The 144179-nt window shown below is 43.0% G+C and overlaps 3 protein-coding genes across 5 annotated transcripts; 2 read left to right on the top strand and 1 right to left on the bottom strand.

Annotated features, from left to right (window-relative positions):
* Positions 1–1253: 1253 nt before the first annotated feature.
* crip2 (cysteine-rich protein 2) lies at positions 1254–46725 on the bottom strand. Its single transcript, XM_029729583.1, has 8 exons — positions 46502–46725; positions 17948–18042; positions 5288–5345; positions 2996–3130; positions 2578–2646; positions 2287–2381; positions 1892–1949; positions 1254–1662 (listed from the first exon to the last, which is right to left on the bottom strand). The coding sequence occupies exons 1-8, from the start codon at positions 46542–46544 to the stop codon at positions 1595–1597; spliced, it is 621 nt and encodes a 206-aa protein (XP_029585443.1). The 5' UTR covers positions 46545–46725; the 3' UTR covers positions 1254–1594.
* A 24008-nt stretch (positions 46726–70733) lies between these two features.
* mta1 (metastasis associated 1) lies at positions 70734–112151 on the top strand. Of its 3 annotated transcripts, XM_029729581.1 has the most exons (18): positions 70736–70816; positions 70911–71011; positions 77169–77236; positions 85655–85748; positions 99204–99336; positions 99535–99598; positions 101385–101502; positions 101996–102098; positions 102500–102599; positions 103616–103804; positions 104864–104997; positions 105400–105584; positions 105974–106125; positions 106332–106521; positions 106791–106880; positions 107054–107209; positions 111075–111215; positions 111443–112151. In XM_029729581.1, the coding sequence occupies exons 2-17, from the start codon at positions 70984–70986 to the stop codon at positions 111176–111178; spliced, it is 1908 nt and encodes a 635-aa protein (XP_029585441.1). In that variant the 5' UTR covers positions 70736–70816; positions 70911–70983; the 3' UTR covers positions 111179–111215; positions 111443–112151. The 3 variants fall into 3 exon arrangements, with proteins under 3 accessions (XP_029585442.1, XP_029585440.1, XP_029585441.1); XM_029729582.1 differs by having other exon boundaries at positions 70734–71011; positions 111478–112151; XM_029729580.1 differs by having other exon boundaries at positions 70735–71011.
* A 1518-nt stretch (positions 112152–113669) lies between these two features.
* tmem229b (transmembrane protein 229B) lies at positions 113670–128463 on the top strand. The gene is made up of 2 exons (XM_029729579.1): positions 113670–113830; positions 126364–128463. Exon 2 carries the CDS (start codon positions 126572–126574, stop codon positions 127100–127102), a length of 531 nt encoding a protein of 176 aa, XP_029585439.1. The 5' UTR covers positions 113670–113830; positions 126364–126571; the 3' UTR covers positions 127103–128463.
* Positions 128464–144179: the final 15716 nt, after the last annotated feature.

Genomic DNA, 144179 nt, shown 5'->3' with positions numbered 1-144179 from the left:
AACATGACATAAACTAATCATGAACTCATAAAAAGGTGAAGAACTGGCCTCCTGGCTCTTGTGTTTCAGTGGGAAGAGAGAATGGTAGCTCCATACAGTAATATGGTGCTTTTTTTTTATACTAAGAACCCACTCAGGGTTAAATTGTGTTCCATAAATTATTTTTTATTTTTGAAGCGTAAATAAAATATAAAGTGTTTGGGAAGCGTCAATCTACACTATATATACAAAAGTATGTGGACACCCCTTCAAATTAGTGGATTCGGCTATTTCAGCCACACCCGTTGCTGACAGGTGTATAAAATCGAGCACACAGCCATGCAATCTCTATAGACAAACATTGGCAGAATGGCCTTACTGAAGAGCTCAGTGACTTTCAACGTGGCACCGTCATAGAATGCCACCTTTCCTACAAGTCAAATCATCACATTTCTGCCCTGCTAGAGCTGCCCTGGTCAACTGTAAGTGCTGTTATTGTAAAGTGGAAACGTTTAGGAGCAACAAGCGGTAGGCCACACAAGTTTACAGAACAGGACCGCCGAAAGCTGAAGCGCGTAAAAATAGTTAATCCTCATTTTCAACACTCACTACTGAGTTCCAAACTGCCTCTGGAAGCAACGTCACCACAACAATGTTCGTCAGGAGCTTCATCAAATGGGTTTCCATCGCAGAGCAGCCACACAAGCCTAAGATCACCATGTGCAATGCCAAGTATCGGCTGGAGTGGTGTAAAGCTCGCCGCCATTGGACTCGCTTCACCATCTTGCAGTCCGACGGACGAATGCCAGGAGAACGCTACCTGCCCCAATGCATAGTGCCAACTGTAAAGTTTGGTGGAGGAGGAATAATGGTCTGGGGCTGTTTTTGATGATTCGGGCTAGGACCCTTAGTTCCAGTGAAGGGAAATCTTAACGCTACAGCATACAATAACATTCATTGCATACGATTCTGTGCTTCCAACTTTGAGGCAACAGTTTGGGGAAGGCCCTTGTCTGTTTCAGCATGACAATGCCCCCGTGCACAAAGCGAGGTCCGTACAGAAATGGTTTGTCGAGGTCGGTGTAGAAGAACTTGACTGGCCTGCACAGAGTCCTGACCTCAACCCCATCAAACACCTTTGGGATGAATTGGAATGCAAACTGCAAGCCAGGCCTAATCGCCCAACATCAGTGCCCGACCTCACTAATGCTCTTGTGGCTGAATGGAAGCAAGTCCCTGCAGCAATGTTCCAACATCTAGTGGAAAGCCTTCCCAGAAGAGTGGAGGCTGTTATAGCAGCAAAGGGGGGACCAACTTCATATTAATGCCTATGAGTTTGGAATCGACGAGCAGGTGTCCACATACTTTTGGTCAGGTAGTGTATATTAGAGGACTGCAGTGCTAGGAGGCTGAGGTGGGCTTGGCCAGGTGGTGTAATATCTGGGGTTAAATGGGAGGAGCTAGAGGAGCTGGAAGAGAGGCCTTGGGTCTCTCAGGGCTGCTTATAGAAGGAGCTATAGGGGCTAAAGCCTAGTGTTAATAATACTGTGTTGGATTGTGTTATTAGTATTGGAGAGCTCAGGTTGAGGCTGGGGACGGGACAGACCGCAGTAGCTCAGGGTTGGGCCTCTGTGCTGACCTCCTTCTCATAGATGTAGCTGCCTACACCTCCAGTGTTCACTCCTGGAGACACAACAACACCACAGACAAACAGGCGTCAGTATCAAATGTGTTACAGTGTAACTAATCACTTATTTTCTGTTGGTGGTTTTGCATCACTTTTATGTAGGAAGCTCAATATGAGCAGCTTCTTTTAACAGCTATAACATACAACACAGGCTATTGTTACGGTATAGCTAATATTTATGGACAACAGCACCACCTAGTGGTTGTATAAAAGACAAGCACCTACCTTTGGGTCCAAAGAGACAAGCATAGCATGGCTTGTGGCAGTATGGCTGGCCATTATGCTGTTATAACACAAAAGACACTCTATGAAAATGTGGAATCATACCATGTATTCATTCAGAACATCTTAATTATGATGCATTTATGCCATTCAGGTGCATTCAAGAAAACCGGCTTGAGCAAGGTGCTGTGTAGATTCCCTAATCTTGATAACATAATGAGCAGTTATTTAGGATCCAAGATGATTCGTAGATCAATGATTCTGTTTTGTGCCTTGCTCAGAAGGATTCCCTTGAACATTGATTGTGTTTTTTGCAGCTGGCCCCTTCCTGTTTAAATTTCCTGCCTCTTTCACACCCCTCCTCATCCCTTCTTTCTCCCTCCCCTCATCTCTCCTACCTCTGCGTGGCTGCCAGCGGCCAGGGTCTTGCTGCACCTCTCACAGCGGAGACAGGGCCGATGCCAGTCCTTCCCCAGGGACGTCACCTTCTCAGCTGTCACACACACACACAATAACGTAGAAATCAATAACCTCAGCGGCAGGTGCGTCGGAAATGTTCAAATGTCATTCAAAAGGGAAGACACACAGGAGCACACGTCACCATGGCAACTGCACGACAGGTCCAGTTGTAATCTAACACCTAACCTGACAGTTTATTCTGAGCCTTGTAGTGTGCCATGGCTACTTACCAAAGTAGACCTTCTTGTTGCACCTGGGACACAGGTTGGCCTCACCAGAGAAGGTGGTGATGCTGGAAGCTGTAAAGAAACAGAAAGAGAGTTCACCAGCAGATAGCGTCTCACACACACACACACACACACACACACACACACACACACACACAGTAGTATAGCCTCTGGCCTGCAACTGTGGGAAAACGCAGTGTGAACAGCTTGAGAAAGTCCCCTGTGACCATCCCTGGTGTGAGCCTGGCCTGTATAGTAGGTCTCATCACTGAGTCAGCAGGAAGACCAAGTCTGTTTCTCCTTTCTATCAAATTCAGATCCGTAGGCAGCTACTTTCACTATTTCACAACTTTTCCCATGTCTTCACTTACATATGTGGACACATTCACACATGTACACATGCATGCGCGAAAGCATGTACCTTTGACAGGTGCCCTGGGTGCAAACACTTTCTTCTCCTCAGCAGGCTTGGGGGCGGCGTCCAAGTCAGTACAGGCTAGATTATTGCTGACGGGGGATTCATACACATAGGACCCTGCTCCGCCAATGTTCACACCTACAGAGGTCATAGGGCAGAGAGAAGTCAGAGTTTAGATTCAGACCAATTTGGACACACCTACTCATTCAAGGCTTTTTCTTTATTTTGTACTATTTTCTAAATGGTAGAATAATAGTGAAGACATCAAAACGATGAAAAAAATACCGATAGAATCATGTAGTAAGCAAAAAAGTGATAAACAAATCAAAATATAATTTATATTTGAGATTCTTCAAAGTAGCCACCCTTTACCTTGATGACAGCTTTACACACTCTTGGCATTCTCTCAAACAGCTTCATGAGGTAGTCATTTACAGCCAGCAATTACAGCCTTGTAGACCTTTGGCATTCTAGTTGTCAATTTGTTGAGGTAATCTGAAGAGATTTCACCCCATGCTTCCTGAAGCACCTCCCACAAGTTGGATTGGCTTGATGGGCACTTCTTACATACCATACGGTCAAGCTGCTCCCACAACAGCTCAATAGGGTTGAGATCTGGTGACTGTAGTGGCCATTCCATTATACACAGAATACCAGCTGACTGCTTCTTCCCTAAATAGTTCTTGCAAAGTTTGGAGCTGTGCTTTGGGTCATTGTCCTGTTGTAGGAGGAAATTGGCTCCAATTAAGCGCCGTCCACAGGGTATGGCATGGCGTTGCAAAATGGAGTGATAGCCTTCCTTCTTCAACATGCCTTTTACCCTGTACAAATCTCCAACATTACCACCACCAAAGTACCCCCAGACATCACATTGCCTCCACCATGCTTGACATTTGGCGTCAAGCACTCCTCCAGCGTCTTTTCATTTTTTCTGCGTCTCACGAATGTTCTTCTTTGTGATCCGAACACCTCAAACTTAGATTCGTCTGTCCATAACACTTTTTTCCAATCTTCCTCTGTCCAGTGTCTGTGTTCTTTTGCCCATCTTAATCTTTTCTTTTTATTGGCCAGTCTGAGATATGGCTTTTTCTATGCAACTCTGCCTAGAAGGCCAGCATCCCGGAGTTGCCTATTCACTGTTGACGTTGAGACTGGTGTTTTGCGGGTACTATTTAATGAAGTTGCCAGTTGAGGACTTGTAAGGCGTCTGTTTCTCAAACTAGACACACTAATGTACTTGTCCTCTTGCTCAGTTGTGCACCGGGGCCTCCCACTCCTCTTTCTATTCTGGTTAGCGCCAGTTTGCGCTGTTCTGTGAAGGGAGTAGTACACAGCATTGTACGAGATCTTCAGTTTCTTGGCAATTTCTCGCATGAAATAGCCTTCATTTCTCAGAACAAGAATAGGCTGACGAGTTGCAGAAGTAAGTTCTTTGTTTCTGGCCATTTGGAGCCTGTAATCGAACCCACAAATGCTGATGCTCCAGATACTCAACTAGTCTAAAGAAGGCCAGTTTTATTGCTGCTTTAATCAGGACAACAGTTTTCAACTGTGCTAACATAATTGCAAAAGGGTTTTCTAATGATCAATTAGCCTTTTAAAATGAGAAACTTGGATTAGCTAACACAACTTGCCATTGGAACACAGGAGTGATGGTTGCTGATAATGGGCCTCAGTAGGCCTATGTAGATATTCCATAAAAAATCTGCCGTTTCCAGCTACAATAGTGATTTAAAACATTAACAATGTCTACACTGTATTTCTGATCAATTTTATGTTATTTTAATGGACAAACAATTAGCTTTTCTTTCAAAAACAAGGACATTTCTAAGTGACCCCAAACTCTTTAACAGTAGTGTAGTAGAGAACAGAAAACCAGCAGGCTCCGGACCTCGTAGGGAAGGATTTGAATACCTCTAACCACACAACTCTATGCACTACTTTTAACAACTTCCACTGAATATTTTTACAAAAACACATTTACTTGAAGAACAGTGCAGATGCAAAGTTTGGTAACAGAATGACGGTTTGCGTCGTTTGTGCCGTCATTCTGTTACCAAACTTTGCATCCGCACGTTTCTTTAAGTAAACGTGTTTTTGTAAAGTTTTCAGTGGAAATTGTTAAAAGTTGTCCTTGTGCATAGAGTTGTATAGTTTGTTTAACTTTGGAATCATTGTTTTTTGTTTGGCATACATTTTAAAGTGAAACATCTGAGACTCAGCATCATTTTGTTACCATGGAATTGCCCTCCTGATCTAATGTATGCCTTATGACAATAGTAAGATGTTCTTCACCTTTTGGTCCAAAGAGGGCAGCATAGCATGGTTTGTGGCAGAAGGGCTTCCCATCATGCTGTAGACAGGGAATAAAGAGAAGAAGAATGACTGACGGTGAGTAAATAACATTTATAAGCCCAAACCTCACAAGACTGACAACCATAGCTTGGCAATTTCCATCTTCTAGCCAGACTCATGCATCTTTGGAAAAAAAAGGTTATTACATTGTGTGTGCGTGTGTGTAGGAGAGAGACAGAGAGAGAGAAAAAACACCACAGCCTCCTGAGAAAGAAAGGGAGAAAGAAAGTCAGTCTGGCTTGATCTCCATTTTCCAATGTGTTCCAATATTCCAGCCCAGGTATCAGTTGTGGTTGTAAACAGGAGACCAGTACTGTTGATTAATCAAACACCTCACATCAGGGTCCTTTTCAGTAGGTGGAAATCATTTGGAAACTTACTGAACCTGACCCAGTATTAGGGTTGCAAAATGCTGGTAACTTTCCCCAAATTCCCAGGTTTCCCAGAAATCCTGGTTGGAGGATTCCGGATTTCCTGTTTATTCCCACATGATTCCAGGAATTCCAACCGGGATTTCCCCCCACCCCAAAATTGGGAAATCTAACAGATTTTTGCAACCCTACCCAGGATAGGTGTGAGCGTGTGTGGGCCTTGTAGGATGACAGAGGTCAGTCGAAGGCTTAGAGATGGGTCTGTCAGGACTCTATGTCTCTCCTAATGCATGCCGGGATGATGGTGGTCATGTAATAGTTGTCAGTGGTCAAATCAAATGGTTATGTAACAGCATGGACAGGCAGCAGAGGGATCAGGGCCTGGGCCAGAGAGAAGGCATCCAGTCCAGAGCTCTTTCCTAATTAATCTTTCCTCCATTCCTCGATTTCTCTCCTTGCCACCTCGACAAAATGGATTGGAGAAAAAGGTCAGAAGCAGAACCTTGGACATTCTCCTCCAATACAGTGAGGAGGACGGGAAGAGAGAGGATGAATTGAGATACAGCAAAAGTGGACAGGCAGAGGGGGGTGAAGGAGGCTATGGTACCAACGCCACAGCACAGGGCCACGTGCCAATGCCGACTGTGGGAACAAACTGCTTTAGTCGCACAATCCCTTCACACCCACGTGGCATCCTATTCCCCTCAGAAACTCAGAGTAGAAAACAGCCTGTTTCTCTTCTCAACTATCTATAATGTATTACCCATGACAGGAAGTAAATGTAGCGCTGTAACAGGAGCTAGAAACAGACAGGCAGACACAGTGTGTGTGTTAAACAGACAGACACAGATCCATAGGGGTTGTAACATCTATGGGGCCTATACAGTAAACGTTCTGGTAATATTAGTCTCTCTCTCTCTCTGACTACTGGGCACTGATGGGTTTGTCAGGAGGGAAGATCCAGCACACAGGGCTTCATTGTGTCCACTAGACAGCTCTGGTCCCCTCACAGTTCTGGTTGTGTTTCCCTACAGCAGGACCAGTAGGACCTGAGAGATGGATTACCCAGCCCAGTGTGTGGTTATAATTCACTGCAGTATGAGTACCCTCTGGGCTCTGGACTATCCCAGTCCAGAGCCCAGAGCCTAGCCCACTCACTTCCCAGACACAAAAGGAGGAGACATTCGCCTTTCCAATTTTCCCACATCCATTTCTGCTCTATGCACCTATTAATGTTGTTACTTCTATGACCAGAGAAAGTGAAATATTCCTCTATATTATAAAAGACAAGCCGCTTATAATAACAACGCAAACTTATGGAAACACTTTGCGACACTCATTAATTGCAGCTGCAGTGCTGGTTGTAGCGTGAGTGGAAATAGAGAGAACGCACACTTTATGGCTTATAAAAGTGCTGATCAAATTATTGACAGTGCTGAATAAGGGCTCCCGAGTGGCACAGCGGTCTAAGGCACTGCATCTCAGTGCTAGAGGCGTCACTACAGACCCTGCCAATGTGTTTGTCTTACATGCCATTTAACAACAATGCAGATATTGGAGTAAACCTATTTTGGGTTAAGACAAGTAACTATGAGTAAGGGCAAACCTTGTAATAAGCTTGCAAGCTGAATTTGAATAAGATATCCGATTTACACTTTGCATTTATAATGGTTGGTTTTACTATATCTAATAACTTACCAAACCATTGATGAATCACTAAATAAAATAAATACATGTCTCTGCCCCTGCAAGCCGGTCGGTCGGTATACGCGTCATCACACTCCCTCATCTGATTGGTCGAGTAGGTGAGCCTTCTGACTTTGTCGCTGTAGTAACTAGTGACAACCAAGGTGTTGTAGCAAACGAGTTGCCTAGGCAACAACCCCCCCCCTCCTGCAGCAGCAGCACACAAAGAAATATAATGAATAGGACAGGCTTGGAACTCTGGCAATTTGACTGGTAAACTCATGTGTACACTCGCAATGGCTGCCTGATGCAATAATTTCCATGGTAATGTAGAATGTTCATTCAAAGGATCTTAACTGATGTGGTTCATGCAATGGAATGTATTTTTTGTAATGGCAGTTGAGTTGTATTAACATACCACAGCACATGTTGATGGGTACACTTCCTGCTTTTACTTCCTTCTTTTACTTCCTTCTTTGCTCCTATTTGTAGACTCGCAATGGCCACCAGTCCACCCATTATGCCATCATTGACATGAATGGAGACACCAGTTCTATTCATTCTAGTTCTATGGCAGCACATGCAGTCAGGAGTGGAGGAGAAACTGACCGTGTTTCTTTTTTTGCTATCTGAACGGTTATTACGGTAACCGCAATCATTTGGCTGGCCAACTACCGTCATCCAATATTCATGACCGTCACAGCCCTAGTCTTTCCCTGACCCCGAATCCGATCTCATACAGCCCCATTTCTCGTGAGACACACACACACACACACACACACACACACACACACCACTACCACCACCACCACCGCTCATCCTGCTCCCTTGGTCTTTGCGTGGTAAGACCCAGGCCCATTATCAACTGTATACCTGTATCAGGACCCATGGTGAGGGGGATTCTGTGTGTAGATTCTGTGTGTTATGACCTCCTCCTTGGATAGAGCCAGGATGAAGGCTTGGCCTGTGTGTGTGTGTGTGTGCATAATGTGTACTATGGAGGCTTGCTAAAGGCTTCTGCATGCTTCAGTTGGCTGGCAGCTAGCCAAACTCGCATACCCCCTTAAAAAAAGACCTTCACTTAAAAAATGAGAAAAAGATGCTATAGCCTGTTTGTCTATCTTGAGGCGCTGTAGCCAGTATACACTTTCACAAAATAGTCAGAATTAATCTAAGAAATTGCAGTATTTTCCAAGCGAAAAAATGTGTGTGAAATCAAGTCGTCTCTCAAATTGCAAGAATCACTACTGTTGACCAATGACCAACGAAGGGGCGTAGACCCAAAACAACGGCGCTGCAGAAGGGGCAGACTGAGTGGTCTTCTAGTCAGGCTCCGTAGACGGGCACATCGCGCACCGCTCCCGAGCATACTACTCACCAATGTCCAGTCTCTTGAAAACAAGGTAGACGAAATCCGTGCAAGGGTTGCCTCCCAGAGAGACATCAGAGATTGTAACGTTCTTTGTTTCACGGAAACATGGCTCACTCGGGATACCTTATCAGATTCGGTACAGCCACCCGGTTTCTTCACACATCGTGCCGACAGAAACAAACATCTCTCTGGTAAGAAGAAGGGCGGGGGTGTATGCCTTATGATTAACGAGACGTGGTGTGATCATAACAACATACAGGAACTGAAGTCCTTTTGTTCACCTGACCTAGAATTCCTTACAATCAAATGCCGACCGCATTATCTACCAAGAGAATTCTCTTCGATCATAATCACAGTCGTGTATTTCCCGCCCCAATCAGACACATTGATGGCCCTGAAAGAACTTCATTTGACTCTATGTAAACTGGAAACCACATATCCTGAGGCTGCATTTATTGTAGCTGGGGATTTTAACAAGGCTAATCTGAAAACAAGGCTCTCTAAATTTTATCAGCATATCGAATGCGCGACCCGGGCTGGCAAAACCCTTGATCATTGTTATTCTAACTTCCAAGACGCATATAAAGTCCTCCCCCGCCCTCCTTTCGGAAAATCTGACCACAACTCCATTTTGTTGCTACCAGCCTATAGACAGAAACTAAAACAGGAAGCGCCCGTGCTTAGGTCTGTTCAACGCTGGTCCGAACAATCGGATTCCACGCTTCAAGATTGCTTCGATCACGTGGACTGGGATATGTTCCGCACAGCGTCGGACAATAACATTGATGAATTGATGAATACGCTGATTCGGTGAGCGAGTTTATTATCAAGTGCATCGGTGATGTTGTACCAACAGCGTCTATTAAAACATTCCCCAACCAGAAACCGTGGATTGATGGCAGCATTCGCGCAAAACTGAAAGCACGAACCACTGCTTTTAATCAGGGCAAGGTGACCGGGAAACATGACCGAATACAAACAGTGTAGCTATTCCCTCCGCAAGGCAATCAAACAAGCTAAGCATCAGTATAGAGACAAAGGAGAGTTGCAATTCAACAGCTCAGACACGAGAGGTATGTGGCAGGGTCTACAGTCAATCACGGTCTACAAAAGAAAAACCAGCCCCGTCGCGGACCACAATGTCTTGCTCCCAGACAAACTAAACAACTTTTTTGCTCGCAACTGACACGGCCCGCTACCAAAACCTGCGGGCTGTCCTTCACTGCAGCCAATGTGAGTAAAACATTTAAACGTGTTAACCCATGCAAGGCTGCCGGCCCAGACGGCATCCCCAGCCGCGTCCTCAGAGCATGCGCAGCAGACCAGCTGGCTGGTGTGTTTACGGGCATATTCAATCAATCCTTATCCCAGTCTGCTGTTCCCACATGCTTCAAGAGGGCCACCATTGTTCCACAAGCATTTCGCTACACTCGCATTAACATCTGCTAACCATGTGTATGTGACAAATAAAAATTTGATTTGACTTCAGCTGTGAACTTCAGCTTACCTTGAAAAAAAGTATTAGTGTGCACGAACAGCTGAAAAAACCTTACTGAAAACCAAAACGAACGAAAACATTACAAAATGTCGTCATAACAAATGCACGAACTGTTCCGAACCGTTTCGGATGGGAAGTATGCGGACAACCTTACGACTCTGCCATCAATGGAGCCCCAGGGGGCAGTGGTGCCATCTTCCCCCTCATTATCCCCCTGTCCTCCTGTCCTCCTGCTTATAGAGACCCTGGCCAGTATTGCCAAAATCTACTAGTAGTCTGGTCACAGATCTGTTTGTGCTGTATTGGAGTTGGTTAAAGCTTGGTCCAAGATCTGTTTGTGCTGTATTGGATTTGGTTATTGCCTGGTCCCAGATCTACTTACAGTATATAGTACAACCAGATCTGGGACTAGGCTTATCTACTGGGGATTGGAGGGAAATTGTGGAGAGGACATGGAGAAAGAACATTTATATGATGTAATGACAATAGAGAGATTAAACAACCAGGCTAGGACCGCATCTAGTATCTACTGACGACTGGCTAGGGTCTGGTCTGAGCTGGGGGGGATAGCTTTTGTGATTTTGTGTCATAAAAAGCTGCAGAATTCACATCCTTCTTTCCTTCCTGTTCTGATCCAGACCTCGGGACTGGGATGTTTCACACTGACATAACTCAAATCAAATGTTATTTGTCACATGCGCCGAATACCGTGAAATGCTTACACAAGCCCTTAACCAGTTCAAGAAATAGTGTTAAGAAAAGTAAAAAGTAACACAATAAAATTACATAACAATAACAAGGCTATATACAGGGGGTACCGGTACCCGGTCAATGTGCGGGGGTAATTTGAGGTCATTTGTAAAGGTAGGGGTAAATTGACTATGCATAGATAATAAACAGTGAGTAGCAGCAGTGTAAAAACCAAGGTGGGCCAATGTAAATAGTCTGGGTGGCCATTTGATTGATTGTTCAGCAGTCTTATGGCTTGGGGGTAGAAGCTGTTAAGGAGTCTTTTGGACCAAGACTTGGCGCTCCGGTACTGCTTGCCGTGCTGTAGCAGAGAGAACAGTCCATGACTTGGGTGACTGGAGTCTTTTGACAATTTTTTGGGCCTTCCTCTAACACCGCCTGGTATATATAGGTCCTGGATGGCAGGAAGCTTGACTTCAGTGATGTACTGGGCCGTACGCACTACCCTCTGTAGCGCCCTACCTCCGGATGCCGAGCAGTTGCCATACCAGGCGGTGATGCAACCGGTCAGGATGCTCAATGGTGCAGCTGTAGAACTTTTTGATGATCTGGGGACCCATGCCAAATCTTTTCAGTCTCCTGAGGGGAAAAAGGAGTTGTTGTGCCCTCTTCACGACTGTCTTGGCGTGTTTGGACCTTGATAGTTTGTTGGTGATGTGGACACCAAGGAACTTGAAACTCTCAACCCACTCCACTACAGCCCCGTCAATGTTAATGGGGGTCTGATCGGCCCTCCTTTTCCTGTAGTCCACGATCATCTCCTTTGTCTTGCTCACATTGAGGGAGAGGTTGTTGTCGTCTCTGACCTCCTCCCTCTCCTCATTGTCGGTGATCAGGCCTATCACTGTTGTGTCGTCAGCAAACTTATTGATGGTGTTCGAGTAGTGCTTGGCCATGCAGTTGTGGGTGAACAGGGAGTACAGAAGAGGGACTAAGCACGCACCCCTGAGGGGCCTCAGTGTTGAGGATCAGCGTGGCAGATGTGTTGTTGCCTAACCTTACCACTTGGGGGACGGTCCATCAGGAAGTCCAGGATCCAGTTGCAGAGGGAAGTGTTTAGTCTCAGGGTCCTTAGCTTAGCGATGAGCTTTGAGGGCACTATGGTGTTTAACGCTGAGCTGTAGTCAATGAATAGCATTCTCACATAGGTGTTCCTTTTGTCCAGGTGGGAAAGGGCAGTGTGGAGTGCGGTTGAGATTGCGCAATCTGTGGATCTGTTGGGGTGGTATGCAAATTGGAGTGGGTCTAGGGTTTCCGGGATGATGGTATGAGTCATGACCAGCCTTTCCAAGCACTTCATGGCTACCAACGTTAGTGCTACGGGGCGGTAGTCATTTAGGCCGGTTACCTTTGCTTTCTTGGGCACAGGGACTATGGTCCTCTGCTTGAAACATGAAGGTATTACAGACTCGGTCAGGGAGAGGTTGAAAATTTCAGTGATGACACTTGCCAGTTGGTCCGCGCATGCTCTGAGTACACGCCCTGGTAATCTGTCTGGCCCCACAGCCTTGTGAATGTTGACCTGTTTAAAAGGTCTTGCTCACATCGGCTACGGAAAGCGTGATCACACAGTAGTCTGGAACAGCTGGTGCTCTCATGCATGCTTCAGTGTTGCTTGCCTCGAAGCGAGCATAGGCATTTAGCTCATATGGTAGCCTCGCGTCACTGGGCAGCTTGCGGTTGGGTTTCCCTTTGTAGTCTGTAATAGTTTACAAGCCCTGCCACATCCAACGAGCATCAGAGCTGGTGTAGTAGGATTCAATCTTAGTCCTGTATTGATGCTTTGTCTGAGGGCATAGCAGGATTTCTTATAAGCGTCCGGATTAGTGTCCTGCTCCTTGAAAGCGGCAGCTCTAGCCTTTAGCTCAGTGCGGATGTTGCCTGTAATCCATGGCTTCTGGTTGGGATATGTAAGTACGGTCACTGTTGGGACGACGTCGTCGATGCACTTATTGGTGAAGCCGGTGACTGATGTGGTATACTCCGAAAATGCCATTGGATGAATCACGGAACATATTTCAGTCTGTGCGGTCAAAACAGTCCTGTAGCGTAGCATCCACATCATCTGATCACTTCCGTATTGAGTGAGTCACTAGTACTTCCTGCTTTAGTTTTTGCTTGTAAGGCGGATAGAATTGTCGTCAGATTTGCCAAATGGAGGGCGAGGGGGAGATTTGTATGCGTCTCTGAGTGTGGAGTTTTTTTCCCTCTGGTTGCACATGTGACATGCTGGTAGAAATTAGGTAAAACGGATTTAAATTTCCCTGCATTAAAGTCCCCGGCCACTAGGAACGCCGCTTCTAGATGAGCATTGTTCTGTTTGCTTATGGCCTTCTACAGCTCGTTGAGTGCAGTCTTAGTCCCAGTATCGGTTTGTGGTGGTAAATAGACGGCCACGAATAATATACGGTTGAAAAAGGGAAGTTTCTCTTTTTGCTGAGTTTATAAATGGCGCTGAAGGGGATGGGTGCCGTTTTATGGGGTCCTAACCAACTGTGCTATTTTGTTAGTTTTTTTCGCATTGTTTCTAACTTATTTTGTACATAAAGTTGGTGTATGTAAACTTCCGACGTCAACTGTAGATGACAACTCTCTTGGTAAATAGTGTGGTCTACAGCTTATGATGAGGCACTCTACCTCCGGCGAGCAATACTTATTTTATATTAGACATCGCGCACCAGTAGTTATTGACAAATAGACACACACCCTGCCCCTCGTCTTGACCAGACATAGCTGCTCTGTCTTGCCGATGCACGGAAAACCCATCCAGCTCTATATTATCCGTGTCGTCGTTCAGCAACGACTCAGTGAAACATAAGATATTATAGTTTTTAATGTCCCATTGGTAGGATAATCTCGACCGTAGATCATCCAGTTTGTTTTCCAGTGATTGCACGTTGGCCAATAGAACCGATGGTAGTGGCGATTTACTCACTCGCCTCAGAATCCTCACAAGGCACCCCGACCCTCTCCCTCTGCATCTCCGCCTTCTCTTCACGTGAATGGCAGGGATTTGGGCCTGGTCTCTGGAAAGCAGGATGTTCTTCGCGTAGGACTCATTAAAGAAAAGATCTTCGTCCAGTTCAAGGCGAGTAATCGCTGTTCTGATGTCCAGAAGCTCTTTTCGGTCATAAGAGACGATAGCATCAACTTTATGTACAAAATAAGTTACAAACAATGTGAAAAAAACAAACAAAATAGCACAGTTGGTTAGGAGCCATTATAAACTCAGCAAAAAAAGAAACATCCCTTTTTCAGGACCCTGTCTTTCAAAGATAATTCGTAAAAATCCAAATAACTTCACAGATCTTCATTGTAAAGGGTTTAAACACTGTTCCCCATGCTTGTTCAATGAACCATAAACAATGAATGAACATGCACTTGTGGAACGGTCGACACTAACAGCTTACAGACGGTAGGCAATTAAGGTCACAGTTATGAAAACTTAGCACACTAAAAAGGCCTTTCTACCGACTCTGAAAAACACCAAAAGAAAGATGCCCAGGGTCCCTGCTAATCTGCGTGACCGTGCCTTAGGCATGCTGCCAGGAGGCATGAGGACTGCAGATGTGGCCAATAAATTGAAATGTCCGTACTGTGAGACACCTAAGACAGTGCTACAGGGAGACAGAACGGGCAGCTGATCGTCCTCGCAGTGGCAGACCACGTGTAACAACACCTGCACAGGATCGCTACATCCGAACATCACACCTGCGGGACAGGTACAAGATGACAACAACAACTGTTACACCAGGAACGCACAATCCCTCCATCAGTGCTCAGACTGTCCGCAAAAGGTTGCGAGAGGCTGGACTGAGGGCTTGTTGGCCTGATGTAAGGCAGGTCCTCAGCAGACATCACCAGTAACAACGTCGCCTATGGGCACAAACCCACCGTCGCTGGACCAGACAGGACTGTCAAAAAGTGCTCTTCACTTACGAGTCACGGTTTTGTCTCACCAGTGGTGATGGTCGGTTTTCGCGTTTATCGTCGAAGGAATGAGCGTTACATTGAGGCCTGTACTCTGGAGCGGGATCGATTTGGAGGTGGAGGGTCCGCCATGGTCTGGGGTGGTCTGTCACAGCATCCTCGGACTGAGCTTGTTGTCATTGCAGGCAATCTCAATGCTGGGCGTTACAGGGAAGACATCCTCCTCCGTCATGTGGTACCCTTCCTGCAGGCTCATCCTGACATGACCCTCCAGCATGACAATGCCACCAGCCATACTGCTCGTTCTGTGAGTGATTTCATGCACGACAGGAATGTCAGTGTTCTGCCATGGCCAGCGAAGAGCCCAGATCTCAATCCCATTGAGCACTTCTGGGAGCTGTTGGATCGGAGGGTGAGGGCTAGGGCCATTCCCCCCAGAAATGTCCGGGAACTTGCAGGTGCTTTGGTGGAAGAGTTGGGTAACATCTCACAGCAAGAACTGGAAAATCTGGTGCAGTCCATGAGGAGGAGATGCACTGCAGTACTTAATGCAGCTGATGGCCACACCAGACACTGACTGTTACTTTTGATTTTGACCCCCCTTAGTTCAGGGACACATTATTCAATTTCTGTTAGTCACATGTGTGTGGAACTTGTTCAGTTTATGTCTCAGTTGTTGAATCTTGTTATGCTCACACAGATATTTACACATGTTAAGTTTGCTGAAAATAAACTGAGTTGACAGTTAGAGGACGTTTCTTTTTTTGCTGAATTTATATTAGGGAGGACTGAAGGGGATATTCAGTCTTTATGTACAGACAAGGTGGAAATAGAATGGCTGACTGCGAGGTCATAAAAAAGGCTGCAAAATGTACACCTCCTTCCTTTCTGTTCTGATCCAGGCCCAGGGACCAGTGCTGATTCATACTGATGTAAGAGTGTATGGAGGAGATATGAGAGGACTGGAGGTGATATACTGTATTCATTATAAAACACAGACATGGTGAAAATAGAATGGCTGACTCATGGAATGAAATAGAACAGTTTTATAATATATTGTACAGGTATTTCTAATGGGCTGGCTGGCTAGGCCATAAAGTGACAGCTAACCTTCAGCAAGGACACAGGCAGCACATCTACAGAGTACAGCTGTAGGCTAAGCTCTAGGCCTATAGAACGGTGATGGTAATGTCATTTTGAGAGCTACTGATCTACAGTTGAAGTCGGAAATTTACATACACTTAGGTTGGAGTCATTAAAACTCGGTTTTCAACCACTCCACAAATTTCTTGTTAACAAACTACAGTTTTGGCAAGTCGGTTAGGACATCTACTTTGCGCATGACACAAGTAATTTTTCCAACAATTGTTTACAGACAGATTATTTCACTTATAATTCACTGTATCACAATTCCAGTGGGTCAGAAGTTTATATACACTAAGTTGACTGTGCCTTTAAACAGCTTGGAAAATTCCAGAAAATGATGTCATGGCTTTAGAAGCATCTGAGAGGCTAATTGACATAATTTGAGTCAATTGGAGGTATACCTGTGGATGTATTTCAAGGCCTACCTTCAAACTCGGTGACTCTTTGCTTGACATCATGGGGAAATCAAAAGAAATCAGCCAAGACCTCAGAAAAAAAGTTGACCTCCACAAGTCTGGCTCATCCTTGGGAGCAATTTCCAAATGCCTGAAGGTACCAGTTCATCTGTAAACAGTAGTACGCAAGTATAAACACCATGGGACCCCGCAGCCGTCATACCGCTAAGGAAGGAGACGTGTTCTGTCTCCTAGAGACGAAAAGTGCAAATCAATCCCAGAACAATAGCAAAGGACCTTGTAAAGATGCTGGAGGAAACAGGTACAAAAGTATCTATATCCACAGTAAAAAGAGTCCTATATCGACACAACCTGAAAGTCCACTCAGCAAGGAAGAAGCCACTGCTCCAAAACCGCCAATAAAAAGCCAGACTACGGTTTGCAACTGCACATGGGGACAAAGATCGTACTTTTTGGAGAAATGTCCTCTGGTCTGATGAAACAAAAATAGAACTGTTTGGCCATAATGACCATCGTTATGTTTGGAGGAAAAAGGGGGAGGCTTGCAAGCCGAAGATCACCATCCCAACCGTGAAGCACAGGGGTGGCAGCATCATGTTGTGGGGGTGCTTTGCTGCAGGAGGGACTGGTGCACTTCACAAAATAGATGGCATCATGAGGCTGGAAAATTATGTGGATATATTGAAGCAACATCTCAAGACATTAGTCAGGAAGTTAAAGCTTGGTCGCAAATGGGTCTTCCAAATGGACAATGACCACAAGCACACTTCCAAAGTTGTGGCAAAATGGCTTAAGGACAACAAAGTCAAGGTATTGGAGTGGCCATCACAAATCCCTGACCTCAATCCTGTAGAAAATTTGTGGGCAGAACTGAAAAAGTGTGTGTGAGCAAGGAGGCCTACAAACCTAACTCAGTTACACCAGCTCTGTAAGGAGGAATAGGCCAAAATTCACCCAACTTATTGTGGGAAGCTTGTGGAAGGCTACCCAAAACGTTTGACCCAAGTTAAACAATTTAATGGCAATGCTAACAAATACTAATTGAGTGTATACTTCTGACCCACTGGGAATGTGATGAAATAAATAAAAGATGGAATAAATCATTCTCTCTACTATTATTCTGACATTTCACATTCTTAAAATAAAGTGGTGATCCTCACTGACCTAAGACAGGGAATTTTTACTCGGATTAAATGTCAGGAATTGTGCAAAACTGAGTTTAAATATATTTGGCTAAGGCGTATGTAAACTTCTGACTTCAACCGTATCTGGATGTAATGTGAGTGAGTGTATGAGTTGAGTGTCTGTGTGTGTGTCAATCAGTCAATATAAAACTGAGTTTTCTGATTAGGTTATACCTCGTGGACCTATAGGGATTGATCCTATGCCTGTGAGCCTACAGACCCATAGACATCATTGATTATCGCTCACCTCAGCATGTCCCCCTGCATTCAGGGTTTTGTTACAGCGGCCACACTTCAGACAGAACTTATGCCAGTCCTTCCCCAGAGATGACACCTTCTCAGCTAGAGAGAGAGGAGAGAGAGCGTGAGAGGAGAGAGAGAGCGAGCGAGAGAGGACGAGAAGACGTCATGAGTATAAACACGCTTAAATAATGAGGCATTTTTCACTGAAATCAATGACTACACTTCCTTATCTCTCAGAAGGCTGTTACTTTCATTTCCTTAGAGAATGTAGGTCATTGCTTTACAGTACAATGATTTTCTGTTCGCTCCACTGACTCTTCTCTTGACTCCTCAGAGCTCAGAGAAGGGTGCATTAGGATACTGTCTGAGGGTGCTAGTGCACTATACAGGACGCTGCTGTAATAATGTCATCATCACACAGACAGACGGCAGATGCACAAGGCCGGGTACAGCTGGACAGCAGGGTGTCAACAGCTAACCTAGATCCCTTAATATCCCTCCTCTCCTCCCCCTTCCTCTCTCTCTATACCCCTCCCACATCCCCCTCTCTGACTCCCCCAACCCCACTCCTCCTCATCCACCCCGTTTCTATCCCCTTTCACCAGTCTTAGTCTCTCTCCCAGACCAAACCAGACACTTCCCCAGACAGGAGTGGTCCTAATTATAGCCAAGTTTCCAATTATACCCCCCTCCCTCTCCCTCCCTCAGACAATAGTCCAGAAGAGGCCTGCAGGACCAGCTAACTTCACTACAGGAAACACCTTCTCTAATCATGGCAGGCCACAATCAGCCGGACGTCAGGCCGCTTCCTACAGTACGTCACGACTTCCGCCGAGGTCGGTCCCTCTCCTTGTTTGGGCGGCGTTCGGCGGTCGACGTCACCGGTCTTCTAGCCATCGCCAATCCACCTTTCATTTTCCATTTGTTTTGTCTTGTTTTCCCGCACACCTGTTTGCATTCCCTCATTACTCGTCTTGCATATAACCCTCTGTTTCCCCCCATGTCTGTGTGTGGAATTGTTGTGTAAATGTATGAGTACTCCAGGCTTGTTTGCGCTGGGTTATTGTGTGTTTAGTTTTCTGAGTGCCGTGTTTTGTTAGCCTCAATAAAGGGCTCCGTTTGCTACCCATTTCTGCTCTCCTGCGCCTGACTTCCCTGCAGCCAGTTACGCACTCCTTAACAGTACACCTCCCCTATCGCCCCCTTTCTCCCTCCCTCTATTCTCCACCTGGAGTGAGCAGGATTGTTTCAGAAGGATTGTTTCAGACCCCCCTCAGCTCAGCGACTGACTTCCCACCAGGCAGTTAATTTTGTCTCCAAGACAGTTTCACTGTCAACTGCAATAAAACAAAAGGAAGATGCAGACAGTAACTACAGTTGGACCTCCCACTAACACAACATAGCATATCACCTGTGATAATAGGTGCAGGGGTCAGGGGAAATTCCCCCAAATCACAGATTAGCCTCTAAATCAATGATTTCTAACCAAACAGTGACAGTATCTAAGGACAATTTATGAGTGGGATAGGAGGGACATGAAGAGGCTATAACGCCAGCCAGCCAGTCCTCTGTCATTGTGTGTGTGTGCGCAGAGGGACAGAAGGCTATGCCAGCCAGCCCTCTGTCATTGTATGAGGGTTAGGTGATAAACTGACCAAATAAAAAAGCTATTTTGTTTAAATGGATGTTATTATTGTAAGAGGAGAGAGGTTGTTAAAAGGGGTGCCTGGGTTATGAGTGTGTGAGTTATAGTGTGTGTGTGTGTTGCAGTGTAGGGGGATGGTCCAGCTGTCTATCCGCTGGCTATCCTCCAGCCATCCACTCCCCCTATACGATACCACACACACGCATACCATTATCCAGCCTGGGTGACTGGAGGCACAAACACACACACACACAGTGTGACCCTTTCCCACTATGGCTAGAGAACATACAATATTGACACCCTTTCTTAAATAATTCCCTATTTCTTCTCAAATAAATAGAAAACAAATATACTTTGGTTCTCCACAACCTGTTATTGGATTTTCAACATTGCAGAAACAATTTTATTTTTGTAAGCTTACGTTTCCAATTTTAATTCAGAAACAAAGACAAAACGGCATGGAAAAAAATATTGGTTGCATACCCTTTGGCCAAGATAACTGCCAACAAACGCTTCTTGGAGCCACCAATGAGCTTGAATTCTGCCCACTTTTCTGCATCAAACTGCTCTAATTCATCAATGTTTGAGGGGTACCCTCCACTAACTACTGTTTTGGTCCTTTGTAGCTCAGTTGGTAGAGCATGGCGCATTTAACACCACAGTAGTGGGTTCGATTCCCGGGACCACCCATACCTAAAATGAATGCATGCATGACTAAGTCAATTTGGATAAAGCGTCTGCTAAGTGGCGTTATTTATTATTATTATTCTGATCTTGCCATTGGCTATGGATGTGATTCAGATCTGGCCTTTTCGCTGGCCACTCCAGAACAGTCCAGTGTTTCTTCTTGAACCATTCCAGGGTGCTTTTGATGTGTTTGGGGTTGTTGTCTTGCTGGAAGACCCACAAACTTCAACAGAGACACTGGGTTGAACATTGCACTCCATAACACCTTGATAATCAGCTGATTTCATGATGTCTTGCACACATTCAATCCCCCCAGTTTCAGAGGCAGCAAAGCAACCCCACAGCATTATCCAACCTCCCCCATATTTGATTGTAGTGAGCGTTATTTTATTTGAATGCTTTGGCGTTTCTTTGCTGCCTCTGGCACTTGGGACTTTGAACGTGTGCAAGACATCATGAAATCAGCAGATTATGAGGTGTTTTGGGGTCTGATGTTCAACCAAGTGTCCAAAAACAGGGTCTCCAATGAAGGTTGTGGGTCTTCCAGCAGGATAACGATCCCAAACACATCAAAAAACACCTATGAATGGTTCAAGAACACTGGACTGTTCTGGAGTGGCCAGCGAGTAGAAAGATGCAGCAAGCACATTGATGGCTACAAGAAGAGTTTGTCAAAAGTTATCTTTGCCAAAGGCTGTGCAACCAAGTACTAGCTCCGGGGTGCCAATAGTTTTGTCCATGCCATGTCTTTATTTTCTAAACAAATTGTTTAAACTTAAGTCAACAAAAATAAAATTGGTTCTGCAATGTTGAAAATCCAATAAGGTGTGGGGACCAAATGTTTTTTTCAATTTGAACTTATTTGAGAAGAAATAGGGAATTATTTAAGAAAAGTGCAAGGGTGCCAATATTTCGGCCCTATAAAAATCGTTTTTATTTTTCGCCTGATTGCGTTTAGTTTTTCGCAAAACTATAGGGCCCTACAATATATTTGAATGCAGCTGTAACTCTGAATAATAACACCCAGTAACGGCTGACTCATTCCTGCGGGATTCCGTCAAGTTCTATAATCAAGTTCTGGACAGGACAGGATAGACAGTCTACAGGATTGGGCAGTACAGGAATAGTTATGAGCTTTTTTGAGGGGGGGAGGGGTGGGGGGTTATAAATATGTAATGTGTGGAGCATTTCATACAAAAAAAACTGTGTAGGCCTAATATAATATACTTTATTAAAATCTATACAAAATAGCCATTTCCCCCTCCCCTTCCTTCGGCTCACTCTCTCGCCTCGCTCCAGTTGTAGCCAGTCACTACTTTACCTCAGATGCACGCAGAGACGTACACAATTACAAATGTCCATATCCATGAGTTCATCCGACTCTGGAAAAGTACAAGGGCTGCTTTCATTGCCAAAATCTCTTAATGTGGATGTTATCTGCTGTGTACAGTCTCATGAGTGCTGAGCAGCAGCCAAATGGAGCAGTTGCTATGGCTACTCACACGCAAAGCAGCTGTATCGCATTAGTGGGAACCAAGACTGTTCTCAGGGCATATCTGCCGATTTTGACTAGCAGAAGTGACTTTTCGAAGCAGGTTAGGATAATTAATGTGGAAGGTCAGGATAATTAGGTTAAGGTTAGGAAAAGGGTTAGGTAAAATGCTAATATTGTCCCTGATGCAACTCAAACATTATCTACCTACAACCAGGCTTCCCCTGAGAACAGAATGGTGTGCCGAGTACTCGGACAAAACGAGTATCATAACGGATATGGAGAATTTTCCAAATACGACATCAGTAAAAAAAAATATCAAAAAATAAAATCAGCTGCCAGCATGCTTCTCTTTCACTCAAACAGTGTGAAGCTCTAAACAGCCATTGGCTAGTTATTTTGTCTGTATAGAAACAGGCAGGCTGCATGGCTGTTTCACTCACAGTCACTCATCTCAAGGCACAAGTACATTTTAGTCATTTAGCAGACGCTCTTATCCAGAGCGACTTACAGTAGTGAACATTTCATTTCATGCATTTTTTTTTTTGGTACTGGCCCCCCGTGGGAAACGAACCCACAACCCTGGCGTTGTTGCACACACCACACTCTACCAACTGAGCTACAGGGAAGGCCTAGTCTACCCTTCTCCAAACATCGTGTATGAATCAGAATCCGTAGCTAGTCATTGTTGTTCAATCTAGTTATTTGCTGTCAACTTTGCTGAGGCCAGATGGTTGTTTTTGTCTATCTACCTGGTGTTGTTGAGTAGGCCTACTTTATCCGTAGAATTATTCCATTGCTGACAACGTCTGTCGTTATGTCATGATCCAAGCCCAAGCTTGCTTGCTATTTTTATTTATTCTCGCCCAAACATGTTTACCAAGTAACAGATCATTAGAAGATAAAATTACAAATGTATATAGTTATTTTGATTGTACAAATGTGTCGGCATAAGTGTTGGGAGAGAAACATTTTGCTCCTCTCGAAAGTAAAACAATATATGGGGCAAGCGAATTATCCTACCTTCATCTAAATCTGTGTCTGGAATAAATGCAGGCAGTAGTAGCCAGCCATGCATTAGGCAATTTTTTGCCCTATTTTGTTGATAATTGAATAGGACTAAGTAAGTAAATCATGTACATTTTCACCTGTTGGGGTTGTTTAGGAACTTAACGACGTGCTCTGAGATGCACTCGGAGTGATAGTGCAGTAATGAAGGAACTTAACGACGTGCTCTGAGATGCACTCGGAGTGATAGTGCAGTAATGAAGGAACTTAACGATGTGCTCTGAGATGCACTCAGAGTGATAGTGCAGTAATGAAGGAACTTAACGATGTGCTCTGAGATGCACTCAGAGTGATAGTGCAGTAATGAAGGAACTTAACGATGTGCTCTGAGATGCACTCGGAGTGATAGTGCAGTAATGAAGGAACTTAACGATGTGCTCTGAGATGCACTCGGAGTGATAGTGCAGTAATGCGCACTTGAGCTATAGTCTTTACCGGCATTTAAAGCGCACTTCCGGGTTTTCTGATCACGAGTAAATCCGATTACGAGTACCAAGTGTGATAAAACGGATACGATTACGAATATGAGTATGCCGATATCGGCACACCCCTAGTTTCCTCTAATGCGATGCTGCAGCAGAGCGGGGACAGACAGAAGAGCAGCTAAAGGCTTCCGTATGCATCACCTAGCCAAACGAGTGTGCTCACATACTCCCTTTACAGATTTTCGCTTGAAAATGAGAAAAAGCAGCAACAGTACTGTTTGTCCATCTTAAGATGCCGTAGCTTGTATACACTTCAAAATAGTCCAAATTAATTAATTCAGTTAAAATTAATGACAGATTTCTTGAGTTTACATTTTTGCAGAGATCTTAGTCACGCAATTTTACATCTAACTAAAATGTTTGGTGCAGTATTTGAAAAAATGTGCATTAAAACGAGTTGTATTTCGCTGAATGACATCAAATTAATGTGTGTTTAGTATGAGAGAGAGGGTGACAGAGTGTGTGAGGAAGTGAGGGAGAGTGTGTGTGTGTTAACTGAAGAGTAGAAGGTTTCATGCAGTGATTCCCCTTACTGACACAATGACCTGCAGATCATTATGCATGTATATTCCTTCCTCCCATTCCTCCAGCCAAATCAAATCAAATTTTATTTGTCACATGTGCCGAATACATCCTTACCGTGAAATGCTTACTTACAAGCCCATAGCCAACAATGCAGTTTTATTAAAATAGAGGTAAGAAAATATTTACAAAATAAACTGAAGTAAAAAAAGTACATTAAATTACACAAGAAAATAAGGGGGGGGGGGGTTCAATGCAAATAGTCCAGCTGGCCATTTGATTAACTGTTCAGCAGTCTTATAGCTTGAGGGTAAAAGCTTTTAAGGAGCCTTTTAGACCTAGACTTGACGCTAGACCACAGATCTTTTTCCACCGTGATACTTGACCTGGTATTGTATCGTTAGTAAAATGGTTGTATCGTGACACTATCTTGACACTAATAGGGTGTGATTGGTACAGCCTCTGGGACACATGTGTTTGGGTCAGCTCCTGCTCCCTCAGGCTGGCTGATGCAACGCCAGTGAAACTATAGCCCAACTTCCCTTCAATCCCCTGGCTCTGGAGGTCGTCTGTCGCCTCAGTCAAGGCGAGGTTTCAATGCGTTGTATTGAGTAGAAGTGTTAATTTCAGTGACAGGTATTTGCGTAGCACATGAGCAGAACGTTTAGAAAATGGGAACAAGCATCCGGGGGAACAGGACGCTAGACCACAGATTTTTTTCCACCGTGATACTTGACCTGGTATTGTATCATTAGTAAAATGGTGGTATCGTGACACTATCATGACACTAATAGAGACAGACAGGATGCCAGTAATTTTACTTATCCACTTTGCTCCAGGCTGCAGCCTGGAGAGAACATTTACGTCAGCAAGCCCAATTCACAAGGTTGTTAAATTCAGGGAGGGACACTGACAAGGATAGAGACAGACGGAGAGCGAGAGCGAGGAAACCTCGCTTGAAGGGATTGAAGGATAGTTGGGCTATAGTTTCACTGCCGTTGCATCAGCCAGCCTGAGGGAGCAGGAGCTGACCCAAACACATGTGTCCCAGAGGCTGTACCAATCACACCTTACAGAGGGACACATCTAATGCTGAATGCCAAATCAACCCTTTACTCTCTAGCCACTTCTGTAGATCTGAGAAGATTAGAGGGGTGGAAGCCAAATGCTGTATATACCACATGTCCACCCAGCCAATCAGAAAGCATTAAATAAAGATAGACAGCTACAGTATCCCCGTAATGGCTGTGGTCCTAGGGTTGATTTGGAATTCAGATTTTAGAGAGCTGGATGCTGAAAATATGTTCTAAAGTATGTGCAACAAGAAGCCAAGAGTGTCTGAGAGTGACTTTGACCCTAGTGTTGAATGTAACTGGTACCTCACCAAATCAAACCACATTCAAAGCCAGGGTCAGATGAATGATGTTAGTGGATGTAGATGTAGAATGGCAACCTTTGCCATGGGATTGTGTGAATGTTGAATAGCCATTGTCTTAACCACAGCAAAGGCCATTTGGCCTTGGGGTGTTGTGTGTATTCAATTGAAAAAGAGCAGAATGGAGAGAGGATGCAGAGTGGGAACACAGGCTGAATGTTGTTCCTTCCTGTCTGCTGCTGGAGAGGGGAGGAGGTGGGAGGATGGTTGTTTGTTTTGCTGTATGTTTGTGCCCTTTGTCTCGGTCTCACACACAAACAAACTCTCTCTCTCTGTTACCACTGCCCCTATAGGCCCCTCAGCCCTCAGGAGTCAGGTGCATGTTGGTTAATGAGACATGCCATTATCAAAGGAGCGCTGCAATAGTAACAACGTAGTAGACTACAAATGCCTGTGTGTACTCAGCTGGAGTGGATAGGGGAGAGGAGAAGGAAGGGATGGATGGGGGGATGGGACAGGAAAGGGAAATGGAGGAGAGAGGGGGTTTACAGTGTTGAGGGGCTGAAGAACAGATGGGTCCACATGACAGCTGATATAGAAATTAGTCCAACCAACCAACCAACCAACCAACCAACCAACCAACCAACCAACCAACCAACCGTAATTTGGAAATATTGAACCTACAGTATACATGTAAATACTTTACATTCAATTAAAAACACACAATTTATATACTGTATTCAGGGTTGGGGTCAATTCCAATTAAATTGCTTTTTAATGAGGAAAATTTGAATTGAAATAGTAATGTCAGTTTACTTCTGGAATTGACTGAATTTAAATAGATTTTACACCAAATCTGACTGTATTACAAGTACATTGAAGTCTATGTTATGGAGGTTAATAACTTCTGACAGGAATGTTTGTAGGACCCTATAAAATTCACGTTGTGGAGAAACCGAACAAAGCTACGGAATCCAGACATTAAAACGGAATTCAACAATATTCAAAAATGTATTGAACTTAGTAGGAAATCAACTAAGTGTATTGAACGTATTAGAAAACGCATTCATTTGCCCGAGTTAATCATAAAACATGAACAAAATGCATCAGTGATTAATATTTTCCTGCAACTTCCTGAAACGGCACAGGAATGCACCTGTCTCTGTGTGTTGTATGTGGTGCAGGCGCATGTCTACACTTTGTACAGCCGTTAGCGATGATGCTAATGGCATCCTTCTGCTAGCAGAGATGGAAAAGCTTTCCCAAAAACCTTCTCAATTAAATGTGAACTACAAAGTAACCTGTGCCTACCTGGCAGAATGATATCATGATTATTTAAATCAATTCAGTGGCCATTTGCTTTGCCAATCAAATGAGCGCTACAAAAACATCGCTAACCAAACAACGGTCTCTTGCTGGTGCGCACTTGGATTAAAGGGTTGCCTAACTACACCTCAAAAGCCACATTTCTTCTATTTTTCCCAGACCTCAAAAGTCTCCTGATGTGGTTTAAGCATGGTTGTGGACTTAGAACATGCTTTTATGTTTAAAAGGGTGATTTTGAGAGCGAAAACCATTATCATCATTTTGTTATCGGGAACCTGGAAAAATAAAACGGAGAAAACGGTATTTGAGAAAAAACTAAATGGAATCGGGCAAAAAATGTAAATGTTAGGCTTTATCAATATTAGGCAGCTACTGGAGGCCTACATACATGACACCTAAATTGCAACACATACATCCACTTATACAATCCTTCATTTGCTTCTATCTAACCAGTAGTTAAATGTTAATAGTTGTGTGAGGTAAACGCTATCAGATATGTGAGGGCAGAAGCTATTATGTTGTCTTCCTTCTGAGTGGATTTCAGTACAATCCAGTTATAGTATGATAAGAGGTCTATATACGAGGTAGCATCACTGTCCCACTGGACATTCCTTCTGAGTGGATTTCAGTACAATTCAGTTATAGTATGATAAGAGGTCTATATACGAGGTAGCAACACTGTCCCACTGGACATTCCTTCCCATTCCTTTGGCAGTACTGTTGCATGCTGGTAGTTGTGTCAGTGTTGTCCAAGGCGGAGTAGTCTACTGATTATTTGTCTGTGATGACTTCTCAGACTTTGTTTAACAGACACAGAATCCAGAGAAGATTCCTCCGCTTGGCCTGGTGTGTGTGTGTGTGTGTGTGTGTGTGTGTGTGTGTGTGTGTGTGTGTGTGTGTGTGCAGCATGCGTATTGCATACACTACCGGTCAAAAGTTTTAGAACATCTACTCATTCAAGGGTGTTTCATTATTTTGTACTATTTTCTACATTGTAGAATAATAGTGAATACATCAAAACTATGGAATCATGTAGTAACCAAAAAAGTGTTCAATCAAAATATATTTGAGATTCTTCAAATAGCCACCCTTTGCCTTTATGACAGCTTTGCACACTCTTGGCATTCTCTCAACTAGCTTCATGAGGTAGTCAGCTGGAATGCATTTTAATTAACAGGTGTGCCTTCTTAAAAGTTAATTTGTGGAATTTCTTATCTTCTTAATGCGTTTGAGCTAATCAGTTGTGTTGTGAGCGTCTGCTAAATGACTAAAATGTTGTGACAAGGTAGGGGTGTATACAGAAGATAGCCCTATTTGGTAAAAGACCAAGTCCATATTATGGCAAGAACAGCTCAAATAAGCAAAGAGAAACAACAGTCCATCATTACTTTAAAACATGAAGGTCAGTCAATATGGAAAATGTCAAGAACTTTTAAAGTTTCTTCAAGTGCAGTCGCAAAAACCATCAAGCGCTATGATGAAACTGGCTCTCATGAGGACCGCCACAGGAAAGGAAGACCCAGAGTTACTTCTGCTGCAGCGGATAAGTTCATTAGAGTTACCAGCCTCAGAAATAAATGCTTCACAAAGTTCAAGTAACAGACACATCTCAACATCAACTGTTCAGAGGAGACTGCGTGAATCAGGCCTTCATGGTCGAATTGCTGCAAAGAAACCACTACTAAAGGACACCAATAATAAGAAGAGACTTGCTTGGGCCAAGATATACGAGTAATGGACATTAGACTGGTGGAAATTTGTCCTTTGGTCTTGAGTCTAAATTTGAAATTTTTAGTTCCGACCGCCGTGTCCTTGTGAGACGCGATGTGGGTGAACGGATGATGTCCACATGTGTATTTCCCACCGTAAAGCATGGAGGAGGAGGTGTTATGGTGTGGGGGTGCTTTGCTGGTGACACTTTCTATAATTTATTTTAGAATTCAAGGCACACTTAACCAGCATGGCTACCACACCTGGCTACCACACATGGCTACCTGCAGCGGTACGCCATCCCATCTAGTTTGGGCTTGGTGGAACTATCATTTGTTTTTCAACAGGACAGTGACCCAACACACCTCCAGGCTGTGTAAGGGCTATTTGACCAAGAAGGAGAGTGATGGAGTGCTGCATCAGATGACCTGGCCTCCACAATCCCCCAACCTCAACCATATTGAGATTATTTGGGATGAGTCGGACCGCAGAGTGAAGGAAAAGCAGCCAACAAGTGATCAGCATATGTGGGAACTCCTTCAAGACGGTTGGAGAAGCATTTCAGGTGAAGCTGGTTGAGAGAATGCCAAGAGTGTGCAAAGCTGTCATCAAGGCAAAGGGTGGCTATTTGAAGAATCTCAAATATAAAATATATTGTGATTTGTTGAACACTTTTTTGGTTACTACATGATATGTGTTATTTCATAGTTGTGATGTCTTCACTATTATTCTACAATGTAGAAAATAGTACAAATAAAGAAAAAACATTGAATGTGTGTGCGTTTGCTGTGTTTGTGTGTGGGTCACGTGTGAGAGTTATGGTGTTTGGGTGCTTCTGGCTCGTTGTTGATAATTAAGCTGCTGTAATTAAGCCGTTTGGGACACTTTCCCATTAGAAGCCTTCCCCCTGTAGACCTCCTTGTTAAATTACTAGTTCCCTCTCATAATTTCCCCACACCGCTTATGTCTGGCGTAATTACACTCCCTGTTTTCACACACCATAAGCTCCTGGCTTGCACACACACACACACACACACACACACACACACGCACGCACGCACGCACGCACACCCACAGAGATAGACGCACACACACACAGAGAGACAGACAGACAGACACACACACACACCACTATGGCTAGAGAACTTAACTGTCTAAAGAATAATGCTCACAGTAGGCCTAATGGCTTCCCTGCCGAACATGATCCTAAGTAGCAGCACATCACATCATTTTGAACAAACATAATACGTAACCGAATCATAAGAGACGACTTTCTGATAACCCTGTATCACTGCTAGCAGCGTAGAAACAGCACTTCCCCTTTGAAATATAGCCTATCACATGGCTAATCTCATATTGGGCTTGGCATGTTTACAGAAACAAATTTTCCTCAACGCTGATTCTATTAGATCCATCCTTATGACTCCCATGTTCCCTGGGAGAGAAGGTTGTGAATGATGTGTGTCTATGATAGAACAGTTCTGTGAACAGTTGCTGTGGCCTCACATGCACCTTACAGCCCCTTACAGTCAAGTTTTACCCACACTGTCAACAATATCAACTGTAGCAGCTTTGTTATACAAATGGCTCATCAAAAGTCAAAAGGATGGGGATGGGGTAACATAGGTGAGGTTAACATAACCACACCTCCATCCTAGGGTTAAACCAGGTTGCCAAGGAGGGGTTAACATAACCACAACTGCATCCTAGGGTTAAACCAGGTTGCCAAGGAGGGGTTAACACAACCACACCTCCATCCTAGGGTTAAACCAGGCTGCCAACAGGGGGTTAACACAACCACACCTCCATCCTAGGGTTAAACCAGGCTGCCAACAGGGAGTTAACACAACCACACCTCCATCCTAGGGTTAAACCAGGCTGCCAACAGGGGGTTAACACAACCACACCCCCATCCTAGGGTTAAACCAGGCTGCCAACAGGGAGTTAACATAACCACAACTGCATCCTAGGGTTAAACCAGGTTGCCAAGGAGGGGTTAACACAACCACACCTCCATCCTAGGGTTAAACCAGGCTGCCAACAGGGAGTTAACACAACCACACCTCCATCCTAGGGTTAAACCAGGCTGCCAACAGCTAGTTAACACAACCACGCCTCCATCCTAGGGTTAAACCAGGCTGCCAACAGGGGGTTAACACAACCACACCTCCATCCTAGGGTTAAACCAGGCTGCCAACAGGGAGTTAACACAACCACACCTCCATCCTAGGGTTAAACCAGGCTGCCAACAGAGCGTAAGGTGTAGCGTCACAAGAGGTTTTTCACATATTTCAGCCAGATAAAAGATAAGACCATATTTACTATACAGAGGAGATCAAAGGAACCACAGACTGAAGAGGAGAGCTTAGCTCACCACAGGAGCTCAAAACACAGCTAAGCAGCTTATACAGGACAGGACAGGTACAGTATCAGGCACATCAATCGCTTTCTGACCTCTGTCTGCTTCTAAGCAGTATAAGCAAAATATGTTTTGTTCAGCTGTCATCAGAACTCACACTGCCAACTGGCATTTTCCTAAATGTAAAATGTTACCATTGTTTTTTAACAGGCTAGCTGTCCTTTAGGACTTGACACATCCTCACCAGTGTTGACCTTGTTTAACTACCACATCATGAGGATTTTTGTCTGAGCTGCGGTGTGCTTGTTTACACTAGTGTGTTTCTTTAGCCTCTGCTCATTAACATAACGAGGCAGTGGGTGATGGGGATGACCTTGCATTAGTGGGTCAAGATGGGGTAAGTGCTACACTGCTAGCAATACAGAATGTCCGAAAGTCTATGATTCAATTACGTGTTTTGTTTGTTCAAAATGATGTGATGTGCTGCAACTACATAGGATCATATTCAGGTTGACATGGGAGTGAAAATTCATACTTCCCGTCTTGTCCTGTCCAATTTTTTCCCTAAATATCCTGATCCTGCAACAGTTCTAGAATCCTGGGAGTTTCCTGTCCCATCCCGATAAAAATCCCTCCCGTCCCGTGCTCATTTTTACGCACAGAAATCAATATGCTTCCCATCCGCAACATTTTGGAACAGTTGGTGCATATATTATGATGACATTTTGTGACGTTTTTCGTTTTGGTCCTCGGCAAGGGTTTTATCGGCTGTTCGTGCACACCAAAAAATGTCTTCAGGCAAGCCGAAGTTCAGAGCCGACGTGTACGCCCCTTCGTCGGACATTGGTTAACAGTAGGGATTCCCACAAACACTGCTCCCAACTTTTAATACGTTAGGCCACAAACAAAATTTAAGGAGCACCAGAAAGAAATTGATTTGTGATATAGTTTAGTCTTACATTAGGCCTATATGAATCCTACCTTTAAAGCACATCTCATGAGTAGCAGACTCTTTTCCTTTCTTCCTGTGCCAATCAAATTAGCCTAAACCTACTGTCAAGTTACAGTACCAGATTGTTAGCTAGCTAGGTGACATGACTGAACAACGTTGTTTGTCATCAAACCAAAGATTAGCGACACAGGATTATTTTAAAATGGCCCGCGACATGGTTTTGAGAAATTATATCAAATTCGTGCGAAGCCCGATAGAAAGTAAAAAAAGAAATCTCTAGTAATACGGGTCATATTGTTTTTACCGTTTACACTAGAGACAAGCCGTTTTCTTTGCTGTAAAGCTGTAAACATGCCCGTCGCGAAACGGTGCTCCATATTCCCTCTCTGACAGAGGCTGCATGTCAGTCAACTTGCAAAGTCTACTCTGGGCCTGTGATCTTGGTTATAACAGGCGATGAAATGATACAGTGTATCAACATGGCTTGCTTTGCACCGTGCTGTTCCAATGTAACAAATGTACAACTCTAACAACAGAAGACTCATCAGGGTCTGCATCCCCGCTCGACATCACTACTAAATTCTATTTTAAAAACTGATGGAGGAATAGATGTACATGAAGAGTGGACAGAGAAGCAGTGAGTGTGGGCTGGTAGGGGATGGGACTGGCTGATTACAGCTGCCACATGTGATGTGGGCATGAAAGTGAAGTAGATAGTGCAGTGGACCCGTGCATACAAGAGACTAGTGGCTGTTGCTCCAATTCAACTGAATGTATAAACCAAACTGACTTTATAAATATTCTCTAACAGGCGCCAGCGGGTTCTTTCGATCTGTAGGGCTGAAAAATGTGGTAGTATCATATGAAACGGTACTACGGTATTCGAAGATGTTGGTATCATAAGTATCATGATGTTTTGGTACCGTGATATTACTGTGGTACCGTGTAACACTAGTCTGTACTGGTCAAGAGGAAAGCACCATTTTCATAGCCTCTCTGCCTTGCCTTGTTGACCTTTCGGCGCGGCAGGTAGCCTGGCGGGTAGGAGCGTTGGGCCAGTAACTGAAAGGTTGCTGGATCGTATCCCCGAGCTGACAATGTAAAAATCTGCCGTTCTGCCCCTGAGCAAGGCAGTTAACCCACTGTTCTCCGGGCACCGATAATGTGGATGTTGATTAAGGCAGCCCCCATGCTCCTCTCTGATTCCGAGGGGTTGGGTTAAATATGGAAGACACAGCCTCTCACCCTCAGCTCCAACTCATCTGCAACTACTAACCAGCCAGGACATTGTGTTCTGAACTGGAGAGTCTAGGCTACATGTAGGCCAACATAGCTCGCTTTCAGAGAATTACTGGGCTGGCATGCTACTGGTACAGGACTGTGTGACTTACTGCTAATGATTACTAATGATGTAGCATGTGTCCCAAAATGGCACCCTGTTTCCTACATAGTGCACTACTTTTGATCAGGGCCCATAGGGCTCTGGATAATAGTAGTGTGCTATTTAGGGAATAGGTTGTCATTTGGGATGCAGCCATACTTTCTGAGATGAAACCTATTGTACTGTATGTAGGTTACTTTGCACCTGTGGTCTTGTTGCTGTTTACTTGTGGAACCAAATGCTATTTGAAATTCACATCACCTTCACAGAGTCACAGAGCGAGCGCAGTAAGTGCTTAAATAAAAGGGTCTCTCAGACGCGTTGAGGTCACTACACAAGTTTGTAGTGTTCAGCTGAATTGGCTAAGGAAGATAAAAGGGGTGGGGGGGGGGGGGGGAAATGTATGATTTTCTGCACCTAGACCAAAACCAAATTAGGCCTAACTGATGACTGAATGTAATGTAAATGTTGAGCGGCTTCACTGCAGGTAGATTGGATGTCTTAATATAAACAAATACACAATACCGTTCAAAAGTTTGGGGTCACTTAGAAATGTCCTTGTTTTTGAAAGAAAAGCACATTTTTTGTCCATTAAAATAACATCTAACTGATCAGAAATACAGTGTAGACATTGTTAATGCTGGAAACGGCAGATTTTGAATGGAATATCTACATAGGCGTACAGAGGCCCATTATCAGCAACCATCACTCCGGTGTTCCAATGGCACGTTGCGTTAGCTAATCCAAGTTTATCATTTTAAAAGGCTAATTGATCATTAGAAAACCCTTTTGCAATTATGTTAGCACAGCTGAAAACTGTTTTGCTGATTAAAGAAGTGACTCCAGGATTTTATTTATTTTACCTTTATTTAACTAGGCAAGTCAGTTAAGAACAAATTCTTATTTGCAATGACGGCCTAGGAACAGTGGGTTAACTACCTTGTTCAGGGGCAGAACGACAGATGTTTACCTTGTCAGCTCGGGGATTTGATCTTGCAACCTTTCGGTTACTAGTCCAATGCTCTAACCACTAGGCTACATGCCGCCAGGATGCTGGCCTTTTAGGCAGAGTTGCAAAGAAAAATCCATATCTCAGACTGGCCAATAAAAAGAAAAGATTAAAATGGGCAAAAGAACACAGACACTGGACAAAAGAACAGACACTGGATAGAGGAACTCTGCCTAGAAGGCCAGCATCCCGGAGTCGCCTCTTCACTGCTGACGTTGAGACTGGTGTTTTGCGGGTACTATTTAATGAAGCTGCCAGTTGAGGACTTGTGAGGCTGTTTCTCAAACTAGACACTCTAATGTACTTGTCCTCTTGCTCAGTTGTGCACCGGGGCCTCCCACTCCTCTTTCTATTCTGGTTAGAGTCAGTTTGCACTGGTCCGTGAAGGGAGTAGTACACAGCGTTGTACAAGATCTTCAGTTACTTGACAATTTCTCGCATGGAATGGCCTTCATTTCTCAGAACAAGAATAGACTGATGAGCTTCAGAAGAAAGTTCTTTGTTTCTGGCCATTTTGAGCCTGTAATCGAACCCACAAATGCTGATGCTCCAGATACTCAACTAGTCTAAAGAAAAACGGTTTTATTGCTTCTTTAATCAGTACAAGAGTTTTCAGCTGTGCTAGCATAATTGCAAAAGGGTTTTCAAATGTTCAATTAGCCTTTTAAAATGAGAAACTTGGATTAGCTAACACAACGTACCATTGGAACACAGGAGTGATGGTTGCTGATAATGGGCCTCAGTAGGCCTATGTAGATATTACATTTTATTTTATTATCTGCCGTTTCCAGCTACAATAGTAATTTACAACATTAACAATGTCTACACTGTATTTCTGATCAGTTTGATGTTATTTGTAATGGACCAAAAATTTGCTTTTCTTTCAAAAACAAGGACATTTCGAAGTTACCCCAAACTTTTGAACGGTAGTGTAGATATATATAATAATAATAAAAAAACAAATTAGGCCTAAACGTCAGTTCTATTTAAGGATCATATCCTAAGAAACCATTGTTCAACAACCACCTGCAGGTCAGTTCATCTCTCAGAGCAGAGTTTAGAGAGTATCAGTGTGCACTGTAAAGGTATCTATTCTAGATTTTGGTTTTCTACTATGCATGTTGGTATCCCAAACTGATTTCCCTTTGGAGATTAACAGAGTATAATCTCATTTTGCTGCTTGAATCCCATGCACCCGTCCGTGACTGAGACACATTTTATTATTAAGAACTGAGAAAGGCACCGACCGTCTGTTTTATTGAACCTTTATTTAACTAGGCAAGTCAGTTAAGAACAAATTGTTATTTACAATGACGGCCTACACCGGCCAAACCTGGACGAATTGTGTGCCACCCTATGGGACTCCCAATCACAGCCTGTTGTGATACAGCTTGGATTTGAACCAGGGTGTCTGTAGTGACGCCTCTAGCACTGAGTGCAGTGCCTTAAACCGCTGCGCCACTCGGGAGCCAACATTTTAAGAGCACAGCATAGTCTGTCCCAAATGGCACCCTATACCCTTAATAGTGCACTACTTCCCTATGGGCCGTGGTTAAAAGTAGTGCATACATAGGGGATTGGGTGCCATTGGGACGCAATAGTGTCATCTCTGTTAGGGGATCAAACTGTGACGGGAAGAGGCATACAGATAGACAACAAGGCCCTTCCTTGACCAGCTATAGTTTCACAGGGGCTCTGAGGGTTATTATGCAACCCAATGCCACATGAGGCACCGAATCAAGAAATTACATTACATAACGTAGCCTAGGCCTAATGTGGAGCATTCAGTCAGCCCCAGGGGCAGCCAAGTGGAAAACAGGGTACTCCACCATGAACAGGGAGAAAGAGAAGATTGTGTGTGTACGATGTGTGTGTGTGTTTCAGTGTGTGTATCTGTCAGTGTGTGTAGCCTACGGTGTGGGAAATAGGGTGTTCTTCTCTTCTGCCCTGAGAGAGCCTGTCTAAGAGGAGGACTAAGGTATTCTAGCAACCTGAAAGGACAAATGCGTGTAGCTACTATACACAGAAAGAGACAGAAAGAGCCTTGTGTGAATAGAGGTGTTGCTAATCATTATAATGCAGGAGGCACTTTGAGAGGCTCGCTTTAAATAAAGACCAAGCCATGTCAACCCACTCCCCTCCACTCACCCCATCCCGCCTCGCTCCCCCTGCCCCCTCATTTAGATTCAGGAGAGGAATTTAAGGCTTGGGTTTAGAAAGAGAAAGAGTATGATATATATTTTTAAGAGGGATAAAGAGAGATGTAGAGGGATAGAGAGAGAGAGGCTCAAAGACCTCTCTGATGAGGACAGGCTACCCGTCCTGTTGGTGGATGACGCATAGAGCTGTGGGTTGGCAGTGCACTACATTGCAGCCTGCCATAAAAGAAGGGACAGTGTCTGACAGACCAACAAACCTGCACATGTCCTCTATGCCATTGCTTTTGTCCATTGTATGGATTTTTTTACCCTTGATTATTGTTGTTCCTGATTGTCCCATTGAAAATCTTGATTATTATTATTTCAATTATGTTAATATTGTAAATGAATCACTTCATCTCCAAAGTATGCTTTGGCAATATGCACATTGTTACGGGATGGAGAGAGAGAGATTTAACATAGAATAGACTCATGGCAGCACAGCATCATTCACTTCCTAGTTTTTCACTTATCATGCTGTGCACAAGTGATGCTGCCTGCCAATATATTGGCCCACTTAGCCTATTCAGGTCCACGTTTGGTTTACTGAGCCGTGCCACCATGCAGGCACTCACACAAACACACAATTCCCTGTGGGTCTCTGTCCTAGTCACGTCAATCAATAGTCCCTGTGCATTTCCAATATAGTTTCACATCTGTAGAGCTGCAGCAGTTGGAACACTAGAACACTAGAACTCTCTCATGACAGATGTGCATCATGCACTCTGAGAGTTAAGAGTTCCCGTCAACGAGTGAAGAAGTCATCCTGACCTAGGCTAACCCAAGGGACATTCTGCATTCTTTCTCTGCCTACACTTGGGCTAAGGTTTTATTATGGATGTATTTGGATTTCATTAAGTTTGCCTAAATTCGTGAGAATCCTAAATATAGGCTAAACATCACCCTACTTTATACTCTTGATTCTTTAATCTGGTACAGATTCTCTTCATGGGATAGAAACACTATGAATAAGTAGAGACAAGCTAAGCAGAGATTTAACACCAAAAATACATTTGAAATAAGATGATTGTAAAGGCTTTAAAACGCCACTAATACAGTCAACATGTGTATTAAGTTAGTGGCGACTAAATGTCACCATCTGCTAACAGCAGCCCAATAAAGAACAAATGGAAAATAATAAAACACTTCCTTTCGAAGCAAAAGTTTCCATTCCAGACAGTGGCTTACCACCAAGGGTTTAAAACGACAGTCTATAGTATCAAGAAAGAGAGAGAATTTAAAAAAGAATGAAAGAGAGAAATAGGATAGATAAAATGCCCGCTGTTCCAATATTGGGCAATGCCAACTACTAGAGAACGAGGTTGGGCAAGGCAAGGCGGGTCCTTTTCTACAGATGGCAACGGCAAATATATACTGGCAAACATAGAATTCAATGTAGAAATGCTTGAGCTAAGATGATCCTTTTCCAAATGCATTTTATATTTTTCTTTGGCATAGCCATTCTCCATAGGACGCAAGGTGCATAGTAGGCCTAATCGATAAGGCACATGTCAACCACAATGCTGCTTGAATCCATGCAGCACATTCAGCAGCAGCAATCGCTTCCAGCTAAAGTGAGTTAGGTAAGGTGGTTAAAGAGAGTTGTCTAGGTGGTATTGAACAAGGCAGCAAGTCCAGCTCGTTCTACACAGCTGCATTCTAGAATTCCTTTGTGACGTCCACCTGATGTTCCAACTGCCTCGCCCAGACTAGACCTCATCACTTACTCACTTAAGTGATAATGCCAGAGAAGCTGGTGTTTGGAGGATATAGTGGCACGGGTGTTGTTAGGAGGATGCCAATATATCCTCCAAACACCCGCTTTGAGAGCATTATCACTTTTATACAACAGGGTACCAAAATATTTAAACAATAATTTAAACAACATATTTTCATACATTTTTTTATTTTGATTAATTTATTGATACTATTTCATCCTTCCACAAAATATAGTCCCGACACAAATCTAGGGTTGCTACCCAAGCCGGTTGGTCATTCGTTCTATCGGTTCGGTTGCCAGAGACGTGACCCAGTTGTTCAGTCTTTTTGTCCTGTATCTATGGACGCGACCCAGTCGTTCGTTCTAAATTGTCAATTGCCATACTGGCTGGCAACGTTCTTACGACTAACTTACAGTCATGTCAGAAAGTACAGCCAGAATAACAGCAAAGTAGCAACATTTGCATTTGTTAAAGCTGTTTTCTAGTGACATTTATTTGGCTAATGAGGTGTGGTTTCGCCTGGCATAGAAAATGTGCTCACTTGTCAGGACACTGTTGCTCAGAGGAGGTAGCCAACAACACAGCTAACACAATCACCTCAAACTGCAGCAAGATAGACTACAAACTTGTTGCACTTTGTTTCGTTTTACCTTTTTTCAATTTACATTTCTTTGTACAGTGCCTTCGGAAAGTATTCACATCCCTTGACATTTTGTTATTTTACAGCCTTATTCTAAAATGGATTCAATTGTTTTTTTTCTCATCAATCTACACACAATACCGCATAATGACAAAGCAAAAACGGATTTTTTGAAGTTTTAGCAAATGTATTACAAAAAAAAAATGAAATATCACCATTACATAAGTATTTAGCCCCTTTACTCAGTACTTTGTTAAAGCACCTTTGGGAGCAATTACAGCCTTGAGTCTTCTTGGGTATGACGCTACAAGCTTGGCAGTCCTGTATTTGAGTTTCTCACATTCCTCTCTGCAGAGCCTCTCAAGTTCTGTCAGGTTGGATGGGGAGTGTTGCTGCACAACTATTTTCAGGTCTCTCCAGAGATGTTCGATCGGGTTCAAGTTCAGCCTCTGGCTGGGCAACTAAAGGACATCCAGAGACTTGTTCCGAAGCCACTCGTGCATTGTCTTGGCAGTGTGCTTAGGGTCGTTGTCCTGTTGAAAGGTGAACCTTTGTCCCAGTCTGAGGTCCTGAGCACTCTGAAGCAGGTTTTCATCATGGATCTCTCTGTACTTTGCTCCATTCATCTTTGCCTCGATCCTGACTAGTCTTCCAGTCCCTGCCGCTGAAAAACATCCCCACAGCATGATGCTGCCACCACCTTGCTTCACCATGGGGATGGTGCCAGGTTTCGTCAAGACGTGACACATTCAGGCCAAAGAGTTCAATCTTGGATTCATCAGACCAGAGAATCTTGTTTCTTTAGGTGTCTTTTGGCAAACTCCAAGCGGGCTGTCATGTGCCTTTTACTGAGGAGTAGCTTCCGTCTGGCCACTCTACCATAAAGGCCTGATTGGTGGAGTGCTGCAGAGATGGTTGTCCTTCCGGAAGGTTCTCCCATCTCCACAGAGGAACTCTAGAGCTCTGTCAGAGTGACCATCGGGTTGTTGGTCACCTCCCTGACCAAGGCCCTTCTGCCCCGATTGCTGTTTGCCCGGGTGGCCAGCTCTAGGAAGAGTCTTGGTGGTTTCCAACTTCTTCCATTTAACCTGTTATGGCTAGGGGGCAGTATTTTCACGGCTGGATAAAAAACGTACCCGATTTAATCTGATTATTAGTCCTGCCCAGAAACTGGAATATGCATATAATTATTAGCTTTGGAGAGAAAACACTCCAAAGTTTCTGAAACTGTTTGAATGGTGTCTGTGAGTATAACAGAACTCCTATGGCAGGCAAAAACCTGAGATGCTTCTGTTCAGGAAGTACCCTGTCTGAACATTTCTTGCCCTTCTTTATTATCTCTATCGTTTACAAAGGATCTCTGCTCTTACGTGACAATTCACACGTCTCCAATGAGGTCTCATAGCCCGGGAAAAACAGGAATGACGTAATTCAAAGCCCTGGCTGAAGCACAGGAAGGCAAAAGCTAAGTGGTCACTCAATGGTCTAAGCCTTAGGCGCGTGACACGCCCCGCCCCCGGCTTTCGGTTTTTTCCTCAGTTTACAGACAGGCAGATTCCCGGTCGGAATATTATCGCTTCTCTACGAGATAAATTGCATAAATATTGGTTTTAAACAGCGGTTGACATGCTTCGAAGTACGGTAATGGAATATTTAGAAATTTTTTGTCATATTTTGCGTCATGCTCGTGGCCGAGATTTAGCGTTGGGATAGTGTCTAGAACGCACGAACAAAACGTCGCTGTTTGGATATAACGATGGATTATTTGGGACCAAACCTACATTTGTTATTGAAGTAGAAGTCCTGGCAGTGTATTCTGATGAAGAACAAGCAAGGTAAGAACATTTTTCTTATAGGAAATGTGATTTTGGTGAAGGCTAAACTTGCAGGGTGTCTAAATAGCTAGCCCTGTAACGCCGGGCTATGTACTTACATTATTGCAAAATGTGCTTCATCCGAAAAGCTATTTTAAAATCGGACATATCGAGTGCATAGAGGAGTTCTGTATCTATAATTCTTAAAATAATTGTTATGCTTTTTGTGAACGTTTATCGTGAGTAATTTAGTAAAATCACCGGAAGTGTTCGGTGGGAATGCTAGTTCTGAACGTCACATGCTAATGTAAAAAGCTGTTTTTTGATATAAATATGAACTTGATTGAACAGACATGCATGTATTGTATAACACAATGTCCTAGGTGTGTCATCTGATGAAGATCATCAAAGGTTAGTGCTGCATTTAGATATGGTTTGGGTTTATGTGACATGATATGCTAGCTTGAAAAATGGCTGTGTGATTATTTCTGGCTGGGTACTCTGCTGACATAATCTAATGTTTTGCTTTCGCTGTAAAGCCTTTTTGAAATCGGACAGTTTGGTTAGATAAAGGAGAGTCTTGTCTTTAAATAGCTGTAAAATAGTCATATGTTTGAAAAGTGTAAGTTTTCGGATTTAGAGGAGTTTGAATTTCGCGCCCCGCCCATCATTGGATATTGGAGCAATCGTTCCGCTAGCGGAACGTGTAGATGTAAGAGGACTGACAGAGGCCACTGTGTTCTTGGGGACCTTCAATGTTATAGAAATGTATTGGTACCCTTCCCCAGATCCCTGCATCAACACAATCTGTGCCTCTCGGAGCTCTATGGACAATTCCTTCTCTCTCATTGCTTGAATTTTGCTCTGACATGCACTGTCAACTGTGGGACCTTATATAGACAGGAGTGTGCCTTTCCAAATAATGTCCAATCAATTGAGTTTACCACAGGTGGACTCCAAACAAGTTGTAGAAACATCTCAAGGATGGATCAAAGGAAACAGGATGCACCTGAGCTCAATTTCAAGTCTCATAGCAAAGGGTCTGAATACTTATGTAAATAAGGTATTTCTGTTTTTATACATTTTCTAAAAACCTGTTCGCTTTGTCTTTATGGGTTATTGTGTGTAGATTGCTAATCAATCTTAGAATAAGGCTGTAATGTAACAAAATGTGGAAAAAGTCAAGGGGTCTGAATACTTCCCGAAGGCACTGTATATATCCATAAAAATGATGCTAGCTGATTCATGACTTCAACTGGCTGAGAAATTCTGCCTTCCTTTCTGTCTCGTCCCGACTCCGGACACTTTCATTACTATGGGACAGCTGGAGATCGAATTTGAATACTGAAACAATGTTGCAAATGTCGGAGAGACAGATTGCAAGGTTTATAAAAATCTCTGCTGTTGAAAACTAAATGTTAGTCTAAAAGAAAATTGAGATCATGTCTAGATGATTTTTAAAGTGGAGATCAAGTTTATAACTTGCCTGGCTGGGCTGATGAGACAGTGGATTGAGACAGTGGATTGCGCCGTCAGATGGAACAGAGTAGAGGCATTTTAACATCATAGATTCAGCCGGTGGTAACTTGTAGAATAGACACCGGCTGGAATGCAGTTTTAACCAATCAGCATTCAGGATTAGACCAACTCGTTGTATAATCTCCAATAATCACTTATGATGCAGACAAAACCACACAAGTCTCATCACCGACTGTTCCAACCAGCCACAGCAGTCAACTATTCCCAGTAAAACTGTTACTTTTTGTAGGCCCGCGGACTATCAATTTTGCCCTGCCCCCGCTCCCAAATAAAAACAATCCAAAAATGTTTTGGGTGGGGTTATTCAGTCGGGGTCTTAACTTAATGTTGAGAGTTAGAATAGTAGAATACACAAGGTGCAATTTATAAATGTTTTTAAATAGGTAAGTTAGTCTAGCCAGCTTTCTAAACTTGTAGTAATCATGGGCCAACATTTCTCTCCCCACTTTGGCTAATTTAGCAGAATTGCAGGGAATTAGATATATAAAAAAATAATGTCTCTCTGCCCCATGGCAAAATGTGTGGAATTGCAGCAAACTTGATTTAAAACTGCAAAATGTTCTCTATGTCCCATGGCAAAATGAGTAGAATTGAATGAAATTCTCTCTTCTTTCCGCTGTCAAAAAGGGGGCCACTAAAATGTTCTGCTCGCAAGGTGGGGGGCCGGCTGACTGCATGTGTGAGTATGGATGTGGGTACTCAGACCCGCAAGCCACTGCAGACCCTCATGGTGAGTTCAGATTTGTTGTGGCCCCCACCCCCATCCACGTTGCACATCCCTGCTATAGTTAGTTACTCACTCACTCACCCACTCTCCCATTCTGACTTCTGACGCAAACCACTGAGGCTAGTCACTGACTGCTGTCAGTTACAGATACTGTATCCCCAGAATCAACTGTTGTGTTCACATATCCCCTACATGGGGTGGCAGGTAGCCTAGTGGTTAGAGTGTTGGGTCAGTAACTGAAAGGTTGCTAGATCGAATCCCCTGAACAAGGCAGTTAACCCACTGTTCCTAGGCCGTCATTGTAAATAAGAATTTGTTCTTAACTGACTTGCCTAGTTAAATAAAGGTTAAATAAATAAAAAACATCAACTGTTCACATAGCCCCAGCATCAGCTGTTCACATAGCCCCAGCATCAGCTGTTCACATTGCCCCAGCATCAGCTGTTCACATAACCCAAGCATCAGCTGTTCACATAACCCCAGCATCAGCTGTTCACATAACCCCAGCATCAGCTGTTCACATAACCCCAGCATCAGCTGTTCACATAACCCCAGCATCAGCTGTTCACATAACCCCAGCACCACCCCATACTGCACTTCAGATAAACCTGCATGCTCCAGGCAGGAGGCAGCACTCCACCCAACTGTGATGTGAACACTTCACCCCACCACACGCAGTCCCAGTAAAAATAACTTCAATAGGCTGTTTCCCTTCCTCTGTGTGCTCGCATTGTGTGTGTCTGTCTGTTTCCCTGTCTGTGTGTTACATAAAAAATTATAAATAAATGCGGAGCAATCAAATTACTGCTAAGATTAGAAAATTGCCAGTATTAATGTATTATTTGGTGATCATCTCAAATCTTATTTGCCTGCTGTACAGATGTAGGATGTTAATTTGATCACACTTTCGCAGAAGAACTTTCCTGCAATGCAGGACATTTAAAGCTTGTAGTGCACTGGTCACCAACCTTTTCTAAGTCAAAATCACTTTGTGTCAAAATGCAAGCCGATATGTACTGCTCAGATTTTTTTAACATGACTTAGAAAAATTTAGACCTATGCCACATTAACCTCCTAAAAACAGTACTGTATCAATGAGGTTTGTGCAATAAGACCAATATATTACTACCTCATATTGGCTTTGCTTGAATTGCCTTGCCAATGCATTGTTGTTCAGAGCATTATTTATTTTTTTATATGTAAAAGTTTGAGCTAGGCTATATGATCACACCGGTAATATATCCGTTGTTGTATTACTTGTGAGGCACAGCTGAGTGAGCATATATTTAAATATTTTACTGGGCTGATGGTGCCTGCATCTGATGGTTAGTCTCAGCGGAGGGAGAGAGCAGCAGACTGAGGGTCCGTCTCTCAACGTCCCTCCGTTCCCCCTTTCCTCCGCTGACCAAAAAGGGTCACCGTCTTCCAGCGAAACTCGAGTCGCACCGCATTATTTCTGCCTCATGCACAAATTCATGTTGTTACTCCTATGAACAGAGAGAGTGAAATATTCCCCGATATTAAAAGACCCAAGCCACTAATATAACAACAACGCAAGCCTATAGATACACTTTCCGACTCATTCATTACTGCTGCAGTGTTGGAAGAACACATTTTAATAGCCTATAAAAGTGTTGAATAAAAAGTGTTGACAGTGCTGAGTAAGAACTTAAACATGAACTCACTAATAAAAACTATAGTCATGGGTTTTAAAAGGTTTGAAATATCACAGTATAAACTTTGCTGTATCTTTCTTTTAAGCCTGGCACGCTACTGCAGACATGTTAATCTGAGCCATCCGATTGGCCACCGGTAGGCCTATAGTGCACTTGATTTGCTCTCCGGGCCTGCCGGGAAGGCAGAGTTTGTACCTTCAGACACATGAAATGATTCAAAATGGGAAAACTTTGCCAATCCGGCGCACAGGGCAGCTGAATCAGATGCACCTACAGCCAACAGCACGAGACAAAAACAAAACAAAAAGGAAAGCAAGGCTTTATCGTTGTTTTTTTTACAGAAATGTTTGGCGATCGACTAGGAATGCCTTGGAGATTGACCAGTCGATCGGGATCGACCAGTTGGTGACCACTGTTCCAGTGCATTTGAGGTTTAAAAAAGGCTTCAGAAGTTTGTAATTTCATTTCCCTTACAAAAAATGTATCAGCCCTACAAAAATGACCATTAATTACAATTCACATAATAATGAACATTTCCAGCAAACTGGCTCAAATGATGATCCTACACCTGTATGCTTCTAGTTGTCTGACTTGAGGGAGTGTGGCTGGCACAATTACCGTATAACCGACGGTTTTGGATGAAGACCGCCATGAAAATAAAATAACAGTCATAACTGTTTTTAAAAACGTTGTTTTTTGTTGTTGTGTGGAACGTACAGCTGACTGAAGACGGGACGCCTGGGCATTTGTGCTGTTGAGTCCGTTTCTGAGGTAACATGGACTCTACAACGTGATGAAACTTTGTTCAAGCAAGGTGTTTTAGCAAACCATTCTTTTGTTTGCCTAGGCAATGCCTCCCTGCAGCAGCAGCACATACAGTCAGGTGCGGAAGAGAAGAGAAAATGTCTTTAAAATATATATTTTTTTTCTTTAAAATTGTTTTGGTTTGTTATCCGAATGGTAATTACGATGACCACAGTTATTTGGTAGACCAATTACTGTCATCCAAAATGCCATGACAGTCACAGCCCTATTGGCCCATAGGATGAGGAGCAGCTGCCATGTGCACTGCCTGTTATTATATAACAGGCCCTTCCACTTAATTGATTAGGAACCCATGACCACTTCAAGCACTGTGCTAGATGGCGTGTGTGTATGTGTGATTTAGTTAGAGATAGGATGAGAACTAGCCAGGAATAATTGTGTTTTTTCCATGATGACAGCAAAACACAAGCACACGCACACACTGCGATCAGGTGATTGATTTAATCATGACAAACTTATCTCTGTGTTTGTGTGTGTGTGTGTGTGAATCACAGTTCTACACTGCCAAAGTAGTTGTTTGGTATCTTTGTGGTCCAGACTGGGCATATGGTTGACAGAACAGCAGGTTTGGTACATCTGAAACAGCTTGACCACAAAATGAGGCTACACTGCCGCCCTTCATATTGAGTATTTTCAGCATATGGCATTATCACACACTTGGCACTGACTGAGTGAGCAAGGACACTGACTGAGCGGGAAACCTCTGAAGCTGCCATAGAGGTATATATCCCAAGCACAACAAATGTACTACTGCTATGTCCTAGTTCTGTGTCAATTGAGCGATTCATCTAATATTTTAGGATTTTTAAAAAGAATTTTAATGCATACATACAAATGTCCCATATTTTGGCTGCTATTGTGAGATTGAATGGATGTTCTTCAGGCACTAACGTTAGCTAGTCTAATTCTCTAATATCATTCCAGTATTTACACTGCATAGGATTTGTCCACTAAACTGTTGTTCTAAACGTGGGTAACCCTTAGGATTGTCAGGAACGTGCCAGGCTGAACACTAAAGGACCATGTAGGATTTAGAAATTAATCTATGGAGTATAGTACATTTACAAATCCAGTCAACTTACTTGATATATTAGCTAGCATTATTATTCGTTTTTTTTTTTTTTTACAACAAAGCAGAGACGTACTACTGCTTAGAAAAGCTGGTCCTCCTTGATAATTAGTAATGATGACAGTAACGTTAGCTAGCTATTGTAAACAATGCCAAACTGTGCCAACTTGTAGGCCTAAACACACACGTCGTGATTTTGGGTAAGGACATGTCCTACATAATAACGTGGCTAGCCTAGCTGTGGCAGGTTGCAGTCTTTGCATCCTTTCCCACGGGTGTCATTTCGCGAATAAATCTCAACTAACCACGTACACAAACTAGAAAATCAAGTAACTTACCAAAATACACAGTCTTGTCACACTTGGGGCACTTTGAAGCCATGTTGCGATGATTTTTTTATCGACGGAAGATGAAAGAAAGTGGTGTTCACAAAGTCCTCGTCCCTGTCTCACTGAAGCTCGAGCGTCTCCTCACTGCGCCTCATTTGCATAAACCCCGCCTCTCGAGCCTCGCTTCTTTGGTCCAGCGCGCGGTCAGTCACGGATCCGGCGGGAGTCGGTAGAGCACGGTGATGTCTACGGAGTGGGACGGGAGCGCTCAGCCACTGACTCAACCAACCACTTTCTCCTATCCTCCCTTTTTTTTTCTCTTCCAACTCCGCGAGTAGGCCGTGTTTGTTTGAACCACAATGCGCTCTTTCACTGAAGATGAGTGGGGATTTCTACGGGCTGGCATGATAATGGCAGACGTTGACATTTGAAATCAGTTATCTGGCTGATTGAATGGCCATGGAGAGAGATGGTGGGCTAATATAATATAATCATTTATTTCATGACCAGTGCCTTGACATTTTGAAGGTTCAATGTAAACTCCACACTGAAAAACATGTTATAGGGAGAGGAGGGAAACACACACACACACACAGTGCACATAGGTCCCAGCCCAAGAACGGGACACACAAACACACATCTCTCCAGAAGCTATTTCCCAGAGCTCTGTGAGTTTCCCAGAATATTAGTACCACTAGTTCATTTTATCTCTGAGCTCACTATTTTTAAAAGCCGCCTTATTCCAACCATCAGGCTGTCTCGCTGCTGAGTGTCTGTCTCACTGGCTGGCTGTCGCAAGTGACTGTGTGTGTGTGTGTGTGTGTCACAGAAGACATGACTTCATTACTAGTCAGTCACCTCCCTCACTTTGCTGTGGTTGCAGCCAGGTCTGTGTTCAGCTCATTCAGCTGCAGTACAGAATCTGGCTCGGCGCAGGACGATCAGCAGAAAGGAGAGAAGAGGGTTGGAGAAAGAAAGAAGGGAAATTGAGGGGAACACAGTTACAGTTTTCCTCAATCACTTTGGTTAATTTTTTGAAACAGTCTTAACATTCTCTAAACTGTAAGTGCAATTGTCACAACTGTTTTATGGGACATCACCACTCTATTGCATGTCTGCAAAATGTAGTAACTCCCCCGAAACATTTAATTCATGCTTCAAAACCTAGTTATTGTGTCAGTAAATTGGCCAATGCCACCAAAATTAAAAGTTTTATCATCGTGTGAGCCTTACTGATCAACATTTTTAGATGTTTTTTCACCAAATTTCAGTTTTGTTCTACTTTTGTGTTGATACTGACTGCTTACTGTACTATACCAGAAGGTCAGTTTACTGTACTATACCAGAAGGTCAGTTTTGTCTAGCTGAATGCTATTGTGTATCACACTGAGCTTTTTAGATACCGATTTCAACAGTAGGGAAAAGTTTACTGGGAAAAGTCAGTACTGTACAATACTGTAGTACACAGAAAAATGATATGCACATTTGTATGTATACAGTACATTTATTGTTTGTAGCAATGTGTTACATGTAAACAGAAAATTCACATTTGCATTGTCCATTTTTACATATTTCTTACATGTAAAGTCATATATAGTGAACAGAAAATTTGCCACAAAATGACACCCATGCCAAAAAAAACAAACAAACCCCGCAACAGTGAAAAAAACCTGTGGTAGTTCTGTAAAAAACTATAAATTGTACCTTCTCACAGTACGTAACACTACAAGTTCTCATCTTCTTGGTGGACATCCTGTCGCTCTTGTTAGTCTGGCTAGAGATTTTCATCAACATCACATCGGATGTTTTCCCTTGCGATGCACCGGGGGAAAAATCTCCTTGCGTGGCGCAACCGTCCCCTGCAATGATCGCCTGTGATGTCCTCACAAGCTGCATTCATGGCATCTAACAGAGACATCTGATCTTGTGCCCGATAGTCATATACTTTCCACCTCGGATTCAGGAATGGGGAGTATAGAGGAAGGAACTCCATTGTTATCCTTTCATACGCAGCAAACCATTCCCTAACAATGTTGGTTCGGTGGAAGCTTACATTATCCCACACAATTACATAATTTGGCAAATCTGGTCTATGTAAACCTCTTCGATGTTCTGGTATTAGGTCTCTGTAGAGTGTATTTAGGAAGGCCAGGAGAAGTTGGGTGTTATAGGGCCCAAGGTGTGGAATATGTGTTCTCACACCATTCGCATAAATGGCAGAACACATTGTAATATTGCCCCAACATTGGCCTGGTGTGTCAATTGTGGCTTAGTGTCCAATGAGATTGAGGTCACGTCCCCTGCCTTTGGCCAGATTGAACCCAGCCTCGTCCACAAAAACAAGAATGTGGATCATTTCATGTCCTTCCAGCTCCATTATTCTCCATATAGTAACACAGAAACAAAATGTAATGTTAGTTTTACATAGCCTATTCTAGAATCAGACAGTTTAGTAAAGTAGAAATGTTTTCTGTTCTTATGGGTATCTACAATTTGAAGAAGTATATACAGGCATCATTGAAGTACAGTAGAACTTCCTGTACAATATACTGGTACCGCAGCTCCTTCACTCTGTCACTATTCCTCTCAAATGGCACCTTGTAGAATTGTTTCATAGTCAGTTGATTTTTTTTCAAATCTCTGTCACATTCTGTTAAAGGTCCCCAAAGCACACACATCCCTGGGTGGCTCCTCTTTTCAGTTCGCTGCAGCTAGCGGCTGGAACGAGCTGCAACAAACACTCAAACTGGACAGTTTTATCTCAATCTCTTCATTCAAAGACTCAATCATGGACACTCTTACTGACAGTTGTGGCTGCTTTGTGTGATGTATTGTTGTCTCTACCGTCTTGCCCTTTGTGCTGTTGTCTGTGCCCAATAATGTTTGTACCATGTTTTGTGCTGCTACCATGTTGTGTTGCTGCCATGTTATTGTTATGTTGTGTTGCTACCATGCTGTGTTGTCATGTGTTGCTGCCTTGCTATGTTTTTGTCTTAGGTCTCTCTTTATGTAGTGTTGTGGTGTCTCTCTTGTTGTGATGTGTGTTTGGTCCTATATTTATATTGTATTTATTTATTTTAATCCCAGGCCCCTGTCCCCACAGAAGGCATTTTGCCTTTTGGTAGGCAGTCATTGTAAATAAGAATTTGTAAATAAAGGTTAAATAAAAAATAAAATAAATAAAAATCTCTTAGCCAACAATTCCATCAGGCTATGACCATGTTGCAAATTTCTTATTGTTGCTGATGGCTGAATACTGCTGCTCTGCCACCAGCATGAGGTCGTTGTGCAGTCCTATATATGACATGTAGAATTCACAAATAGATCATGTTACAGTTGCTGATTGCATTGAAAATGTGCCGTATTACTGTATATTCCTCATACATATCTAACGGTACATTGTGATTTTCAGACTTGCATTTACCATTTACCTTACAGAGAGATAGTTGTTGAATTCTTGCCTTTTAAAAGCCTGTGGCTTTCATCAAATTATTACCTAGGTGAATGTTATCATTACAAATTTGACTTGATGACAATACATCACATATATCATAAGGCCTTGCGTTGATGGCCTACTTTTCCGCTAACAGAATGGTGTTAGGAAAATCCTGGTTTACAAATTACAGGCATCATCAGGCCTGCAAGTCACATTAAGCTGGCTGGAAAAGTGATGTCTAATTCAGACAGAGTTTTTATTCAACCACAACCTACATTCAGAATGACTACCAGGGTCAGGAATACAGATAAAGGAGACTACCTCAACCATTTAAACTGGAACAACCATTTCAGTGACGCGTGTAGTAAATGTAACTAACTGATTGGATTTGTTTAGAAAAATGTATGTTATTTATCTTGAAAAATGTTATTTATTATCTTTGTGTAGAATAAGATAATCAATCAATCAATGTACATGCATAGCATGCTGGGAAATATGGTACTGATGGGTGTAGTTTTGATGGGACTGTTTTACTCTCCACAGTGTAAAACAATAACTCTGGTTATTAACACCAACACTGGGGTTATTTTACACTACTGGGTGTTAATTTAACTCTAACAGAGTGAATTCTCTGTTGGAACATTGTTGGAACATTCTCTGTTGGAGAGGAGTCAGTCAGTAGGCCTAAGCAGACAGGGAGAGTACCAACAGACAGACAGACAGATAGGTCTATGACTACTATTCTCGAACACTAAAGTCGTATCAAGGGTTGAATGTCCTAAGTGAGAGTGAGTGGGCATGTATCTGTTTTAATGGATAAGAACAAGGGGAGGGGGATTGAGCTTTATCTAACCTCTTCTCTCTGTATCTCGTCATCTGAAGGACTCTTCCAAGTAGTGGAAAAAAACTGTTAGACAAAGCCCAAACTCATACCCTTGCCTCAGCCGCAGACTACCCTCCCCTCTACCCAGGCTCAGACTACATGCCCTCTGGCTGGGGCTGCCTATGTGCCCCGTCTCAGATTCCACTGAATGTCATTTTCACTGTTAAAGGGGATATTGTTTCACTCAGCGATGCACATCCTTATGGCTCTCTCTAGGGAGTTCCCCCTAGCTCTCACTCCCAGTGCTCTAACCCTCTAACCCCAACCCCTCTCTGATCTAAAACATATATTTATAGACAAAGTATTTATTCAAATCTGTAATTTATTTTTCAGCTCTGTGTTTGTTTACGAAGGGGAGAAACATATTGCTTTGGGTTGTTTGGATGTTTGTTTCCAGGGTTGCTTCTACAGGGGAGTGGCATAGATGAAAATTCACATAGTGGAGGGAAGGAAGGAATAGTGGATTGAAACAGCAGTAGGAGTAGAAGCTTTTGAGGTTTGACATGTCTATTTCCACCATATAGTTCTGTATGATCCCTACCCTCCATCTCCCACAGTATATACTATTACATAATATTATTATGCTATTACATAATAACATACTATTACCCTTACTGGAATGGCCAGCTCAGAAGTTCAGCATTTGAACATTACACAGTATGAAGGCGTTACACTGTAAATGCACGCAGGAAAAAGCATGTCGTAGACATACTGTGTCTTTGTGTGTTTGAAATCAACAATTAAAAACTGCTGATGTTTTGATTAATGAAAGGAATGAAAGACTAAGCTGTGTTCAGTGTTTTTGCTGTCTTTTGTGTAACTGATTGGTAATTGATCAGTGATCCATCGTTGTAATGGGGTATGGCTGAGCCAGTGAAATTGTCAGTCGTTATTCTGCTGTGTGTGCCCTTCTTTTATGTGATGTGTTCTTTTACACTGCACCCTTCAGCAGAGGGCTCCCTCACCACTGCCAACCTATCAGACGGCTCATTCATCATCATGTCCTTCTGTCCACTCCCCTAGTTTGCATGTGGGAAGCTATTATTATGCTTATGTAACGGTGGACCTAAAGACTTGTGTTAGAGCCCCAAACTAGTGCCTAGGCTTAAGCTCAGCTGACTAACACATTTCATCCACCCCTAGTTTGTATGCGGGAAGCCTTTAATTAAAGATGCACTCTCGAACAGTTGTACAATTTTAGCCACTAATTTTGAAAACGGTGCTCACGAGCCAGTGTACTACTTCATCCAATTGTGTACTACATGATCTATTTCATATGATATGTTACAAATCCAATTTGTGCAATATGATACCAGTAGTGTAGTCATAAATTAGTTGGTGGCTGGGCCTGCAGAAATGTGGATTGGACAAAAAAAACAGCTAACTTCCTGCAATTATACACATTTTGCCATGGGACAAAGCTTAAAATGTGCAGTTTTATAGCTAATCTCATGCTATTCTACATATTTTGCCAGGAGGCTGAGGGAAAATGATACATTTTTTAATCTAATTCAAGCTAAAACATAGGTGTGTTGACTGTGATAAAGGCACTGGATAATAATTTATGAGCTAAATGAACAAATGAAGCAGAGGCATGGTGCATATAGCCATAGAATCACAGTGACATATGCCTCAATGCGGTCATATTTGTGGCTTATTGGGGGTGTGGCTTTCAGTTAGTTATTTTTGGCCACCTATCCCATGAGAGTGAATGCCATTCCAGTTCATCTGAATGTCATTCCAGTGCACTGATTGCTATGAATTCTATCTGATGGTGTTTGCATGTTTAGGTAAAAACACAAATAATGTCCCATTTGGAACACTGACAAGTAGAGAGCATAAAAAATATATACAATACCAGTCAAAAGTTTGGACACACCTACTCATTCAAGGGTTGTTCTTTATTTGTACTATTTTCTACATTGTAGAATAATAGTGAAGACATCAAAACTATGAAATAACACACATGGAATCATGTAGTAACCAAAAAAGTGTTAAACAAATCTAAATATATATTTTCTTCAAAGTAGCCACCCTTAGTCTTGACGACAGCTTTGCACATTCTTGGCATTCTCTCAACCAGCTTCATGACGTAGTCACCTGGAATGCATTTCAATTAACAGGTGTGCCTTCTTAAAACTTCTTTGGGCTATGTGGGACGTTAGCGTGCCACCTGTGGCGCACCCTATCAACAGCAGGTGCATTTCAAGAGCGGCAAATTTGAAACCAAATAAATGTCAAAATTCAAGTTTTTCAAACATACAACTATCTGGCACCCTTTGAAAGATAAACATCTCCTTAATCTAACCACGTTTTCCGATTTCAAAAAGGTTTTACGGCGAAAGCATAAAGTTAGGTTATGTTAGGAGAGTACATTGACAATAGCTGTGTGTAGTGTATTGTCAATTCAAAGACAGGCGTCACCAAAACCATAAAATCAGCTAAAATTATGCACTAACCTTTTACAATCTCCATCAGATGACACTCCTAGGACATTGTTAGACAATGCATGCATTTTTAGTTCTATCAAGTTCATATTTATATCTAAAAACAGTGTTTTACTATGGCGTTGATGTTCAGGAAATCGTTTCCCTCCAATACCGGCAGTCAAGTCATCACAACAAAATAATTAATTAATATTAGAAAACATTGGTAAAATATTATATTGTCATTCAAAGAATTATAGATTTACATCTCTTGAACGCAATGGACTTGCCAGATTTAAAATTAACCTTACTGGGAAATCACACTTTGCAATAATCTGAGCACTGCGCCCAGAAAAATACGCATTGCGATACAGACTAACCGCCATGTTGGAGAGATCTAAAATCGAAAATACTATGTAAATAATCCATTACCTTTGATTCTCTTCATCAGATGTCACTTCCAAAGAATCCCAGGTCCATAACGAATGTAGTTTTGTTCAAAAAACCTCATCATTTATGTCCCAAAACCTCCGTGTTGTTAGCACATGATCTAAGCCAGCCGGACTTCACTTCACATTACGAACGGAAAAAATATATTTACGTTCGTTCAAACATGTCAAACGTTGTATCGCATAAATCATTAGGGCCTTTTTTAACCAGAACATGAATAAAATTCAAGGTGGACCATTGGGTTCTCTTTTAAAACGTTTCGGAATGAGAGTACCCACCATCAACTCGCGCGCCAGGTGTATAATGGGCCATCACGTTCCATGGCTCTTATTCGGTCAGATCTCACTGTAGAAGACTCAAAACACTTTGTAAAGGCTGGTGACATCTTGTGGAAGCAATAGGAAGTGCCAAAATATTCCTCAGCCCCTTTGTTTTTCAATGGCATAGGCTCAAAGTCAATTCAACACATCAGGTATCCACTTCCTGTCAGAATCTGTCTCAGGGTTTTGCCTGCCAAATGAGTTCTGTTATACTCACAGACACCATTCAAACAGTTTTAGAAACTTTAGGGTGTTTTCTATCCATATATAATAAGTATATGCATATTCTAGTTACTGGGTAGGTGTAGGAGGCAGTTAAAAATGGGCACTGCTGCCTCAATGCTGCCCCCTAGCCCGTAGAGGTTAAAAGTTAATTTGTGGAATTTCTTTCCTTCTTAATGCATTTGACCCAATCGGTTGTGTTGTGACAAGGTAGGGGTGTATACAGAAGATAGCCCTATTTGGTAAAAGACCAAGTCCATATTATTGCAAGAACAGCTCAAATAAGTAAAGAGAAATGACAGTCCATCATTACTTTAAGACATGAAGGTCAGTCAATCCAGAACATTTCAAGAACTTTGAAAGTTTCTTCAAGTGCAGTCGCAAAAAGCATCAAGCGCTATGATGAAACGGGTTCTCATGAGGAAGACCCAGAGTTACTTCTGCTGCAGAGGAGAAGTTCATTAGAGTTAACAATCTCAGAACTCGCCAATTAACTGCACCTCAGATTGCAGCCCAAATAAACGCTTCACAGAGTTCAATTAACAGACACATCTCAACATCAACTGTTCAGAGGAGATTGCGTGAATCCGGCCTTCAAATTTCTGCAAAGAAATCACTACTAAAGGACACCAATAAGAAGAGTCCAAATTTGAGTTTTTTGGTTCCAACGGCTGTGTCTTTGTGAGACACAGAGTAGGTGAACGGATGATCTCCGCATGTGTGGTTCCCACCGTCAAGCATGGAGTAGGAGGTGTTATGGTGTGGGGGTGCTTTTCTGGTGACACTGTCAGTGATTTATTTAGAATTCAAGGCACACTTAACCAGCATGGCTAGGCACAGCATTCTGCAGCGACACGCCATACCATCTGGTTTGCGCTTAGTGGGACTGTCACAGGACAATGACCCAAAACATACCTCCAGGTGTGTAAGGGCTATTTGACCAAGAAGGAGAGTGATGAGTGCTGCATCAGATGACCTGGCCTCCACAATCACCCGACCTCAACCCAATTGACATGGTTTGGGATGAGTTGGACTGCAGAGTGTTGGAAAAGCAGCCAACAAGTGCTCAGCATATCTGGGAACTCCTTCAAGACTGTTGGAAAAGCATTCCAGGTGACTACCTCATGAAGCTGGTGAGAGAGTGCCAAGAGTGTGCAAAGCTGTCATCAAGGCAAAAGGTGGCTACTTTGAAGAATCTAAAATATATATTTTGATTTGTTTAACACTTTTTTGGTTACTACATGATTCCATATGTGTTATTTCATAGTTTTGATGTCTTCACTATTAATCTACAATGTAGAAAATAGTCAAATAAAGAAAAACCCTTGAATGAGTAGGTGTGTCCAAACTTTTGACTGGTACTGTACATATTTATTGTTGTTGTTGCTCAATCTGATTGGGTGGGCCTGGCTCCCCAGTGGGTGGGACCCGGCCCACCAAGGCCCACGCGGCTGTATAATACGAATTTGTTGTGCTTAAGATCCCAGAGTGCATCTTTAACATGCTAATGTAACAGAGGTGGTTCGGGTGAACTACGCTGGTGTGATGATGAGTAAGTAACTTTGTCTGAGACTTCAAGACTTGTGTTAGCGAGGAAGGAGCCCAATATTTTAACCCCAGTCCGTCTCACTTATACAAATCATTATTGAACGATGTAGCCTAAGGGCTTATCCCATAAAGAGCATCCTCAATACGAGGTGCTGCAGATTCAGAGAACTACAGAGTTGGACCCTTACTGTATATCTCTGCAGTTCACTGAATCTGCACCAACTTGTATTGAGGACAATCTTTATGCAATAAGCTCTTACATCGTTCAAGAATGATTGCGTAAATCAAACCAACTGTGGATTCAAATTGAAAAAAGGTTTTGACAAAACAGATCTCAGTCTTTGCTCTGTTTGACATGGCTGCGTGTGTGAGTGTGTGTGAGAGAGAAGGAGAGAGAGAGAAAGAGTAGAGTGGGAGAGAAGGAGAGAGGGAGAGAAAATACAGTGAGGGACAAAAGTATTTGATCCCCTGCTGATTTTGTACGTTTGCCCACTGACAAAGAAATGATCAGTCTATAATTTTAATGGTAGGTTTATTTGAACAGTGAGAGACAGAATAACAACAAAAAAATCCAGAAAAACACATGTCAAGAATGTTATAAAATTATTTGCATTTTAATGAGGGAAATAAGTATTTGACCACTCTGCAAAACACGACTAAGTACTTGGTGGCAAAACCCTTGTTGGCAATCACAGAGGTCAGACGTTTCTTGTAGTTGGCCACCAGGTTTGCACACATCTCAGGAGGGATTTTGTCCCACTCCTATTTGCAGATCTTCTCCAAGTCATTAAGGTTTCGAGGCTGACGTTTGGCAACTCGAACCTTCAGCTCCCTCCACAGATTTTCTATGGGATTAAGGTCTGGCGACTGGCTAGGCCACTCCAGGACCTTAATGTGCTTCTTCTTGAGCCACTCCTTTGTTGCCTTGGCCGTGTGTTTTGGGTCATTGTCATGCTGGAATACCCATCCACGACCCATTTTCAATGCCCTGGAGGGAAGGAGGTTGTAGGGAAGGAGGTTCTCACCCAAGATTTGACGGTACATGGCCCCCGTCCATCGTCCCTTTGATGCGGTGAAGTTGTCCTGTCCCCTTAGCAGAAAAACACCCCCAAAGCATAATGTTTCCACCTCCATGTTTGACGGTGGGGATGGTGTTCTTGGGGTCATAGGCAGCATTCCTCCTCCTCTAAACACGGCGAGTTGAGTTGATGCCAAAGAGCTCCATTTTGGTCTCATCTGACCACAACACTTTCACTCAGTTGTCCTCTGAATCATTCAGATGTTCATTGCCAAACTTCAGACGGGCATCTATATGTGCTTTCTTGAGCAGGCGGATATTGCGGGCGCTGCAGGATTTCAGTCCTTCACGGAGTAGTGTGTTACCAATTGTTTTCTTGGTGACTATGGTCCCAGCTGCCTTGAGATCATTGACAAGATCCTCCCGTGTAGTTCTGGGCTGATTCCTCACCGCTCTCATGATCATTGCAACTCCACGAGGTGAGATTTTGCATTGAGCCCCAGGCCGAGGGAGATTGTCCGTTCTTTTGTGTTTCTTCCATTTGAGAATAATCGCACCAACTGTTGCCACCTTCTCACCAAGCTGCTTGGCGATGGTCTTGTAGCCCATTCCAGCCTTGTGTAGGTCTACAATCTTGTCCCTGACATCCTTGGAGAGCTCTTTGGTCTTGGCCATGGTGGAGAGTTTGGAATCTGATTGATTGATTGCTTCTATGGACATGTGTCTTTTATACAGGTAACAAACTGAGATTAGGAGCGCTCCCTTTAAGAGTGTGTTCCTAATCTCAGCTCGTTACCTGTATAAAAGACACCTGGGAGCCAGATATATTTTTGATTGAGAGGGGGTCAAATACTTATTTCCCTCATTAAAATGCAAATCAATTTATAACATTTTTGACATGTGTTTTTCTGGATTTTTTTGTTGTTATTCTGTCTCTCACTGTTCAAATAAACCTACCATTAAAATTATAGACTGATCATTTCTTTGTCAGTGGGCAAACGTACAAAATCAGAAGGGGATCAAATACTTTTTTCCCTCACTGGTAGTTCATTGTCTCCTGTTTGACATATTCTGTCTGCCATCTTTTTCTGCTAGGAACTCCCTGGCTAAATCGGGAACGATATCTGCTCTGCTTCAGCGAGGAGGTCTTGCCCACATGGCCCTTCCATGGCAATCCAATTTTTTTTCTAATAAAAAGGATAAAAACCCACTGGAAAGTTTCCTGAAAGCCAGTGTTTAACAAAGACTAGTCTGTGTTTCTACATCATAGCAAGGCAAGGGGCCCTTTTAAACTTCTAACAGAGCCTAGTCAGTACACTTGGTCTCAGCCAGCAGCATTTTATTTTCACAGTTTTGTTCCACTTGACGCAAGCAAGGAAACTTAGTTAGCGCACACAGTGTTCTGCTCTGTGTCGCATAAATAAACCCTTTCAGCATTGGGCACTAGACGGAACTGGAAAACAAAGCCTTCTTGTCTCTCTGAGGTACACACAGGTCCCATCCTGTTGTTAGTTAGATCCTGGAAGGGCCCTTTACAAGAGGACATCCCTTGAGTTTTCCTGCTGTTTCCTATTGGAGAACAGGGCATGAGGTGTGGATGTCTGTGACAGGCAGCCCTCGTGCTGCCTCAGCCTCACCATCAGGTACACCTGATCCTCTTGACTCCTCACCATTTATATTTGAGTTATCAGACACTCTTATCCGAACGACATACAATCAGTGCACTTAACTAAAGTAGGTTAAACAACCACATGGAAGTTTCCACCATCCCCTTTCTTTCTCCATTTACAGAACTCACTATTTCCACATTACATCTGTAGGCAGTCTGTAGGCAGTCTGGGCACACAGTACAGTACACTCTGTGACACTGACTATACCATTTAGCAATGCATCAGAACTAGGAGGAGGCCAGCTAAAGAAAATGGTTGTCAAATATTGAAACGTGTGTGGGTGTGTACTGTGTAACCAGATGACATAGAAGTAGCAGCTAACTGGCAGACTTTGAAGTATCACAGCTTTGGAAGGCTGGTAGTGTGGTGGTAGCCAATAAAAAGACAGACATGGAATTCGGAATAAGATCAATTCTGAATTGGGAGTCTCTAAAGCCAGTTGCCATTCCATATTCCATTGATATCTTTGCCATTGCATTGATACCATTTTCATGGTCTCCGCTTTGTGGTTTTCAGCATACACCACACATGCCATCATCCCTCCACCAACTGTCAGGGTTTCTCTGTGAAGATTTAACAGCACTTGGAGGACATTTGTAACAGCTTTCTCTCCAACTGAACGTATCCGGGTATTGGTTGGCTCCTTCCTGGTATTCTTGGCATACAGTGTTCCTCCTGTGCTATGGAGGGTGAGTGGATTCCCCTGCAGGGAGGGGCAGATGGAGACCTTGGCTTCAACTGTCTGATCAGGAGAAGAAAATGGAGGTGCATTTGACACACACTCACAAAGAGGCATTATAAACTTGGGTTGGACGACCCCTGAATGCTGATTTGCTGAAAGCCATGGTATATCAGACTGTATACCATGGGTATGACAACATTTATTTTTACTGCTCTAATTACGTTGGTAACCAGTTTATTATAGCAATAAGGCACATTGGGGGTTTGTGGTATATTGCCAATATACCACGGCTAAGGGCTGTATCCAGAAACTCCTCGTTGTGTTGTGCGTAAGAGCAGCCCTTAGCCGTGGTATATTGGCCATATACCACACCCCCTCAGGCCTTATTGCTTAATTAGACTACAACCCACAAACTTTTTGACTTTATAACATTCCCAGAAGGCATGGATTATTGAGTCATTATTCGTTTAACATGTCAGCTATGACTCTGCCATTGTGCTGTAGAATGTATGTTTTTTGTATCTTGAATAATAAATTCTAAAACATTCATTTATTCTGGATTAAGAACTACATTTCCGTTAACTGTAATCTCATTAGTTATGTTTCAACATTCCTTCCATCTTGTGCCAACATCAGTTATTTTTAAATCTGGGTTCCAATAGTTTAGATTTTTTTTCTAAGAGATTGTCAGTTGGATAGGCTCTCTGCAAGGTTCTGCATATCTTACCTATCATATGAATATCCTTTTCTGACTCAAATAGGATTCCCTCAAGATTGCTCTGAAGTCCAAAAGATTTCAAAACGAAATGTTGTGACATAAAACTTAAGTTGCATGTATTTGAATATATCTACATTGGTCAATCCAAAATTGCTTTTAAAAGCTGTAATGGGAATGTATTTCTGTTTTACCAAGCCATGCCTTTAATTTTCCATGTGGACCAATTTATCTGTGAATTCTGAAACACTATCTAAGGATTGAGCCATAAGAATGTGTTTTTTGGGAGTGATATTGGTTCTTGTAGAATATGTTTCATTTTCTTCCATATTGTTATAGTGTTCCTAACTATGAAGTCAATGTTCTTAGCTTTATCCTTTTAAATTACACACGTACAAAGATTCTGGGGATGAACATGTGCATCTTCAATATGTATCCATTGTCCCTCTTTAGTGCATTTAACTATATGTTGCAAGTAAAAGCCTTGGGTAGCGATTTGATACATTTTAAAAGTTTGGAAGGTTAAAACCCTCATACTTAGGAAGATGGATAAACTTTCCTTTTTATTCTATGAATGTCATTTGTCCATATAAAGTCTGTTATGACCGAGTATACTTTTTTTAAAGAATATCTTTGGTGGGGTAATTGGTATTACCGAAAATAAATATAAAAACTTTGGGAGCCACACCATTCTGAATGGTTTATTCTACAGTACCTGTAAGATTTATGGGAAGATTGTTCAATTTAATTAGATCTGCTTTCACATTGTTGAGTAATGGAATAAAGTTATCTTTATATATTTGTTGTTTGTTGTCACTTATTAAGCAACATATGTATTTAATATTTTTGTGGTCCACTTAAAAGGATTGCTGTAGATTGTGAGTTATTGTTTTTCTTTTTCCTATTACCATTATCCACATACATTTTACATCCTGAGATTTTAGAGTATTCTGAAAATATTTTTAGCAAAGGGGACATTGAGATTTCAGTATTGGCCAAGTACATCAGGAGATCGTCTGCAAATAAGTTTCGTTTATATTCATGTTTACCAATACTGATACCTGTTACGTTTGGGTCCTGTCTAATTCTTTCTTCAAGATGTTCAATTGCCAGTGCAAACAGGAGAGGGGAGAGGGGACATCCCAGTCTTGTGCCCTTTTCTAAAGCAATTTAATTAGATGTCTTATTTGTGTATAATTTTACTTTAGAACATTTATATAATATTTGTATTAATAGTATTATTTCAGTTGGAATGTTGAAAGCTTCCAAAGTTTTGAATAGAAAAGCCCCCCCTTCTTGAGGGTGGAGAGAAAAATGTACACTTTAAAGTTAATTTCCAGCAATTCTACACATTTTGCCATGTCTTATGCTATGATATCTGAGTGATATCAATGGGGGGCCCTGGAGGTCAGGGTGCTGACATGGGCTAATTGAGTGACTGTGAGTGACTGAAATAACAAAACCAAATTGCTGATTCACAGCCAAATTTCGAACTTGTACATTGTGTATTCTACTAATCTCTCTCTCAACAGTATGTTGAGACCCCGACTGAGTTCCAAAAAATACATATATTTTTTTTGCAGTTTTAAAGTGAGTTTTATGCAGCTCTACACATTTTGCCAAGGGGTGGAGAGAACAACTTGTAATTTTATAACATATTTTTTGCAATTCTACACATTTTGCCATGTCTTATGCCATGTTAATGATATATGAGTGAAAGTGATTAACAAAATCAATGGGGGACCCCTGGAAGTCAGGGCCCCTGGGCACATTCCCTGAGTACCTGGTCGGTATTCGGCCATGATTACTACAAGTTTAAATAGCTGACTAGACTAACTTACCAATCTAAAAATTGTTGGCTGACATTGCTAACTGAGTGACTTTTGATTACTGACATAACAAGAGAAAAATTGTTGATGAACAGCCAAATTTCAAACTTGCACCTTGTGTATTGTACTATTTTAACTCTCAACAGTAAATTGAGACCCTGCTTATGCCTGGAGCCGGCCCTGGAAAAGGCCATTCAAGACAGTTATAAGCGTTTTCAGCATCAACAGCCATTATTGATAAATCTATATCTTGTTATGTTGCGTGTTATATTAAACTGAAACATGTTCTTGTATTTGCTAGTAAGTGTGTAATTTTTATAAACCCTGTTTGTTTTATGTGTATCAAGTCTGGTAAGATGTTTGCCATTCTATTGATTATAAGCTTTGTTATTATTTTATTGTCACAATTTATTAAAAGTTATGGGTCTATAATCAGTCGGAGACCCTCCAGATTTTCTGGGTTAATTACAACATTTTCATTGATCGGAAACAACAGTCCTATATTTATTTCCGTTTTATTCACCTGTAAGAAAGCCTGTCCCTTTAAGAGTGACTCACGACATCACAGCTAGCAGCACCAGCTCACAGTGTTAATTAGCCTAACTCCCTGTAACGGCTGTCTGAGGAAGAAGTGGACCAAAACGCGGCGGAGTTAGGGTTCGTCATATTTAATTAAACGAACACTATGCAATTTACAAAACAACAAAAACTGACAGCCAACACAGTCCTGTCAGGTACAAGCACAATGACATGAACAATTACCCACAAACCCACAAGGCAAAGTAGGCAACTTATGTGTGACTCCCAATCAGCCACAACCCTCTACAGCTGTGCCTGATTGGAAGTCACACGGCCAAAATTAATGAAACAATAAAAAAAACAGACTCTGCTGCCACGTCCTGACCCAACTGCACCCTCTACTGGTCAGGACGTGACAGTACCCCCCCCTCAAAGGTGCATACCCCGAAATGCACCTACACAAAACACAGAAAATCCCCAACAAAAATAAACACCTAACAATAAGGGAGGGAAGGGAGGGTGGCTGCCGTCACCGACAGCACTGTGCTACACCCCCCCTCCCCAACCCACCTATATCAGGAGGTGGCTCCGGTTCTGGACGTTCCGGGCAGTCGGGCCACTCTGGCAGTTCGGGGCAGTCTGGCAGCTCGGGACAGTCTGGGCAGTCTGGCAGCTCGGGGCAGTCTGGGCAGTCTGGCAGCTCTGGGCAGTCTGGCAGCTCGGGACAGTCTGGCAGCTTGGGACAGTCTGGGCAGTCTGGCAGCTCGGGACAGTCTGGGCAGTCTAGCAGCTCGGGACAGTCTGGGCAGTCTGGCCGCTCGGGACAGTCTGGGCAGTCTGGCCTCTCGGGACAGTCTGGGCAGTCTGGCCGCTCGGGACAGTCTGGGCAGTCTGGCCGCTCGGGACAGTCTGGCCGCTCGGGACAGTTCAGGGCCGTCTGGCCGCTCCGGCAGTTCAGGGCCGTCTGGCCGCTCCGGCAGTTCAGGGCCGTCTGGCCGCTCCGGCAGTTCAGGGCCGTCTGGCCGCTCCGGTAGTTCAGGGCCGTCTGGCCACTCCGGCAGTTCAGGGCCGTCTGGCCACTCCGGCAGTTCACCTCCATGCTAGTGCGTCTAGCGGGAAACACCGGACCCGAAAGGGCGCACTGGCGGTCTTGAGTGCAGGGTTGGCATCACCCCTTCCGGCTCGATGCTCCCCTTGCCCTGGCACCTGCGGGGCGCTGGTACTGGGCGAACTGGGCTGTCCGTCCGTATAGGCGAGATGGTGCGTACCACAGCGTAACATGGCGCCCTCCACCTCATACGCACCTCCCTGTAGCCACGGGTAGCTGGCTTACGGCTCTTCCCTGGCCTGGCCAAACTACCCGTGTGCCCCCCCAAAAAAAATCTTGGGGCTGCCTCTCGGGTTTGAACGCTAGTCGTGTACCTCGGAAACGTTCCCGGTGGTTCCTCTGTCCAGCTGCCTCCGCTCTCCTGAGTGCCTCCACCTGTTCCCATGGGAGGCGATCCCTTCCGGCCAGGATCTCTTCCCAGGTGTAGGCTCCCTTGCCATCCAGGACGTCCTCCCATGTCCATTCCTCCTTTTTTCTCTTCCGCCGCTTGGTCCTGGTTTGGTGGTGGGTAATTCTGTAACGGCTGTCTGAGGAAGAAGTGGACCAAAACGCGGCGGAGTTAGGGTTCGTCATATTTAATTAAACGAACACTATGCAATTTACAAAACAACAAAAACTGACAGCCAACACAGTTGACAGCCAACACAGTTGACAGCCAACACAGTTGACAGCCAACACAGTTGACAGCCAACACAGTTGACAGCCAACACAGTTGACAGCCAACACAGTTGACAGCCAACACACAAGCACAATGACATGAACAATTACCCACAAACCCACAAGGCAAAGTAGGCAACTTATGTGTGACTCCCAATCAGCCACAACCCTCTACAGCTGTGCCTGATTGGAAGTCACACGGCCAAAATTAATGAAACAATAAAATAAACAGACTCTGCTGCCACGTCCTGACCCAACTGCACCCTCTACTGGTCAGGACGTGACACTCCCAAGTTCAGCTCGCTACCTATGGCTGTGCAGAGAATCTCCGGTTTTATAACATGTTTTATCCTTCTTTGTGAGTGAATGCAAGAACTGTACAGTATTTGTTTCCTTATGTTTCATGACGAAGTTGTCAATGTTTTAGTCATATTTTTGTCATTGTACACAGTGGCGATTTTAGCATGCAAATCTTTGTGGGGCAAACTCTCCCCAAAAAATGTATGCATGCCAGCAAAGCCACTACACTACACAACACAACACTGAACAATACATGAATTGCACTATAACGGTGACAAACGGAGCCCACAAACGGTGCCCACAAACTGTTAGGGCCTTAATAAAGCTGTCCCAACAGCAGAGTCCCAACACCTTACCACTGGTACACCTGGCTATCAGCAGAGCCTTGTATGGCAGCAAAACAGTTCATTCGGCCTAATTTACTGCCTTTAAAAAAACAGCTGATATGCCTGACTTGCTTAAACAAATGTGGTTTCTACTGACACTTGGATGTACAAACCATGGCATAAGGGAATGACGAGCGGATAAGAGGCAATCCGTAATTCCGATTAAGACGTTAATGAGCGAGCTAGGACAGACGTAGTCAATATAACTATCTGTTCAGCACAGGCTACTAACAGCTTACTACACAACATACACTTAGTTTTACTTCTTAGCTACAGTGTACATATCTCCCTGGCATATTACATCATTTATGTGGCAGCATACAATACATTTTTGTACTCACCTTGTGTTGTGCTCACTTGAACAGGAAGGTGGCACAGCTGTGCTCACTTTATGGTGCTTTCAGGACAACTGGGAACTCTGAAAAAAAGAAGGCCGAATCATGACGTCAGTCATCTTTAAGGTCGGAGCTCTAGAAAGAGGCCTGAGTTCTCGACTTGGAATTCCGAGTTGGATGACCGTTCAAAACTTATTTTCTAGTTGTCTTGAACTCCCTGAAGTCTGAGATTTCCGAGTTTCCAGTTGTTCTGAACGCGGCAGAAGTCATGCTGGATTGACAGCATGGCCAATGTTGAATGTTTATTTTTTTAAGCTTGGAAAAGAGACCCTTAAACCCAGACTTGGGACCACACGCCCACTCCACTGAATAGCAGGCTAGTAATTGCTTTGCAATGCTTGCAGTTAGCCACTGATTCCTTCCAAACCACTCATTGTTGAATTTGCAATTTCCAACTTGTTGTGTAATGTTTATGGCCGATGAGCACCGATACATTTTATCCATAATTTCTCTTCATATGACAAGGATTGAAAAGGATTTGCCAGTAGATTTTCGACTTGAATCATGATGATGACTGCTAGCTAAGATTTTGAAGGTATGATGTTGACATGATCAGTCCAATCAAAGCTACGGTAGATATAACATGATTTGACTAAATTTTATCTGTGGCCAACTACCTTGAGCCTTCTTGGATGGGCACTTCTAATGTAACTCTATGGCAGCACCCAAGGGGCTTCAATTTTCGAGTACCTCAGCAAAAATTGTAGAATAATAGTGAAGACATCAAAACTATGAAATAACACATATGGAATCATATAGTAACCAAAAAAGTTTGATTTGAGATTCTTCAAAGTAGCCACCCTTTGCCTTCATGACAGGCAAGGGCTATTTGGCCAAGAAGGAGAGTGATGGAGTGCTGCATCAGATGACCTGACCTCCACAATCACCTGACCTCAGCCCAATTGAGATGGTTTGGGATGAGTTGGACAGCAGAGTGAAGGAAAAGCAGCCAACAAGTGCTCAGCATATGTGGGAACTTCTTCAAGACTGTTGGAAAAGCATGCCAGGTGAAGCTGGTTGAGAGAATGCCAAGAGTGTGCAAAGCTGTCATCAAGGCAAATGTTATCTTTATTTATTCTTTATTAAATAAAGTGTGGCTACTTTGAAGTATGTAAAATCTAAAATATATTTTGTTTAACAAAGCTGTCATCAAAGCAAAGGGTGGCTACTTTGAAGAATATAAAATATATTTTGATTTGTTTAACACTTTTTTGGTCACTACATGATTCCATATATGTTATTTCATAGTTTGATGTCTTCACTATTATTCTACAATGTAGAAAATAGTAAAAATAAAGAAAAACCCTTGAATGAGTAGGTGTGTCCAAACTTTTGACTGGTACTGTATAAAAACTCTAAATAAGCATTGATGTACAATTAAAGGTCAAATACAAAGCATTTAAAACAGTCAGCAATAATCTAATGAATTCAGAGCTTTTGAAATTATACCTAGGCTGAATATATGCCTTACACAAACGTAAGACACACTAATAATTGAATTATGTTTTGCAATAATCACTGATCTGGCTTTCAGGTCTGTCTATAAAAATGCCCTTTTTGTTACAAATTTAACCAGAACCAAGCATAATGTACATTCCCTAATATTATAGAAAATGAACACCTGCCTCATAAACAATATCTCAAGGACAAGCCCACGTGCCAGTGAGTAGCCGGCTAGTATTTATATTTCGAGTTCAGCCAACTTGGATCTAGGTATAATTTCACAAGCTCTGAATTCCGCTAACAAGGCAAAACAGTTGTTATAAACACCAACCTTCTGTCTGTCTCCAACTGTTTGAACAGCATGCTAGCCTGTCCACTTTGTCCAGATGTTGAAATCAAGTGGCCTACCTTATATCTCAGAATGAGAACGAGTTGCCAATTCCTTATATAATTGTTTTATGAGTATTGCACATTTATAAAACACAGACTAAACAGCAAGTATAGTAAACTTTATTTGACTAAAATGCTGCTAGCGATACGTGGTACCGTAATGTGCGCACGACCAACTGAGCATTCATCTGTCAGAATGAATGTTCACTGGTACATCCTTTTTAGTAGTGTCTGCTCTTCTCAAAATGTTAGGAGTTGAAACATAAACAGGGTATGGTCCGAAAGGTTAACTTCTCCTCTAATACAGTAAAATAATATCAGGAAGAAGGGATCTCTCATCTTTGTTGTTGTGAGTGGTAGGGAGAGGGGCTTGGGAGAAAGAGGCGAAGCAAGAGGTTTCACTCTCGCCCAAATCAGCCCAATACGTTTCTATGCGCTTATTTTGAACCTAAGCTTGTCGCCTGCCTTCTCGCCTTTGGGACAACGACTCCCATTGTTAGGGCTTAGACATGAGCATCTCGTCATTATACAAATCAACGGTGTAAATGGGACAGCACAGAAGGAGCGAATGAGACGAGACCAAAAGAACAACATGAGAGCAAGCAGACATAAATGCTCATAAAAACGAGAAAAAAAATAGATATATTATTCTGCGATACAGGCATTTGGAATATCGTCTGAGACCAGCCATCCGGACAGCTGATGAAACTGAAGAGTATTTCTGTCTGTAATAAAACTCAGTCTGATTGGCTGGGCCTGGCTCCCAAGTGGGTGGGCCTGTGCCTTCCCAGGCCCAACCAGGGTCTAATTCATTGATTTAAATCGACTGATTTCCTTATATGAACTGTAACTCAGTAAAATCTTTGAAATTGTTGCATGTTGTGTTAATATTTTTGTTCAGTATATTTAATAATTATGATGAAAGGGTTTCTGAAGGAAATAGTGCCATTTTTTGCTGAACACAACATAGGCTGAGATGCTGGTTCTGGTAAGGAGTGAAATCTCCACTGACCTTGTATAACCACATTCCTTCATGGCACTGCCCTTATCTTGCCATGGACTGTCTCTCCACACCCAAACTGCCAACCTTTATCATTAACACTTTCTCACACACGCACAACACACAAACCTCTTTCTTCCTCCTAATCTAACAGACCAACAGGAAAAGGAACAGGAAGGCGAGGTCAATAATGGTGGAAATGAAAAATGCTGTGCCTCAATTAATAAAATGATGTTAATGGAGGTCAGCAGAGGCTAAAGCTCTGTTGGCTGGTTTGGGCCTCAGTCGGAATAACACTGACTGTGTGACTCAAACAGCCCCAAAATACATAATAAATCAATTAATGAAGTGTCATATCTGGATCCTTAGGGATCGCTGCACAGCCTGAACAGCCTGCCCTGTCTGCTGTCCATTCAGCACTGCTGTCAAGGGAGCATGTGAGGACAATGTGGGAAATACGTTTGTAGCGATCTCTGCTGGTGAATATAGGAAACTGCATCTTAGTGCATCATGGAAGTAATGGAAAATGGGACAACAGTGCCACCTGCTGTCTCATTCATACCAGTACAGGGACAGAGTAATGCAAGGTGCAGTAACAATAATCCCATTATCCATTATCTCAAAGCCATCCTCACTGACACTGTGGTTGTGTCCACAACACGACTGTAATGTAGTCAACCTGGAACGTGCCCAGTATCTTTCTGGAAATCAAACCTCAGGGAAAACACCAGGACTGTACAGCGCTCTGACATCACCAACATCTGGAAGAGAAGCCAGCCAATCAAAGACGTCTGCACAGCATCCAGAGAGCAGCCAAGAAAACAAAGAGCATCATGCAGGAACTCCTGTTCACAGTTCCCTGTTCCCTACAAACACGCACACGCACATATGCACGAGTGCATACACACATGCACACGCACGTGCACACTCACAGTTCGTAGTATAAAACAGGGAAACAAGTTGGAAACAACTTTCTTCTTGTTCAAATTGAGAGCATATTTGCTTGGGTTAGATCTCTGATGAATGTAGGCTAGGATTGTGTAGTCACAGGAAGATGCTGTCTAGTTATAATTACAACACACTGGCCACAACGTCGGTAAAAGTATAGAAGTGCCAGCCTACAGTGGCATATACGCAAGCGCACACACACACACACACACACACACACACACACACACACACACACACACACACACACACACACACACACACACACACACACACACACACACACACACACACACACACACAAAGTTACTTAATCTTGAATGTGCAAGTAGACAATAGTATCCCTCTCTACTGTTGCAAAGAATGACTTCATTTTGAGTGCACTGGTGGTTAAATATATATAGAGACTTGTGATTGGCTTACCATGGTCATATGACTGCAGACGCTTGGCCTAGTAGTTGAGCTTTCCATATGGAAGGGGTGCTCAGTTACATTCGGCAGTGGGTCTATTTTTTCTTTTTTTGGGGGGCCGGAACAGAGTTATAAATAATTTGTACACTGCAGAATCTCAAACAGATATAGTATTTGAGAAAAATATAATAATTTCAAACCTTGATTACATTGGGATATACGATCACATATGCCACTCTTCTTATGTGTGGGGATACTTGGGAACAGATTTCCTAAATTAAAATCACTTTGAGCTCATGTTGTTTTGTTCTCAGGTGACTTTGGGGGCCAAACAAAATCACACACGGGCTGAATTTGGCCCGCAGGCCACCTATTTGGGAACTCTGCCATATGGTATAGATCAGATGTACACCAGGGGAATTACTCCATGCCTAAATTTACATTGAAAATCACCTCTTAAAACACGGTAGAGATTCAGTACACCATCAGAGGAAGCCCCGTCTTCCTGGAATAGACTCTCTGCTCTGTAAAAAAAATAAACTCTCTCACCCCTCTCTTTTTCTCCTCTCCCTGAGTTTCTCTCTCCCAGTCTTTCTCTGTTCTCTCTCTCTCCTTCTCTCTCTCTCTGTGTCACTGTCTGTCTGTCTGTCTGTCTGTCTGTCTGTCTGTCTGTCTGTCTCTCTCTCTCTTTCTCTCTCTCTAAGGAGACCACCCAGGATCATGTTTTCACAGCAAGCTACATCTCCTTGGACTCAGACATAGGCTATAACACACACCCCAGTTCTGTAAGGCATGAAGCTGTCCAAACCAGAAAGACTACGGTGTGGATAGTGGATACCTAAGGCCGTTATCAAACTGTTTTAAAACAGCAAATCCCCTAATGATGTTTTACCTAATTTAGTTCAGAATGAGCTGTTATGTGACATCAGTGTTGGCCTACCAGTCCAGGACATGTGTTGCCTAATCATAGTCTTCTACTCTACTCTGTTTTGCTCTTATCCTTTACAAAACAAAGGAGTGATCATAAGAGAATTAAACTATACTTTGTCTGATAGTAATTGAAAACACATAGCCTACTAAATAGCCTAGTTAAAAACTACAACACCATCCATCTCTCTCTTCCCTTTGAAGATGATGGGACAATGAATAGGCTAGACCAGGGGTATTCAACTCTTACCCTAAGAGATCTGGAGCCTGCTTTTCTCTTCTTCCTGATAATTAATTGCATACACCTGGTTTCCCAGGTCTAAATAAGTCTCTGATTAGAGATGAAAAAAAGCAGTGAAACTGGCTTCAGTGAGGTTGAGCGGGCTAGACAGAGGGAGATATGAACAGACCACAATCAAATGTATTTTATTTTTTTTGTAGGCTACTCAAACAGCAACAGTGTAATACTTTATAAATGTTCCCGTTAGTTTTGAAATAACACAACGATGCTGAATAGTGGCCCCTCCTCGTTCATGCACTGACTTCCAGGGGAAACCGCTTTGTTACGAACTGTATCCACATTTTACGCGGGTGAACTCAAGTCCGCCTCAATTAAAAACACAGCAGGCCTACCCAGAGAAGTAGGGTTTTTGGAGAAATAATGCGTACTGTCTCTTTAAGATCTCTTGGCTAGTCTGCTTCGTATTGATCAATCCACCATTTTCCAACACACAGCGGCGGCAGTGGTAACAGCGACGGCTACTGCGAGAGATAGCCCTACCTGGAGACGCCAGGACCCGGGGCAGTCATGGCAGCGAACATGTACCGGGTTGGAGGTAAGGGGAACACAGTTATGGACAATTTAGTGTCCTTTATGTCGCGTTCTCCCTGGTTCGTCGCGGGTTTTGCAGCCATGGTTTTGTCCGTTTTTATTTTTTTTATTTCCTAAAGCTAAAGTGCCTTGTGCTTCAGTCAGTGATGAAGATGATGGTGACTGAGGAGGAGGAGGATGGTGATGAAGAGTCTCGTAGGGACCCCGGGTTTTTTTCCCCTCGTTGTTTCTAAACGTATCGCTGCTGTTACACAAACCAATATGGTCGGATTTAGTTAACATTTTAGTTTTTATTAAAATAATTATTCAACGATACGCTTTTAAAAGTAAAGTTTGGCTTGCCAGTCGGCTAGCTAACGCATTAGTTGGCTAACAGGCTATTTGGCATTTTGTATTTTGAGGCAGAGCACGATAACGTTATTAACTGCTGCTGGTCTCTGAAGTTGTACTTTCAGATTTATAATAAAGTACAATAGTGCCTATTGTCTAGTCAAAGTAGCTGTATTATATCAGACTGACCTTTTTTGAGTTTATATCAAATTCATCAGCATTTGCGTTTCATAATATGTACAACTTTACAATAACAATAGCTACCTAGCAAGGTTAGTCTACTCGGGTTGAAGTTGACTTAAATGAGTTTCCGACTCACCTGGCTCGTTCAGTGCATGGGAATAGTTAGTATGCTGAGGTCCGGTGTCACACTCCCCTGCAATACGTTTAAAGTAGTTTGTCAACAAATTGGTAACTGTATCCAGCAGTAGTCTAGTCGAGCCACAGGTTTTAAACCAAGCTTCATTCATTGTCAGCTGGTGTGAAAATGTTTCTGTTTGACCCCAACAGTGTGTGTCAGCAGCACCAGATGTGGATTGTGATGGATGGGGTCAATGGGACCAGTCATAGAGGAAACCATTTTTACTTATTTAACATAGAGGAAACAATACTATGTAACAACAATAGCCTAGCCTACCCTCTAACTATTAATTCATGTTAGCTTTCAGTTGTTTATGAATCATTTGTTTGTTTGTGAGACAACTCTCTGTCACGCTAGTGTTCCTAAAATATAGAGTTTAGTTGGCACTGTACAGAAATGGTAACAGTTATTCTGTCTGTCTGCTTGTTATCATGCTGATTCTGCTCAATAGAGGACCCATTTCATTGTTTTGGAAAGTGGGGAATTCAAGCCACTCATTGCTGTGCACACAGTTAGTGCCACAGAGTAGTTTACGGCAGATCATTTTAATTGATAGCTGGGGAATGCAACTTTTTGACAGCAGATTCATTACAGCGGCGCACTCATTTTTAGAAATGATGGACTTTTGATGGAACTGTCTGACAGTTTCTCAAGAACCTCTGATGAATAGCCATTCAATCAGTGCCAAGATGGTAAAGGTAAGCCTACATTTTAGAGGGAGAAATTATTTAGAATAGCCATGTCAATCAATAAAATGTATTTTATGAAACCCTTTTTACATCAGCAGTTGTCACAAAGTGCTTTACAGATACCCAGCCTAAAACCCCAAGGAGCAAGCAATGCAGAGGCAGTTCAGCGCAGTGGCTAGGAAAAACTCCCTAGAAGGCAGTAACCTTGGAAGAAACCTAGAGAGGAATCAGGCTCCAAGGGGTGGCCAGTCCTCTTCTGACCTGCTACATTCCCTTTAGGTCCCGTTTGGCCCTACAACCACAGTCGTTGCCTCAGCTCTTTGGTTCAATGTCGAACCGCTGGTGGCAGTACACTGAAATCTAATAAGGTCCAGGATCAAATGGATGCCACTCTGGGTAGGTGCCTTGAAGCGTGGACAAAGCCTGTCACACATACACAGTAGGCTAGCTAGGCCCTAATGTCTTTGTTTCCCACAGCAGATTACTCTTCTGGGCCTTCAACATTTTCTACCCCAAAGTCCATTTACCCTTACTCCTTCCGATAGATCACTTATTTGTCTTTGTTTTCTGTAGATCACTCTTCTGGAGAGCGAGCCTCATCTGGCATTTAGGGTCCCTGACCATTTTACCCTCCAAAACCCAAAGGAAATGATAAAAACAAGGGTCTGTATGGTTGTTGGTTGTTTTTCATTTTGGAGTCACACAGCATTATTGTGAACTAACATCATAGTATCCTAAACTGATCTCCTGTCTCTGGCATAAGAGGAAAGTTGCTTGATCAGTAGCATCAATCTGGCATTTTCAGCTTATTGTCTTGGCTAACACGCACTGAATGAGCACCAAATTGTCATCATGGCCACTTTCCCTGTAGGTGTGTAGTCTCAGGCCCCCTGGGGTCAAAGTTCAGGAGAGGATCCAGGTAGTTGGTTGCTTGGACAAGCTTTACTATTCAGTTGGATTGGCTCTTCTTTGGTAAAAGCCCCCCATGGCACTATCACATGGAATCTTCCTTACAAATGTGATTGGCTGCATGTCATGCAGAGAGTGCATGATGGGATCGATGTTTGGGTAAAGGAAGACCGTAAGGACAGAAAGCAGCAATATCTTCAGCAAGTGTCCCTCAGTGGAAATGTCAATCACTGACCCCTTGAGTGTGATGTACTTCTGCGTTGCTTGCTCTCAGTACTTATACAGAAGCCCGATGTGACAAGGGCTTTATTAATACATTTGATGTGATTTCGATCCGCAGCAATAACCGGAACATTTTCCCAGCAGAGAACATATTGTGACGGTAAAATGACAAGTGACCAGTGGCAACACAGACGTTTGTACACTGTGTCTCCTCGGAGCCAAACTGTGGTAGACAGCATAGATACACAGCATCTCCTTGGCAGCAGAATTGATACAGGCTCTCTGACAGAGGGTGAACACACTGCTCAGATAGGAAAAAGGTGGAGGCTATGCCTTCTAACAGTCAGACAGTATGGAGGATCATACCAAGTTTGGCTAGTGTTAGAACAGGCCCTGCATTTTCTTTACCTATCTGAGTGAGATAGATGGACAGACTGTCTTTGGGGCTCAGCTACATGCTACGATTGGCTCTGAGGGAATTTGACTGCACTGTGACGTGGCGGGTAGTGATGGCGCATGATTGGCTGAGGCCGGCAGTGGGGGAGGGGTGGGGGTAGCAGACGCTGGCTGTGGGCACATGCAGGCTGATCTGGCAGGAGGGTAGGCAAGGGCTGGCAGAGACAGGCAGGCAGGAAGAGAGACTGACAGAGTGAGCTGGAGAGACGGGCAGGCAGGTTTGCCTGTTCTGTATGTTTTTTATTACATTTTCGAGCTCTTTTGAAGGCTGTGGTTGAGCATGTTCAGTGTAAGATTCGCTGCATGTTTCCCATTAGTAAACCGCTCAAATTGAGTTGGTTAGTGTACTTGCTACAGGAGTACACACGTGAGTGCATGGCTGGACATGTACAGTGCCTCTGGAAAGTATTCTGACCCCTTGACTTTTTCCACATTTTGTTATGTTAGTCTTATTCTAAAATGTATTAAATAAATACAAATCCTCATCTACACACAATACCCCATAATGACAAAGAGAAAACAGGTTGTTATACATTTTTTGCAAATTTATAAAAAATAGGAAACAGATCTTATTTACATAAGTATTCAGACCATTTGCTATGAGACTCAAAATTGAGTGCAGGTCCATCCTGTTTCCATTGATCATCCTTGAGATGTTCCTACAACTTGATTTTGAGTCCACCTGTGGAAAATACAATTTTCAATTGATTGGACATGGTTTGGAATGGTCCCAGAGTTGACAGTACATGTCAGAGCAAAAACCAAGCCATGAGGTCGAAGGAATTGTCCGTAGAGCTCCGAGACAGGATTGTGTCGGCACAGATCTGGGGAAGGGTACCTAAAAATGTCTGCAGCATTGAAGGTTCCCAAGAACACTGGCATCCATCATTCTTAAATGGAAGACGTTTGGAACCACCAAGACTCTTCCTAGTGCTGGCAGAAGGGCCTTGGTAAGGAGGGTGACCAAGAACCCGATGGTCACTCTGACAGCGCTCTAGAGTTAGTCTGTGGAGATGAGAGAATCTTCCAGAAGGACAACCGTCTCTGCAGCACTCCACCAATAGGGCCTTTATGGTAGAGTGGCCAGACGGAAGCCACTCCTCAGTAAAAGGCACATGACATCCCGTTTGGAGTTTGCCAAAAAGCACCTAAAGACTCTCAGACCATGAGAAACAACACTCTCTCTGGTCTGATGAAACCAAGATTTAACTCTTTGGCCTGAATGCCAAGCGTCATGTCTGGTGGAAACCTGGCACCATCCCTATGGTGAAGCATGGTGGTGGCAGCATCATGCTGTGGGGATGTTTTTCAGCGGCAGGGACTGGGACACTAGTCAGGGTCGAGGAAAAGATGATCGGAGCTAAGTACAGAGAGATCCATGATGAAAACCTGCTCCAGAGCGCTCAGGACCTCAGACTGGGGCGAAGGTTCACCTTCCAACAGGACAACGACCCTAAGCACACTGCCAAGACAACACTGGGGTGGCTTGGGGACAAGTCTCTGAATGTCCTTGAGTGGTCCAGCCAGAGCCTGGACTTGAACCCGATCGAACATTTTTGTTGTGCAGCAACGCTCCCAATCCAACCTGACAGAGCTTGAGGATCTGCAGAGAAGAACGGGAGAAACTCACCAAATACATATGTGTCAAGCTTGTAGCGTCATACCCAAGAAGACTCAATGCTGTAATCGCTGGTAAAGGTACTTCAACAAAGTACTGAGTAAAGGGAAAGAATACTTGTGTAAGTGTGATACTTTTACATCTTTTATTTTTAATAAATTACCCCCCCCCCCCCAAAAAAAAAAAATTATAAATCTGTTTGCTTTGTCCTTATGGGGTATTGTGTGTAGCTTGAGGGGGAAAAAACTATTTAATCAAGTTAACAAAATGTGGAAAGTCAAGGGGTCTGAACTTTTTAAAGATTATTGAAATGTAATTTATTTATTACATTGCTCTTTGTTTATATGAACCGGGGGGGGGGGGGGGGGTTTGTGCTGTTCCGTGAAGGGAGTAGTACACAGCGTTGTACGAGATCTTCCGTTTCTTGCCAATTTGTCACATGGAATGGCCTTCATTTCTCAGAACAAGAATAGACTGATGAGTTTCAGAAGAAAGTTCTTTGTTTCTGGCCATTTGGAGCCTGTAATCGAACCCACATTTGCTGATGCTCCAGATACTCAACTAGTCTAAAGAAGGCCAGTTTTATTGCTGCTTTAATCAGGACAACAGTTTTTAGCTGTGCTAACATAATTGCAAAAGGGTTTTCTAACGATCAAATGGCCTTTTTAAAATTATAAACTTGGATTAGCTAACACAACGTGCCATTGGAACACAGGAGTGATGGTTGCTGATAATGGGCCTCTGTATGCCTATGTAGATATTCTATTAAAAATCAGCCATTTCCAGCTACAATAGTCATTTACAACATTAACAATGTCTACACTGTATTTCTGATCAATTTGATATTTTAATGGACAATTTAATTTTCTTTCAAAAACATGAATTTCTAAGTGACCCCAAACTTATATTATTTCCTAGGAGAGCAGAGACCTGCTCAGTCAGACGAGATGTAGAGTTGGGGACTGGAGAGGATGGGGATAGACAGACAGTGGAGGGAGACTAAAGGGGGAGACGAGGGGAGGGGTTTAGCTCCAGGCAGCCTATCAAGTGTGGGGTATGATAATCTGACATTAGTCAAGTTGCATGCAGGTTTAAGAGGAGAGGCACGCACTCTACTAAGCCCAGGGCCTGAACAAGGAGAGGAGAGGAGCAAGAGGGAGGAAGGAAGGAGAGGAGAGGAGCAAGAGGGAGGAAGGAAGGAGAGGAGAGGAGCAAGAGGGAGGGAGGGAGGACTGCAGGGGGGAGGAGAGGGGCTAGGTCAAGAGCAAGGGGAATGGGGGTGAAAGGAGAGGAGCTGGGTCAAGCGTACAGACGGAGGGAAAGAGGAGAGGGAGCTAGAAATGCAGAGGACAAAGAATGGGAAGATAATATTGGAAATAGTGTTTTGATATACTGTACAAGCTATTGAAGTCATCCATTGGTCCAGGTGGCCAAATCACTCCGCAAGAGTACAGTTGACGCTGTCTCTGTCTGTTGGCTATACAGAGTAGGCTAACCTTGTTAAGACTACTGACGTGTTTTCTCTCTCTCTCTCCCTCCTCCTACTTCTCTTCCCTCCACCCCTTTTCCTCAACAGATTATGTTTATTTTGAAAACTCATCCAGTAACCCACTGCTGATCCGGCGGATAGAAGAGCTCAACAAGGTGAGACAGTGGTGCGTGTGTGTACAGTCTCTCTGGCCCTAACTAGGGTTGTGGTGGTCATGAAATTGCCAGCCGGTAATTGTCACTCAAATAACTGCTGGTCTCACGGTAATTTACCGTTAATTAACATAAACACGTTTTAGCGTCTCAGGGCTTCCACGCATAGCCTTCAAGCAAGCCACTGATGCAGATCTTGGGAACATGAATCCATTTATTATAGCCTGCACCATCACAATAAATCCATTACTTAATTTAGGCTAAAGAAACATTAGGCTATATTCTCTCATCATATTTCAGAAGAACAGAATGGAATATTCTGAGTCTTATGTTAGGCTCTGATCTAGCTATGCTATATGGCCGTGGGCTACAGCAGTTCATTTGGCAGATAAGATTTTCTTCTAATTCCTGTAGCGTTACATTATTTTATACTAAGAAGAATACCGTTGAACATGGCTGAGTAAAATTGCAAGGATATTTTCCCGAAGGAGTGCGCACATGCAGGTGTTCTGTGTTGAGCGGTTAACGAAGAAATGGGTCCTCTTACATACCTAATTTAATTATTTGTGATACACACTAGTGTTGCATGGTATACCAGTACCACAGTAATATCATGTTACCAAAATGTCATACTTATGATACCAACATTTTCAAATACTGTAGTTCCATTTCGTATGATACTACCTATTTATTTATATAAAATAACATTCTGCCCTACCTGTTTAAAGTCCCCCCCCCCCCCCCCCCCCCCCCCCCGGTCAGACCCTCCTCTAACCCGGACGACGCTGGGTCAATTTGTGCGCCCCCTATGGGACTCCCCATCACGGCCATTGTGATACAGCCCGGGAAGAAACTCGGGTCTGTAGTGACGCCTCGAGCACTGCAGTGCGGTGCCTTAGACCGCTGCGCCGCTCGGGGAGACCAGTTGCACCATGCTGTGTTAGCCTATATTCTTTTCTTTCTAATACATTCTAAGGTTTGTATTAGTGTTGTCATGATACCAAAATGTTACTAACGATACCAGGCCAAGTATCACAATACCTAGTGGTATCACGATTCCACGGGGGGGGCATATTTGACTTTCTATCGAGTTACACATGCATTTTATATAGTTTCACAAAGTGTGTTGCGGGCTGTTTTTCAAACTAATCCTGGATCACAAATGATTGGTTTGATAACAAACGTTGTTCAGTCATGTCACCTAGCTAGCTAACAATCTGGTACTGTACAGTAGGTTTAGGCTAATTTGATTGGCACAGGAGTCTGCTACTCATGAGATGTGCTTTAAAGGTAGGATTCATATAGGCCTAATGTAAGCCTAAACTATATCACAAATCAATTTCTTTCTGGTGCTCCTTAAATTTGGTTTGTGGCCTAACCTATTAAAAGTTGGGAGCAGTGCTTGTGGGAGAGCGAGAATAGTGTGTGTTTTAATATGAGGGAGACAGTGTGGGAGGGAGAGTGTGTGTTTTAACTGAAGAGTAGGTTTCATGCAGTGTTTTCCCTTACTGACACAGTGACATGCAGATCATTATGCATGTACATACACTTAGGTTGGAGTCATTAAAACTTGTTTTTCAGCCACTTCAACCACTCCACAAATTTCTTATTAGCAAACTATAGTTTTGGCAAGTCGGTTAGGACATCTACTTTGTGCATGACACAAGTAATTTTCCAACATTTGTTTACAGACAGATTATTTCACTTATAATCCTGTGGCTCAGTTGGTAGAGCATGGTTGCAACGCCAGCATGGTGTGTGCAACGCCAGGGTTGTGGGTTCGATTCCCACGGGGGGCCAGTACAAAAAATGTATGCATTCACTACTGTAAGTCGCTCTGGATAAGAGCGTCTGCTAAATGACTAAAATGTAATGTAAATGTAATGTATCACAATTCCAGTGGGTCAGAAGTTTACATATACTAAGTTGACTGTGCCTTTAAACAGCTTGGAAAATTCCAGAAAATGATGTCATGGCTTTAGAAGCTTCTCATAGGCTAATTGACATAATTTGAGTCAATTGAAGGTGTACCTTTGGCTGTATTTCAAAGCCTACCTTCAAACTCAGTGCCTCTTTGCTTGACATCATGGGAAAATCAAAAGAAATCAGCCAAGACCTCAGGAAAAAAAAAATGTAGACCTCCAAGTCTGGTTCATCCTTGGGAGCAATTTCCAAATGCCTGAAGGTACCACGTTCATCTGTACAAACAATAGTACAAACAATAGTACGCAAGTAAACACCATGGGACCACGCAGCCGTCATACCGCTCAGGAAGGAGATGCGTTCTGTCTCCTAGAGATGAACGTACTTTGGTGCAAAAAGTGCAAATCAATCCCAGAACAACAGCAAAGGACCTTGTAAAGATGCTGGAGGAAACGGGTACAAAAGTATCTATATCCACAGTAAAACGAGTCCTATATCGACGCAACCTGATAGGCCGCTCAGCAAGGAAGAAGCCACTGCTCCAAAACCGCCATAAAAAATGCAGACTACGGTTTGCAACTGCACATGGGGACAAAGATCGTACTTTTTGGAGAAATGTCCTCTGGTCTGATGAAACAAAAATAGAACTGTTTGGCTATAATGACCATCGTTATGTTTAGAGGAAAAAGGGGGAAGCTTGCAAGCTGAAGAACACTACCCCAACCGTGAAGCACTGGGGTGGCAGCATCATGTTGTGGGGGTGCTTTGCTGCAGGCGGGACTGGTGAACTTCACAAAATAGATGGTGTCATGAGGTAGGAAAATTGTGGATATATTGAAGCAACAGCTCAAGACATCAGTCAGGAAGTTAAAGCTTGGTCGCAAATGATTCTTCCAAAAGGACAATGACCCCAAGCATACTTCCAAAGTTGTGGCAAAATGGCTTAAGGACAACAAAGTCAAGGTATTGGAGTGGCCATCACAAAACCCTGACCTCAATCTTATAGAAAATGTGTGGGCAGATCTGAAAAAGTGTGTGCAAGCAAGGAGGCCTACAAACCTGACTCCGTTATACCAGCTCTGTCAGAAGGAATGGGCCAAAATTCACCCAACTTGTGGGAAGCTTGTGGAAGGCTACCTGAAACGTTTGACCCAAATTAAACAATTTAAAGGCAATGCTACCAAATTCTAATTGAGTGTATGTAAATGTCTGACCCACTGGGAATGTGATGAATGAAATAAAAGCTAAAATAAATCATTCTCTCTATTCTGACATTTCACTTTCTTAAAATAAAGTGGTGATCCTAACTGACCTAAGACAGGGAATTTTTACTTGGATTAAATGTGAGGAATTGTGAAAAACTGAGTTTAAATGTATTTGGTTAAGGTGTATGTAAACCTCTGACTTCAACTGTATATTCCTTCCTCCCTTTCCTCCAGCCAAATCACAGGTAGGCCTTTGGCTGATTTGCTCATATTTGTGTTATATGCAGTATTCTATTATACACTAAACAGTGGGAAATGAAAATCAATCTGCTGTATTGAGTAGAAGTGTGAATTTCAGTGACAGGTTTTTGCATAGCACATGCGCAGAACGGGAACAAGGGTACATGGGACGGGGCGAACAGGACGCTAGTCCACCGATTTTATTATATTCCCCCCACGGTATCGTGATACTTGGCCTAGTATCGTGTTAGTAACATTTGGTATTGTGACAACACTAATACAAACTAAATGTATTTGCCTTTTTTTTTCTCTAATACATTCTAAGGCTGCATGATGCAACTAATGATTTGAAAAAAGTTGCAAGAAAGGAAAGAACTCTGCTATTTCACGTCATCAGTCTTTCATCCAGAATTTGACAAGCACTTGATAATATTCTCACCTGTCAGACTATTGTCAATTTTGATTTGGTCTTTACATATAGCCTACTAATATGTGTGGATTTTATTTATTTAAAATGGCCCACAAAAAAACCATGTAATCCGTAGGCTGCACTTGAATAGGGAATGGAGGAAGAGCTTCCCATGTCAAGGTAGGCTACACTGGTTGAAAAGCAGATTGATGTGCTTCATTTTAAGAATTTAGCAAATAAGTATAGCAGCACGGGGAAGCTGGCATCCTCTTTTAAAATGGAGGGGAATCAAAACTCATGTTTTCACACGCTATTGCGCAGTTACTGGGCTGATATGAATACGTTTCACTAGGCTCTGTATGTAGGTTATGAGCTCTCCAACCATGTTCCAGGAGTCCTAGGCCTATAGGCTATGTTTGGAGTTATTTGGACTCTTTAGTTGTGATAGGCCTATATGTTTTTGATAAGGTTTCTATGGGATAGACTATATGCATGCCACTAGGATTTGGAAAAAGTCAATATGTGCAGTTTCTTGTCTTAGACTGAACATGCTGGGCTTCATTCACAAGTGATAATATTGTCACCCATCAGACTATTCTCAATTTAATCTTTTACATATACTAAATAATGTGTGAAATTAGTTTGGGATTTAGAATGGGCTATTTTCATGCACCTGTATGCACTTCAACCTCTCCCTGTCTGAGTCTGTAATACCATCATGTTTCAAGCAGACCACCATAGTGCCTGTGCCCAAGAACACTAAGGTAACCTGCCTAAATGACTACCGACCCGTAGCGCTCACGTCTGTAGCCATGAAGTGCTTTGAAAGGCTGGTCATGGCTCACATCAACCATATTATCCCAGAAACCCTAGACCCACTCCAATTTGCATACCGCACAACAGATCCACAGATGATCCAATCTCCTCTATTGAGACTCTGAGAACCCATGCCAAATCTTTTCAGTCTCCTGAGGGGGAATAGGCTTTGTCGTGCCCTCTTCACGACTGTCTTGGTGTGCTTGGACCATGTTAGTTTGTTGGTGATGTGGACACCAAGGAACTTGAAGCTCTCAACCTGCTCCACTACAGCCCTGTCGATGAGAATGGGGGCTTGTTCGGTCCTCCTCTTCCTGTAGTCCACAATCATCTCCTTTGTCTTGATCACGTTGAGGGAGAGGTTGTTGTCCTGGCACCACATCGCCAGGTCTCTGACCACCTCGCTATATGCTGTCTCATCGTTGTCGGTGATCAGGCCTACCGCTGTCATCGGCAAACTTAATGATGGTGTTGGACTCATGCCTGGCCGAGGGGACTGAGCACGCACCCCTGAGGTGCCCCCGTGTTGAGTATCAGTGTGACTGATGTGTTGTTAACTACCCTTACCACCTGGGGACGCCCGTCAGGAAGTCCAGGATCCAGTTGCAGAGGGAGGTGTTTAGTCCCAGGATCCTTAGCTTAGTGATGAGCTTTGAGGGCACTATGGTGTTGAACGCTGAGCTGTAGTCAATGAATAGCATTCTCAAATAGGTGTTCCTTTTGTCCAGTGGGAAAGGGCAGTGTGGAGAGCAATAGAGATTGCATCATCAGTGGAGCTGTTGGGGCGGTATGATAATTGGAGTGGGTTTAGGGTTTCTGGGATAATGTTTTTTTTTTTATGTGAGCCATGACCAGCTTTTCAAAGCACTTCATGTCTACATACATGAGTGCTACGGGTCGGTAGTCATTTAGGCAGGTTGCCTTAGTGTTCTTGGGCACAGGGACTATGGTGGTCTGCTTGAAACATGTTGATATTACAGACTCAGACAGGGAGAGGTTGAAAATGTCAGTGAAGACCCTTGCCAGTTGGTCAGCGCATGCTTGGAGTACACGTCCTGGTAATCTGTCTGGCCCTGCGGCCTTGTGAATGTTAACCTGTTTAAAGGTCTTACTCACGTCGGCTGCAGAGTGATCATTCGCCCGGAACAGCAGATGATCTCATACATGTTGCAGTGTTACTTGCCTCGAAGCGAGCATAGAAGTAATTTAGCTCATCTGGTAGGCGTGTCACTGGGCAGCTCTCGGCTGTGCTTCCCTTTGTAGTCTGTAATAGTGTTTAAGCCCTGCCACATCGGACAAGCGTCGGCGCAAGTGTAGTACGATTTGATCTTAGTTCTGTATTGACGCTTTGCCTGTTTGATGGTTAGTCGGAGGGCATAGCGGGAGTTCTTATAAGATTCCAGGTTAGGGTCCCGCTTTTTGAAAGCGGCAGCTCTACCCTTTAGCTCAGTGCGGATGTTGCCTGTAATCCATGGCTTCTGGTTGGGGTATGTACGTACAGTCACTGTGGGGACGACATCATCGATACACTTATTGATGAAGCCAGTGACTGATGTGGTGTACTCCTCAATGCCATCGGAAGAATTCCGGAACACATTCCAGTCTGTGCTAGCAAAACAGTCCTGTAGCATAACATCTGCTTCATCTGACCACTTTTTTTTTTACTGACACAGTCGCTGGTGTTTCCTGCTTTAATTTTTGCTTGTAAGCAGGAATCAGTAGGATAGAATTATGGGTCAGATTTGCCAAATGTAGGGCGAGGGAGAGCTTTGTACGCATCTCTGTGTGAAGTAAAGGTGGTCTAGTTATTTATTTTTCTTTCTCTGGTTGCACAATTAACATGCTGATAGAAATGAGGTAAAACTGATTTAAGTTTCCCTGCATTAAAGTCCCCGGCCACTAGGAGTGTCGCCTCTGGATGAGCTTTTTCCTGTTTGCTTATAGCGGTATATAGCTCATTGAGTGCGGTCTTAGTGCCAGCATCGGTCTGTGGTGGTATGTAGACAGCTACGAAAAATTTAGAAACTCTCGAGGTAGATAATGTGGTCTAAAGATTATTATGAGATACTCTTCCTCAGGTGAGCAAAACCTTAAGACTTCCTTAGATATCGTGCATCAGCTGTTGTTTACAAATATACATAGACCGCCACCCCTTGTCTTACCAGAGGCTGCTGTTCTATCCTGCCGATAGTGTATATCCCGCCAGCTGTCATTCATGTCGTCGTTCAGCCACGACTCGGTGAAACACAATATATTAGTTTTTAATGTCCCGTTGGTATGATATAGTTGCTTTTTAGTTTGTCCAATTTATTATCCAGCGGCTGTACGTTGGCCAATAGTATGGATGGCAAAGGCAGATTAGCCACTCGGTGGCGTATCCTCACAAGACACCCCGCTCTCTTTCCGCTATACCTCTTCTGTCTTTTTCTCCTGCGAATGACGGGGATGAGGGCCTGTTCGGGTGCCTGGAGTAAATCCCTCTTGTCCGACTCATTAAAGAGAAATTCTTTGTCCAGTTCAAGGTGAGTAATCGCTGTTCTGATTTCCAGAAGCTCTTTTTGGTCATAAGAAATTGTAGCAGCAACATTATGTACAAAAAATGCGAAAAATCTAACAAAATAGCAAGGTTGGTGAAGAGCCCATGAAACGGCAGCCATCTTACAACCACCATCGTACAAGCTTTTACGGCAGTTATTTTTCATGCCAGCCAGGTAAGCTACTCTGGTTGTAAGCGTAGCAATGTGCTTAATATTAAGAAAGTTGGGAAATAAATATAGTAGGCTAAGCGTAGAGAGAGCATCATTTTTTTTTTGTGCATAGCCTACAGAATAAATGTTATAAGTGCTTATAGGAACACTTATTTCATTCCATGCATCAACCAGCTATGAGGAGCTGGCTTTCTCTGCGCAACTGGGGATCCTATTCCCCTCAAACTCTGAATGCCAGGGCTCTCATGAAATGTTTCATTCGATTGTATTTGCATTGCCGTCTGAGTGATTAGCGGGACAGTAGATCGCTGAGTACCATACCATTAGCGACTAGCTGTTAGCAAGTTTGGTAGGCTACTAATGGCCATCTGCGACATCAGTGTGCAGTTTTGGAGAAGCCTAGTTACTGTGATTCAACGGTCACGTAGAATTTGGTGAGGTATGACTCATGACTGCCGGTGTGGTGGTGATACTGTCACCGTAACAGCCCTAGTCCTAACAGGTGCCAACTGTCCTGTCTGGTTGTTTTATTGTACTGGAGACTAGTGTCTGTCTGTGATTGACAGTAGACACAGAGCTGAGTATAGGCCTAGCTAAGCTGCCTCTCTCATGTCACTCAGTCAGCCTGCCCACACAGGCATAACACAGGCTCTTTCCCAATAAGTCTCTCCTGGATCCCTCATTCTTCGAATCCTCAACGCATTGGAGGAAAAGGTAAGGGGGGGGACTTTGGGTCATCTTCTCCGAAGTCGTTTGAGAAGGAAGGAGGTGATGAATCAAGCGAAGACTAATTCAGAAAAATGTACCTCATCGTCGATGAGTAGTCAACCCGCTTTGATCAACCAATCAACACTGAAATGTCAAATACTTTAGTTATTACGCAGGCCTAGCCTAGTTGTACTACTGTTTCTACAACCTGTAAAACCCAGACTTCACCAGGCTAGTTTCTCATTAGTACGTATAAGCCTGGCTGGTATTGATCTTTCTGTTCTCAGATCAGCAGCAAACTCCAACTCTACTCTCTCGGTGTGTGACCAATGACGTGTGGCAGGCTGGGCTGGCGGATTACGGTCGTTACCATGGTAACCCTCCATCTCATCTCTCTCACGTTGTGTTGCAGACTGCCAATGGAAACGTGGAGGCTAAAGTGGTGTGCTTCTATCGGCGCAGGGACATCTCCTCGACGCTCATCGCCCTGGCCGACAAACACGCACGTGAGTGACACGCACGGTTCACTGTTCAGTCAGAAGTCTTCACCAACTAACCACTGTTCAACATCGAATGCCAAAATTCAAATCCCCTAGTATAGTGAGTGTTCAGTCAGAAACCACTTTTAAATGGATGGAACCTTTAAACAGGCTATTCTCATTCCATTAAAACGTCTTGCAAGAGACACCTGTTCACTAACCACCATTCAGCATCCAATGACACTTCATCGCCTTGTATAGATCACAGATGGACAGTTTGACTCAAGTGCTCTTGTGTATAAGGTTTTCAGATGCGCAATCTTAACCTAATTGAACCTAATGACTTCTGCCTGAAGAGTGAATGTGTAGTGAAGGACCTATGTATCCGTCTTGGACTAGTCTAGGCCAATGTCACTGTTTTGTGTACGTTTGCTCGTCTATGCAGAATTGTGTTTGCGTCGTCGTGTGTGAATGACTGTGCATGCCAGCATTGCTTTATTTGTGTGTGTTATTTTCCTCCCGATTGTGTGTATACAAGCTAGCTTTTCAGTGTTTGATGCTGTGAGGGTTGTAGCTGTTGCTGCCGGTAGCTGTTGCTGCCGGTAGCTGTGAGGGCTGTAGCTGTTGCTGCCGGTAGCTGTGGTTTCACTGGGCTGCTCATTACTGGACCTTTTTATGTTGAGACTGAGAAGAGGGAGCTCTGCATCAGACCCAGGGTATGACTGACTAGAGAATTTAAGCCTTCTAGACTGCAGCACTCCCAAGGCCTAACTCACTGACTGCACTACTGTGTCCACTCATACGACTGAATCTGTGGGGCTGAACGTTAGGTTGGGTGTGGTAGCGTGTGTGCAGAGAAGTGGGGGGATTCTGTGGCAGTGGTTTATTTTTTGTGGACCACACAGTCAGCAAGGAGGAGCTCTACATTTAATTTAAGGGGCTTTATTGGCATGGGAAACATATGTTTACATTGCCAAAGCAAGTGAAATGGATTAAAAAAAACAAATGAAAAAAAAAATAGAAGTGAAATGAACAGTAAACATTACTCACAAAAGTTCCAAAAGAATAAAGACATTTCAAATGTTGTATGTCAGTGTTGCAATGATGTGCAAATAGTTAAAGTACAAAAGGGAAAATAAATAAACATACATATAGGTTGTATTTACAAGGGTGTTTGTTCTTCACTGGTTGCCATTGTGGCAACAGGTCACAAATCTTGCTGCTGTGATGGCACACTTGTGTTATTTCACCCAATAGATATGGGCATTTATCAAAATTGGATTTGTTTTCGAGTTCTTTGTGAATCTGTGTAATCTGAGGGAAATATGTGTCTCTAATATGGTCATACATTTGGTAGGATGTTAGGAAGTGCAGCTCAGTTCCACCTCATTTTGTGGGCAGTATGTCTGCGGCAGCCTTTCTCAATAGCAAGGCTATGCTCACAGTCTGTACATCAGTCAAAGATTTCCTCAATTTTGGGTCGGTCACAGTGGTCAGGTATTAGCCGCTGTGTACTCTCTGTTAAGGGCCAGTAAATTCTTTCCTGTGTGTCAAGTAATTATCTTTTTGTTTTGTCATGATTTGATTGAATCTAATTGTGTTGCTGTCCTGGGGCTCTGTGGGGTCTGTTTGGGAACAGAGCCCCAGCACCAGCTTGCTTGGGGGCTCTTCTCCAGGTTCATTTCTCTGTAGTTGATGGCTTTGTTAGGAAGGTTTGGGAATCACTTCCTTTTAGGTGGTTGTAGAATTTAACCGCGCCTGTCTGGATTTTGTTAATTAGCGGGTATCGGCCTAATTCTGCTCTGCATGCATTATTTGGTGTTTTACATTGTACACGGAGGATTTGGTGTTTGTCCCATTTTGTGAATTCTTGGTTAGTGAGTGTACCCCAGACCTCACAACCATGAAGGGCAATGGGTTCTATAACTGATTTAAGTATTTTTAGCCAGATCCTAATTAGTATGTCGAATTTTATGTTCCTTTTGATGGCATAGAAGGCCCTTCTTGCCTTATCTCTCAGATCGTTCACAGCTTTGTGGAAGGTACCTGTGGCGCTGATGTTTACACCGAGGTATGTATAGTTTTTTGTGTGCTCTAGGGCAATGGTGTCTATATGGAATTTGTATTCGTTGTCCTGGCAACTGGGCCTTTTTTGGAACACCCATTATTTTTGTCTTCCAGAGATTTACTGTCAGGGCCCAGGTCTGACAGAATCTGTGCAGAAGATCTAGGTGCTGTTGTAGGCCGTCCTTGATCTGGTGCTTCTATCCCCAACCATCAGCAAACAGACATTTGACTTCAGATTCTAGTAGGGTGAGGCCGAATGCTGCAGACTGTTCTAGTGCGATTGGCAATTTGTTGATATACATGTTGAAGAGGGTGGGGCTTAAGCTGCATCCCTGTCTCACCCCCTCCCCCCGGCCCTGTGGAAAGAAATGTGTTTTTTGCCAATTTGTATTTTGTTTGTGTACATGGATTTTATGTCGTCCCCCCCCCAACACCACTTTCCATCAATTTGTATAGCAGATCCTCATGCCAAATTGAGTCATGCTTTTTTTAAATCAACAAAGCATGAAGATTTTGCCTGTTTGTCTATTAGGGTGTGCAGGGTGAATATGTGGTCTGTCGTATGGTAATTTGGTAAGAAGCCGATTTCACAGTTGCTCAGTACATTGTTTTTGCTGAGGAAATGTACGAGTCTGCTGCTAATGATAATGCAGAGGATTTTCCCAAGGTTGCTGTTGACGCATATCCCCCAGGAGTTATTGGGGTCAAATTTGTCGCCACTTTTATGGATTGGGGGTGATCGGTCCTTGGTTCCAAATATTGGGGAAGATGCCAGAGCTGAGGATGATAAACAGTTTAAGTATAGCCAATTTCATTTAGGATACCATCAACCCCACAGGCTTTTTTGGGTTGGAGGGTTTGTATTTTGTCCTGTAGGTCATTCAATGTAATTGGAGAATCCAGTGGGTTCTGGTTGTCTTTAATAGTTGATTCTACGATTTGTGTTTGATCATGTATATGTTTTTGCTGTTCTTTGTTATAGAGCCAAAAAGATTGGAGAAGTGGTTTATCCATACATCTCTGTTTTGGATAGATAACTCTTTGTGGTGGTGTTTGTTTTGAGTTTTCCAATTTTCCCAGAAGTGGTTAGATTTTATGGATTCTTCAGTTACATTGAGCTGATTTCTGACATGCTGTTCCTTTTTCCGTAGTGTATTTCTATCTTTAGTGATTCACCATAGTGAAGGCGTAGGCTCAGGTTTTCTGGGTCTCTATGTTTTTGGTTGGATAGGTTCTCAATTTCTTATGTTTTTGCATTCTTCATCAAACCATTTGTCATTGTTAATTTCTTAGGTTGTCTGCTTTACATTTTATTTTTTGATAGGGAAGCTGAGAGGTCAAATATACTGTTTAGGTTTTTTTACTGCCAAGTTTACACCTTCACTATTACAGTGAAACCTTTTCCAGGAAATTGTCTAGAAGGGATTGAATTTGTTGTTGCCTAATTGTTTTGGTTGTTCTCCACACAATTTTCCTTCCATCTATAGCATTTCTTTATTATCAGTTCCTTTGGCTTTGATGCCACATGATTTTGCTGTGATGTCAGTGGACTGACTGAACGCTCTAAGAGACTCTGGGTTGAGGTCAGTGATAAAGTTCTCCACAGTACTACTGCCAATAGATGAGCTATATGTGTACCTACCATAAGAGTCCCCTCAGCCTACCATTCACTATGTACTTACTAGAGGTGGACCGATTATGATTTTTCAACGCCGATGCCGATTATTGGAGGACCAATAAAAGCCGATGCCCATTTTATTTGTAATAATGAAAATTACAACAATACTGAATGAACACTTTTTATTTTAACTTAATATAATACATCAATCAAATCAATTTAGCCTCAAATAAATAATGAAACATGTTCAATTTGGTTTAAATAAGGCAAAAACAAAGTGTTGGAGAAGAAAGTAAAAGTGCAATATGGGCCATGTAAAAAGCTAACGTTTAAGTGCCTTGCTCAGAACATGAGAACATATGAAAGCTGGTGGTTCCTTTTTAACATGAGTCTTCAATATTCCCAGGTAAGAAGTTTTAGGTTGAGGTTATTATAGGACTATTTCTCTCTCTCTACCATCTGTATTTCATATACCTTTTGACTATTGGATGTTCTTATAGGCACTTTAGTATTGCCAGTGTAACAGTATAGCTTCCATCCCTCTCCTCGCCCCTACCTGGGCTCAAACATCGAAAACAGCCACCCTCGAAGCATCGTTACTCATCGCGCCACAAAAGCCGTGGCCCTTGCAGAGCAAGGGGAACAACTAATCCAAGTCTCAGAGCGAGTGACATTTGAAACGCTATTAGCGCACACCCGCTAACTAGCTAGCCATTTCACATCGGTTACACCAGCCTAATCTCGGGAGTTGATAGGCTTGAAGTCGTAAACGGCGCAATGCTTGAAGCATTGCGAAGAGCTGCTGGCAAACGCACGAAAGTGCTGTTTGAATGAATGCTAACGAGCCTGCTGCTGCCTTCCACCACTCAGTAAGACTGCTCTATCAAATAATAGACTTAATTATAACATAACACACAAATACGAGCCTTAGGTCATTTTAATATGGTCAAATCCGGAAACTATTATTCTTTCAGTGAAATACGGAACCGTTCCGTATTTTATCTAACGGGTGGCATCCATAAGTCAAAATATTCCTGTTACATTGCACAACCTTCAATGTTATGTCATAATTACATAAAATTCTGGCAAATTAGTTCACAACGAGCCAGGCGGCCCAAACTGTTGCATGTACCCTGACTGCGTGCAATGAATGCAAGAGAAGTGACACAATTTTCCTAGTTTAATATTGCCTTCTAACATGAATTTCTTAACTAAATATGCAGGTTTAAAAATATATACTTCTGTGTATTGATTTTAAGAAAGGCATTGATGTTTATGGTTAGGTACATTCGTGCAACGATTATGCTTTTTTCGCAAATGCGCTTTTGTTAAATCATCCCCCGTTTGGTGACGTTGGCTGTCTTTGTTAGGAAGAAATAGGCTTCACAGTTCGCAACGAGCCAGGCGGCCCAAACTGCTGCATATACCCTGACTCTGCTGCACAAGAACGCAAGAGAAGTGACGCAATTTCCCTAGTTAAAAGAAATTGATGTTAGCAGGCAATATTAACTATATGCAGGTTTAAAAATGTATACTTGTGTTTTGATTTTAAGGCGTTGATGTTTATGGTTAGGTACACATTGGTGCAACGACAGTGCTTTTTTTTAGCGAATGCGCTTGTTAAATCACCCGTTTGGCGAAGTAGGCTATGATTCAATGATAAATTACCAGGCACCGCATCGATTATATGCAACGCAGGACAAGCTAGATAAACTAGTAATATCATCAACCATGTGTAGTTAACTTGTGATTATGTTAAGATTGATTGTTTTTTATAAGATATGTTTAATGCTAGCTAGCACCTTACCTTGGCTCCTTGCTGCACTGGCATAACAGGTAGTCAGCCTGCCATGCAGTCTCCTCGTGAAGTGCAATGTAATCGGCCGTGATCGGTGTCCAAAAATGCCGTTTACCGATTGTTATGAATACTTGAAATCGGCCCCAATTAATCGGCCATTCCGATTAATCGGTCGACCTCTAGTACTTACCCAGCGTGGGACAGAGCTCCAGGAGGTGTGACCCGTTTTTGTTGGTTACAGTATGTTTTTGTAGTTGTGTCTAGTGGGACATGCGGCGGAGGGAATGCTGTCACCTCCAGGTAGGTGTTTGTCACCCTGTGTGCTGAGGGTGTCGGGTTCTTGTCTAGTTCTGGCACTTTGTTCGCCACAGACTAGTACATGTCCCTGAGCCTGAAAATTGTTGAGATCCCCCTCTAGGATGGAGAAGCTGTCATCGTTTAAAGTATGGGGATTATATTGGGGGATATAGCTAGCACACGAGGGCATTTTTCTCTGTTGATCATTTCCTTATTCATTTCTAACCAGATGTAAAATGTTCCTGTTTTGACTAATTTAATAGTGGATTAGGTCTTCTCTATACTAAATTAGCATACCCCCTGAGTCTCTTCCCTGTTTCACACCTGGTAGGTTGGTGGATGGGACTACCAGCTCTCTGTAACCTAGAGGGCAACCAGTGCGTCCATCTCTTTTTATACAGTGTTTCTTGTAGGATGACAATGTCTATATTTCCAATTTCTTTGAAGTCTAGTTTGCTGCTCTTTAGGCCAAATGAAAATGATCTCAGACCTTGTATATTCCAGGATGAGATGCCATAATTTCCGGACTATTAAGCGCACCTGAATATAAGCCGTACCCACTGAATTTAAAAACAAATATTATTTTGAACATAAATAAGCCGCACATGTCTATAAGCCGCAGGTGCCTACCGGTACATTGAAACAAACAAACTTTACACAGGCTTTAACAAAACACGGCTTGTAACAAAAAAATAAAAAATTAGCAGTAAGCTTTCGTCGTCATCGTCTGTGAAACCATTGTTGGGCTCAAGAGTTTTCACACATCAGACTTCAGTGCTAATTGAAGGTGCCGCCAGGTCTGTTCTGTCCTAGCAGCTTGGTAGCTTAGTATACTTGTTTACATAGCTTTATATAACAAAATTACCTAGAGATTGTCTTTACATTTTTGGCTTTGAAAGTGGCTTCAGACTGAATATTACTCACTCAGTTTTGTTGGATGGTATTTCCAGGTTCCACTGTGTTTCTTCTACAGGTTTTTCTTTCTTACTAGAATTTACTACATTTATCCAACTGTAATTCTATATTTTTTTGGCAGAAGAACTCAGGAGCCCATGAGCTCTCTCCTCTTACCTCTTTCTCTGTGTTCCTGCGGGAGAACCACTGTTCATTTTTGAGAACCGTGTGTGTCCCGGACAGTCCCAACTTGTGCCGGTTTGTGTGCATTTGTCTGTGTGTGGAGTATGGGCCTCTTGGTTCTATGTGCAGCCAGCACCAGCAGTCAGTCCCTCAAGAAGTCCCAATTGTCCCAAATGGCACCCTATTCCCTATATAGTGCACTACTTGTGACCAGGACTCGTAGTGCACTATGTAGGGAATAGGGTGCCGTTTGGGACGCTACCCCAGACAGACATTTGCAATATGTAAAGTATGCATGTAAGGAATGGTTCTTCACCCCATGGGTGTGGTGGTGGGCTGCTGCTATATCCTGTCTGGTTCTGGAGCCGTCAGCCCAAGGGGAAAATCTGAGGGCCTGTTAGCTTTCCCAACCAGTGTGTGTGTTTGGAAATGGGAGAGGGAACTTCACTTTCTGAGAGTGGCCCTGTGGAACATTGTCCTTGTGTTGTTGATGGCTTTCTTTCTCCATTCTGGATTATTTTGTGTGTGTGTGTGTGTGTGTGTGGTGAGTCACAGATCAAATATTTTCCTTGCCGGGATTCGGTTGGAGCCTTCCCTTAGAGGGCCTGTGACTGCACCCTTACTCCAGGTCTTAGCCCCGCCCCTGTCGGCAGAGCTGCCTCCCGAGTGTTCGGTCCCGCTGATTGACGTGGCCTTTTGCTCCTCTGGCCCCTCCCTCACAGGCCCATGTGACTTAGCCTCTCTTTAATTTCCCTTTCTATTGTTAGAACTGTAGGCCGTTAGTTTCAGTAAACAATAGACATGAATCCATTCACAAACACAAAAGAATAGAGTGGTGAAGTACAGAAGAACTGTTTCTCAATGTAGGCTAGACTTCATAACTTCTAGAAGAATGCATCGTTGAAATAAAGTAAAAGTCCTTCAGAGCTCGGGATCTGAGGTGTCTCTCCTCTCTTCTTTCCCTCCTCTACTCGTAAGGCCTCTCATTCATCAATAATTGAGAATTGGTACGGGCAGGTGAGATGGAGAGGCAATTTGTGGAGAGTATGGATTTGGTGCTGTGCCAGAAAATGGTCTGTGTCTTTTTATGGGTAGAGAGAGTCAGGGCTCAGGGAGTCAGTCAGGGGCTGGTGTTAATGGTGCTACTGCACCTGTCCACCACCTGGATACATACCCCCAGGCCAAAGCAGGCCAGATGGTTGACCCTCTTCAACTCGGGCTGGGAATTGCCTGGGACGATATTAACACAATACCTAAGTGCTAATTCTATATGTATTGTGATTCTATATGCATTGTGATTCGGTACTGTGATTGTATTATTGACTAGGTACAGCCGACTAGTCAAATATAATATAATCCAAAACTAATATTGGGAATCGCATAGGGCGGAGCACAATTGCCCCCACGTCATCCGGGTTTGGCTGGGGTAGGCCGTCATTGTAAATAATAATTTATTCTAAACTGACTTGCCTAGTTAAATAAAGGTTACACACACACACCACTCTGACCAAAAAGTTATTTTGTTGGCATTTACGTATGTCCCCATTACCAGTAAAACATAATCAAAACCTTTTTCTTTCACTTACCCTCTGTGCTGTTTCGTTGTTCAGTCGTTTCATTCTTAACCAGGATTTCCATGGAACGCCGTTTGGGTCTTTGCGTGTCAAAAAAAGATACACGTCAAATAAGCTTGTTGACCAATCAGGACCTGAATATGACTGCACGTCACATAATAATTTAACGCGCTCATTCATTTTTTATCTGGCTATTACACATTGATTACACTATCACTCGTATTTCATGTCACAACGATTCATTGATACGTATGCTATGATGCTGGTAAAGTTGTCTCGCGCACCTACAGGGTTGATCATTTAAAAAAGAAAAACGCGGATGCAAACAATGTTCTTCCACAAAAACATAGCAAAACGACATCTGTTTCAGTAGCTATAGTTAGCTAGTTAACTATATAGCTAGGTGTCATCTAAAATAACCCTAATTTTATAAGACAGTTCTTATTTGATTAATGGTGGTCGGACCCATTTGTGAAGCTAGCCACAATAAGCCCAATATTGGACTTTGCGGTTAGCCTTCAAAATAAAAGTATGTCATTGACAGTGATGTAAATGAATACAAATAGTAGATTTATGCCATAATTGAATAGATCATGCTAAATGAGGTTGGAATGTTATATAAAATCAACAAAATAGAATAATTTGTTAATTTCACATCTGTTAATCACACTGGATGTATTATACTTTAGAATTGCATTGGGGGAATACTTATTTAACTTTACAGCCTTACCTATGGATTGTGGATCAATGACATGGGGTATCAGTCTACTCAGTGACACCCAGAGAACATTAGCGTCGTAGCTCTTATTGCGGGACTCTGAAACAACTGTGAATTGAGTCACATTTATTGTCAACCTATGTGTATTGAACACTATTCCCGAGGAAAAACAATTCTGAGTCTGATAACTCTGAGGAGGATGTTGGGAAAAAATATCTTGTGTATTGAGTAGACTGATACCCCATTTCATTGATCCCCAATCCTTAGGTAAAGCTGTACAGCGCAATATGAATGTCAATACAAGCAATGGGCTGACTGGGGAGGTGATTTCACACACACAGTCCCGCGATAAGAGCTACAACGCTAATATTTGCGTAAACTCTTCACAGTTGTGCTCTGTGGGTGTCACCAAGTAGACTGATACCCCATTTCATTGCTTCAGTTTCCAACCTTGTTGGATCTAGTCTAAATATGGCATGATTCCACCAATAGTAACATTCTGCATCTCTTTCAAAGTACTTTTATTTTGAAGGCAAACTGCAAATTTCACTATTGTGCCTAATCCTTATTGTGGCTAGCTTCACAACACAACCCGGTCCGGTCGAGCCTCACTAGCCAGATGGCGCTGTCTGGCTGCTTATAACGTTAGCTTTGGGCAACAGGGCTAAGTAGCTGGCTAGCTATTTATTTTCATGAACTGAGGTTCAATTTCAAAAGATGAACAAGTGGCTACCTAGCTAATACTTACTCACAAGGATTGCTAAGAATAATGGACATTACTGCAGTTTCTCCTGGCCATTGTTTTCAGGCTGGTTGTATTGGTGCTAGCTAGGTACCAAGCTAAAGCTAGCTAGCTACCCCAGAAGTTGCGGTCGAACAAATAATACTTTATTACCAACGCGGTATTGTGTAAGCACCGTTCGTGGCCTGTTTGCTTGTTTATTTGACATATCTTTTTTGACAGGCAAAGACCCAAACGGCTTTCCATCGTATGTTGTGAAGCTAATAGCAGTGCCGCTATTACTGTGCAACTCCGGTAGGGCAACATCTGAAAAATAGCGCACTTAGTAGTGTGTGCCGGTGCTCAACCAGTCGCGAAAGCCAACATCACCCACGACAGAGAACGGTTGATTGTCAAGGGCAATGAATCCCATTATCTTGGCGTTAATGGATTTCACCTTAGTTGTATCGCTGAAATTTTCTTACTCTTTCAAATGACTGCTCGATCCACACAGCAGACATTGTGGGCTAGGTTAGGAATGCTGTGTTGCACTTGTAGCACAACATTTATGTTGAGTACCTACGTTACATAGGTATGCACATCAGCTTTGACATCGGTGTTACGTGCTGACCACACCGCTCACATCGCATGCGTTGCAAAATAAATGTACACAAACATGCTATTCAATCATTGCACTGCTCGCGCTTGCCAACGAGTGTCTGTTGCCAAGCGCTAAAATAGAAGTCAGTTCTATTTGTGACGCTGAACGCGGTGCAAGTCCTGCCTCTCCCATCTCCTCATTGGTTTATAGAAGAATATCCCCACGTGCCAGCTCTTCATTGGTTATACCCACGTGGGTGATTGAAAGATGAACTGAGGTCGGTTGGTTCTGGTATTACACCATATTATGAAAGTTGGATGCCAATCGCCGTATAAAGTCCAACGAAGAAAAAGCCTGGAAGGAGGAGAGATGACTAGAAACGATTCGGTTGACCGTTTTATGTGTGGATTAATTGTCGGAGTAGAGGACCTTGTGCATTTCAGGTAAAGTAACAACTCAATGTTTATATCCCAGGACAAATTAGCTAGCTAAATTGCCATAAATGTTTAATGCTTTTCAACCTGTCCCCAAATGTAATATAATTGGTTCAGAGTTTGTTTTGATATTTCAACCTGTGTGTCGTGGTTGTGTTTGGTGTGGGGTGGGGGGGCAAAATCAATTTGCGCGCGCCAGGTTTAGGCATGGTGTTAAACTAGACATCGGGCCAATACCAATGTTGGCATTTTTAGCTAATATCTTCCGATATGTTTATCGTGCATGCAACTACACAGAAGCAAGCGTACGTGCTTTTTTTTGTCAGATTGGTTTGGCTGTGGGACTATGTACCGTAGTGTTTGTCCATTCTGTGATGGTGTCTATAATAAGAGTCTATATAAGAGTCTGCCTGGTGGGTGCTGAGTGAGTGTTGGTGAGAGTGAGCACTTATTGATTCTGGTCCCACTTCCCTTCTCCTGGAAATCCTTTGATTGCTTCTGTCGGTCTCTCTCCGGTCTCGGTCTCCCTCTCTAGGTCTCCCTCTCTCCGGTCTCGGTCTCCCTCTCTCCTGGGTCTCCCTGTCTCCGGTCTAGCGCCTTCTCTAATGAAATTTCAAATGAGCTGGAGCACGCGCCTGCTGGTTTCGCTTTCTACCCCCTGTCCCCCTTGGTCTCTCTCGTCTTCACTCTCCCTTCTTTTTCTCGGTCACCCTCGCTCCGTGTGTGTGTGGATATTAATCACACAGAGTGCATTCGGAAAGTATTCAGACCCCTTCACTTTTTCCACATTTTGTTACGTTACAGCCTTACTCTAAAATGGATAAAATTATTTGTTTCCCGTATCAATCTACACAATAGCCCATAATATCAAAGCAAAAACAGGTTTTTAATTTCTTTTGCAAATTTATAAATAAAACAACAGATCCTTTTGTATTCTGACCCTTTGCTATGAGACTTGATATTGAGCTCGGGTGCATCCGGTTTCCATTGATCATCCTTAATGTTTCTACAACTTGATCGGACCTATGGTAAAGTGAATTGATTGGATATGATTTGGAAAGGCACACATCTGTCTATCAGGTCCCACAGTTGACAGTGCATGTCAGAGAAAAAAACCAAGCAATGAGAGGGAAGGAATTGTCCATAGATTTCCGAAAGGCACAGATTGTGTTGATGCACAGATCTGGGGAAGGGTACCAAAACATTTCTGTAACATTGAAGGTCCCCAAGAACTCCATTCTTGAATGGAAGAAGTTTAGAACCACCAAGACTCTTCCTAGAGCTAGCCACCTGGCCAAACTGGGCAATCGGGGGAGAAGGGCCTTGGTCTGACAGAGCTCTAGAGTTCCTCTGTGGAGATGGGAGAACCTTCCAGAAGAACAACCGTCTCTGCAGTACTCCAACAATCAGGCCTTTATGGTAGAGTAGCCAGATGGAAGCCACTCCTCAGTAAAAGGCACATGACAGCTCGCTTGGAGTTTGCCAATAGGCACCTGAAGGACTCTCAGATAATGAAAAACAAGATTCCCTGCTCTGATGAAACCAAGATTGAACTCTTTGGCCTGAGTGCTAAGTGTCACATCTGGAGGAAACCTGGCACCATCCCTACGGTGACATATGGTGGTGGCAGCATCATGCTGTGGGGATGTTTTTCAGCAGCCGGGACTAGGAGAATAGTCCTGATTGAGGGAAAGATGAACGGAGCAAAGTACAGAGAGATCCATGATGAAAACCTGCTCAGGACCTCAGACTGGGGCGACGGTTCACCTTCCAACAGGACAACGACCCTAAGCACACAGCCAAGACAATGCAGGAGTGGCTTCGGGACAAGTCTCTCAATGTCCTTGAGTTGCCCAGCTAGAAGCCGAACTTGAACCCGATCGAACGTTTCTGAACTTATTTTGCTTTGTTTTTATGGGGTGTTGTGTGTAGACTGAGGGGGGGGGGGCAATTGAATCCATTTTAGAATATGGCTGTAACGTAAGAGTGAAGGGGTTTGAATACTTTCCGAATGTACTGTATCTGTCGCTCTTCTGCCTTCCCCCTCGTCTCCCTCCCGCCTTTAGCTCCATCCCCCACGTCTTCCTCCTCATAGACCACACACATCCAACGCCTGCTGAAATACTCTTCTGTGTCTTCTCCCACATGGGGAGAGGGGGTATAAAGAAAGAAGTAGAGGGAGAGGTTAGAGAGAAACATGCTGGGGGAGAATAGAGGGGCTTATAGAGAAACTCACCAGTCCAGGCAGGGATCAATATTCTCATTTACTAAATGAGCCTGGCACCTGCAGTGCCACAAAGCATTGACATGAACTCCTCTGGATCATTACCCTAGCTCATCTGCCTCATTACCCTAGCTACCTTCACGGTGTGAATACTGTTTTTGTTTGTCTTCACTGTTTTCTTGGAAAACAAATCTCTGTAGCATCTAATCCTTTTGTTTGGCTCTGGGTCTCTGGTTCTTCAGTATGTGGTGCCCTCACTTGGCTCAATCCTTGCCAGTTCTGCCCGAAACCCCCGTTTGTGTGTGTGTGAGCGAGCGAGCAAGCTAACTAACATGACCTTTGACCCCTATCAGGAGAGCTGGAGGAGGAGATGGAGAACCCGGAGTTGAACCCAGTTGACCTGCCAGAGAAACAGAAACACCAGCTGAGACACAGAGAGTTGTTCCTGTCCCGCCAGCTGGAGTCATTACCTGCTACACACATCCGGTACGACATGTCCTTACCATCTCACCTTGTGTTAGCTACCTGCTACAGACAATGAGAGTTGGTTACAAGTATACGTTAAAATACAGCCTGGAAAACAGATGGTACTTTCTTTCACCTGTATTATAGGAACGCATTGGTGTTATACGGCTGTACTGTATTTAAGAGCTACATCTCAATCAGATTGTGTGTGTGTCTCAGGGGAAAGTGTTGTGTCACTCTGCTCAATGAGACTGAGGCTCTGAAGTCCTATCTGGACCGGGAGGTAGGTGGCTGTCTTTATTGTCCTCACAGGCCTCATAACACCGTCTTCTCAGAGAGTGAATGGTGTGTGCCATAGCCTCTATGTATGGCTCTGATGTACAGTACCAGTCAAACGTTTGGACACACCTACTCATTCAAGGGTTTTTATTTTCTACATTGTAGAATAGTAGTGAAGACATCAACACTATGAAATAACACATGGAATCATGTAGTAACCCACTTTTTTTAAATTCAAATCGAAATGGATTTTATATTTGAGATTCTTCAAAGTAGCCACCCTTTGCTTTGATGACAGCTTTGCACACTCTTGGCGTTCTCTCAACCAGCTTCACGAGGTAGTCACCTGGAATGCATTTCAATTAACAGGTGTGTGTGTGTGTGCGCCTTGTTAATTTGTGGAATGTCTTTCCTTATTGCATTTGAGCCAATCAGTTGTCTTGTGACATGGAAGGGTTGGGCATACAGAAGATGAAGACCAAGTCCATATTATGGCAAGAACAGTTCAAATGAGCAAAGAGAAAAGACTGACTGACCTTCATGTCTTAAATGAGGTAATCTGGAGAATGTCAAGAACTTTGAACGTTTCTTCAAGTGCAGTCGCATAAAACAAGCGCCATGATGAAACTGGCTCTAATGAGGACCGCCACAGGAAAGGAAGACCCAGAGTTACTTCTGTTACAGAGGATAAGTTCTTTAGTTACCATCCTCAGAAATTTCATCTCAAATAAATGCTTCAGATTTCAAGTAACAGACAATAAGGATAAGAGACTTGCTTCGACCAAGAAACACGTGCAATGGTCATTAGACCGGTGGAAATCTGTCATTTAATCTGATGAGTCTAAATTTGAGATTTATGGTTCCAACCGCTGTGTCTTTGTGAGACAGAGTAGGTGAACGGATGATATCCACATGTGTGGTTCCCACCGTGAAGCATGGCGGAGGAAGTGTGATGGTGCTTTGCTGGTGTAATTGTCATTGATTTCATTTAGAATTCAAGGCACACTTAACCAGCATGGCTACCACAGCGTTTTGCAGCGATAGTCCCACTAAGTGCAAACCAGATGGGATATAATTTGTCACCTCTGGGCTGTGTAAGGGCTATTTGACCAAGGAGAGTGATGCAACAGATAAACCTGGCCTCCACAATCACCTGACCTCAGCCCAATTGAGATGGTTTGGGATGAGTTGGACTGCAGAGTGAAGGAAAAGCAGCCAACAAGTGCTCAGCATATGTGGGAACTCCGACTGTTGGGAAACCATTCCATGTGAAACTGGTTGAGAGAATGCCAAGAGTGCATAAAGCTGTCAAGGCGAAGGGTGTTTACTTTGAAGAATCTAAAATATATTTTGATGTATCACTTTTTGGGTTACTATGTGTGCTATTTCATAGTTTTGATGTCTTCACTATTATTCTGCAATGTAGAAAATAGTAAAAATAAAGAAACTCTGGAATGAGTAGGTGTCCAAACTTTTGACTGGTACTGTATGACCATGTTGGATGAGTTTGTGTGCCTGTGTCCAACTGACTGTGGTGTGTGTGTGTGTGTGTGTGTGTGTTAGTTGTGAGTCTTGGTGCTGTATGAATAATTCAGTGTGTTGACCCAGAATGTTCTTCTCACAGTCAGTAATGAGGAGACGAAAGATTGCTCTCTACACACACACTCTCAATCCACAACCCCACTCATTTTCTCCATTCCTATTTCTCTAACTCTTTTCTAATGTCTCTCCTCTCTCTATCCCTCCCTCTTTCCCCCCTCCCCACTTCTCTTCCCTCTCGCTCTCTCCAGGATGCATTCTTCTACTCGTTGGTCTACGACCCCCAACAGAAGACTCTGCTGGCTGATAAAGGGGAGATCAGGGTGGGGAACAAGTACCAGGCAGACATCACAGACTTCCTCAAAGAGGGTACGTACGCCAAAGACACTCGTACACAAAACTGTGGACTGTTAGCATTTTCCATAGGTAAATGTGACACGCTAGCTGGTAGATTAGACTCCTGGCTAGTATTCTCTTTGGTAGTGCAAGCAGGGTCCAATCTCATCTCAAGGCTCAGTCAGTGGGAGGGCATGGGCGTCTGTCCCACTGCCTAATAAACCCAGTGCAATTGGAACAATTATGCAACGTTATGACAAGGAGTGTGTTATCAAAGTGAGTTTTACTGAGGAGCCATGTCACACCAATTGTGTTGGAGAGGGTCAAAGGGCAGGATATTCACCGTTTTGTGGATCTCTCTATCGAAGGAATCATAACCACATCACCCCAAGACTTTTGGAGAGCCAGAACTAAATTGAGTTTGGTTAACCACAGGGCTGTCTAGTCCGATGGAGTGTATCAGACTGGTGACTGTGCTGACTGCTGACTGCTTACTAACTGGTGATTGTGCTAACTGGGCCCCCAGGTGAGGAGGATGGCAGGGACCTGGCCAAGCTGGAGGAGAGGGTGTGGGACCCCAGCAGTCCCCTCACAGAGAAACAGATCGACCAGTTCCTGGTTGTGGCTCGGTAAGTGGCTCCGGTCCGGTGGGCTGTGGTGAATGGGTAAGTGGTTCTACTGTAGTGGTAGTGCCTTGGTAAGACTGCTGTGAACTGGATAGCCAATGTCAAATATTTTTCAGTAAGACTTTTTGGTTAGTGGCTCGGTAAGACGGTGTGCAAGGGTATTGGATCAATCAGTAAGAAGACTGGTCTTCACACAGGTCTATTCTAGTCAGATTTGCACTATTGTCAAAAAACATGATATCTGGAGGATTAATAGACTCCTGCAGTATAAAAATGTTTGCACTCACTACTGTAAGTCGCTTTGGATAAGAGCATCTGCTAAATGACTTAAATGTAAAAATTGTATCCCTGTCTGTCTCTCATCCATCTCTTTCCCTCTGCCGCCTCATCCGTCTGTCTCTCAGGTCAGTGGGTACCTTTGCGCGGGCTCTAGACTGCAGTAGTTCTGTCCGGCAGCCCAGTCTCCACATGAGTGCTGCTGCTGCCTCTAGAGACATCACCCTGGTAAGACACAGACACACATTGCCCACTTCCCTAGGTAGGGTCAGGCCAGAGTTGAGTGCTGTTAGCCCAGGGGTATGCTGGGAGCTACAGTAGAAGGTGTGTATGTGAGCTTGTCTGTGTGTGTGTTAGCTTGCCATAGTGTGAGGATCAGTAACGAGCAGGATTCAGCCTGCCCCAGACGCCACACGTTCCGGCCCACTTCTGCACCTCATATATAAAACATGAAACGCAGGCCTCCGAGCTACACACATCCATGAACACATGCGCACAACGCACGTCCACTCAGACTCGCCAATAGAGACGCTCACACTAAGTCAAGTGACAAGATAATAGCCCATCCACTTCTGTTTTTTGACACTGCTCTGTTCCTCAACCTTGGTGGCTTTGACAAGCAGAATAATGGGGACCCTTTGCTCGGTTTGTATTTTACGAGGGTGGGTTTTGTTTGCTGGGTGTATGTGGAAAAACCAGGGTTGTGTTCATTAGGGCACACGGTAAACCAGGGTTGTGTTCATTAGGGCACACGGTAAACAGGATTGTGTTCATTAGGGCACACGGTAAACACAGTTATCTCTTCATTCAAAGACTCAATCATGGACACTCTTACAGACAGTTGTGGCTACTTTGTATGATGTATTGTTGTCTCTACCTTCTTGCCCTTTATGCTGTTGTCTGTGCCCAATAATGTTTGTACCCTGTTTTGTGCTGCTACCATGTGTTGCTGCCTTGCTATGTTGTCGTAGGTTTCTCTTGTTGTGATGTGTTTTGTCCTATATTTATATTTTATTTATTTTAATCCCAGCCCCCATCCCCGCAGGAGGCCTTTTGGTAGGCCTTCATTGTAAATAAGAATGTGTTCTTAACTGACTTGCCTAGATAAATGTTAAATAAAATAAAAAAACGCACAAGTGTTTCATATTGGACCAGTACAGATGGTACCTCCCAGTTTTGATGTTTCTTCTGTTTTGTGCCTACCGAACACTACCTGCCATTTTGCCCCCCTCTCCTCTCCCCAGTTCCATGCCATGGACAGCCTGGATAAGACGCGTTATGACATGACGCGGGCCATCGCTGCGCTGGTTCCCCAAGGAGGGCCTGTTCTCTGCCGGGACGAAATGGAGGAGTGGAGCGCCTCCGAGGCCAACCTGTTTGAAGAGGCCCTGGAGAAATACGGAAAAGACTTCACAGACATACAACAGGACTTTGTGAGTACAGACTGACGGGTAGCCAGTCAGGAAGGCACGATTCTGCTGCCTTGGCTTGGACTAGCCTCGACAAGGAAGCTCTGATGTACATGCCACCAAAAATAAGGGGGAAGAGAAACAATGCTTAGACTGAGAGGAACTGGCTCAGTTCAAGGCTTACAATATGGATCTCTGGGATGGGCAACTGGTGGCCCGCAGATCAGTTTCCCCATGGCAAAACGAGTATTACATGAAATGTGTTAGAAAATAGCTAAATCTTTTCCCCATGGCAAAATCTGTAGCATTGGAGTAAATTAACTGTAAAACGTAAATGTTTTCTCTCCGCTTTCAAGAGGGTGGCCGCTAAAAAATGTTTTGCTCGCAAGGTGGGTGGGGGCCAACAATTTGTTTTACTTAGGGCCCCCAAAAGGCTATCCATACCCGGATCTGACTGCATGTGTGGGTATGGATGTGGGTTCACAGACCCGCTAGCCACTGTAGCCCCTCATGATGAGCTCTGATTTTTTTGTTGTTGTGGCCCCCACCCCCATCAAAGTTGCCCATCCTTTATGTAACTAATAGTGAGACACTCAACTCAGAGACTCACAGGGATCCTATTGAGAGCAGAGAAGAGAATCCAGCATGTCTGCTGTAGCTATAGAGATGGATACTGTATGTCTATCTCTGTCAGCCAGGTGCTGCTGTTGCCCTGAGGGGGAAGAATAAATGAATGAGGTTTCTGCAGTCTTTACACTGTGCCTCACTCTGCCACCTGGTGATGGGTTACAGTCTGTGCACTACCCAGCCTACAGCCACTGGCTGCTGTTAGGGGTGGGGCTTGCTCTCTCTGGCAGCCTGACAATTCAGTTGCCTCTTTCAAAACTTTTTTTAAAGAGCGCAGTGTTCATTTTTCCCGTCGAAGATCAAAGTATTTGCTTACAAAGATGTAGGAAATGTACTAATGTAGTGCCCTAAAGCATGATGGTGAGGACCGTTGTCTGTGAGGTGGGAAGGGCTCTAAAGCATGACGACGACATATCTGTGATGTTGAAACTTCTTGTCTCTCGTCCTCCCTGGCAGCTCCCCTGGAAGTCCCTGACCAGTATCATAGAGTACTACTACATGTGGAAGACCACAGACAGATACGTACAGCAGAAACGGTTAAAAGCAGCAGAGGCAGAGAGCAAGTTGAAGCAGGTCTACATCCCCAACTAGTGAGTATCTATCTGGCTGGCTACTGGGATACTGTGATTCTTGTCAGGCCCCTACAGCAAGTCCCAATTTGCACTCTGCCGCTAAGTCTTCGGTGTTTGCAGATCGGAAGGCTCTGTATAAGTGTAATCGGTAGCGGTGGAGCGTCTGCAAACAATGGAGGGATGGTGCCGAAGGGTTAGGGAGATATTTGGGACTGGCTGCAGATGACGGTTCCCACTAGATGGTCAAGCTGCAAAGCTTTTTGGTCTTAATTTAAGGTTTGGGTTAGGCATAAGGTTATCAGTTAGGTTTAAAATCTGATTTTAAGAAGAGAAATTGTAGAAATAGGTGGGGTTTATGACTTTGCAACTTGCCCGGATAGTGACGACCGCGTCTCTGATCCTCTGCCCACTTCCTCATAGCAACAAGCCCAACCCCAACCAGCTGAGTGTTAACAGTGTAAAGCCTGGAGGTGTGGGAGGCCTGGTGAACGGCTCCGGGGCGGCAGCTGGAGCCGCAGCCGGGGGTTTGCCTGGAGCTCTGGGGGTGATATCAGTTCCCCCAGGACAGATCCCAGGTCTGGGCCGCGCCTGCGAAAGCTGCTACAGTGAGTAACACCACAACTGTCCTGTTTCCTGGATGATGAAAAAAAGAGACCAGGAAGTAAACCTGGGAGTCAAGAGTACATGTGCTCCTAGTACAGATATACAGTACCTCCTGAAGAACCTTGAGATTCACTCTCATCCTAGTATGATCTCTTCCCCATACTACAGTAGCAAGGCTCCAAGCCAAGCCTCCAAGCCAAGCCTCCATCTCTATTGCTGTTATTTAACAATGAAGGAGTGGGAGTTTTTAGGACGGAGAGCGAGGCAAAGCTCAGCTCACGCTGCAGTAGAATCTATTCAGAGCCATTTTAGGTGTTAATAAAGTCTTAAATGTTTTAAAGACTCACTGTGTGTCTCTCGACGTGTGTCCTCTTTCTCTCTGTGCGTGTAGCCACCAGCTCGTACCAGTGGTACTCGTGGGGTCCCCCCAACATGCAGTGTCGTCTGTGTGCTTCCTGCTGGACCTACTGGAAGAAGTATGGAGGACTGAAGATGCCAACCAGACTGGAAGGAGAGCGGCCTGGACCCAACCGCAACAACATGGTAAACAACTCAAACTGAGATATCATGTATTGGATAAAAACATTTTCACAGGTAATGTGAAACTGACCAGGAAAAACTTCCCGGACATTCTGTATAACAACTTACAACCCTTTGTCTTGGACTCCACTCTCGTCTCTGCTTGTTGTCCATTCTCTAACAATTTCTCGCTAACAATACCCTCACTCTCTCTCTTCCCCCACCACCAGTCTCCTCACAGTGTGCCCATGCGTCACGGTGGGAGCCCCAAGTTTGCTGTGAAGACGAAACAGGCCTTCTACCTACAGACCACCCAGGTGACACGCGCCGCCCGACGGGTTTGTCAGGACATCATCAGACCACGCTTCCTCGCCCGGCACCCTTACCTCCCTCTCAATACAGCCCAAATCAAACAAGAGTGTGAGTACTGTACCCCTCAACCCCTACTACCTCCTCACCACCCAAATCAAGGCGTAGCGAGAGTACGACGTAGACCTGGATCCTGTTCATTAAGGCACCAAACGGACCAAAACTGAGTAAAACGGGGAGGAATTGGAACCTGGAATTGTCCAATAAGAAACGTTTGTTTTATTTTCCTGTTGCAAAATGTTTTGAAAGGTCTCAGTGGCTGTCTTATGTAACTGTCTGCTGAAATGTGGTACATGCATACTGACTCTTGTGTATTTCAGGTGCGCTGCGGTTGCCAGACGAGCCCAAAAAGCCCTTGCCGCTGAAGCCAGTTGAGAGGAAGCCTCTGGAGTTTGTTGTCCGATATCTAGGTGAGGATCTGTTACGCCCATCTGTAATCTTTAATTTTCAGTCTGCTAAATGACATACTGTATTATATATTATAGTCTGTTTTAGCCGGTGTTGGTTTTGCGATTTTAAACTCATATCTTTCCGTTTTCTCTTCCTTTCTGTCTCTTCCGCCCTCCTCTCTCCGGGTCCCCAGAAGCCCACCCGTGCCCTCCCAAACATGACCCCCCGCGTGGCCAGACGGTCACCACGGGTAGCCTGACACCCATCAAGTCCACACCCAACATCCTCAACAACGGCTCGCCCACCATCCTGGGCAAACGCACCTACGAGCAGCACAACGGCATTGATGGTGAGAGACCGAGGTGCGGGAGAGGAGTGGAAAGGGGTTGGAGCAGTTGGGATGTTGATGGAAGACTGTTTTGGTCATTGCTGCACTCCATTGGGGTTGGAGTCTGCAACCCAACGTTTTGTGTCTTTGTGGCCTCCCTTTCTCCACCCCTCCCCCTCATCTCCCTTTGTCTCAATGTACTACTGTAACTGGTTATACATGCCCCTCTTTCTTTCGCCCGCCAACTTTCTGCCTTTCATATTCTCTCTCTCTTTACCCCCCCTCTTTCTCCCTTGACAGTTTATTATTTTTTCACCATCTGTCTCTGTCACTCTTCTTTACCCCCTCTTCTCATGCACCGTTCTTTTTTTCCTGCTCTCCATTTCTCTCTTTGTCTCTGTATATCCATCTCAGTAGGTTGTAGTGAAGGCTGGGTTCTTTCTCTGTGGTGTATATCGCTCTAGGCTACGGCGGGTGTTGTCATGGTAACGGAGCGGTAGCCAGGACCTATCTGAGACAGGAGACCAGAGGGGTGGTGTGGTTCGCTGGGACCTCGCCCCCTAATAACTCTTCTCTCCTGGACCACAGCAGGGCTAGTCCACACTCACTAGGGACTATGTCCATGTTCAGAAAGGAGGAGCACCTGTCAATGTGTGTGTTGCATAGAGATAGAAGGAGAAACATGGAGGGGGAAGATGTGGAGAGTAACGGCGGGAGGGAGCTAGGCCTATAGGCTACCTATAATGAGTGGTTCTACTGTGTCTTCTAAGGCACGGTTTCCCAAACTCAGTCCTGCCCCTCTCTGGGTGCACGCTTTGGTTTTTGCCCTAGCACTACACAGCTGATTCAAATAATCAAAGCTTGATGCTGAGTTGGTTATTTGAATCAGCTGTGTAGTGCCAGGGCATAAACCAAAGCGTGCACCCAGGAGGCCCCCAGGGCCGAGTTTGGGAAACCCTGCTCTTAGGAGGACTGCAGTGCAGGCTAGCTGGTGTCTACAGACATCTTCTCTGGGTTTGGAGTTTGGACGGGAGACAAGACTCCTAGAATACAGTTGAAGTCGGAAGTTTACATACACTTAGGTTGGGGTCATTAAAACTCGTTTTTCAACCACTCAACAAATTTCTTGTTAACAAACTATAGTTTTGGCAAGTCGGCTGGGACATCTACTTTGTGCATGACACAAGTAATTTTTCCAACGATTGTTTACAGATTATTTCAGTTATAATTCACTGTATCACAATTCCAGTGGGTCAGAAGTTTGCATACACTAAGTTGACTGTGCCTTTAAACAGCTTGGAAAATTCCAGAAAATGATGTCAATGCTTTAGAAGCTTCTGATAGGCTAATTGACATCATTTGAGTCAATTGGAGGTGTACTTGTGGATGTATTTCAAGGCCTACCTTCAAACTCAGTGCCTTTTTGCTTGACATCATGGGAAAATCCAAAGAAATCAGCCAAGACTGCAGAAAATAAATTGTAGACCTCCACAAGTCTGGTTCATCCTTGGGAGCAACTTCCAAACGCCTGAAGGTACCACGTTCATCTGTACAAACAATAGTACGCAAGTATAAACACCATGGGACCACGTAGCCGTCATACCGCTCAGGAAGGAGATGCGTTCTGTCTCCTAGAGATGAACGTACTTTGGTGCGAAAAGTGCAAATCAATCACAGATCAACAGCAAAGGACCTTGTGGAGATGCTGGAGGAACCGGGTACAAAAGTATCAATACCCACAGTAAAACGAGTCTTATATCAACATAACCTGAAAGGACGCTCAGCAAGGAAGAAGCCAATGCTCCAAAACCGCCATACAAAAGCCAGACTACGGTTTGCAACTGCACATGGGGACAAAGATTGTACTTTTTGGAGAAATGTCCTCTGGTCTGATGAAAAAAAATAAAAATAGAACTGTTTGGCCATAATGACCATCGTTATGTTTGGCGGAAAAAGGGGGAGGCTTGCAAGCCGAAGAACACCATCCCAACCGTGAAGCACAGGGGTGGCAGCATCATATTGTGGGGGTGCTTTGCTGCAGGAGGGACTGGTGCATGTCACAAAATAGATGGCATCATGATGTAGGAAAGTAAGTGGATATATTGAAGCAACATCTCAAGACATCAGTCACGAAGTTAAAGCTTGGTCGCAAATGGGTCTTCCAAATGGACAATAACCCCAAGCACACTTCCAAAGTTGTGGCAAAATGGCTTAAGGACAACAAAGTTGAGGTATTATAGTGGCCATCACAAAGCCATGACCTCAATCCTATAGTAAATTTGTGGGCAGAACTGAAAAAGCATGTGTGAGCAAGGAGGCCTACAAACCTCACTCAGTTACACCAGCTCTGTCGGGAGGAATGGGCCAAAATTCACCCAACTTATTGTGGGAAGCTTGTGGAAGGCTACCTGAAATGTTTGACCCAAGTCAAACAATTTAAAGGCAATGCTACCAAATACTAATTGAGTGTATGTAAACTTCTGACCCACTGGGAATGTGGTGAAAGAAATAAAAGCTGAAATAAATCTCTACTATTATTCTGACATTTCACATTCTTAAAATAAAGTGGTGATCCTCACTGACCTAAGACAGGGAATTTCTACTCGGATTAAATGTCAGGAATTGTGCAAAACTGAGTTTACATACACCTTAGCCAAATACATTTAAACTTCCGACTTCAACTGTATCTGCTGTCTGTGCCTGACTAGTCTGAACGCCACTTCATGTCTGTCTCCTTTTCATTTAGGAAAAATAATTTATTTGTCCTCTGTGTTTACGCACACGTCACGGACTGCACTACTACATTATTGACATGAATATGCTACAGCAAGTTTCCATCAATCTCATTTGATATGCTGTATGAACAGATCAGTTTGATCACAGCCCTGTTTACACAATTGTCTGATCTAATAAGACACCCTTCTGTCTTGAGTGGGGGTCAGGGTTTGGGACAGGAAGTGTGTCACTGGGTGGAGTGGCTCTCCTGCTGCAGCGCAGGGCAGATGAACATGCAGTACTACAGAAAACCAACAGGGGGCAGGAGGGAACCTTTTAATGCTGCTGTTCCATCGGCATCAGTCGCTCAGTGCTGGAGGCTTTACAATAGACTAGAGTCTTGATAGTGTGTCTGCTAGCCATGGGCACGGGTATTAGAATATTTCAGTATCCGAGCAGACGTTAGTATTCCATTACTTGCAAGAGTATCCATTTTTACGAAGAAAAAAAACCCCGTATAGGCCTATTATAACAAAAGGCTTTGTCTAAAATGAAATGTATATGACATTTCTACATAGCCTACAAGGATAGACCATTACATTAGACGTTTTAATAAAGCAGTTTTATGACAGTTTTTATGAGTGTGCCCCATTATAACAAAAAGATGTACTGGTAGCCTACACACTTTTCACACTTGTAGCGTGTTGTTATTGTCTGTCAATCAAAGCGGCAGTACAGTCAGAGGCTCCGTGTGTAGCAAGGGAAGTGGGAGATTTCTAATCAATGCAAAATGGAATTTAAAATGATGGGATTCAGTTGGCTAAATGAGGGAGTAGGCTATAATGATCAACCAACCGGTATAGGATGTTTTAATATGGAGTTGTTGTAGACAAGGATGGGGAGCGCCGCAAAATAGCCTCGTTACGTTAGCCAGCTAGCTTCTTTACATCGATTTGATGCAGTCGAGACCGACACTACCAGATGATGATTTAGAGAACCTTTCGCAGCAACAAGTTTGTCTAACTAGCGCAAGTTTGGCTACTCTCTCTCTGTCTCTGTGTGTTCCAAAAAAGTTGTCTACTGGGGGGGGGGGAAATCAGAATATTATTTAAATAGTGCAATTTCACATGCCCTTTCCTTGTGACTGTGTAGTAATATCCATCTCTGCTAGGTATGAAGCCCAAAGCCCCTCAGTGGGATATTATGGCCAAGAGGACAGCTGAGCCAGGCCGGACCACCTCTGCCCCTATGCAGCAGGTACATGAACTGGACTGACTGACCCCAGCAGGAACCTCTATAACCTTTACACAAGGTAGGACACCTCTCGTTCAAGGATTCATTTGTTGGCTGATTTGATGATTTTGTTATTTCAGTGACTTTCATCTTTAAGATGTCCTGTCGATATGGGCTCATAAGATACTAGATATTCCAAAAGTAATGCATTTACAGTGTTAAATAGTACTTTATTGCATTCTGCAGTAGAATCATATAGTGGAGTATAAGAGATGAAGTCTGAACCCTCCTGTTTTCTTACCCCAGGTAAATGAAATGGGAATGTATTTTTCCACATCCAGAGATGGAGTTGGGGGGATTTGAGTGGAGGAGGGCTGAAAGCCGCAGCACCATCATTGATTGTCCATCATCTCACCCAATCAGCACGAGCCTGCAAAACTGTCAAAGACCAATGGACCAATTGTCTTTGGGAATGGATCTAAGGCTTTGGCCTATCAGAAGACTTCCTGACTCAACAGGACTGTGTTTATTACTTAACCTTGTTATTACTGTCATTATTGTAATTATAATTATTATTTTTTGTTTTTTTACCGAGTATAACCCGACAGCTTATCAGTTTAAATGTTAATTAAAAAAAACGGTAACTTTAAGTTTCATGGCAACTTCTTGGTGTTGTTGCGTGGAAAACCCCTGTGGAAAAGGGTGAAAGAACGACTGTCTGTATTGTAATATAAGCCATTTGCATTTTTTTTTTTTTACATGTTTATTAAATACACAACAAGGAGAGAAAGATTAATTTCAATGACATAAGAATAACTCCTTGGTGGTTTTTGTTTCATTTATTATTTTGAAAGCTTCTAGAGTTTTCTGATTCTGTTTTGTGAGCAGGCCCGACCCTATTTGGCCCGAGAGGTTTAACTTATTGAGAAACTGAAACATGCTGTTTTTTCTACCTTTTTCACAAGTAATGCATCTATGCTTCAATGATGTAATTAAAAAGATGATTGATTTTTTTTTTTTCTTCTCCTTGTGTGGGATTACTGTTCTGGTTGTGGAACTCCTAGGTTTGTGTCCCAAATGGCACCTTAAATTTTACATAGGGCTCAGGGTTCTGGTCAAAAGTAATGCACAATATAAATCGATATAGTAGAGGATCGCGGTATTATTTTTGACGATATTATATGGATTCTTTGACTCCCAAGTATGGATTCTATAAGATATGTTTTTGCTAGGGTAGTTGGCTAGCGCTGGTCGGCTGTACCTGTGCCAAAACTCCAGCATTTCTCCTTCTATAGGTTGGCTTCAAACTTTAAGTGGTGAGCCAACATGTTTTCAGCACTTTTATTGTCATGATGGACCAACTTTCTTTTTCTCATGGCATCTTGTATCTCTGCAGCAGACACCGTGAGAAATAAGTTTAGAACATCGAATCGGAATAAAACCGAACTATCGAATCGCAGTACATAGAATCGTGAGCGATAAATCGTGACGCATATAGAATGGCAGTCACCGGAGGCTGGTGAGGGGAGGATGACTCCTAATTACTGCAATGGAGTGAATGGAATGGCATCAAACACGTTTGATACCATATCAATAATCCGTTCCAGCCATTACTGTGAGCCCATCCTCCCCAATTAATGTGCCACCAACCACCCGTGGTGGCACATTAATTAGTATTAGTATTTTGATATCTTATTGTGAGGTCCCTGGCAATTCCCAGTCCTACTATAGGGGTGTATATAGGAACTATATTGAATCTGATCTTTTGACTTCCAATTTATACCATACCACCTCCATATGTGGATCTCAATCCTGATACAAACCCAATCTGCCATATGCGACCTCTGATTGGGCGCCGAGATCTTATTTTTTTACTGTTTTACAACTGCAGAGGTTTGGCCCTGCCCACTTCCTCCAAAAGTGCTTAGAGGTCACACAGGTTCTGTCAATGACAGACAGTTTTAGAGACAAGGCTCTATATCAGGTTCAGGGAATGGGTCAATTTCATTTGTAATGGAAACTGCAACTCCAATTCCTGAGCTGTTTCTACCTGGTCAATGCTTATGGTGACTGTGTGGCTCAGTTGGTAAGAGCGTCGCAATAGAAATACCAAGATAGTGAGTTCAGTTCCTACAGGTATTACATATAACGGTGCTTTAGTTATGCACTCTGTATGTCCTCACTGATTGTCAAGAGAAACTGTCTGGCTGGGGTAGAAAGGCCTGGTTCCTCTTCAGAAGGGCACACTGTAGCAAAGCGTTTAGCTATGGAAGATTGAAACTAAACCTGTTCTTACTGGACAAGTTCAGGTAGCACTGTACCTCTGCGTTTTAAAACGTTTCTCCCTACTGAACACGACCCAGCTCTGAATTCTGCCAGAGCTCAACACAACCTGCCAGAGCTCAATAAAACCCACTACTCACTGAGGTGAAGAAAGAGTTAATGAAAGATGCAAGAACAGCAGGAGTAGGGACCGTTCTGTCTCAGCATGTGCTGCTGCCGCTGTCCAGGCTGATACTGCAGTGAAGGAAAATGTGTCAATTTTCATTGGACAGTAGTCCCCTACGGAATGGTGAATGAGCCTGTAACTGACGATCAGACGATGTCCTGGTTGCGGATGGTAAATCTTCACATTGACCGTTGGTCCTGAGGTGCATTCCCGTGGAATCTACAACCGTGGGCAACAATCTCCCGGTAAGACGTGCGGGTTGATATCATTTTTGTTCCACTTTACTGCCTACTTGAAACAGGACAGGGATTAGACTAGGCTACAGACTATGTTGGCAGAGGAATTCAGTTGATTCAATTCCTTGTTTTTTTACTCTGCTGCCCCACTTGACGCGCTGTCCACGGGGAGAACAATATGAATAGCACATATTTCCCGCGGTTATAACAGTTGAGCGTTTCCCATTATTTGTATGTTTTCCTATAATATTAGCCATTTTTAAGCTCACTGATACATATGCAAAATGTGTAGTATTGGCATAGGCTACCGTAGGATGGCCTAACATAATTGCAGCCCAAGCATCACACGAGCAATCAATATTTGATTTTGGGAGGAGTAGGCAAGGCATAGCCTATGGCATTACTGGGGCTGGCACAATTACCATATAACCGTGTAACCGAAGGTTATGGATGAGAAGTCATGAAAATAAAATAACCCATGAACTAAAAAATGTAAGCATTCGGTTGAGTCCGTACTGCAGTAACATGGACCCCTAACAACGTGATGAAACTTTGTTGCTCCTTAATGAAATGTAGAATGTTCATTCAAAATGATGCTATCTGACATGGCTCATGCAATGGAATGTATTCTTTGTAATGTCAGTTGAGTTGAATCAACAAATCACAGCACATGTTGATGGGTACACTTCCTGCTTTTACTTTCTGCTTTGCTCCAATGGGTACACTCGCAATGGCCGCCAGACGCGGGTCCACTCATTATGCAATCATTGACTTGAATGGGAGTGCCTGTTCTATTTGTTTTATTTACATAGCATTCTGAAAGTATTCAAACCCCTTGACTTTTTCCCCATTTTGTTACGTACAGCCTTTTTCTAAAACACACATCTCTACATAAGGTCCCATAGTTGACTGTGCATGTCAGAGCAAGAACCAAGACATGAGGTCGAAGGACTTGTCCGTAGAGCTCTGAGACAGGATTGTGTTGAGACACAGATCTGGGGAAGGGTACCAAAAAATGTCTGCAGCATTGAAGGTCCCAAAGAACACAGTAGTCTCCATCATTCTTAAATGGAAGAAGTTTGGAACCAAAACTCTTTCTAGAGCTGGCTGCCAGGCCAAACTGAGCAATCGGAGGAGAAGGGCCTTGGTCAAGGAGGTGACCAAGAACCCGATGGTCACTCTGACAGAGCACCAGAGTTCCTCTGTGGAGATGGGAGAACCTTCCAGAAGGACAACCATCTCTGCAGCACTCTACCAATCAGGCCTTTATGGTAGAGTGGCCAGACGGAAGCTGCTCCTCTGTAAAAAGCACAGCCCACTTGGAGTTTGCCTAAAGGACTCTTCAGACCATGAGAAACAACATTCTCTGGTCTGATGAAACCAAGATTGAACTCTTTGGCCTGAATGCCAAGCATCATGTCTGGAGGAAACCTTGCACCATCCCTACGGTGAAGCATGCTGGTGGCAGAATCATGCTGTGGAGATGTTTTTCAGCGGCAGGGACTGGGAGAATAGTCAGGATTGAGGGAAAGATGAACGGACAAAGTACAGAGAGATCCTTGATGAAAATCTCCAGAGTGCTCATGATCTCAGACTGGGGCGAAGGTTCACCTTCCAACAAGACAACGACCCTAAGCACCCTGCAAAGACAATACAGGAGTGGCTTCCGGACGAGTCGCTGAATGTCCTTGAGCGGCCCAGCCAGAGCCCGGACTTGAACCCGATCTAACATCTCTGGAGAGACCTGAAAATAGCTGAACAGCGACTCTCCCCATCCAACCTGACAGAAATTGACAGGATCTGCAGAGAAGAATGGGGGAAACTTCCCAAATACAGGTGTACTAAGCTTGTAGCGTCACACCCAAGAAGACTCGAGGCTGTAATCGCTACCAAAGGTGCTTCAATAAAGTACTGAGTAAAGGGTCTGAATACTTATGTAAATATAATATTCCAGTTTTAAATGTTTTATACATTTGCAAAAATGTACAAAAACCTGTTTTTGCTTTGTCATTATGGGGTATTGTGTGTAGATTGATGAGGGGAAAAAACAATACAATCCATTTTAGAATAGGTCTGTAACGTAACAAAATGTGGAAAAAGTCAAGGCGTCTGAATCCTTCCCGAATGCACGGTATATGGCGGCAGATGCAGTCAGGAGTGGAGGAGAGGAGATAATATGCCACAAAATCAAATAAAAAGGATTATTACTGGCCAATTACTGTCATCCAAAATTCCATGACCGTCACAGTCCTATATGGCATCAACATTTCTCCCACTATCAGTGGGGTTGCCGCAGTGAGGTTATTTGAGGTTGTCACAGTTTCAAAAGTGAGAGAGCGGGGCATCCCCAAAATTAGTATCTCTTTGGGGCAGCCGGCACAGTGATTCTGCGGTAACAGTAACTCCTCTCTTGGGCCTGCACAAGGAGTCGCGGCCAACCTGCAATCCTTATTTACACATCCTGTTCCCTGTGTATTTTGATAAAGGGCAATAAGTATTCACTCCAGATATGCACATATGAATTTACTAAAGAGTTAACAAAATCTTAAAGTCTTTTCCTCTCAATTTGAGCATCCAGATTCCTAATCCCAGGGACATGACAAAGATGTTGGGATTAACTCCACATCCCAGGGTCTTTCATTAAAATTGAGGGAATTAAAGAAAGACCACAGATGTACTTTTCTGTAAATCATTTAATTACAGTTTTAGCTTGGATACAGACAACACAGTAGGCCTACCATGTAATGAGAAAAACCCATCCACATTTTTGCATCTACCTTTGGAAACTTCTTAATGCTTTTTGATGAACCTCTACCGGTTCGGTGTCCCTCCCGCGGGACGGTTGAGCTAACGTAGGCTAATGTGATCAGCATGAGGTTGTAAGTAACAAAACGTTTCCCAGGACAGACATATCTGATATAGATTAACAAGAATTCAATCTTTCTGCCTATCTGCACTGTCCAATTTACAGTAGCTATTACAGTGAATGAATATCATGCTATTGTTTGAGGAGAGTGCACAGTTATGAATTTGAAAATGTATTAATAAACCAATTAGCCACATTTGGGCAGTCTTGACACAACATTTTGAACATATATGCAATGGTTCATTGGATCAGTCTAAAACTTTGCACAGACACTGCTGCCATCTAGTGGCCAAAATCTAAATCGCGCCTGGGCTGGAATAATACATTATGGCCTTTTTCTCTTGCGTTTCAAACGCATGTTTTTTTCTTTGTATTATCTTTTACCAGATCTAATGTGTTATATTCTCCTACATTCATTTCACATTTCCACAAATTTCAAAGTGTTTCCTTTCAAATGGTATCAAGAATATGCATATCCTTGCTTCAGGTCCTGAGCTACAGGCAGTTAGATTTGGGTATGTCATTTTAGGCGAAAATTGAAAAAAAGGGTTTGCTCAGTCAGTCCAATACTAACCCACAGGGACAATGGGGAAATTCTGACCCGAGTTAAGCATGTGTAAATGGAATGTAATTCCCTTTTTATGCACTTTTCTCTCTATGTGTATTCTGATGACCTTGAACTTAAGCATGGGAATAGCATGCTATGCACCCGCTATTCGTTTGGGGTGGAGATCAAAGAAATGAAGGTGTGGCAGAGGTGTGTCTACAGATACAGCATATTCAGATCTTGACTTAATTCCTTCCTGATTCCACCACCTTTACACGCGATGAAACAATTCATTAGGTTAAGAAACCTGTCGGTTCCAAGTGGAACAACATCTAGGCCTACTTAATTTTTTTCTGACAGATTAAACACCATTGTCCATGCACTGTAATTTACAAATTGATAAGAGCTATTGATAAGAGCTAGGTAAATGAGTAAACCGTTTGAATAAGGGAATTGTAAATATAAATGACAATTGTTGTAGATCTATCTGACCTTTTATGATCGCTGGAGACAAATGTGAAACCAGTCATATGGCATAAAACTGAAGCATATCAACATATCACCTTTTTCACAGTTAAGTTTATGAAATGCTGGCTTTATAACCTTGCAGAGATTACATTTGGAGACCCAAGCTATAGGCTTCTGTAGCCATGCGCAAATGACAGTATTGCTCCAAACCTACCGAGTTGATTTGTGATTTGTAGAATGTTTTAATTATACTGTATGCCTGGACTTTTCACTGTATTTTTAAACATTTGTATCATGTTAAAGATGCACTTTGCAGAAATCGCTCTGCCACTTCCTGGTTGCAAAAATTTGAATAGTTTGCTTAATTTCAGTTTATGTGACAAAACAAGCAAGTATAGGGTAGAGAATCATTGTACCATCTAAACCGATATATTTTCCATAACAAAATATAATATTTTCAGCTGTTTGAAGCTGGTGTACAAAACCGAAAGTAAAAGACGCAAAAACGAAACTTAAGAAGGGGGAGCATAGAAATAGCGCACATAGAACAGATATAGCTTCTTAGACTTGCTTTCGATGAGTGACAGATCTATAACACACATTTCTATGTGCATTTGGGTGGGTTGCCCAAAAAGTTACATATTACAGCTTTAAATATTAGCCACTATTGTAGGCCTACTTAATCAGTTATTTCCACTTTAGTGTTAGTTTCCTTACATTTTGCATCATTACATTACATTGTTGGTTTACCTTTCTTTCCTCTGTCAACTTTGTGCGGTTGTTCCTGAGGATCCCTAGCAATAGTAGGTCCTAGTTGTGCAATCATTTAGGACAGGTAGCATATTTGAGTCATTATCGGAACGCAGACCATACGTAGCAGTTTAAACCTTTAAACCTGCCTACTGGAGCGTTATATGAGCGTTTTAATCCCTCACGGAATTTTTCTCTCTCTGTTCCATCAGCATCACCCGGTTCTTTTTATATAATCCACCCAGCAAATTTCTCTCAGTGGATGACTCTCACAGTCAGACTGACCTGATCACTGTTTCATTCCTTCTGCGTCACATTTCTATTGGTGCGTAGTAGTATGTATTAGAGCTGTATGAAACAGATATTAGTGCTATTTATGGGCTGTTCTTACATCCTCTTAGACCATTGTACAGAAGCAGGTAGGGGTCCCAGGTGGCAGAGGGACTGAGAGTGGAGGCAGTGCCAAGACCCAGTAGGCAGTCCAGAAGTAATTGCATATGAGCTGTCTTTCCTATTGATCTGGACCTAGAACCCAACACCTCATGCCAGGCAGCACAAAAATAGAATAACAAGAACAGATCATCATGATCAATAAAAAGCAGTGAGAAGTCAGAAAACTGTCCATTGATGCTACGGAGGGAGCAATACCAACACTGACATGGCAGCTGGGAGGTGGGGAGCTAGGAAACGACCAGTGGTGTAAAGTACTTAATTAAGTAAAAATACTTGAAAGTACTACTTAAGTAGTTTTTTGGGGCATCTGTACTTTACTTTACTACATTCCTAAAGAAAATGATGTAGTTTTTGTTCCATACATTTTCCCTGATGTCCAAAGTACTCGTTACATTTTGAGTGCTTCGCAGGACAGGGAAATGGTCTATTCCCACACTTATCAAGAGAACATCCCTGGTCATCCCTACTGCCTCTGATCTAGCAGACTCACTAAACACATGCTGAGTTTGTAAATCATGTCTGAAAGTTGGAGTGTGCTCCTTGCTGTCCGTAAATTAGAAAAACAAGAAAATTGTGCCATCTGGTTTGCTTAATATAAGGAATTTTAAATGATTTATACTTTTACTTTTGATACTTGAGTGTATTTTAACAATTACATTTTACTTTTGATTCTTAACCTGTTGGGGCTAGGGGGCAGTATTTGCACGGCCGGATAAAAAACGTACCCGATTTAAACTGGTTACTACTCTTGCCCAGAAACGAGAATATGCATATAATTAGTAGATTTGGATAGAAAACACTCTAAAGTTTCTAAAACTGTTTGAATGTTCTCTGTGAGTATAACAGAACTCATATGGCAGGCCAAAACCTGAGAAGATTCCATACAGGAAGCGCCCTGTCTGACAATTTGTTCTCCTTCTGTGGCATCTCTATCGAAAATACAGCATCTCTGCTGTAACGTGACATTTTCTAAGGCTTCCATTGGCTCTCAGAAGGCGCCAGAAAGTGTAATGGGGTGTCTGCAGTCTCTGGGTGAAGTACAGCAGCTCTGTTTGTTACTGGTCAGGCTGGGGACACTGACACTGGAGATGCGCAGTCACGAGAAATCGCCATGTTTTTCTTTCAGCCTTTGAATGAGTACAACGTCGCCCGGTTGGAATATTATCGCTATTTTACGAGAAAAATTGCGTAAAAATTGATTTTAAACAGCGTTTGACATGCTTCGAAGTACGGTAATGAAAATATTTTGAATTTTTTTTGTCACGAAATGTGCTCGCGCTTCACCCTTCGGATACTGACCTGAACGCACGAACAAAACGGAGCTATTTGAATATAACTATGGATTATTTGGAACCAAAACAACATTTGTTGTTGAAGTAGAAGTCCTGGGAGTGCATACTAAATCTGAGTTTGGTGAGGGCCAAACTTGGTGGGTGTCAAATTAGCTAGCCGTGATGGCCGGGCTATCTACTCAGAATATTGCAAAATGTGCTTTCGCCGAAAAGCTATTTTAAAATCTGACACCGCGATTGCATAAAGGAGTTCTGTATCTATAATTCTTAAAATAATTGTTATGTATCTTGTGAACGTTTATCGTGAGTAATTTAGTAAATTCACCAGAAGTTTCGGTGGGTAGGCGAGTTCTGAACATCACATGCTAATGTAAAAAGCTGGTTTTTGATATAAATATGAACTTGATTGAACAAAACATGCATGTATTGTATAACATAATGCCCTAGGAGTGTCATCTGATGAAGATCATCAAAGGTTAGTGCTGCATTTAGCTGTGGTTTTGGTTTTTGTGACATATATGCTTGCTTTGAAAATGGCTGTGTGATTATTTTTGGCAGGGTACTCTCCTGACAATCTAATGTTTTGCTTTCGCTGTGAAATCGGATAACGTGGTTGGATTAATGAGAGTCTTATCTTTCAAATGGTGTAAAATAGTCATATGTTTGAGAAATTGAAGTTATAGCGTCCCACCTTGCCCAGGGAGGTTAAGAATATTTTAAACCAAATACTTTTAGACTTTTAATCAAATAGGATTATACTGGGTGACTTTTACTTGAGTCATTTTCTATAAAGGTATCATTACTTTTACTCAAGTATGACAATTTGGTACTTTTTCTACCACTGGAGAGGACCTACAACAAAGCAACATCATAATCATCATCAACAACAACAACAGTTTCAGGTCACTACTTGCCTTGCACACTACAGTGCCTTGCAAAAGTATTCATCTCCTTTGGCATTTTTCCTATTTGTTGCATTACAACCTGGAATTTAAATAGATTTTTATTTGGATTTCATGTAATGGACATACACAAAATAGTCCAAATTGGTGAAATGGAAAAAAATTACTTGTCTCAAAAAATAAAATAAAAAATAAAATGGAAAAGTGGTGCGTGCATATGTCTTCACCCCCTTTGCTATGAAGCCCCTAAATAAGATCTGGTGCAACCAATTACCTTCAGAAGTCACATAATTAGTTAGATTGCACACAGGAGGACTTTATTTAAGTGTCACATGATCTGTCACATGATCTCAGTATATATACACCTGTTCTGAAAGGCCCCAGAGTCTGCAACACCACTAAGCAAGGCACACCACCAAGCAAGCAGCACCATGAAGACCAAGAAGCTCTCCAAACAGGTCAGGGACAAAGTTGTGGAGAAGTACAGATCAGGGTTGGGTTATAAAAAAAATATTCAAAACTTTGAACATCCCACGGAGCACTATTAAATCCATTAATAAAAAAATGGAAAGAATATGCCACCACAACAAACCTGCCAAGAGAGGGCCGCCTACCAAGACTCACGGACCAGGCAAGGAGGACATTAATCAGAGAGGCAACAAAGAGACAAAAGATAACACTGAATGAGCTGCAAAGCTTCACAGCGGAGATTGGAGTATCTGTCCATAGGACCACTTTAAGCCGTACACTACACAGAGCTGGGCTTTATGGAAGAGTGGCCAGAAAAAAATAAGCAAACACGTTTGGTGTTTGCCAAAGGGCATGTGGGAGACTCCCCGAACATATGGAAGAAGGTACTCTGGTCAGATGAGACTAAAATTGAGCTTTTTGGCCATCAAGGAAAACGTTATGTCTGGCGCAAACCCAACACTTCGCATCACCCCGAGAACACCATCCCCACAGTGAAGCATGGTGGTGGCAGCATCATGCTGTGGGGATGTTTTTCATCGGTAGGGACTGGGAAACTGGTCAGAATTGAAGGAATGATGGATGGCGGTAAATACAGGGAAATTCTTGAGGAAAACCTGTTTCAGTCTTCCAGAGATTTGAGACTGGGATGTAGGTTTACCTTCCTGCAGGACAATGACCCTAAGCACACGGCTAAAGCAACACTCGAGTGGTTTAAGGGGAAACATTTAAATGTCTTGGAATGGCCTAGTCAAAGCCCAGACCTCAATCCAATTGAGAATCTGTGGTATGACTTAAAGATTTCTGTACACCAGCGGAACCCATCCAACTTGAAGGAGCAGTTTTGCCTTGAAGAATGGGCAAAACTCCCAGTGGCTAGATGTGCCAAGCTTATAGAGACATACCCCAAGAGACTTGCAGCTGTAATTCCTGCAAAGGGTGGCTCTAACAAAGTATTGACTTTGGGGGGTGCCAAGGGGAGTGAATACTTTCGCAAGCCACTGTATGTCAGGCTTTAGCTCTGGGTCAAGCTGGGCTACAGAGGCATGCTAAAGTGTGTTAGGGTGTGGGTCAGGTGACACTGTGGTGGTAGGGACGTTATGAATGTTTTAGAGGCAGCAGGGGTGAGGCAGAGTGGAAGGGGGGCTATAGGGTGAGAGAGGGTGTGGGTAGAGGAGGGAGGGCATGGGGTGAGAGAGGGAGGGAGTCGGTGGGTGAGCGAGGGAAAGAGAGAGGGGAACTAGAAGGAGCTCAGGGGAATTCAAGGGAGCAGGAGTTAGGATCCAGTGGGGCAAGACAGGGTGAGAGAGAGGGTGAGGGAGAGGGTGAGAGAGAGGGTGAGAGACAGGGTGAGGGAGAGGGTGAGAGACAGGGAGAGGGAGGCAGGAAGAGTGTGAAGGTGAGGAAAACAGGGTTACAGCAGGTCAGTCCAGTCTCCTGGCCCAGTTGTTCCTTGTTAGGAAATCCTCATCAGCCTGGCTCTCTGCCCACTTCGCCAAACCAGCTTCTGCTGTATATGGTCACACTCACAACCTCTCTCTGATAGGATTTAATTGTACTATTGTATTACGGTTGGATGTATAATCTTCAAATCAAATTTTATTTTGTCATATGCACCGACTACAACCTTACAGTGAAATGTTTACTTAAAAGCCCTTATTCAACGATGCTTTAAGAAGTTTTAAGAAAAAAAAGTGAAAAGAAATAAGTAAAAAATAGACAATAAAGTAACAAATAATTAAACAGCAGCAGTAAAATAACAATAGCGAGGCTATCAACAGGGGGTACCGGCACAGAGTCTATGTGCGGGGGCACCGGTTAGTCGAGGTAATTGAGGTAATATGTACATGTAGGTAGAGTTAAAGTGACTATGCAGAGATAATAAACAGAGTAGCAGCAGCGTAAAATAGGGGTCTGGGTAGTCCTTTGATTAGCTGTTCAGGAGTCTTATGGCTTGGGGGTAGAAGCTGTTAAGAAGCCTTTTGGACCTAGACTTGGCTCTCCGGTACCGCTTGCTGTGCGGTAGCAGAGAGAACAGTCCATGACTAGGGTGGCTGGAGTCTTTGTCAATTTTTAGGGCCTTCCTCTGACACTGCTTGGTGTAGAGGTCCTGGATGGCAGGAAGCTTGGCCACAGTGATGTATTGGGCCGTACACACTACCCTCTGTAGTGCCTTGCGGTCAGAGGTCAAGCAGTTGCCGTACCAGGCAGTGATGCAACCATTCAGGATGCTCTCGATGGTGCAGCTGTAGAATCTTTTGAGGATCTGAGGACCCATGCCAAATCTTTTTAGTCTCCTGAGGGGGAATAGGTTTTGTTGTGCCCTCGTCACGACTGTCTTGGTGTGCTTGGACCATGTTAGTTTGTTGGTGATGTGGACACCAAGGAACTTGAAGCTCTCAACCTGCTCCACTGCAGCCCCGTCGATGAAAATGGGGGCGTGCTCGGTCCTCCTTTTCCTGTAGTCCACAATCATCCCCTTTTGATGATTGTGAACTACAATCTTGACTATTATGAAACAATTGTCTCCTTTTACTTACTAATATTTACAGAACTATATATATATATATATATATATATATATACACTGAGTATGCCAAACATTAGGAACACCTTCCTAATATCAGGACAGCCTCAATTCATTTTGTCATGGACTCTACAAGGTGCCGAAGGCGTTCCACAGGGATGCTGGCCTATGTTAACTCTAATGCTTCCCACAGATGTGTCAAATTGGCTGGATGTCCTTTGGGTGGTGGACCATTCTTGATACACACAGGAAACTGTTGAGTGTGAAAAACCCAGCAGCGTTGCAATTCTCGACACAAGCCAGTGCGCCTGTCACCTACTACCAGCAATCATAAAGGTACTTAAATCAAAAAGGGATCATAGCTTTGACCTGGATTCACCTGGTCAGTCTATGTCATGGAAAGAACAGATGTTCTTGATGTTTTGTACATTTGACATTTTAGTCATTTAGCAGACGCTCTTATCCAGAGCGACTTACAGTAGTGAATGCATACATTCACTGTACACTCAGTGTTTATTTTTTGTAACTGTTAGCTCTGAAAGTTTTTGACTTCTGGTTCCATTTTCCGATGTCAGTAGACCTATGCAGTGGTCTCAATCAGATTCAGACATACTGTAAATACTATAGAATCGTTCTATACTTTAGGCTTTCTGTCAAACCAATGGGGCCTGGGGAAGAGGTTATATACTATGACAGAGTGGTTGAGAGATGGCATTCCTGCTAGAGCCTCCTGACACTTGATACCAGTGGTGCTTACTGCCTTGCACCCGTTATTTATATAGTCTTTGGTCTGACCTGGGGATTTACACTACAGAAAGCAAGGACACATGATGCACACAGATCATGGGGGGCTATTCTAAAGCTCTCTACATGTGATAGCATTGTGTTAGTCTGATATCACTTGTGATGTAATGGCATTGTGTGGCTGATACAGCATTATGATTGCTGAGGAGTGAAGTTTTCCCTAGTTACAGATCCACGACAAATCCTAACCTTAACCACTAGTGGGGGAAATGCGAAACTGACCCAAGATCAGGCTCTAGAGGCCACTTCAACCTACTCCTTTATGATCAGTCGTTGATTCTCACGGGTTCTAATATTGCAAACTGACATGGAAAGAAATGCAAGCTGACGTTAATTCAAATGTCAAGTGGTCAGTTTAAGACTTTGTACCAGCAGCCAAAAATGTTGGAAGGGATATCTGAGAGGCCTCAAGTCATCTGAAGGTTAATCTTTAGCAGTCTGTGTAGTTTCCATATACTCCTAGAAAAAAGGGTTCCAAAACAGTTATTTGCAGAGGGATAGGGTTCTGTTTTGATCAGAAGATCCCTTTTTGGAAGGTAAAGTGTTCTACCTAGAACCTTTAACATCCTGAGAACCGTTTTTGGAAGAAAAGGTTCTTTGATGATTCTTTAGAAGGCAAGAAGGGTTCTACATAGAAACATATATAATATTTCCCAGCATGCTCTATTGCAGGGAGATTTTCAGAATTGTTTCTTTTACTATAATATCAGTATTTTTGCATGTACATTGATGGTTGATACATTTGTATGCTACACAAAGATAAATAACACAGTTTTCTAAACTAATCCAATCGGTTGGATTTATTGCACCCGTTACTGAGGTGTTCCAGTTTAAATTATTGGGTTAGTCTCAGTATTCAATCTTCCTTACTCTGGCAGCCATTCGGAGTGCAGGTTGCGGTTGATTTAACAATTCCACTTGTTGGATATCCCAATTCTGTCTGTGTTCTGATAGGAATTACACATCCCTTTACAAGCCAGCAGGCTTAGGGTATAAATAGGCCCTAAAAAAAAGGCCATATGATATATGTAATTTATTGTCATAAATAATAACATTTAAAGGCTAATAAGGCTGGTGGAACCGTTCATAGAGGGTTCTAGGAAGAACCGTCCAAAGATTAAAGGGTTCTCGGTAGAACCCTTCATAGATGGTTCTAGGCAGAAGCCTTCATAGAGGGTTCTAGGTAGAACTATGTACAGGTTGTTCTTTGAAGAACCCTATACAGAGTGCTCTAGATAGAACCCTATGCAAAGGGTTCCCCTATAGGGACAAACCAAAGACGCCTGTATGGTTCTACTTAGCAACTTTTTATTTTCTAAGAGTGTAGCATTGCCCTTATGAAACACTTTCCTTTGCCCCACATGCATAAGGTAGGCATTTGAGGTAGCAGAGGTACTCCAGCTGTCTATCTCGTTCTATAACACTAAACTGACTAACTCACTTTTCTCTCCTTTCTCCCTTACAGACCTACGTTTCTCCTCCACTAGATAAAGAGCAAGGGGCGGTCACCATGGTGTAACGGGTGTCGGTGAACTAGACCTACAGTATGGCACGCCAAACCAACCATTAGACCAAGAGGAAATCCTTGTGGTCTGAGGGCGACATTTGGGCTTACAACTCTTAGGCAGGACTTCCTTATCACGAGGGCGTAATTCCAAATCGCATCCACCGCAATGGCAACCCCGGCACCCTCACCGGTGCCTCTGACGGTCCTGTCTCGCTGGTACCTGTACGCCATCCACGGCTACTTCTGCGAGGTCATGTTCACCGCCGCCTGGGAGTTCGTGGTCAACCGCAACTGGAAGTTCCCTGGTGTGACCAGTGTATGGGCTCTGCTAATCTACGGGACCTGCATCCTCATCGTGGAGCACATGTACCTGGCCCTCCGAGCTCTCCGCTGCCCCGTGCTGCTGCGATGCCTCATCTATACCCTATGGACGTACATCTGGGAGTTCGGTACAGGGCTGTTGTTGACCCAGTTCGATGCCTGTCCCTGGGATTATTCCCATTTTCAGTATAACTTTATGGGGTTGATCACAGCGGAGTACGCCCTGCCCTGGTTCTGTGCATCTTTCATGACGGAGCGACTGGTTATACGCAACACGCTGCGTTTACGGATGGACAGGGACAGGGTGGAAGGGGACCAGTCGGATGCAGGCGGGGGAGGACGAAGAGGAGCCAACTGCTCTCTTAAATTGGACTGATCAAAGAACAAGGGCATTTCCTAATTTGGGAAAAGTCCATCCTCCACCCTCGCACCTCTGCCCTCTCTCTTCTGTGACCTGGAAACCGATAAGTGGTCTAGTGGTCGAGGAGAGTGTCAATTTGTTAGTAGAAAAATGGAAGACAGTCCTCCCCTCCTCGGTAGCCTCCTTTTGGCAAGGAAGCACAAGTGTATCATACCTGAGTCCTTTGCGGAAGAGTTTTGAAATCTGCCATACCCGCTTTGAATCAGCAATTTTTTTCTCAAAGGAGAAAATCATGCAAACATTTAAAAACGATATGCTACTTATCCATTTATCTACAAAATGTCTTGCACGACTGGCTACATTTGTTTTGATCACTTTATAAATTTATTTGGGGATTCCACCCTTCAAAAGTAATTTGCTTGATGACTCATGATGGGAGAAGGAGAGTCTCATTTCATATAAGCGCATTTTCATCCACATTCCCTCTCCTCACCACCTCTCCACGATTACCTTTGACCTTTTTCAAAAGGAGGCCAGAGAGGACGGAGGAGAGAGGACACAGGAGTTGAGCATGTCCAATTGAGAAAAGGCCACTGAATCTGAATCACTCTGGAATCCCACTCAAGCACTAAAACATTGTATTAAATACATAGGTACTGTATATCTGTATAGCTTCAAAAGCAATCTGAATAAGGTGCTATATGCAATATGTTCATAATTCATTGTCATGGAGAATGATTTTCTACCGTTAGTGATACCCCACAATATTTGGAAATGCATGAGGGAGGTGTTTACCCCAAAAGTTCTATATGCACTGTAGTCTGTTTACTCATAAGCTATTTGCCTATTGAGAAATTAGATCTCAGGTAACTTACTCAATGAATTGTGTGCTATTTCTACTGTATATCTGTTCTTCCAAATGAAAGACAAATCCCAAATCAGGATTTCTGATTTTCATGTGATGTAATCATTCACTATTAGCCAAGGATGTTGTCACCACACTGAAAGAGCTGCTGCTGCCTTGTGGACTTGAGATGATACTGCATCTGAAAGCTTAATCTGAAGTCTCAAAAATAGGACTATAGGAGCTGTATTCCTCCCAGATATATCTTTGGTTTTTCCCTATAATGGCCCTTGCTTTATTGCCTCTGGTACTGTTTTGATGATGCAAAATAATGTGTATCTCAAACCACAAAGTGGATTCAAAAGAAATACATTAAAGGCCCATTGCAGCTGTTTTTATCTCAATATCAAATAATTTCTGTGTAACAATGAAGTACCTTACTGTGATCGCTTTGAATGAAAATGGTCAAAAAGAAACAAAACAAGCTTCTTAGTGAAGGAGTAAAGAGTAATTTCTCAAGCGAGAATTTAGCTAGGACTGTCTGGGAGTGGTCTGAGTGGGGAGGGGAAAACTGAAAACTAGTTGTTCTTATTGGTTTATTAACTAATTTACCACCTGGTGATGTCACGTTGGAGGGCCAAAACTCTATCACACCAAAACAGACAAAAACTTCAGCCAGTCTTTTCAAACATATCTTACACTAAAAGGGCATTATCATAATTTTCACATTTTCACAGTATTATTCCAGTCTCGTAGTGTGAAAATATATATAAAACACAGGATATCACATTTTTGACTGTATTGGGCCTTTAAGCAATGATTATATGAATCCTTGAGTCAACATAGAAGTCTATAGTTTGACTACCGTCTACCAGTATATAACTTTGTGCAGATAATGTCTTTATTCAAAAATGCACTGCGTTGATGATTCAGTTGAAGTGTTTATTTCCAAAACGCTATATCCACCAATTTTTTACATGTGTTTTTTCATCAGAAATGATTGCTTATGGGTACCTTCATGTGTGTGTAAAATATTACTGTTCTCAAATGTTTTTATTCATAGATATGTGTATGACTTTTTTGTTTTGTCGCAAAAGTATACTGTGAGTTATATGTTAATATTGAGTTGCACCCCCTTTTCCCCTCAGAACAGCCTCAATTATTTGGGGTATGGACTCTACAAGGTGTCGAAAGCGTTCCACAGGGATGTTGACTCCAATGCTTCCCACAGTTGTGTCAAGTTGGCTGGATGTCCTTTGGGTGGCAGACCGTTCTTGATACACACGGGAAACTGTTGAGAGTGAAAAACCCAGCAGCGTTGCAGTTCTTGACACACTCAAACCGGTGCGCCTGGCACCTTCTACTGTACCATACCCCATTCAAAGGCACTTAAATCTTTTGTCTTGCCCATTCACCCTTTGAATGGCACACATACACAATCCATTTCTCAATTGTCTCAAGGCTTTAAAATAATTCTTTAACCCGTCTCCTCCCCTTCATCGACACTGATTGAAGTGGATTTTACAGCTGACGTAACAGGGATCATAGCTTTCACCTGGATTCTCCTGGTCAGTCAATCTCATGTTCCCTATGATGTCTACACTCAATGGAATGTTTGTTTCCTGTATTTTTGATTATGATATGTGGTTGTCTCATCAAGCTATCTTAAGATGAATGCACTTAGTACAAGTCCATCTGCTAAATGACTAAAATGTCAAATGTCTTATTACTGTATCGAATCATTTTAAACAACTTTTGTTTAGATACACTGCATTCGGAAAGTGTTCAGACCCCTTGACTTTTTCCACATTTTGTTACGTTACAGCCTTATTCTAAAATTGATTAAATCGTTTTCCCCTCATCAATCTACATACACTACCCTATAATGACAAGGCAAATACAGGTTGCTAGAACTTTTTTCTATTTTATACAAAATTAAAAACTGAAATATCACATTTACATAAGTGTTCAGACCTTTTACTCAGTACTTTGTTGAAGCACCTTTGGCAGCGATTACAGCACCAAGTCTTCTTGGGTATGACGCTACAAGCTTGGCACACCTGTATTTGGGGAGTTTCTCCCATTCTTCTCTGCAGATCCTCTCAAGTTCTGTCAGGTTGGATGGGGAGCGTTGCTGCACAGCTACAGTTGAAGTCGGAAGTTTACATACACTTTCCCTGGAGTCATTAAAACTCATTTTTCAGCCACTCCAGAAATTTCTTGGTAACAAACTATAGTTTTGGCAAGTCGGTTAGGACATCTACTTTGTGCATGACACAAGTCATTTTTGCAACAATTGTTTACAGGCAGATTATTTCACTTATAATTCACTGTATCACAAGTTTACATGCACGAAGTTGACTGTGCCTTTAAACAGCTTGGAAAATTCCAGAACATTTGAGTCAATTGGAGGTGTACTTGTGGATGTATTTCAAGGCCTACCTTCAAACTCAGTGCCTCTTTGCTTTGACATCATGGGAAAATCAAAATAACTCAGCCAAGACCTCAGAAAAAAATTGTAGACCTCCACAAGTCTGGTTCATCATTGGGAGCAATTTCCAAACGCCCGACGGTACCACGTTCATCTGTACAAACAATAGTACGCAAGTGTAAACACCATGGGACCACGCAGCCGTCATACCGCTCAGGAAGGAGACGCGTTCTGTCTCCTAGAGATGAACATATTTGGTATGAAAAGTGCAAATCAATCCCAGAACAACAGCAAAGGACCTTGTGAAGATGCTGGAGGAAACAGGTACAAAAGTATCAATTTCCACAGTAAAATGAGTCCTATATCGACATAACCTGAAAAGCCTCTCAGCAAGGAAGAAGCCACTGCTCCAAAACCGCCATAAAAAAGCCAGACTACAGTTTGCAACTGTCCTCTGGTCTGATGAAACAAAAATAGAACTGTTTGGCCATAATGACCATTGTTATGTTTGGAGGAAAAATGGGGAGGCTTGCAAGTCGAGGAACACCATCCCAACCGTGAAGCACGGGGGTGGCAGCATCATGTTGTGGGGGTGCTTTGCTCCAGGAGGGACTGGTGCATGTCACAAAATAGATGGCATCATGAGGCAGGAAAATATGTGGATATATTGAAGCAACATCTCAAGACATCAGTGTGTCTTCCAAATGGACAATGACCCCAAGCATACTTTCGAAGTTGTGTTAAAATGGCTTAAGGACAACAAAATCAAGGTATTGGAGTGGCCATCACAAAGCCCTGACCTCAATCCCATAGAAAATTGGTGGGCAGAACTGAAAAAGCGTGTGCGAGCAAGGAGGCCTACAAACCTGACTCAGTTACACCAGCTCTGTCAGGAGGAATGGGCCAAAATTCACCCAACTTATTGTGGGAAGCTTGTGGAAGGCTACCTGTAACGTTTGACCCAAGTTAAACAATTTAATGGCACTGCTACCAAATACTAATTTAGCGTATGTAAACTTCTGACCCACTGGGAATGTGATGAAATAAATAAAAGCTGAAATAAATCATTCTCTCTACTATTATTCTGACATTTCACATTCTTAAAATAAAGTGGTGATCCTAATTGACTTAAGACAGGGATTTTTTACTAGAATTAAATGTCAGGAATTGTGAAAAACTGAGTTTAAATGTATTTGGCAAAGGTGTATGTAAACTTCCGTAAACTGTATTTTCAGGTCTCTCCAGAGATGTTCGATCGGGTTCAGGTCCGGTCTCTGGCTGGGCCACTCAAAGACATTCAGTGACTTGTCCCGAAGCTACTCCTGCGTTGTCTTGGCTGTGTGCTTAGGGTCATTGTCATTGTCAATTGAATTTACCACAGGTGGACTCTAATCAAGTTGTAGAAACATCTCAAGGACGTTCAATGGAAACAGGATGCGCTTGAGCTCAATTTCGAGTCTTATAGCAAAGGGTTTCAATACTTATGTAAATAAGGTATTTCTGTTTAAAACAAATTAAATGTTCCATTATTTCTAACAACCTGTTTTTCACTTTGTCATTATGGGGTATTGTGTGTAGATTTGATGGAGATTTTTTTTATTTACTCCATTTTAGAATAAGGCTGTAACGTAACAAAATGTGGAAAAAGTCAAGGGGTCTGAATACTTACGTCCAGCTCTGTCATTTGTACATTTCTTTATTAAAAATGTAGTTATTTGTTACATTTGACTTTGTAAAACCTAGCAGTACTACTTATTTCTCTTGAGAGTGAGGCAGATATATATATAGCATTTAGGAACCAAACTTGATTACTTGTCTCTGAAATGAAACCATCAAGTGATAGATTTTAAACAAATAGATGTCTGTCATTGAACAACCCCATGCTATGATTAGACAGTGAAAAAAACACACCAATCTCTTTCATCATTTCTTTAAACAGTAATTGACCAACATTTCTGAAAATACATATATACTGTAGCATTTTGAAATGAATCTTTTCAGTTATAAATGAGAACTTACACGTGTGTGTGTGTGTGTGTGTGTGTGTGTGTGTGTGTGTGTGTGTGTGTGTGTATGTTTGCATGTTTAGTGACGCTGAGAGAGAGGCTGTTTCTGATCTCTCACCACATAAATCTAAGACTCATGCATGTCAGAACGTTATCAGTTGTAAATCTTCCCAAACCAAGTTGTCTATATTCTTGGTTTGATCAGTCTCTGAAATGATTTATTTGTTTTAATTATTGTTTTGTTTTTTACAAATGTTTAGTGAAAACACTGCACTGTATTGTATCATACATTTCAAGTGTGTATTAATTGTGTTTAATTTGTAATAAGTCTTTGGAATAAACTTATTTATTTGATTTAAAAAAGCTGGTTTTGGGACTTAGAAATGACCATTTGGCTGTACAGTAAATGTACATATGCTTAACAAGGGTAGAGAAATCATGAACAATATTGATGCTATATGAAACCGACAGTAGTTAGTAGTCAGACGAAGTCCACTGTGTGTGCAAGCCAGGTAAACACATTAAAACACACAGAGGGTAACGGGGATAAGCCAGACCAGCCATATTTTACATCCCAATACAGAAACCCTAGGCCTACTGCATGTCAGTAGGACAAAGCAGAGGGCAGTGATGATGATGATGCACTTTACTAGTGAGCTACTATTATTTCTCATTTCTCACCCACCTTCCTGTAGTGTTGCAGTGATATTATCCTGTCACATGGTGTCGCTCTCTCACTACAAAATAATGAGATCAGTGGGCCTGTCTTGTCAGAAGATGCCAGTGGAATGCTGGGTTTTGGAGCAGATGGTTGAAAAAAAATCTGTTTTTATTTAAGCCCACTGTGCAAAAGGTATGACGATATTTGCAAATGTATAGTCCAGAAGTTCAGGGCAAAAATGGTTGTAGTTTAAAAAAAAGACCAGACAAAAAAGGATAAGACTTAGGTTACCTTAGCAAAACGCCCAAACACGGCAAGAACTTCAGAAAAACTCATACTAGTCTAATATAGCTCGCCAGCTTGTAGTCCCAAAAAACAGACATTAATTAGCATTTTCTACATCTGGTTTGTTGGGGGAAATGAATGGGGAAACAATAGGGTTTTGGTATATGCGGCGAAAATACAATTTGAGATAATATCAGTCAGTTAACATGATCTTTATGAATTACGAAGCCTTTATGTGATTTATATGCTTGTTTCAATTATATAAATGCTTTCAAACTCACAAAAAGGGATGTTAGCAGATGAAGATTACGTCATAGAACAAAACGTATAAAATCTCCTAAGCCTGTGTGTACCACAGACCTTTTTCTTTCTGCAATTATCCCTACATTTCCTCATAGGGTTTGGCCAACAAGCCATGGCGGAGTTAGCCTCCGTTAGTGTCTACAAAAAGACACGATTACTATTGCACTCTATACATGAGCACAAAAGCAACAGCACATTGTCTACACATGATCCGCCACCCCGAGAGCAAATGGCTTAAATACCCTGAAACCGGAAATGGTCCAGAAAAACCAACGGCAGGTGGATCCAGCACAAATGAAATAAAAAGAACCTCAAAACGAGAAGGGCCGACAATAAACATTTATTTTACATTTACAGCAAGTTATTAGAAACAGTATAATGCATTTGAATGACCAAAAAAATGTCATATTATGTCACTGACACATTTCAGAATCAATTATCCTAAACAATGCTCACATCTTTGCCTGGCACATTTTAGACCGTTCCATTGGTCCTTAAGTGAAACCTCCAGTCACCCGGTGCACCGGGTCTATTGCAAAACAAACCGGCCCATTGCTCCGGCCAAACGCCACGACACACCCACGAACGTTTGTTTCTTTTCTGCAATGAATTAATTCAGGAATTAATGAAATATGTCGAGATTGATAGAGCAGCAGAAGAATTCGGTCTGAGTCGTCAGGCAACGTAGCCTGGGTACCAGTCTCAGTAACATTCCACTCCTTGTGCAATGACTCTATGTATATGAATGGACAAAGCCATCGATCACGTGACACCATTCATTCCTATGTGAAGACTCAATAATGCATTTGAAGCCAAGGAAGTGCAAAATATTACTGTTCTCTGATTTTTTTATTCCTAGGTTTTAAATGTGTATGACAACATGTTTTTGTTGCAAAACTCTACACAGTGAGTGTTCAAAAAAGGAACACCTGTTTTGAAGGTTTTGAAGGGGGACCTTCAGACGAGTCTTGTGAGACCTATGGGCGTCCTAGAGCAAAACAAACAGCATGTACATGTATGTGTTCGTTTAAGATGGTGTCTAATGTGGGAGATTTGTGGAGACATTTGAGCTACTCCAGGAAGTGACGTTACAGGCTAGCTCAGCGATGCATCCTCTAATTGAGTATTTTAAGTTGAAGGCCGACCGGGGTACTGCAGGCTGCCATTAGCTACTAAATTATCCTTATAACTTCTTCTGTGTGCGACTTTAAAATAATCGGTTTAAGGACATACATCTGGGGTAAAATAAGCAATTATCGGTACCATGACTGTCTCTAAATTATCATTTATAATTTTACAGAAAGATTGACAATGAAGATTGCCATTTTCCTATTCATTATAATATGGACTGCTGTTTTCTGCAAACAATGCCTGCATTCTGGCTTGAACTTTGTTACTTCAATGAGAAGGGGCAGTCATTCTCTCCTGACTCTGCCAAAGACAACATAAATCATTTCATGACAACATGTTAGAATTATAACAACAATGTAAAAAAGTTGTTGTCCCTAAAGTGAGGATTAGACCACATCCAACCCATGTACTGTAGATAGATGGAAGCATTCGCAAAGAAACTGAAATCGCGAACCATCACATTTCACCACAGGAAGGTAACTGGGAACAAGTACGAGTACAAACAGACCAGCTACGACCTCCGTAAGTCAATCAAAGAGGCAAAAATACATTACAGGGACAAACTGAAGTCACAGTGGCATGGACTTCAGACAATCAAGGATTAGAAAGGGACACCAGCCACGTCGACGCCTCACTCCTAGACAAACTTAACACGTTTTTCACCCACTTCAAGGAAAACAACACAGAGCCGCCGTTGTGGGCCCATGCTGCTCACGAGGACTGCGGGTTCCTGATCTCTGTAGCCGACGTGAGTAGAACTTTCAAGCGTGTTAATCCTCTGAAGGCTACCGGCCCAGACGGCATACCATGCCACATCCTCAGTAAATACGCAGACCAGCTGGCTGGAGTGTGAACATATTTAACCTCTCCCTATCTCAATCTGTTGTCCCCACAAGATGTTCACCATTGTGCCTGTACCCCACTCACCCATGAAGTCCAGGACCATATCACCTCCAACTTTCCCAACACCCTAGACCCACAACAATTTGCACACTGCCCCAACAGATCCACAGATGACTCAATCGCCATTGTACTGCACACCGCCCTATCCCATCTGGACAGGAGGAATACCTATGTGAGAATGCTGTTCATCGACTACAGCTCTGCTTTCAGCACCCTGGTGCCCTCCAAGCTTGTCACTAAGCTCAGGGCCCTGGGTCTGAACCCCTCTCTGTGCAACTGGGTTCTAGATTTCCTGATGGGCCGGCCCCAAGTGGTGAGGGTAGGCAACAACACCTCTGCCACGCTGATTCTCAACACGGGGGCCCCCCAGGGGTGTGTGCTCAGCCCCCTCCTGTACTCACTGTTCACCCACGACTCTAACTCAATCATCAAGTTTGCTAACGACACGACAGTGGTAGGCCAGATTACCAACAACGATGAGACAGCCTACAGGGAGGAGGTTAGAGCCCTGGTGGAGTGGTGCCAGGAAAATAACCTCTCCATCAAGGTAAAAAAAATAGAGGAGCTGATTGTGGACTCCAGGAGACAGAAAATGTCATCTATAAGTCTTTGCTAGGTAAAGACTTATCTCAGCTCACTTGTCACCACAACAACACCCACCCGTAGCACGCGCTCCAGCAGGTATATCTCACTAGTCATCCCCAAAGCCAACACACCCTTTGGTCACCTTTCCTTCCAGTTCTCTGCTGCCAATGACTGGGACAAATTGCAAACATTTCTGAAGTTGGAGACATATCTCCCTCACTAACTTTAAGCATCAGCTATCTGAGCAGCTCACCGATCGCTGCAGCTGTACACAGCCCATCTGTAAATAGCCCATCCAACTACCTACCTCATCCCCATATTGTTTTTATTTACTTTTTTTGCTCTTTTGCACACCAGTATTTCTACTTGCACATCATCACATGCACATCTATCACTCTAGTGTTCATTTGCTAAATTGTAATTACTTAGCTACTATGGCCTATTTATTGCCTTACCTCCTTACACTGTATACAGATTTTCACCTCATACACACACACACACACACACACACACACACACACACACACACAGACAAACACTGGACACTATTTCTTTTATACTGTTCTTCACACTGTGTATTCATACTTCACATAGCTCATTCTAGTATATCTACTACTGTACAGTATATTGCATTTTTCTTACACTGTTTATACAGATTGCATATTTATATACTGAATTATTGACATAGCTCACTCTGATATATCTACTGCATATCATTCTTAGTATATATTGTTGGTGTATATAAGCATACGCGGGGTTCTACTAAACTTTTTGGAATTGTTTTAAGAAGGTCATACCAAGGATCATTTTGCTATTTGACCCCTTGAAGTATCCAAAAAAGATCATTTCTTTTGAGGGCCTTACTGCTATTAGCCCATACAAATGCATTGAATAACAGATTCACTACATGGAGCAACAGATAGTCCCCCCCCCAAAAAAATCTAAAGGAAGTTTGTATTGAAGTGTCAGTCCTATATCTGAGAGATATAAGAAAGTTCACAAAACTTTTTAGAAAACATGTATTTAACCCCATATTTTTGGTTTTAAACAGTCTCCATATATACTTCCATACATTTTTTTCAACTGGTACCGGGAGACCTTCAGACGAGTCTTTGTGAGGCTTGTGGGCGTCCTAGAGTGAAACAACCGACATGTACATGTACGTGTTCGTACATGAGGGGTCACGTTAGCGTGTAGCCAGTTGGCAGATCATCTGTACCGACTTCAGACGAGTCCCAAGACGCGTGTGGGGGTCGGAGAGGAAAACGGAGAACACCATTCTGTTCGTGAGATTTTATCTTTCCATAGAGAGGTCATAATAGTAAGCTAGACTGTTCGGAAGCTACAGACAATTTTGTGCGAAGACTGATTTTCAGGATATGTCATGGTCTGACGAACACCGCTCTAGCTCTGTCACCTCTCACCACAGATGCAGAAGTGCAACATCGGCAGATGTGGTGGATTGTGATGCATCCAATGCAAAAACAACAGATATCTCTAGCTTAAATTGACAGATTTTTATGGGGATTTTGTATTATGCTTTTTAGACTCTAGGGGGTTAACAAGCTTTCCAATAGTTACCACAGCCACAGTCAAAATTGTCTATATTGTCATAATTCATGAAAAAAAGAAGAGCTTTTTGGTCTTCATTCAAGGTTAAGGTTAGGCATAAGGTTAACAGTGTGGTTAAGGTTATGGTTAAGGTTAGGTTTAAAATCACATTTTAAGAAGACAAATTTAATAAATATGCAGGGTTTCTGACTTTATGGCTTTGGTAACTAGTGACGTCTAGTTAACTCCAATTTGCTGTCTACACAGAAAATTCTCCAGTGTTAAATCAACACTGACAGTGTTATATTTAACACTGGGCCAGTGTCTAAACGGGTCCACACTTTTGAGTGTTAAATTAACTCTGTGCTTAGGACTGACGTGGTGTTATGCAATAACACCTCATATAGTATTTTTAACCCTAGGAAGTTTATATACATAGTTTACACCAACGGTCTAAAGCAATCACACCTTACATAGTATATTTAACCATTACACCAAGAGATCCATAGTGATGTTACGTTTGATACCGGAGCTCCGAGTTACGCATCGAAGTCGCTAAGCAGCTAATTTCCAAGCAGTGTGCCGATGCGTATATTACTTTATCAGAAGTACGTCATCAATGACGCCTGCATCTTTGTTTGATCACATGCTTTTTCAAACCGTGTGTTGCCAAATTTTTTATTTATTTATTTCACCTTTATTTAACCAGGTAGGCAAGTTGTGAACAAGTTCTCATTTACAATTGCGACCTGGCCATGATAAAGCAAAGCAGTTCGACAACATACAACAACACAGAGTTACACATGGAGTAAAACAAATATACAGTCAATAATACAGTAGAAAAATAAGTCTATGTACAATGTGAGCAAATGAGGTGAGATAAGGGAGGTAAAGGCAAAAAAAGTCCATGGTGGCAAAGTAAATACAATATAGCAAGTAAAACACTGGAATGGTAGATTTGTAGTAGAAGAAATTGCAAAGTAGAAATAGAGATAATGGGGTGCAAAGGAGCAAAATAAAATAAATAAATACAGTAGGGAAAGAGGTAGTTGTTTGGGCTAAATTATAGATGGGCTATGTACAGGTGCAGTGATCTGTGAGCTGCTCTGACAGTTGGTGCTTAAAGCTAGTGAGGGAGATAAATGTTTCCAGTTTCAGAGATTTTTGTAGTTCGTTCCAGTCATTGGCAGCAGAGAACTGGAAAGAGAGACGGCCAAAGGAGGAATTGGCTTTGGGGGTGACCAGAGAGATATACCTGCTGGAGCGCGTGCTACAGGTGGGTGCTGCTATGGTGACCAGTGAGCGGAGATAAGGGGGGACTTTACCTAGCAGGGTCTTGTAGATGACCTGGAGCCAGTGGGTTTGGCGACGATTATGAAGCGAAGGCCAGCCAACGAGAGCGTACAGGTCGCAGTGGTGGGTAGTATATGGGGCTTTGGTGACAAAACGGATGGCACTGTGATACATTGCATCCAGTTTGTTGAGTAGGGTATTGGAGGCTATTTTGTAAATGACATCGCCAAAGTCGAGGATCGGTAGGATGGTCAGTTTTACGAGGGTATGTTTGGCAGCATGAGTGAAGGATGCTTTGTTGCGAAATAGGAAGCCAATTCTTGATTTAACTTTGGATTGGAGATGTTTGATGTGAGTCTGGAAGGAGAGTTTACAGTCTAACCAGACACCTAGGTATTTGTAGTTGTCCACATATTCTAAGTCAGAACCGTCCAGAGTAGTGATGCAGGACAGGCGGGCAGGTGCAGGCAGCGATCGGTTGAAGAGCATGCATTTAGTTTTACTTGTATTTAGGAGCAGTTGGAGGCCATCGAAGGAGAGTTGTATCGCATTGAAGCTTGTCTGGAAGGTTGTTAACACAGTGTCCAAATAAGGGCCAGAAGTATACAGAATGGTGTCGTCTGCGTAGAGGTGGATCAGAGACTCACCAGCAGAGAAAAGAGTTGGCCCAAGAATTGAACCCTGTGGCACCCCCATAGAGACTGCAAGAGGTCCAGACAACAGGCCCTCCGATTTGACACACTGGACTTTATCAGAGAAGTAGTTGGTGAACCAGGCGATGCAATCATTAGAGAAACCAAGGCTATTGAGTCTGCCGATGAGGATGTGGTGATTGACAGAGTCGAGAGCTTTGGCCAGGTCAATGAAAACGGCAGCACAGTATTGTTTCTTATCGATGGCGGTTACGATATCGTTTAGGACCTTGAGCGTGGCTGAGGTGCACCCATGACCAGCTCTGAAACTAGATTGCATAGCGGTAATCTGTTTGTTGACTTGGCTTTCGAAGACCTTAGAAAGGCAGGGTAGGATGGATATAGGTCTATAGCAATTTGGGTCAAGAGTGTCCCCTCCTTTGAAGAGGGGGATGACAGCAGCTGCTTTCCAATCTATGGGAATCTCAGACGGCACGAAAGAGGTTGAACAGGCTAGTAATTATCGGCAGATAATTTTAGAAAGAAAGGGTCCAGATTGTCTAGCCCGGCTGATTTGTAGGGGTCCAGATTTTTCAGCTCTTTCAGAACATCAGCTGAATGGATTTGGGAGAAGGAGAAATGGGGAAGGCTTGGGCGAGTAGCTGTGGGGGGTGCAGTGCTGTTGACTGCAGTAGGGATAGCCAGGTGGAAAGCATGGCCAGCCGTAGAAAAATGCTTATTGAAATTCTCAATTATAGTGGGTTTATCGGTGGTGACAGAGTTTCCTATCCTCAGTGCAGTGGGCAGTTGGGAGGAGGTGTTCTTATTCTCCATGGACTTTACAATGTCCCAGAACTTTTTTGAATTTGTGTTGCAGGAAGCAAATTTCTGCTTGAAAAAGCTAGCCTTAGCTTTTCTAACTGCCTGTGTATATTGCTTTCTAACTTCCCTGAAAAGTTGCATATCACGGGGGCTGTTTGATGCTAATGCAGAATGCCATAGGATGTTTTTGTGTTGGTTAAGGGCAGTCAGGTCTGGGGAGAAGCAAGGGCTATATCTGTTCCTGGTTCTAAATTTCTTGAATGGGGCATGCTTATTTAAGATGGTGAGGAAGGCATTTAAAAAAAATAACCAGGCATCCTCTACTGACGGGATGAGGTCAATATCCTTCCAGGATACCAGGGCCAGGTCGATTAGAAAGGCTTGCTCGCTGAAATGTTTCAGCGAGCGTTTGACAGTGATGAGTGGAGGTCGTTTGACCGTAGACCCATTACGGATGCAGGCAATAAGGCAGTGATCGCTGAGATCTTGGTTGAAAACAGCAGAGGTGTATTTAGAGGGCAAATTGGTTAGGATGATATCTATGAGGGTGCCAGTGTTTACGGCTTTGGGGTGGTACCTGGTGGTTCATTAATAATTTGTGTGAGATTGAGGGCGTCAAGCTTGGATTGTAGGATGGCTGGGGTGTTAAGCGTGTCCCAGTTTAGGTCACCTAGTAGCACGAGCTCTGAAGATAGATGGGGGGCAATCAGTTCACATATGGTGTCCAGAGCACAGCTGGGGGCCGAGGGTGGTCTATAGCTGGCGGCAACGGTGAGAGACTTGTTTTTAGAGAGATGGTTTTTTAAAAGTAGAAATTCTAATTGTTTGGGTACAGACCTGGATAGTAGGACAGAACTCTGCAGGCTATCTCTGCAGTAGATTGCAACACCGCCCCCTTTGGCCGTTCTATCTTGTCTGAAAACGTTGTAGTTAGGGATAAAGATTTCACAGTTTTTGGTGGACTTCCTAAGCCAGGATTCAGACACGGCTAGGACATGTCTGAAGTGTGCTAAAGAGTGTGCTAAAGCAGTGAATAAAACAAACTTAGGGAGGAGGCTTCTAATGTTAACATGCATGAAACCAAGGCTATTACGGTTACAGAAGTCATCAAAAGAGTGCGCCTGGGGAGTAGGAGTGGAGCTAGGCACTGCAGGGCCTGGATTCACCTCTACATCACCAGAGGTACAGAGATGTATGAGGATAAGGGTACGGCTAAAAGCTATAAGAATTGGTTGTCTGTGACGTCCGGAATAGAAAGAAAAAGGAGCAGGTTTCTGGGGGCGATAAAATAGCTTCAAGGTATAATGTACAGACAAATTTATGGTAGGATGTGAGTACAGTGGAGGTAAACCTAGGCATTTAGTGATGATGAAAGAGATATTGTCTCTAGAAACATCATTGAAACCAGAAGATGTCATAGCATGTGTAGGTGGAGGAACTGGGAGGTTGGATAAGGTATAATGAGCAGGGCTAGAGGCTCTACAGTGAAATAAGCCAATAAACACTAACCAGAACAGCAATGGACAAGGCATATTGACAGGTTAAGGAGAGGCATGCTTAGCCGAGGGATCAAAGGGTCCAGTGAGAGTTAGATAGCTAGCCGAGCCATAGGTAGCAAGCTGGTAGAAGATGGAGGAGGTCTGTTTTTAGCCACCTCGTGCGATTCCGTCTGTAGATTAGTGGGGTTCCGTGTGGTAGACGGGACCAGTCCAATTGGCAAAATAGTTAGTTATAGTGGCCCAAGAAAATTGTCCTATAGACCTATTCAGATAGCAGCGGAGGGGCCAGTTGGATAACTCCCTCGGGCAGATAACGTCGGTGGTCCAGTTGTGAAGGCCCGATGGGGCTCCGCATCGGCAGTAAAACGGGTCCGGATAGGTGATTGTAGCCCAGGAGAGGCTGATGGAACTCTTCAGCTGGCTAACTCCGGAATAGCCCAGGAGTGGCTGATGAAACTCTTCAGCTGGCTAGCTCCGGAATAATTTATGTTAACTCCGGGACCAACGTTGCCAATAGTCACTCAGGTAGCAGCTAGCTAGCTGCAAGATCCAGGTGTAAACGTCCAGAGCCTGCGGTAGAAATCCGGGGATATGGAGAGAGAATAGGTCCGGTAAGCTCTGGTCTGAGTCGCGCTGTTCAAAAATTGGCGATAGCTTTTCGAGCTAATGGATAGCTGAGGACCGCTAACCGTGGCTAGCTGAACTCAAACGTTAACCTCTGGCTAGCTTTTGTTTTGGATTTCAGATTTGAGGTAAATAATACTTTTATTTTTTAAATTGGTGAGGCGGGTTGCAGGAGTGTTTTGAGATTGAGTTTTTAGAAGAAAAAAAATATGTAAAAAGATATGCGAAGAAAATATGTAAATATATATATATACACGGGACACAACAAGAGGAAGACAAAGGACGTCTGAACTGCTACACCATCTTGGGAAATCCAAGATCCCACTGATTTCTCTCTTGTTCTGGTGCTTTCTACGATTCGAAGCTGCTTTCAAACACCTTATTTACAAATATAGTAAGATTTTGTGCATGTAGTTTCACCTGACTGGTAGCTTAGTGTAGGGAGTTATGGAACATTCAGGGATGTGCACTGTCATTCAAATCATTTGCTTATTTATTATAGTATAAGCTTCTGTTTTAAGCGTCCAAATAATTCCATAGATTGTGTTTTTGAAAATGTTTACATTTGAAGGCAAAAAAGGGAAGCATGACTTAAGATGCGAACCTGGTATTCCAACTGATTATAGGCAAACAAAGCCAACAACTTACCGCTGAGCTAGAGTACTGATGAAAACAGTGAAAAACCCCATCTATCTGAAAATCACACGCTGCTATTTATTGATGACCAGCAGATGTCACTAACGTGCAAACTGATAATGAAGCTCAAAGTAATGATTTTTAAACACAATTTGGTGAAAGCTCTGAACCGTTCAGAAAGCCTTGGTTTCCCATCACTAGATATCCGTACCTTTTGACAAGACCTCTCAGTGTTGGATGAAGGACATTACAATAACAAATAATTGCCAGATACTCTTATCTAAGTGTTTAAAAAGACTTACATTTTAATTAACATAACCGTAGACCTTTTAAACTGGTAGAACACTTCCACTAATGGCAAAAATAACTAATTAAAAGCTACGCCCCCGCTAAGACAGGCCCATCAAAATAATTTCCCAGTGTGCCTTGCCTTTTCAAGGGAATTGTAGAGTTACCGCCCATGACTGTATTTGTTAGTGACAGAGAGATGCTTGGTGAATTCATTCATTTCAGTCCTGTGACCTTCACCAAGTGAGTTCTTAATATAGGGAAATGTTATCAGAAAATGTTCAACGACAATGCGTATCATAAGGCCTTACTTTGAAGGTCATCTCCAGTAGAGCATGCTGGGAAATAAGATAATGATGGGTGTGGTTTTTGAGGGTAATGTTTTAGGTTGTTTCACACTTTGTCCCTCAGACAATTTTTGTGAACTGGTTCTCAAAACAAAATTGTGCAGTGTGAACACTCAAGGAACTCGGAGAACCCGATGCGAACTGAACTGAGACCTTGAGAGGTGGTCCGAGTTCGGTTCGCTTGAATTCTGTGGTCCGGTTCCCTTTTTTATGGCAAAGGGAACACAAATCTCCCCAGGTTCGCTTGTTAT

Source organism: Salmo trutta, chromosome 33 (genome assembly GCF_901001165.1).
Source record: "Salmo trutta chromosome 33, fSalTru1.1, whole genome shotgun sequence".
NCBI classification, from domain to species: domain Eukaryota; kingdom Metazoa; phylum Chordata; class Actinopteri; order Salmoniformes; family Salmonidae; genus Salmo; species Salmo trutta.
This window is presented reverse-complemented; position numbering and strand designations above follow the sequence as displayed.

Bases quoted from the DNA above. Each gene is read 5' to 3' on its own strand.
- tmem229b (XM_029729579.1), top strand. From the start codon at position 126,572: ATGGCAACCCCGGCACCCTCACCGGTGCCTCTGACGGTCCTGTCTCGC.
- mta1 (XM_029729582.1), top strand. From the start codon at position 70,984: ATGGCAGCGAACATGTACCGGGTTGGAG. The intron at 77,237-85,654 runs GTGAGACAGTGG...GTTGTGTTGCAG, and splicing joins GGATAGAAGAGCTCAACAAG to ACTGCCAATGGAAACGTGGA. The intron at 106,881-107,053 runs GTGAGGATCTGT...CCGGGTCCCCAG, and splicing joins GTTTGTTGTCCGATATCTAG to AAGCCCACCCGTGCCCTCCC.
- crip2 (XM_029729583.1), bottom strand. From the start codon at position 46,544: ATGGCTTCAAAGTGCCCCAAGTGTGACAAGACTGTGTATTTTG. The intron at 5,346-17,947 runs GTGAGCGATAAT...CCCTGTCTACAG, and splicing joins ATGCAGGGGGACATGCTGAG to CATGATGGGAAGCCCTTCTG. The intron at 3,131-5,287 runs GTGAAGAACATC...TGACCTCTGTAG, and splicing joins TGCCCTCTTTGGACCAAAAG to GTGTGAACATTGGCGGAGCA.